At 52.2% G+C, this 124,216-nt stretch overlaps 3 long non-coding RNA genes across 3 annotated transcripts; 1 reads left to right on the forward strand and 2 right to left on the reverse strand.

The window, feature by feature from the left end:
• The first annotated feature begins 8,956 nt into the window (after window positions 1–8,956).
• On the forward strand, window positions 8,957–43,887 carry LOC133257625 (uncharacterized). Its single transcript, XR_009739627.1, has 4 exons — window positions 8,957–9,708; window positions 18,762–33,238; window positions 33,363–38,386; window positions 39,882–43,887. It is a non-coding gene; the product is annotated as an uncharacterized LOC133257625 (long non-coding RNA).
• On the reverse strand, window positions 14,448–20,763 carry LOC133257627 (uncharacterized). Its single transcript, XR_009739629.1, has 2 exons — window positions 20,681–20,763; window positions 14,448–20,470 (listed from the first exon to the last, which is right to left on the reverse strand). It is a non-coding gene; the product is annotated as an uncharacterized LOC133257627 (long non-coding RNA).
• A 2-nt stretch (window positions 43,888–43,889) lies between the features above and the next one.
• On the reverse strand, window positions 43,890–80,792 carry LOC133257626 (uncharacterized). Its single transcript, XR_009739628.1, has 3 exons — window positions 80,163–80,792; window positions 75,014–75,194; window positions 43,890–44,173 (listed from the first exon to the last, which is right to left on the reverse strand). It is a non-coding gene; the product is annotated as an uncharacterized LOC133257626 (long non-coding RNA).
• Window positions 80,793–124,216: the final 43,424 nt, after the last annotated feature.

The raw sequence follows: 124,216 nt of genomic DNA on the forward strand, positions 1-124,216 counted from the left end.
TCTCCACGGGAACCAAATGATGGCCCACAGGCTTGCTGTAGAATGAGCATCCCGTGTGCGAAGGACTGGCTGCACACATGGGTGTTCCAGGGAGTTGAGAGCCCCAGGTACAGGCAGGCTCATGGCCACAGCAGCTAGCCTGAACGCCCACTCTGCGCGGCCACGTTGTGGCTTCATACGTACCTCCTTCTGGACGGCCCAGAGTGTGGCGCTTCCCGTTACCAGCTGGGTCACCCTGGGCAAGTGACCTCACCTCTCTGAGTCTTGCTTTCCTCACCTAGGAAAGGCGGGCCTCGGAGGTACCAGTGTGCTTTGCCATCTGCTTCCCCATCACAGGGCTTCCCTGGTGGCTCAGATGGTAAAGCGTCTGCCTGCAATGTGGGAGACCCGGGTTCAATCCCTGGGTCGGGAAGATCCCCTGGAGAAGGGAATGGCAACCCAGTCCAGTACTCTTGCCTGGAAAATCCCATGGACAGAGGAGCCTGGTGGGCTACAGTCCATGGGGTCGCAAAGAGTCAGATGCGACTGATCGACTTCACTTCACTTCCCCATCACTGGCTGGTTCACCTCCAGCGAGGTGGGTGGGGTGGGACCAGGACCCTTCACCACTAGAGATGAAATGCTGGGGTCCAAAGAAGTTCTGAACAGGCCTCAGTGAAGAGCTAAGAATGCAGCCCCCTTCCAAAATCTGTGCCTTAAGGCTTTCAGCTGAAGCCTGGAGCTAAATAAAGGTTGGGCTCTGGGGCCATGATTCCTCCCGCTACTGCTACTCCGGCCAACGCCTGGCATTTCCTGGCCAGTGGTGGAGTCCTTGCTGTGAGCTGGGGGCTCATGGGACTCTCCTTGCCATGGAGCCTTGAGAGACTGCCTCCCAGGGGCCCCTCCCAACCCAGCCTACCCAAGGGGCACCTGCCGAGTCCATGGGAGTCTGGGTGGCCCAAGTGACATGGTTGTTGGGTCAGTGCCCCCTCAGGTCTGGGTGCCTCGGGCTAGGGAGAGGTGCTACCGTGAGAGGAATGGAGACCCAAGGCCCCAGGAGGTGGCAGCAACGCAAGGTCCCAGCCCCCACCAGCCCGAGGGTCCCTCCTCCCCTTCCCCCACTGCTGCAGACTCTGGTTAAAATGGCACCTCCGCCATCTGTCATCCCTCCCCCACTCCACGGGCGGCTGTGACTCTGACTGGGGCGGGGGCGGGGGGGGGGGGTTGTTGCCTGTAAACAGGAGGCAGGCGGGTCCCCAGGGCCAGGCGAGCAGGCGAGTGATGGGCCTGATGCTGGCCCAGGGCTGCTGAGCTGGGGAGGAGCCCCTGGTGGGCGGGCAGGATACCTGATACTAAGAGGTCCCCAAGCCCTTCCCAGGTTGGGGGCCCCGACTCCCCAGGGGTCCCTGGGTGGCCAACACCTGTCTGCACCATGCCCTTCCTTGAGCTCCTCCAGCTCCCTGGGTCTCTCACATCCTCCCCGCCTTGCTTCTGCTGTGTTTAGAGAATTTCAGATCAATACCTGGGTCTGAGAGGGTCGATGGACCCTCCCTAACAAGGGCTGCCTCCCTGGGCAGCATGCACCTCCTCGGGCATCTCTGCTTTACAACCAGGAAGACGGAGGCCAGAGAGCAGAGCAGTGGGGGAGCCGGGGGTGGGGGTGGACCCCGGACTCATCCCGGACCTGGCCCTGGCTTGGCTTTGCCTCACAGTCCTAGGCAGATGAGAGGAGGCGGGGAGGGGTGTCACAGAGGGTGAAAGGCTCTGAAACTGTCAAGCCTCGGAGCCTCACTTTTCCCATCTGGGGAATGGGGGAGTCGAGGCCGCTCCAAAAGGGTATCTTTGGAGCCAGAGTGCACACAGGGACTTGTCCACCTCTCCTAATGCCCCGCGACTGGAAAGGGGCAGCCTGAGGGTAAAGGAGGGCGTGAGATGGGGGTCGGGTGAAGGCGGTGCTGGGTAGGAATCAGTGGGGGTCAGACCCCTCCACGGGCCTCCCCCACGCCAGCTCTGCAGCGTCTCCCTGCCCCCACCGCAGGGCTGCCAGCTACCCCCTCCTCGCTCTGCCTTCTGACTGCCAGCTCCTCCCCGCAAAGCCCCAGACCCCAGCTGCAGTGTTTCTACAGCTCTGACCGGCCGCTCAGCCTGCCTCCTCTCTCTCCCCCTGCTCCTCCCCCCTCCGCCTCCGTCTTCCCCCCCGCACCGCTCCTCAATCCTCCCCCTCCCTCCTCCTCTTCATCTTTCTCCCTCTGTTCTCCCCTCACCATCCTCTCCCCCTCCTCCCTTCCGCCTCCCCCCTTCCTCCAAGCCTCCTCCCCCTCCCTCTCCCCCCTCTCTCTCCCCCGGCCCCCCTCCCTCCCTCCCTCCCTCTCTCCGGGGGAAGAAAGGTCACCGTGCTGCTGATTACTCAGAGCTCAGTTGCTGTAGCAACCGGCGGGGGAAGTGGGACAGGCTGGCTTTGAGGACGCGTGAGGTCGGCCGCGGGCGGCTGGAGCCGGCGCGGGCCTCGCTGCTCCCGCGAGCTGGAAGCTGCCGGCAGCCTGGCTCCTCGGCCGCCGCGGGCCCGGCTGCGGGCTTTCATTTTTAATGAAGAATTCCTGCTCCCCTCTGGCACCCCACCCCGCCTTCTTCGCACCTCCCTGGGGTCTGGCAGGGGAGGTTTGCCCCTCCTCGGTTCGGCGGCTTCTTTCTGGTCCTCGTCTCTGTCTCCCCCCCCCCCCCGCCCCCGCCCCGTTAGGTTCTGATGGTTCTTTCTTTCTCCTGTCCCAGTGCTCAAAGGCACAAGGCCCCTTCCCCGCGCACACGCGCGCACACACTCACCTCTCACCAGCTTGGTAAGGAGCCCAGTGAAACCCTCAGCGTTCCCCCCACCACCCAGGAGCCTTTGTCAGGGGCCTAGGAGGCCCCAGGCCCCCTCACACAGCCAGAGACAAGAACCCAGGGAGGTCCAGCCCATTGCTTCCTGGGCCCAGCGACATCTGCCTGGCACCCGCTGTGTGCCCAGCTCTGTCGTCCAGGGGGGCCAGGGAAGGCAGAGTATGGGGGGGCTGGGGAAGGCAGAGGGTGGGGGGCTGGGGAAGGCAGCTCTCTGCTGGAAAGGGAAGCCAGACCCCTGGAGGGGAGGGCGAGATGGCAGCCCAGCCCCCTGCTGGGGGTTGGTCCCTCTCCTGCAGCCCAGAGGCGCTGGGGGCGCAAGGCCAGCTGAGACAGACGGTCCTGGAGGTCTGGGGCCTGGAAGTGAGGGACACAAGCTCTAGTGGGCTGAGCTGGGGTTCCAGTCCCCCCCTCCTCTGGGACCCTCCTCCTCTGCTGATGGGAGTGTAAAATGGTTCAAGCACTCTGGAAAACATTTGGTAGCTTTTTCAAAAGTGGAGCATACACCTTCCATATGGTCAGGCCATTCCCCTCCTAGGCATTTATCCCAGAGAAAGGAAAACTTAGGTCCACGCGGACTTGGACACGAATGTTCACCGCAGCTGCATTTGTAACAGGCAAAACTGGAACCAACCCAAATATGCATTGGCTGGAGAGTGGCTCCACAGGTCCTGGGCATCCCTACCAGGGAACAGGACTCGGTAACAGTAAGAAGAAATGAACTGCCGATGCTGCAGCAACGGGCAGGAATCTCAAGGTCGTGATGCTGAGTGAAAGGAGCCAGGAGACACAGAGCGCATCCTGTGTGGCTCCATTTCTAGAACATTCTAGAAAGTGCCAACTGACTTATAGTGACAAAGCAGCTCTGTGTTTGCCTGGGGACTCTGGGTGCTGGGAGGTCCCACAGGGGCACAGGAAAAGTTTTGAAGGGTGGTGGATGTGTTCACTGTCTTGACAGTAGTGATGGTTTTATGGGTGCATGCATGCATGTATGCTCAGTCGCTTCAGTCATGTCCAACTCTTTGCAACCCCATGGACTGTAGCCTGCCAGGATCCTCTGTCTATGGAATTTTCCAGGCAAGAATACTGGAGTGGATTTCCATTAAACATGGGAGAAACTGGCCCTAACCCCATCCTCGTGGGTACATGGTCTAGGGCTGTTACAGCACGAGGGAGAGAAGTCCAGGCATGTGCAAAGGCCCTGTGGCTAACGGCAGCCCTGTACCTCCCAGAAGCTGAAATGGAGGCAGCAAGAGGCGCACAGACAGGCACCACTGTGTGACCTCTTGTGGGCCCTGCCAAGGGGTCCACAAGCCTCCTGAGGGTTGCCAAGCTCCTGTGTGGTTTGTAGGAGACTGTGGAGGCATTGAATTCCAGCTCCCAGCTCAGCGCCCCTTTCTCTAAGCCTCAGATTCCCCATCTGGCAAATGGGGATGGTGATCCCTCGTGCCACACTGTGTTCTAATTCTCAGGCTCTGGATAACTTCCCTGGCCCGACTGTGGGCTCCCCTCTGAGCCTCTGTGCCTGGCACAGAGCAGGCACCCAACAATATCTCAGGGTGTGAATAATCATGGCACTGAGGCAGTAAGGATAGGGAGTCGACACTCAGGCCAAAAGACAGACTACTACTGTGGGTGGGCAAGTGTGGCTCACCCCCCGTAAATTCTCAAAAGGTATTAACTTGACACCGCCTTACCCGCCACCCTCAACTTCAGTCTGAAGCCTTCTCTTGCACTGAGAGCAAGCGTGAGCATGTGCTAAGTCACTTGAGTCCTGTCTGACTCTGTGACCTCATGGACTATAGCCCACCAGGCTTCTCTATCCATGGGATTCTCCAGGCAAGAATACTGGAGTGGATTGCCATACCCTCCTCCAGGGATCTTCCTGACTCAGGGATTAAACCCGCATGTTTTACGTCTCCTGAGAGCAAGCGTGGGGACGGTTTTCTTGGTGTTCTGAGCCGCAGTTGGTTTTGGCCCTTTGTGAGTGATTTTGACCAACCAGGTCATCACCTTTACTCACTTGAGGAGGCCCTGGAGAGGACGAGGTTCTGAACTCCCATCCCTACCCTGGATGAGCTATCCAGAGCATCAAGGGGAATTAGGTTGACGTGAGAGATTTTCACCAGGAATCCCATGCCCAGAGAGGGAGCAGGCCTGGGCCAGGTACGCAGGGAGGCCATGCCAGAGCCTAGCTTGGACTCCTCATCCAGTGCTCTTCCCACGGGGCTGCGCCAAGCTGCAGACGAGCTGGCTGATTCCTTTTTTTTTTTTTTGCCACTGAGGCTCACCCCCAAAGTTTCCAAGTTGCGCCAGGAACAGGGGAGTGAAGCGTTATGTTGAGACCCCACAGAGTTGGCCAGGAAGGTGGGCTCCAGCCTCTGAGTGGCTCACGTGTCCACCACTCCTTTCATGCTCCCCATCCCCACTCCTGCCCTGGGAGCAGAGGGAGAGCCAGGGCTAGAGTGGGCCTGAAGCCACAGCCCTGACACCTTGGAGCCTCCCCAGCTCTCCCTTGACCCGGTCGAGCAGCGCACCCACCCGCCAGCCCTGATCGCTGCCGTTTCAGAGAGAAGCTGAATGAAAAAAATCTCACCAGATACCACAGCCTCTGAAGCTGGCCCCCACCACCCCTCCACGCTCTGTGACCCCGACCACGTCACCGCCCCTCTCTGACCCACCTCTTCCAAAAGCTGTGTCTGCATCATGCTCACCTTCAGGGCGCTGACTGCACAAGCCCCCTGAAAACCGGTCATTGCAGTTAAGAAACCCATTATTCTGGAGGCCTGCAGAGTCTAGGTGAAGTGCCCCAAACCAGCCAGGTGGTGGCTGATGACAAATGCAGCCATAATCCGGGGTTCCTACCCCCACCACTGGCAGGACTATGTGACCTTGAGCAAGTCCCTGCACCGCTCAGAGCCTCAGTTTCCTCCTCTGTGACCTGGGGATGAGAAAGGGACAGAGTGACCTCCAGCAAGGATGGCTCTTGTCACAGAGCAGGACGCAGTGACCAGTATGTTGTCCTTGGCAGTGCCCTCCAGCTGCTCCTAAATTTGTGGCTGTAGCCCAAGGCCTTCCATGGGACTCTCTTGGTGCCCAAGAGACAGGGGGTTACATTGGCTACAACAATGGCACTGAGGCTGCCTCCTTCTCTCCCCTGCCCACATACCCCAGAGGCCTGAGCCTGACCCTCCCACTTGCCCTTGAACCGTCTCCCAGACACCTCCTGTGTGTGGGCATGATGAGGACCTGAAGAGGAGGATCTGTCCAGGGTGGTCAGGGGTGTGATGGGCAGGGCAGGGTCTGGGCAGAGGGCAGCAAAAGAGGGTCTAATCTGAAACCCAAAGCTTGAGTCAGAGTCAGCCAGGCAGAGGCCGTGGGGAGGCTCCTGGCAAAGGACACATAGCACGTGCAAAGGCCCAGGGGTGAGGAGAAAACAGGGCTAATTCAAACAATTGCAGTATGTTCCGTTTCAGAAGCAGAGAGCTACAAGCTGTGGAAAGTACCACCAAGGAGGGAGGTGGAGAAGTCAGTTTGGGTTGGGCCTTTCCTGGGGCTTATGTTAGTTTCCATGTTATGCTGAGGGTCATGGGGAGCCATGGAAGGTTTTAGCAGAGGAGCGATGCATTCAGAGACCTTCCAGAAAGATTGCTCTGGCTTCTCCGAACAGAAGGGACTGCAGGGACAAAGGGAGAAGCGGGGGAGGGGGGCCCAGCGGGGCGGCTGCTGCAGATATCAGGCGAGAAATAATGCGGGCCTGGACTCGGGTAGCAGAAGGCAGGCAGAGGGACTGCTGGGAAGGACTTAAAGGGTAATTTTGCTGGGACTTCCTGGGTGGTCCAGTGGCTAAGACTCAGCTCTCAACACAGGGGGCCTGGGTTCGATCCCTGGTCAGGGAACTAGATCCCACATGCCCCAACTAAGACCCAGTGCAGCCAAATAAATTAATGAAAAATAATTTTTTTAAAAAAAGGGTAGCTTTGCTGGACAAGGGGATGAGGAAGGAGGGAGGAAGAGGCTGGACAGCGGGGTGGGTGCTGGGGCATCCCTGAGTCAGGCCACGAGGGAGGAAGGAGCCGGGCAGTGTCTTCACAAGCCTCAAAGAAAGAAAGAAGGAAAATGAAGTCGCTCAGTTATGTCGGACTCTTTGCGACCCCAGGGACTGTGCCTACCAGGCTCCTCTGTCCATGGGATTTTCCAGGCCACAGCTTTCTGGGTGCCTGATGGTATAGTCCTGACCCTAAAACAGCCCTCCCCAGCCATCAGGGAGCTGGAGCTCCTTGTGGAAAGCAGGGATCTCTGGCAGGTAGAAGCCCTTGTGGGTAAACAGCCGGCAGTTGTGGGGGCCGGGTCCTGGGATCCAGGGAGTGCCACCCGCAGCTGGCAGAGCATCCAACCCCCAGCCTGGAGGGCCGGCTTCCTGGGAGGAGGCATTGGAGCAAAGCAGAGCGAGGAGGGTCTGGCTCCAACTCGGGTGGACGTTCCCTCTGCCTGGGGGTCCCTCCTCTCTGAGACGGACTGATGCAGAGGGACAGACTGACTGCCAGCCCCTGAGGGGCCCAGACAGCTGATCAAACACAGTGTGGGGCCCCCATCAACTACAGAAAACGAGGATGTGGGGTGGGGCTGTGGGTCCAGGGAGTCTGTAGTCTGGGGGTTGCCCCACTCATCAGAAAGGACCCTGATGCCGGGAAAGATTGAGGGCAGGAGGAGAAGGGGGCGACAGAGGAGATGGTTGGATGGCATCACTGACTCAATGGACATGAGTTTGAGCAAACTCTGGGAGATTGGGAAGGACAGGGAAGCCTGGCGTGCTACGGTCCACAGGGTCGCAAAGAGTCGGACATGACTGAGCAACTGAACAGCCACTCATAGAGGGGTCAGTTCTTACCCCAACCTCGGGCTCCGCTCTGTCCCAAGGGATGAAAAGTGAATGTCCCCAAACTCAGGCCCCCCGACCCCCATACCCAATCATAAGCTTGTCCTGTTGGCTCTGCTGTCCGACCTGTGCCCCGTTTCTCCCCACAGCCACCCCAGGTCCAGCCCCTCCATCTCTCCCCGCACAGCAGCCTCCCCAGGGCCTCCCCGCCTCCACCACACTCTTCCCGGCCTCCTGCGCACTGCAGCCCAGCGAGACCCACAGCGCCTTTGAAGACAAGACTGGGTTCATGTCCAATGCCCGGTGGCTTCGCGTTGTACCCAGAAGGACATGGGACTCTGTGCCCGTGGTACCAGCCCATGTGGGACTCTGCCTTGGTCCCCATCTTACATCCTTCCCTCCATCTCTCACACAGGCTCCCCTCCACTCTTCACTCCAGGCTTTTGCACTTGCCATTCCTGACACTTGGAGACCCTCTCCCCAGGGCTGCTGGGGCTCCTTAAGAAAAAAAAAAGACTTTAAATTTGTATTGGGGTGTAGCTGATTAACAAATAATATTGTGATAGTTTCAAGTGAACAGCAAAGGGACTCAGCCATACAGATAACATGTATCCATTCTCCCCCAAACTCCCCTCCCATCCAGGCTGCCGCATGACATTGAGCAGAGTCCCCTGAGCTATACAGCAGGTCCTTGTTGGTTATCCACGTGTACATGTCCGTCCCAAACTCCCTAACTATCCCTTCCCCCCATCCTTCCCCCTGACAACCATAAGTTCATTCTGGAAGTCTGTGAGTATGTTTCTGTTTTATAGGTGTGTTCATTTGTATCACTTATTTTTAGATTCCACGTATAAGGGAGGCCATATAATATTTCTCCCCCTCTGACTTACTTCGCTCAGTATGACACTCTCTAGGTCCATCCGTGTGGCTTCAAATGGCATTAGCTCATTCTTTTTAATGGCTGAGTAATATTCCGTTGTATATATGTACCACATCTTCTTTATCCAGTCCTCTGTCCATGGACATTTAGCTGGCTTCCGTGTCTTGGCTATGGTAAACGGTGCTGCAGGGCTCTTGTTACTGATCCTTCCAATCTTAGCCCAAACGTCAGCTCCTGCAGGAGGCCACAGCCCAACGACATTCACTCCACAGCTTCCCAGCGCTGAACACACCCGAACGTCCTCGTGCTGAGCTCTCCACGTGTCGTCAGCTGCCCCGCAGGAAGCTCACTGTGGACAGACACTGGGCTACCTGTGTACCCTATTGCCCACACAGTATCTGAGTGTGTGAATGAATGAATGCGTGAATGAGTAAATGGATGGATGGGTGAGTGGGTGGAGGGATGGATGGATTGGCCGCCTCTGCGTTGGGGGAGGAAAAGGTGTGGGACCCAGGGTGTGAAGAAACTGCCCTGCCCACTTCTCCCCCGAGTCCTGACTCAGAGATGACCCCACCATCCTCCCCGCCAACCAGCTACCCTCTTCCTCCTCCTCCCTCTTACTGGAGGCCCCAGGAGTGGGTGGAGCAGAAAGGAGGCCTCCCTTCAAGTCCACACAGCTGCCTCCAAAGGGCCTCCCCTGGAGGTGGGCCTCCACCCTCTTTCCTGACTCTTTCCCACCCTCCCACCCACCCAACCACCCGCTGGAACTACTGAGGCCAGAATGTGGAAAGGGCAGGTCCCCCAGCTTGTGTAGCAGAGGTGAGTCCAGGGTCCTCATGCCAGGATCACCCTACCCTTCTTCTTTCACCAGGGGACAGAACAGCATGTGTGCTGAACTCTGTCAAACAAGGTTCAAAACCCAGCTCTGCCGTCTACAAGCCACAGGGCCCCAGGCAGACTTCTTCATCTCTCTGTGCCTCGATCTTCTCATCTATAAAATGGGGAGAATAACCGTCCCTCCCTCACAGGGCTAGAGGGATGAGTCAGCAGGTTCCTGCGGGGCCACAAACCGCTGAGCCACTGCACCCAGCACGCGGTAAGTCCTCAATAAATGGCAGCCCCTCAAAAGCATCAGTGGAGGGACTCCCCTGGTGGAAAGTGTTAGCTGGTCAGTCGTGGCCAACTCTTTGTGACCCCATGGACTGTAGCACACCAGGCTTCTCTGTCCATGGGATTCTCCAGGCAAGAATACTGGAGAGGGTTGCCATTTCCTTCTCCAGGGGATCTTTCCAACCCAGAGATTGAACCTGGGTCTCCTGCATTCGCGTGCAGATTCTCTACCGTCTGAGCCACCAGGGAAGCCCTGTCTCCGGTGGTCCAGTGGTTAAGAATCTGCTTTCCAATGCAGGGAACATAGGTTTGATCCCTGGTCAGGGAACTGCAATCACACATGCCTAGGAGCAACTAAGTCCTCACGCAGCAACTACTGAGCCCAGGCTCCGCAACCAGGAGCCAGCGCAGTCAAAAGAAAAGAGCATCAGCTGAGCTTCTGAGCTGGGCAAGGGCGCTCGTGCCAGGTGAAGACCCTAGGCCCATGTTTGGAGGCCTGTTTCCTTATCAGCAATGCACATCCATCACCCTTCAGAATGGTCTGGGAGCTCCATGAGGGCAGGGACCAGGGCTGTCTTTTACTCTGTGTGGGCCCCTCACAGGCTGGAGCCTGTGAATGAGTGATGAATGCTGAATGAGTGAATGAATGAATGAGGCCAGAAACCATCTGCGTCCCAGGGCAGCATCCCAAGAGAAGCCCACGTGGCTCCAACCTCTGCGGGGATCACCAGCCCAGGAGAAGAGGTTGCCAGGGTTGCCAACGGCTCGGAGGCTTCTAAGAGTCTCTTGACAAAAGGATCAAAGGAGGCAGATGACAGAAGGGCAGGAAATGGCTGCTGGTGGGTGGGGGTGCAGAGCCCCCTCCCCAGGCCAGGATGAAAGAGGCACAGGAAAAGGACACAGATGGACGGGCCATGGGCAGGGTGGGGGGTGACAGGATGTGGACAGAGGGTCTCCGCCACTTCCTTTTGCCCAGAGGATGAACTTGATGGTTTTCTTCTCCTGCACTACCCTCCTTTCTACTCCCCACACCAGCAACCAGCTCTGAACCCAGCACTTGGAGAACACCCAGAAAGTGTTTGCCAAATCACTGTGTGCATGAATGAATGAATGAATGAATGAAAGCTTTTGTCAACTATTCCTGAGCTTTCCAGTAGTGAAGGAGAGTGGGTCAGTCCAGGGAACTTTGACATAAAAATGCAGAGTAAACGCCACTGGTTGTTTCAAGGAGAATATTAATAATAATTAGGACTAGCTGATATTTTATAATAACTATAAATGGAGCATCAGTTCAGTTCAGTAGCTCAGTCGTGTCCGACTCTTTGTGACCCCATGAATCACAGCACGCCAGGCCTCCCTGTCCGTCACCAACTCCCGGAGTTCACTCAGACTCATCTCATCCTCTGTCGTCCCCGGAGCATACATACCCTTTAAAAATTGTGAATCACTACGTTGGACACCTGTAACTTATATAATATTGTACATCATCTACAGCTCAGTTGGTAAAGAATCCACCTGCAATGCAGGAGGCCCCGGTTCAATTCCTGGGTCGGGAAAATCCACTGGAGAAGGGATAAGCTACCCACTCCAGTATTCTGGCCTAGAGAATTCCATGGACTGTATAGTCCATGGGGTCGCAAAGAGTCAGACACGACCAAACGACTTTCACTTTCACACTTCGATAAAAAAAAACAAAGAAAAAAGAATAATTGTTACAACCAGTGCTTAATAAGCAGTTATTATGCACTGGGAGCTCAGTATCTCTGCAGTATTTCCCCATGATCTCCAGTGACTCCTCGCCAACTCTATGATGCGTTGTTAGTTTCTAGAGGAGGAAACTAAAACTCAAGAAGAAGTAGGGGCAAGTGGTTAAGAATCTGCCTGCCAATGCAGGGGACATGAGTTCGATCCCTGGTCCAGGAAGATTCCACATGCCGCAGAACAACTAAGCCCCTTGAGCCACGATTACTCAGCCCGTGCTCTAGGGCCTGCACTCCAAAACGAGGGAAGCCAAAGCAATGAGAAGCCTGCACGCCACAAAGATGAGTAGCTTGCTGCAACTAGAGAAAGCCCGCACAAAGCAACAAAGAACCAGTGCAGCCAAAAATAAAATATATAAATACATTTAAAAAAAAGAAGCAGGGAGGAGGTGGGCATGGAAAAAATAAAAAATAAGCAGGATCTTGTTCCAAGTCACCAGCAAGTCAATGACTGAGCTGACATTAAAATTAGTCTTTCTGAGTCCCTGAACTCTGCTCTTAAATACACACTCTCAGGCAGATGGCAAAATGCCCTCATCACTCATGTAACCATTGATTCACTTCCTCATTCATTCATTCGAAGGGCTTTCACTGGGCTCCTCACCATGCCACCACACCCTGTGTCAGGCACCAGGGCTATGCCAATGAATGAAATAGGCACAGTCTCTGCTGGCTCAGGACTCCAGGTCAGGAGGGCAGTGCTCCACCCAGAATGAATTCATCACGTTCTGGAAAGTACTGGGAAGGAGAAAGCTGCAATGCAAAGCTAGCGGATGCAGGGGACCTGCCCAGGTCTGGGGGCCTCAAAGAAGCCTTAGTATGCAGACAGTGGGATAGGAGGGCGTCGACGGCAGGGAAGTGTGGACAGGTAGCGGGTGGGCAAAGGGGGAGGAATGGATGGAAGAAAATAACAGTCATCACCCTGGTCTGAACAGACACTCTTCATTGAGCTCTTCCTCTCCACAAGCACCTTGCATGGATTATTTTACAAACCTTTACAATAACATGGAGCAACCGGTGCCTTTATCATCATCATTGTAATTGGAAAGATCAGCTCATGCTGCTGCTAAGAGGCAGAACCAGTGTATGTCTGATGGGGGGTGGCTTGGGGGGGTGTCTCAGCTCCTGAGCCTAAACCCAGCCTCTGAAGGAGAGCCTCCTGCAACGTGGCTAGGGGTGCGCTGGACCCACGGGGACACAGTGCCGCGGGAGGTGATATTCCTCCTTCCTGTGTCACCCACCAGTCCTCCTTAGGCTGAGAAGGGCTTCGTGTCCGGAGGGGAATATTCAGGGAGGGAACGTCTCTCTGAGCTCAAACCAGCTGGTGCTGCATTCAGAAGGTGTGGAACAAAGATGCCTGCCAGGGCTTCTGCCCAGGGTTTGAGAGCCTGAGCACGGCAAACGTGGACCCCAGCCTCGAGCTCTGGGTTGGCAGAGGCTGCCATGCTCCGTGGAGGCAGAGCTGCAAGGGCCCCTATGTCACCCATCTCTCCATGTCCCCAAGCCCTGAAGACAAGGCTGCTTTCCTGTTTTTCCTTTGAAGGGAGAAAGGAGACCTGAGATCCTCCCCAGGCTGGGCTGGGAGTCCTGAGGGGTTGGGTGGAGGACTGCTGTCTCTCAGTGCTCCTCCCCATCATCTAGAGGATGCAGGGCATGGGGTGGAGGCCCCCACTTAACAGCCAGAGCAGTTCCCAGGGCTTTGGTCTAAGCAGGTCCCTGTATTCCTGAGTGCACAGTTCCCGAGCACCAGCCACATACCTGGGCCTGTGTTGAGTGCTTCCCCAAAGTACCTCCCTGAATCCTACGTGGCAGAAGCTGCTGGCTGCTGCCCAGTACCCATTCTGCTATCACACCTTTAGTAATAGAAACCCCCTCTCCAGGGTTTTAATGAGGCACACGGCTGCCAGGCTAAACACTACATTTCCCAGTATCCCTTGCAACTAAGGCAGGTCATGTGGTCAGTTCTGGCCAATGGGATGTGAGAGAGATGATCCAAGTGCTGTCCAGCTCTCCCTGAAAGAGGAGGAGCAGTTTCCACCTCCTGGGTCCTCCCAACACACAGGAAAGAATTGGGAGGGGAAGGTGGTGGCCATCTTCCACCTTTTGGGTGGAGGCAATTCCCTATGGGGGACTTCCCTGGTGGTGCAGAGGGTAAAGAGTCTGCCTACAGTATGGGAGACCTGGGTTCGATCCCTGGGTCAGGAAGATCCTCTGGAGAAGGAAATGGCAACCCACTCCAGTACTCTTGCCTGGAAAATCCCACGGATGGAGGAGCGTAGTAGGCTACAGTCCATGGGGTCGCAAAGAGTCAGACCCGACTGAGCGACTTCACTTCACTTCAATTCCCTATGGAATGAGAGAGACAAAAAGTGCCTAGGCCCTGGGCCAGCTCCCAGCACAGAGCCCCCTAGACTAACCCGAGAAGGGAGTCAGCCCTTCTCTCCGTGAGCTGCTGTCCCCTGGGTTCTGCTAGAGCAGCCGGACGACATCCTACCAGGAGACACAGAGGCTCCCAGAGGGAGTTCCATGTTTGCTGGAGAGTGATGAAGCTGAGATCCGAACCCAGGACGGGGAAGAGTTGACCTGGAGCCTGGGCTCAAAGCTGCTGGGCTGGACATACTGCTGCACACAGCAGGTGCTCAATACATGATTTCCAGGCAGAAGGATGAATAAATGAATGGGATGCTTTCCAGGGAGGATCTAACACTAGGAGACCTGATGGCGCTGGGCCCTAAATGCTGGTCAGTTTTCCTGATAGGGGCTGCAGCATTTACTTCTAATCTCTATGCCCAGCATCCAAAGATGATCACCCTGGCGGTGGCCTCCAGTTTATAAAACAGCTGCTTTACATTCCCTGTCACCTTTAACTGTGACCCCCTCCTGCGAGGTCAGTGGGGAAGCATTGTTATTGTCCCCATTACAGGCAAGCAAACAGTCTCTGCACACAGTTTAACTGCTTCACACGTGGCAGGTCTTCTCATTTCTTTAACAATGTGTTCTTAGAAATATGCGAACATTAACAACTTTTAAAATATCATTGTGAAAGAGGAGTGGGATGTAGGAGTGCACAGGAGAAGCCCACCCAGGAAACCAGCAGCCTTTGGTCTTGATGCTGACACTGAGACGTCTCTTCCCCTCACTGGCACCTGTTTCCCTTGGTGTAAAATGAGGGAGTTGGAGAAGATGGTTCCCCTCTCCCTGTTCCCATGCCAGTTTCTGCTGCTCTGTAACCCTGGGGTGGGAAGTGGCCAGGGTCCCTGCCACTGAGGGCAGAAGTAGCCCCACAGATGGATGGCAGCACGGCTCTGAGTCTGGGTCACATGTCAGTTCTCTGAGACTCAGTGTCCTCATCTGTTAAATAGGAATGATAGTAAAAGTAAGGACATTGTTCATAGGATTGTCATGTCAGTTACATGGGTTTAAACATACAGCGCCTGCTTGAGTAAGTACTCAGTTCATGCTATGGATATTACGATTATTGATTGTTGGTCATCACTAATAGTATTATTAATCATTATCATGAAGGGCTAATGAGCATTTACAGATGACTGCAAGAGAAAGGAGCATGTCCAAGTGTTAAGCAATGGCAGTTTTGTTGGAAGGCCAAGGGCTGTGGGCTTGGTTCCATGTCCCTTGGGTGCCTCTTCAGGGCCTGTGGGTTCCCAGTCTGAGCACTGTAACCTTGGTCACCTTCTCTCTGTGTTAATTTTTCCCATCAGCTTCACTTGGGCTGGTCAACTACATTAAGAATGGAAATTCCCAGTCTCGGTATGGAAAAAGCTCTCAAAGTTGCCTCAGCCGATCCTTTTCCTGAGTCATGGCTCTGTACACACACAGACACACCCTATCTGTCCTTGAATACCTCCCCAGGTAGGATGCTCACTACCTACAAGGCTACCCTGACAATTAGATGGTTTACCTTGTGAGGCTGAACACCTCTCTGGGTGACCTCCCCTAGTTCTGCCTTCTGGGTCTTCTCAGAGTAAGTCCACACCCTCCGCCCCAACTAGTCCCTTGGGCACCAGGAACAGAGGCCACTAAATCATCTCCTCCCCAGCGGACGCCTCCCCAGTGCCTTGATCACACTAGTGGAGCAGAAAAGAGGCTGTGTTTGCACACAGCATTGGCTCAGGGGATCAGATGATAGAGTCCTGCAGATAGCCCAGAGAGCCACGCCGGCCTGTAGTGCCAGCCTGCCTGCTCACCACCAGCCCAGGTTCTCTCCTCCTGTTGGCCTGGCCATTTCCCTTTGTACCAGAACAGCAGGCAGAGAAAAGGCAAAGATTTGCCTGAAGCAAACACATCAAATCCTTCTGCAAACACGCATTCCCCAGAACACTGACTCCAAAGATAACCAGGAAGAAGAGGCTTACTTGATTAGATTTCTTTGGGGTCTGTCACCTAATTTTTTGCACATCTTAGCCTGAGGTCCTTGTAGTGACTGTACATTTTTCCAAGCTATTCACAGGCAGTGAATATATACTCTTATCTATGGAGACCCTTGTAAGTTACACTGCTGAGACCAGTGGTCCTGCAGACAGCTCTCCTGTTTCAACCTCCTTGTTCCCCAGTGCCTTGAAATGGCAACCCACTCCAGTATTCTTGCCTGGAAAATCCCATGGATGGAGAAGCCAGGCAGGCTACCATCCATGGGGTTGCAAAGAGTCAGACACGACTGAACAACTTTACTTTTTTTCTTTCTTTGTCTGTCTACAAGTTGCTTTGCCTCACCTGGCCTCAGTTTCTCTATCTATAAAATGGGAACAATAATTGTCTCTACTTCTTAAAGAGTTTTTGTGAGTGTCCAGTCAGGTCAGCTATCTGAAACCTCAGATCCAGTCCCAGGGACACCACTGATCTTTAATAAGTATTAGAAACAATTAGCTCTCAGCTTGAAGGTGACCTTGGTACACTGGTAAAATTGGCCAGAATTAGGTGTGATGAGGGGCTTCTCTGGTAGCTCAATAAGTAAATAATCTGCATGCAATGCAGGAGACCTGGGTTTGATCCCAGGGTCAGGAAGATTCCCTGGAGGAGGAAATGGCAATCCACTCAAGTACTCTTGCCTGGAAGATCCCATGGACAGAGGAGCCTGGCAGGTTACAGTCCATGGGGTAGCATGAGTAAGACATCAGATCAGATCAGATCAGATCAGATCAGTCGCTCAGTTGTGTCCGACTCTTTGCGACCCCATGAATCGCAGCACGCCAGGCCTCCCTGTCCATCACCAACTCTGAGTAAGACATACTTGCTGACTAAACCACCACCAGGTGTGATGAGTCCCCTTTGTGAGAGGGACTTGGTCAACACATAATGTTTTGGGTGTCTCAAACTTTGCTGAGCTTGGGATGTACCTGAGGGAGTTCTAAAATGCAGAGTCCCAGGCCCTACGTTCAGAGAGCCTGATTCAATAGGTCTGGAGGGACCCGGGTGTCTGCAGTTTAACAGTGTCTCCACTGCCCCTAACATCCCACCCCCTCCTGAAACTGGGAATAGGTGTTACTTCTAAATGTATTTTAATGGTTTGCTCCATACCTGCCCTGCGCTGAAAGCTGAAAATGCTTTGCCAAACAAGACAGAGGCAGCCCCTGCGCCTGGGAGCTCACCACCTAACAGGGGGCATTCCCTTGGGGTCATTTGAGGAGTCTGGGTTCTGGAATGAGCAGGAACAGCTGTGGGAACTGAAAGGTCAGAAGAGAGCTACCTCCTGGTACTGTGTGGTTGTTGTCACAAGACAGAAAGTCTCCTAGGCTGGAGTGCTGGGGCATGAGGGCCTTGGGAAGGAGGGCACAGGCTGGCTTGGAGGAAAGGGCTGCTATCCCTGACCTTGCCTGGGCTGGAGCCATGGTGGGCACAGGTGAGAAGGTGAGGTGGTGGGTGGTATATGCACTGAGGCAGTTCAGGGTGTTGCCTGTAGAGTAAGACCTGGGCTGGAACCCCAGCTGCATTCTGTCCAGCTCTGTGACCTTGGGCCAGCGACTTCCCTCTCTAAAGCTTTCTTTCCACCTCTACAAAGGAATAATTATGTCCCCCACCTCCAGTGGCGATTTACCAGAAGATAATGAAGCTTCAGGTTCAGGTACTCCTGTCAAGGCTCTGGGCTTAACAGTGTATTCATAACTTCACATTATTTTTCTTAAAGAGGGTCCCCAAGATGGTAAAAGCTTCAGGCCTCAGGAAACCTAGATCTGCCCAGGTTCACCTCACACAGCTGTTGTAAGATTTGTAGAAGAGGGTGGGAGAGGATGAGATGGTTAGATAGCATCACCGACTCAACGGACATGAATGTGAGCAAACTCCGGGAGATACTGAAGGACAGAGAAGCCTGGTGTGCTGCAGTCCATGGGGTTGCAGAGTCGGACAGGACTGAGCAACTGAAAAACAATAGTAAGATTTGGTGAGAAGACAGTAAACCCTTTGGCAAGCCTGAGTCTGGAAACAGAAGCCTGCTTAGTTCCTGAGCTCTGGAAAATATATTGGTGCCCTGAACAGTGTGTCCTGGGAGGCCAGGACCTTCTCGAGAGCTGCACCCACTTCTATTCTGACAAGCCCTGGCTCCCAGGGCCTCAGAGCTCCAAACCTCTTCAGCAGATGGGAAGCAGGGAGGAGAAGGCTGGAAGGAGGATGAAGGACGTGGGGAGAGGAGGAGGCTGCAGAGGAGGGAAGGATGTAGGGTGCAAGAAGATCCAACTGAGGCTCACGTAGACCCCTCTGGCTGCCTTAGGCATTAGCCTTTGAAGGGCCAGGCAGTGAGAAGCCTGCCAGAGGTGAGAGCCCTGGACAGAGACCTTGGGGTTGACTTGGTTTTGATAATGACCTTCAAATGTCTGAAGCCAAGGGAAGACGCAGGTTATCCAGCACCCAGAGTTGGGGTAGGGGGGGCATGGGCTTCCCTGGTGGCTCAGTCGGTAAAGAATCTGCCTGCGATGCTGAAGACCTGAGTTCAATCCCTGGATTGGGAAGATTCCCTGGAGGAGGGCATGGCAACCCACTCCAGTATTCCTGCCTGGAGAATCTCCATGGACAGAGGAGCCTAGAGAGCTGCAGTTCATGAGGTCACAAAGAGTCAGACACAACTGAGAGACTGACACACAGCCCAGATTTGGGGGGCAGGGGAGAGGGAAGGATATTGGGGGCCTTGGCATGTTCCCCTCAAAGTGAAGAAAGAATCTCCCCTCCTACACCCCACTAGGTGCCAGGCCTTGCCCAAGTGCCCATTTTACTGAATCCTCACACCCACGTCTTTCACGTTATCTTTCTGCTCTTCTCCACCCAGCAGATGACGGAGTGGAGGCTCAGAGAGGGCAAGTCCCTTGCCTAAGGGCACAGAGCCGGGGAGAACACAGTACAGACCCAGAACCGGACCCAGCTCTAACTCCAGGGGAGCCTGGCCGCGCCGCAGTCCACGGGGTCGCAGAGAGCCACGAAAAAGACGCGACTGAGCAACTGAACGGAGCTAACTCCGAATTCCTGCTCTTAACCCTCTTCTGCCACCGGCCATCTTCGGCTCTGGGCACAGTGGACCCTAGTGGGCTCGCAAAAGAGAAGGGAACGAATGAAGTCAGAAAGGAAAGAATTCGCAGCCAGGCTCTTCCCACGCCACCCCCCAGCCCCAGTCAGCTCTTTTCAACCCCCGGCCTCCCGGTCTAATTGGGATGTTTCTGAGTTGTCTCTGTTGTTTCCGCGGATTCCCCCGCGCTCCTCCTGGAGCCCACCCCGAGGCAGTTTTCTCACAACAGGACCCCCGGCGTGGGGACGCCTCCCAACCCCCCGAGGCCCAGCGGGAGAGCCGCGACCCCAGTCAGGCGGGGTGGTCTCCGCAGCCGCCCTCCAGCTCCTCGGCCTTACCCCGCCCCTCCCCTTCCCGGGGCAGCTGAATAATTGATTCGCCCATAAATAATTGATCAGTGTTGCGCGCGCGCCCTCTGCCCCCCAGGGTGCGGGGGTTCCCCAGCAGGGTTGGTGGGGGCAGGGGGACGGGGCCCGGGGGCGCAGTGTGGCTCTACGGGCCTTTTTCTCTCCCTCTCGCTCCCTCGCGCCGGCTTTTTCCCTTTTTCTTTTTCCTTTTTTTCTTTCCTGGAGCGGAGCCCGGCGCCAGGAGTCTGGAACCAGCTTGACAAGCTTTTGAGTTATGGAGCGGGGGAGGGGAGGGAACGGGCGGGCGGCCCGGGGAGGGGGGGAGGGGGAGGGGAGGGGAGGGGGCGCCGCAACGGGTGGGGGCGGGGCGGCGGGCTCCGGCGGCAGGGGCGCGCGCATCCCCACGGAGAAACCCTCCCCGACTTTGGGCCCACTTTGTCAGAGGGTCTGCTGGCGGCGGCCGGGAGGGGCCGGGGTGGGGGGCGGTGGCGGGAGCAGGCGGCGGAGCGCGGGGGTGAGTCATGCCGCCGACCCGGCGAGCAGCCCGGCTGGCGGAACGAGCCCGGCTTTAGAGCCGCAATAAATGAGGCCCGGGGAGGGCGGCCGGGTTTACACGGCCTCGAGGGCCCGCGGCCTCCCCCGCCGAGCAAGACATTCCTTTCCGCTGAACTGGGCGCCTGGGCCCGCGCCGCCGCCGCGCCCTGCACGCATCGCCCTCGGCGGCCCGGCCCCGGGGGCGGGGAGCGGCGCCCGGCGGGACGAGGAGGCAGCGGGGAGCTGGGCCTGGGGTGGCCCCGTTATTACCCCTTACGCTGTTCCCCGGGAGCTCACTGAATCCCCAGCTGCCGGGGAGGGAAGGGATCGGTCTGCCCGTTTAATGGGTGGGGGACCTGAGTCCGGGGAGGGTCATCACTGCGGCGGCGGGTTGCTCTGCTGCCTGGCCGGGGTGTCCGAAACCCCCGCCTCCCTCCGGCCACCCCATTCCTTTGCCCGAGTCCTGAGATTCTCCCTTCGCCTCTCTCCCCCGGTTGTGACTTGGAGGCTGGTGACAGCCCTGGGAGCCGAGGGCGAGGCGCTCTGTAGGGGCACCTTACCCTCAGGGTGAATTTGACCGCGCACTTTTCCAGGGACCTAGAAAGCAAAAAGCAAGCCTGAAGCATCTGACCTCACAGGATCAGACGCCCCCAGCCCCAGAGCCAGGCAGGGGAGGGAGGGGTCTGGAATTACTGGTTTACCAGGACTGGTTGGGGCGAGGTTTCCAGACCCCTTGAGGTCTCAAGGGGTCCGAGTGTACCCCCAGGAGGCTGCTAACAGAGACGCAGGGTCCAAGCATGCCTTCACCTGAACTGCAGTTTCTGGTCGAGCCATAGTTGTTGTTTGAGTATCAGAGTTGCCTTTAGTGGCTCCCAGTGTTTCTCCTACCCCAGGCACCCCTGGGTGCCTTCCAGCCCTGCCTGCTCCCAACCAGCTAATGACCTGCACCTCCTGGGCTCCGGAATATCACAGGCCTGGCCTCGACTTCTGCCTCTGTAGCCTCAACGGCCGCCTTCACCACTCTGCTTCTGCTCGTCTGTGAGATGGGTTAGTAACAGTGCCAGCCTCGCCTGGGCTATGGCACTGATGCGGTGCCAGTCTTGACTTAGCACAGAGTCTGGCACTCAGTGAGCGCTCAGTACAGGGTCACTGTTGTTGGAACCGGTTGACTGTTATTACAATTATTTTTGAAGGACTCACCAAGGCCTAGCGAAGTCCCCCTCCCATTCCCCCCAAGCAGAGCCGTGAGAAGCTGAGCCGGGAGCAGCCTGGCTCCTCCCAGTCCCCCACTGAGCTGAGTGTCGAAATCCTCCCAGAGAAGCTGCTGGGCAGAAATTTCCAGTCTCCCTGGCAAAGCCCGGAAGAGTTTGGGTGCGGCTCAGAGACGCAGTTGGGCAGGCTCTGCGGGGGCCAGGGCTGGGGAAGAGCCCCCAGATGTTCTGCAAAGGGGCTCTGACCCTGATCCTGAGCAGTACCCAGCTTCCAGCTCCAGCCCCAGGGCTGCCGCAGCCCAGGCAAGAGCTCATTGTCCCGTGCTGGTCAATGAGGTCTGGGCGGGAAGGATGCTGGTCGTACCCCTCCTTTGGCAAGCCCCTGTACCCCAGGTGTGTGAGTGAGCCCCTGGAAGACAGGATAACAGGGTCCATGTGAGCATCCCACAAGTGGGGAGTCTTTGCTTTAGTGACTTCCCGATTGTGGGGGCCATCAGGCCACCAAGCGGCCCTCTTTGCTGATTCCTTGGCCCCCCAGGAGGACCAGAGGCCCCTGATCTGGGTGGTGGGTCTCACTGAGGCTGTGGAGAAGGGGCCCAGAAAACCCACCAGGGACCTGGCAGACAGGCTGACCCTTACTTTGCTCACAGGGCTGTATGACTGGGGGTCACAACTCAGCCTCTCTCTACCCTGTTCTCCCCTTATCTACTAAACAGACAGTGATCTGTGAGTCTCACTCATTAGAAGGCAGTCAGGTGCCCTGGAGTGGGCGGAGACAGGGGTCGAGTCCCAGCACTGCCCTCCACCTGACCGTCGACCTTGGGCAAGTCTGAATGAGACAGAATAGGACTGCACAACTCCCGTGAGTAGAACATGTCAGCAGCTCTCTGCTTCAGCCCAGTGCTGGGTGTTTTACACACACTGTCATCTCACTGTTACTCGTGGAGGGAGGTGTTAGTATTGACTTTATTTTCCAGATGAAGTAACAGAGGCTCAGAGAGGTCGACTGAATTTCTCAAGGACACACAGCTAGGAAATGAGAGAGTCAGGATTCAAACCCGGATCTGCTGTCTTGGAGACTGAATCCCTAAAGAGAAACCAAATTGAACACTTAAAAAGAAATTTTTTTTTTCAAGCACCTACTATGTGTAAGATATCAAGGGACGTGGCAACAAAAGGAAGAATGTGCGGAGAAGCCCATAGTCGAGTGAGAACGCATGACTCTGATGACTCTCTCATGAAAACTAGATTTGAAAAGCACCACCATGAAGACCCCTGGGGCTGTGGGGCACCAGGAGAGAGGTGAGGGGCAAGAAGGGCAGGAGCTGAGAGAGGGGGCAGATGCCTGACAACAAGGAAGTCTGGTCTGGAGCAATGTAGAGTTTTGGCAGAGGCCCCTGGAGGCTGGCATAGCAAGGGCAAAGGCCTGGCAGCTTGAGGGGAGAAGGTAGTGTTGCTGAAAGCCTTGGAAGAGCTGCCTTTGCTATATACACGTGGGAGCCTCTGCAGGTCTCTGAGTGGAGGTGGGTACTATCCCATAGGAGTTGGAAAAAGGCAGTTCTCTAGGCAGGGAAATGTCCTGGAAACCTACACCCAGAAGACCAGAAGGACAGCTCAGGATGCACTGTGGCAACTTTTATAGCGTTTCCTTCCATTTTTATTTTTATTTTTTTGCCTTGTCTGGGTATAACTACTCCAAAAAAAAAAAAAGAAGCAAACTTTCAAAGGAGAGAGGAGAGCTGGGAGGCAGAGATGTGGGAGGCTGCAGCAGGACTGAGCCAGGACTGGTGGACCCAGGCCACCTCTCTTGACTCCCGGCTTTCCGGCAGTTTGAGTGATGGGTGATCTGGCAGCATCTTCTCAGAGACAGGTGGGGCCGGGGCCGTGGGACCTGGAGACCCTCCTCTCACCTGGAGCCTGAGCCTCCCCTGACACAGCTTCAGCCTGTCCCTGCTCGCCCCAGAAGACTGTCCTTCCCAAACTCCTCCCCCTTGTGGGACACAGGCTGAGCCTTAAATCCCCTTCTGGGCTAAATGGGGACAGTTATCCCAGGGGCCTCCCTCTGTCCTTGAGGACAGACTGTCCCCTGTAGGAGCACCGGGCACTGTGCTGGGTGTTTTAGGGACAAGTGTCTCTTAATCTGAATAGAATCCAGCAGAAAAAGGAGAAAAAAGTGTTACTCTTCCCAATGGACAGATGCGGAAAAGGGGCTCTGTGTCTTGCCCAAGCTTCACAGTGCAGGGGGAGTGGGATTCTCACCTAGGGTGGGCTCACCCGAGAGTCCTGACCACTAGGCTGTCCTGCCTTGGGCTCTTCAGGAGAACGTCCACCCCTCCTGTCTCCCCAGATCTCTTGCCTTTGGCCTGCTCTGGTTTCTAGAAGAGGGGCTACAGTCACCGCCCCACCCCCCGGCCCCGCCGCGCCCCGAGCCATTCTCTGCCTGGGATGCCTTTCCTCCTTCTCCTCCCAGCCATTTACCAGGCGAACTCCTACTTCACTGGTGGAGCCCAGCCAAACCCTGACTTCCTTCCAAGAGAGTCCCAAACTGTACCTCCTGTCCCCTGATCTGTGTTCCCACAGAGCTCCCCAAGAAGGGGGAAAAAAACTCAGGGGACGCGGCTGGGACATGAGTTCCAACCCAGCCCTGCCTGGGCAAAGGGGAGGGGACAGTCAGCTTGTTCTGGGTGCTCAGAAGGGCAGGACTGGGGCAGGGTGGACGTGAGAAGGAGGAAGTCCTTGGCTCACCCAGGAAAAGACGGATGGGCCACCCCTGTGACTAGTTGGCTTAGAGGCCAGGAGAAGGGCAAGTTCCAGAAGGAGAGGGAAGCAGAGATCCAGACTGCCTAGCAGTGTCTGGCCGGCTGTCCACTAGCCCAAGACGATAGCCAGGCCCTCCCAGTGTGTGTACAACTGGGCCTCTGTGGCAAGGCTGGGGTTGGGGGGTTATGTTCCGTGCACAGGGGCCCTAGAGGCCTACACCCAGTGAGCATGCGCACAGAGAGACAAAAGCCTCCCCTGAGAGCCCAGAGACCCCCACCCCGGGCTGGAGACAGCCAGCACTGCGAGCAGAGTGGTGTGGTTCTTCCTAAACTCAAGAGAATCCCCAGTGCCGAGAACGGTAACTGGCACACAATGGCTGCTTGCACGTTGGTTGGGTGGATGACTGAGTGACTGCCTGATCCCAGGCCCAGGGAGGAGGACCAGGAGCCTGAAGTCTGTCTGCCTGCTCCATTGTGAGGCAAGACTGCTTGGGTTCTGTGAGCCTGGGAGAGTGGGGTCTGCAGGCAGGCTTCAAGGGGCCAAGAGGCAAGGGATGGGGACTGGGAGCACCACTGTGGAGCCGCTCTGTCTCTGGTGAAGCACCCTCTGATCCCTGGGTATTCACAGCATACCCCCAGAATCCCCAGCGGGGACCCCCACACACAATTCCACAGTGGGCATTAAAGCTGGGTCTGTGGACTCAAACATCTCACTAGCTAGACCAGTGCCTCAGTGTTCTGGTGTGCTAAGGGGCCTGATGGAGCCCCCAAGGCACCGGTTTGCCGGGCCACCCACTTCCGGGGGTGACTTTGCACCAGCCCCAGCCTCTCCCCAGGCCTCAGTTTCCCCACTTATATAGTCAGATCCTGTGACCCCCTCTCCCTGCCCCAGGCCAGACCTGGCACACAGCAGATTCCCCCCTGTGACTGGCAAACAGCCCCTGGGACTGCCCGGGGATCCACGGACCAGCATGCACACACGCGTGCACACGCAGAGGCATGCACACAGGGTTAGGCATGTGCACGCAGGCCCATGCTCCCACAGGCATGCACGTTCACACAAGCAGACACACACTCACACCTTGCAAGCACACCCCACCCTCACACTCAGTCCCTCGCCGTGTGTCCCGGCCCTTCCCTCCCGACCCTCACCCTTGCCCAGGGCACTCACACCCACTCACACTCACGCTCCCTCACACACACCCCGCAACGGCTGGGCACCGACAGTTGGCGCGGGCGGGGCTGGGAGCGGGAGGGAAAAAACCCGCGACTCTGCCGGGGAAGAGGGGTGCGGGGGGTGCGCGGGCGAGGGAAATGACAGCCCGCGGTCCCCCTGAGTCCCGGCTCATGAATATTAATATGGCGGTAATTAAAATGCAGGGACGCGGCAGGATGGATGCGGTGCCTCCGGAGCGCTGGGGAGCGCGGCGTCTTCGCAGGCGGGGTGGAACCCGCTCTCGCGGGCGATCAGGCTCCGGGGCCGGGAGGGTGGTGGGGAGCTGGGGGCCGGGGCCGGGGTCTGGGATCTTTTTCGGCGCGGCCGAGCGTGGCGGCCCCGCGTTCCCACACGCGCCCTGCCCCAGGCCGGGCCGCCCGCCAGGCCGCCGTTTCCCGGAGCCGGCCCCCTCCCGCCCTCGCGGCCGGGTGATGTCATCGGCACAAAACTTTCCGCTTCCCGGCCGTCTCGGGGCCCTGAGTCATCGCCGCCCCCGGCCCGGCCCGCGCCGTCTGTTTGTGCAGTGCTGAGCCCCGCGGGGCCCCGGCCTGACTTCAGGCTGACACGGTCCGGAACCGCGTGGGGCCCCTGAACCCCACGCTGCGGGCAGCAGGGGTGGGGGGCGGCGCTCCTGGGGGCTGTGGAGTCGGCTGTGGCGCCGGTAGGGCACACTCTGGGGTTCCAGTCTCAAATTGCCTTGACCTTGGGCAAGTCCTTTAGGCTTTCTGAACTCACGTGTCCTCACCTGCCACTTAGCAGGTGCTCCACGAATCTTCCCAGACTCAGTAAGTGCGTTGTACTGCTGGGTGACCCCAGGCCCAGAGATGGGAAGGGACTCGTCCAAAGTCACACAGCACAGGGGCAGCAGAGCTGGGTTTCTGGGCCCGAGTCCTTTCTGCCTTGCCACACGCTCTTAACGACTTGGGTTGAGGACCCATTGAGGTATCTGCTGATCGGGCAGACCTAACAAGGTGGGTGGAGGGGCGTGTTCTGGAGCAGGCCCACGGTGGGGGGCGGGGGGGGGGGTGAGTCCAGGCCAGTTTTCTCATCTCTAAAAGCAGGGCTGAAAATCAAGTCAGAAATAAGAAAAGGCTCCAATAAGAAAAGACCATGCAGTGTGAAGGCTACGGGGCAGCTGTTAGCACCGTATCCAGTGAGTGGGCCGATTTGGAGTCTGATGACCTGGGTTCAACTCGCTGGCTCTCGGCCCCCTGTCCTCCACACCTTGCTCTGCGCCCTCAAGTCAGGTACTGACAGCTGAACCCTGTGCCAGAGCTGCCTGCCACCTTCCGCCTCCCCAGCCTCCTGGGTGCTGGGAATGCTTGTTAGCAAATGCCTACCCCATCAGAGATGTATGGAGACTGACTGTACCCAAAACATGGCCACTCTTAGGCTCTTCCTTGGGTCTTTGGCCTATAACCTCAGGGCCCAGTGGATAGATGGAAACGAAGACCCTTCTGGCTGCTGCTCTCTGGGGCTGAGCAGGGATTAGGTCTGGGATCCCGGACCACACAGCTTCTCAGATGGGTGGTTGTGGCTCAGGCTGTTCCCCACATGCACCCCCAGGGCCACCCAGCGTCTCTCCTGGGTCCAGGCCTGCCCCTCCCGTGGGCCCGTGTGTGTCCGTGTGGCTGAGCCCTCCTGACCCACACCCTGCTCCTGCCCACACCTCCCCACTCCTGCTCACACCTCCCCACTCCTGCCCACACACTCCCCCTCAAGCATCAGAGAAAGATTCACCCCGCATCCCTGCCTCTCCCTACCCGCCCCCCCACCCAGCTTCACTAAGACTCTTTCAAGTGCTCCAGAGCTAGGGGCGCCTCTTCTTGCCTAGAGGCCTTTGTACGTGCTCTTCCCTTCCTCTGTTAGGAACACCCCCTCTCTCCTCTCCCCTGTTTCTGGTTAACATCTCCACCGTCTCTCCTTAGCTCTTCCCCTGGGGAGTGTCCTAGTTACAACCGCCCCATAACACACACACACACACATTACACAGACCACACCGCACACAGGCGCAGGCACACTCCATTACACAGATCACAGACACAAAGGCTTACACATACACACACAAACTTGCACATTTACACACTCTACATGCCGTAGACTGCAGACACACACCCGCACACATCACATGGACCATTCAGTGTGCACACCTTACATGCCCTGACCACACAACAAACGCACACACATTCACACACATACCTTACACAGTGGTGCCCCTCCCGTGGGCTCCTACAGCCTCTAGTCTTGCCTCCTCCCCATGGTATTTACCCTCCCCAACTCCAGTGAGGACAGGGACCCATCCCCCTTCTCTTCCATTCCAGCACAATCCAGACCTTGCACCAATTCTTGCTCAACCTTGATCCCTTCCCATGGGCAACATTTGTTTTTTGGCTAAGCCATGCGGCTTGTGGGATCTTAGTTCCCTAACCAAGGATCGAACTTGCGCCTCTGCATTGGAAGTGTGGAGTCTTAAGCACTGGACCACGAGGGAAGCTCCCCCCATGGCAAACACTGTCCCAGTCCCACTCCGTCAAGGTCCTCTCAAATGAATACCCGCCCCTGTTTGTGCCAGGAGCTGTCCACACTCCCACTAGAGCCACTCCAGGCCTCGCCTTCTCACCCTCAGGTCACAGGCACCTGGGCTTTGAACAGCCACACTCCCAGGTGCGGCTGTCCCAACCCCTCCCACCCCCATCAACCCTCCAGGGCCTCAGAAGTATTTGGTGGCTTGAACGGCACCAGAACCTTGAGGTCACTTCTTTCAGGAGTCTCAGCTTTCTCATCTGTAAAATGACACTGGAAGTGTCTTGCAGAAACTCAGATGTGTCCCAGTGGATGTCATTTCAGGGCTGCCAGGTTCCTGCTGGCCTGCATTTGGGAATGAACTGAGCTTTGGTTGGTGCAACTCATCTTTGAGGTGAGCCCGCTCCCCAACTGAGTGTCCCGGTCATGCCCTTCCTGCAAACTGAGACCCTAGTGCACTTTGCGCTAAGCCCTGGAGTGGGGTTGGCTTGGGGTTCCTGACAAGTAGCAGGCATTGTCTGTTTGTGGGGGCTGCCTTGCAAGGAGGAAGACTTGTGACCTCCACAGAGGCGGGGAGGGAGATGGAAGGGGGGACAGGGAAACCGGGCTGGAGCCTCAGATCCCCTCCTGCCATCCAGCAGAGTGCCACTGTGGTTGCCTGGCCCTGATGAGAGAAACTTCTAGAGAAGGAATGGTTTTGGCGAGTGACCAGAATCAGGAGAATGAGGGGAGACAGGCAGGTATGGATAAAGACCTGAGGAACCTGCTTTCAAGGTAGATGCATTTATGGGAGATGGGGAAGATGAACCTCACAGTGTCCACCCTCCCCGTCACTGCCCCTTGGGTGTTAGGGCCCCTTCCCTGGCCCAGCAAGGCCCAGCAGGAGCCCAGCAGCTCACCTGAGCTCAGACTCAGGGTGGCACACAACACTCCTTATTCAGAGAGGGAGAAACAGAGGCCAGGGCCAGGAGGGGACTGGCCAGGCCACATGGAAGGGGGCGTGGATCTGCTGCCTGCTGCTCTCAGAGTTTTCCTTCACGGGGGAGTTGCTGACACCTCTGTGTGCCGGGCATGGAATTACATGCTGGGCACATGGTAAAGAAAGAATTCACTGCCACCCTGGTGGAGCTTAGAGTCTAAGGAGTGAGTAAATGAGGCAGCACAAGAAAAGCAGGAAAGGATGGAGGCTGGGATGGTGAAGACAGGGCACTCACACTTTTATAAACACTCCCTTATGTGGACCTGGGTTTGTGCCCCAGAGTTTCTTCCAGAACCTTCACTCATTCTGTCTAGTTAGTTAGTTCAGTCGCTCAGTCGTGTCCGACTCTTTGCAACCCCATGGTCTGCAGCACGCCAGGCCTCCCTGTCCATCACCAACTCCCAGGGCTTACTCAAACTCATGTCCATTGAGTCAGTGATGCCATCCAGCCATCTCATCCTCTGTCGTCCCCTTCTCCTCCCGCCTTCAATCTTTCCCAGCATCAGGGTCTTTGCCAATGAGTCAGTTCTTCGCACCAGGTGGCCAAGGTATTGGAGTTTCAGCTTCAACGTCAGTCCTTCCAATGAATATTCAGGACTAATTTCCTTTAGGATGGACTGGTTGGATCTCCTTGCAGTCCAAGGGACTCTCAAGAGTCTTCTCCAACACTACAGTTCAAATGCATCAGTTCTTCGGTGCTCAGCTTTCTTTATAGTCCAACTCTCACATTCATACGTGACTACTGGAAAAACCATAGCTTTGACTAGACATACCTTCATTCTGTCTAGGAACATGCTTTGAACACCTTCGCCTGAGGCAGAGTGATAAAGAACAAAATCCGGACTCTTCCTCCTGGCTGTGTGACTTTGGGCAAGTCCCTGTCCCTCTCAAACTCTTCATGTCGTGTCCTTCTCTGGAAAAATGGGTGCATATCCCTCAGAACTCTTGTGACAAAACCCTCAGATGTGGTGAAGTGTCTCCTCTGGCATGGGGACTCGAGCTGGACTCTATTCCAAATGGCCTCTGGACGTGACTGCTCAAGCCCCCTGGACCACTGGCCTCCCATTTCTGCCTGAACCCCAGTCCCTAGCAGCTCAGCTTTGGGAGGGTATGAGCGGTCCCTGCGAGGGGAGGCCCAGCACCAGCTGGCTGTGATGACAAGATGATTGGTACACATCTGGGCACTCTGGGCTCCTGCCTGTCTGAGGTGGAATGTTTCAAATTTAGATGAGTTCTAGAACCACGGGGTCAAGTGGGTTGGGTGAGCCATGGGCCCTACCTCCTGTGACTTACTGATTAAAAAAAGATCAGCCACAGCTTCTAAGTACTGACCACCCCCATCCACCTTGCCTAACTCACACCCAACTGTTTGCAATCCATTCAAGTCCTTGGGCACCAACTGCAGGACCTCCACAGAGAGTCTTGAGGAGGCGGGGCTGCGACCTGAGGAGGCGGGGCCAAGAGCAGGTGCTCACCTAAGGGCAGAACACCAGGGGGATGTCCCAGGAAGTATCGTGAGACCCTAGGATGTCAGGCTGGAAGAGATCCCGGGGATCACCACTTTGGCGACCCTACATTGCCTATGCAGGAAAACTTCAGCTCAAAGAAGTGGAGACACTGGTCCAGGGGCACACAGCAAGGTACTGGCCCAGCTGGGACTAGGTGGAAGGAGGGAGGTGGTTGAGCTTTGGAACTCAGCTGCCCGGGTTCAGTCTGGGTCTGTTGCCTGCTGGCCGCCTGCTGATTGTCTGTTGCTCGCTGAGTCTGTCGTGAGCCTAAGTCTCTGAACCCTCTGTGCTCCAGTCTACTCATTCTGTAGAATGGGAAGAATAATAGTTCCTATTTCAAAAGTGAGGACTTCCCTGGTGGTCCAAGTGGTTGGGACTCAATGCTGCCAATGCAGGGGGCACCGGTTCAATCCCTGATCCAGGAACTAAGATCTCACATGCCACAGTGTGGCCAACCCCCCTCCCCTCAAAAACGAACAAAACAAAAAGCAAAAATGGTTTTGAGAAATAAACATATTCTATGAGGTGAAGGCAGGAGGAGAAGGGGATGACAGAGGATGAAATGGTTGGATGGCCTCACCGACTCGATGGACATGAGTTTGAGCAAGCTCTGGGAGTTGGTGATGGACAGGGAGGCCTGGCGTGCTGCGATTCATGGGGTCGAAAGAGTCGGACACGACTGAGCGACTGAACTGAACTAATGCAGGTATATGAGACCTGGTACATGGCATGCATTGATACCATTCTCAGTCTCCTGATTTCTAGTTCAGGTCAGGCTCATCTGGGCCAACTGCTCTGCCAACACTCAGATGGAGAAGTGAGCAAAACAGACCAAGTCTGCCTTCCTGGTGCCTACAGTCCAGATGGGAAACACCTGAAACAGTAACTCCAGAGCAAATCAGCCCGTCACATTGAAGTCTTTCTGGTTCAGGGATTCAGGGAGGGTCCCCTGGAGAGGGGCCACTTAAGCTGAGACTGGCAAAATGAAGAGCAGAAAGCATGGTTCCAGGCAGAGGGAATTACATGAGTGAAGACCCAGGGGGCAGAAAGGACATAAAACTGTCCAGATTGGAGGGAAGGTCCAAAGAACTGGAGCTTAGAACCAAAGGTGATGAGAGCAAGAGAAGCTGAGGGGAGGCAGACATCCGGAGCCTGGAAACACTGCATCACGAAACCAGAGAGCCAGTGATGGGTAGAGAGGGAAAGAAGTGGTCTCTCAGGCCAGCATATTAGAAAGATCTATCTGGGGGACATCAGTTCAGTTCAGTTGCTCAGTCGTGTCCGACTCTGCCACACCATGGACTGCACCATGCCAGGCCTCCCTATCCATCGCCAACTCCCAGGGGACATAGGGGGCAGATTGATGGGGAGGCTGGCAGAGAGTGGGAGCTGGGGGCCAAGCATGGATTGGGGCAGGGGCAGTGGGTACAGGGTGAAGGGAGATGACTTCTTTAAGTGGGAAGCTCCTTGGATCTTGGGCTGGGGGTTGTGGAGGTAGAGGAGGAGGAGTCGGGATGGCACATGGGAACCAAACAGGGTCAGGGTGCATGGAGGGAAGTGATGGTCAGAAGCGAATTCCAAAAGAGTGGAAGGGCTGCCTTCAGTTTGAGCCACCCCAGCTGTAGCAGCATCCAAGAACCACAGCAGTGTCCTCAGACCCGAATCCCAGTTTAGAGAGTGGCACTCTGGCCCTTTTCTGATTGTGCCTTTTCTCACAGGGCAAGGAATTTGTGATCTGGGCAACTGGGACCATGAAATTCCCTGTTCAGTGGCCCCCAGCTCATGTCCTGGGTCCATCTTCCTGGGGGTGGTCTGAGCTGCCAGTTTGGGCACCTCTAATCCCGAGGGGTGACCAAGAGGTGGCTGTTTACAGGGAGTGTGGGCAGAGTTCAGTCATGCAGGCTGGAGCATCAGCACCCAAGCACACCCTCCCCTCACCCCCAGAAAAGAACAAAACCTGAGGCAGAAAGAAAAGAGTGGGCTGAGTGGAAACTGGAGGCCAGGGCCACCCCTCCCCATGCTGCCACTTCCAGCGTGGACCCCAGGAGCCTGTGATTTCTAAATACAAACCCAGCCTTCCAGGTGTGTTTGTCCTTAGGAAGGTGTATTTGTCAAGGAAGGAGGACAGAACATATTTTATTTAGCAGTTTGTTAGCTTGATTTATAACTTGTAAATACTCAGACACCAGGTATGTGGGCTTCTGCTTGTACTGCTGCCTCCAGTGCTGCCCAGAGAGAAGCCGCCTCCCAGGTTCCACTTCAGCAACGGGTGGCCGACCCTGGACCAGGAGGTTGACCCCAGGAGACCCTCCAGGCTTCAGAGCTTTCTGACCCCACTTCCTGCCCACCCGCTCCGTGCATCCATCCATCCATCCTCTGCCTTTAGCCCAAGGTCCTCCTGCCTACCCCTTTGAATGTTCACCTCCAGCCCCTCCTGCTCCAGGAAGCCTTCCCTCCCCCAGGCCCTGGCTCTCCAGCTTGTCACTGGTATTATCTGGTCACAGTGGCTGCTGGTGGTCTGACTAGCTGGGGATGTGGCTCCTTTGGGACCAGGAGCTCCTGGAAGCAGCACCTCCCAGAAGAAGCAGGGTTTTGCCAGTTGGGTAGGAATGCAGACTCAGGATGCACACAGGCTTGGGGTCAAATCCCAGCTCTGTGACTTTCCTGCTGTGTGACCTTGGGAGGCGCTTCGGGGCTCTGAGCCGGTTTCCTCTTCTGAAAACCCGTAATCATAACTGCACCTCTTGCAGTGAGGAGGCAATGTGGAACGCGGAGCCCACGTGTGCCCGGCACTTGGCAAGTACTGGGGAAGGGATTAGGAAGGGCAGGAGTTACATCACTCATTTCTTTTTACAGCTGAGAAAACAAGCGGAGGAGGCTCAGGGAGGTAAGGCCGGTTGCCCAAGGTCACACAGCCCAGTAGGAGGAGGATGGGGCCCCAGCGAGGCTGGCTGACTTGTGCTCTAATCACTGAGCCCTCTGGCCGCAGGCCCGCCCGCCCAAGTACCTTTCCCTGTCTCCGTGGCCCGTGGACCCCGAAGGCTGCGTGGGGCCACGGGGACAAGTGGCAAGGCCGAGGCTGAGCCCACGGGGCCGGAAGGGTTAACGCGCTCCGCCGCAATGGGCCGGCCTCCGGGGGAACCAGCCAATGGGCACGCGCCGCGATGAGGTAATGCCGGGGACCCGCGCGCGAGTGGGCGGAGCCCGTGGGGGTCCTCGCCGGGCTCGAGTTCCTCGCCTCCCCACCTACTCCTCACCTTTGACCTTGATGTTCCCCACTCCCCACCCCGCAGCCTTACAGCCGCAGAAACCTCTGTGCTGGAGCCGAGTCTCAGGCGGCCCCGCGACCCTTAAGGTCTGCGGCATATGAACCTGAAGAGAGGTCCTGCCTCATTTGAGCCTCAGTTTCCCCTTTTGCAAGAAGATCGCTGAAGACGCGACTAGCTGGTGAACGTTCTTGGATCCCAGAACGGTTTTCAGCCCCTCCCCGCCCTTGGCCCACCGTGTAGCGGCCACGACCCTGGCCCTGCCTAGGCAGTGTACGGCACACTGGGGCAAGGAATCCGCCCGGCCAAGTGGAAGGAGCCTCGCCAGCCCGTCACCCCCTCCATGCGGGCCCCAGAGCATCGTCCCCTCCCTATCCCTGGGGTGTCTGCGATGTCTCTTCGCTGCCCCCAAGTCCCAAGTTAGCTGCAAAAGCAGGTGGACGGGCTAGTCTGGTGGTCACAGGTCAAAGTTCATTGAACCACCAAAATTAATTGAGTATCTACTACGTGCAGCTCAGAGCTCGGCGGGCTTCGGGGGCTGTGTGTGACCCGGGCACCCCTTCCTCGCTGGCCTGCTGGGGGCCCAGTGAGAGGGTTCTGGGCACGAAGCGGTTAAAGCCTTTCTAGCCGAGAAGCTGGCTCTGCTGCTGAGGCCCAGGCTTATTAGTCAGCTCGCGGGGAGGAGGGGGGGGCGGGCGGTGGGAGAGAGGAGGGGCTCGAGCTGAGAACCGCAGAAAGCAATTCTCAGGGGCTCCCAAGTGTGGGGAGGGCGGCACAGCAGGAGCTGCTGCTTCCCAGAAAGTTGATTATTTTTAACCCAGGAAGAAGAAAGGAAAGAGGCGAGGGAGAAGGACTCAGAGAAAAGAGGAGAGGATGGCAGAGGAGAGGAGAGGATGGCAGAGGAGAGGAGAGGATGGGGAAGGGGGGAGGGGAAGGAAAGGGAAGCTGAGCAGGAGAGAGGGGCCAGGCAAGGCAAAGCTGGGAGGGAACAGGCAGAGGGGGGCGGTCAGGGAGGGACTGCAGCCAGAGGCGGGGCCAGTGGGAATGGGGGAAGCCAGCCGGGGTCTCTGGGAGGGGACTGGATGTGGAGGGGGCACGTCACCCCCCTCCTGAACCCCTCTGGTTCCTCTCCCAGGCCTGGGCTGGGGGCAGGGGTGCTTCTATGGGACCCACCCCAGGCCACCCAGCCTGGGCAGAAAGCAGCGCCCTCTTGGGTATCCCCAACCCAGGGCTGTGTGGGGCACAGAGGCTAGGAGAATAGGGGGCACCAGGCAGCCACAGCCCTGCCCTAGGGTGCTATCCGGCCCACAGCAGCCCCATGACTTGCCCTTGTTTCGATGGTGATCACTGGGGAGAGGACAAGGAAGACCACCCTGAAAACCCCATATGGCTCTGCAAAGGAAGGGTTCAGCTTAGGGTGGAGCCAAGCTGAACACCAAACCCAGAGGGGGCCTACGAGGAGGGTGCTGAGGACACAGTGACTAACAAGACGGACACAGCCGGCCCACATGGGCTCACGGTCCTGCAGGGGAGGCGGAGGCTGCACAGACCATTATGAATAGTGCATTAAATAATGGCAAGGGGGTGGCAGGCTGGCAGGGGACTGTGAGGGGCACTGGAAGGGCTGGTCCCAAGAGGCTGATCTCTGCAGGGGTCACGGGAGGGATCCTCAAGGAGGAAGGAGGGGTGCCTGAGGACTGGAGGGGCTTAACTAAGGGCAGAGTTACTGGTGGAGGGAGCGGGGATGGCGTGCTTGTGGATCCCAGAGGCACAAGGGCTCAAGAGAGCATCAGGGTGGCCCACCATAGCCCTTGTCCTAGAGACGGCCGGAAGCTTCAGAAGTTTTACAGAGCAGAGAGGGGAGACCAGGGCTTTCCAGGTGGTACAGTATAAAGAATCTGTTTGCCGATGCAGCGGACATAAAAGACGTAGGTTCTATTCCTGGGTTGGGAAGATCCCCTGGAGGAGGAAATGGCAAACCCACTCCAGTATTCTTGCCTGGAAAATCCCATGGTCAGAGAAGCCTGGCGGGCTACAGTCCGTGGGGTCACAAAGAGTCAGACACTACTAAGGATTGAGCATGTACACACACACTGAGAGGAGACCAGATCTGCAAAATTCACCTGGGCTGCCGGGGACAAAAGTGGGTACCGGAGAGGTCCCAGGATCCCAGGAGAGTGATGGCAGCCTGGCCCAGGGAAGTGGCCTCTGAGATGGAGGGAAGGCTGGCCTTGGACATGACTGGGAGGTCCAGAGCACAGGAGCTGGTGTGTCATGGTGTGGGGGGAAAGGAGGCCGAGGAGGGAAGTGCCAGAACACTTCCAGGCTCTGGCTCCTGCAAGGAGGGTGGCTGGGGCTGTCCCCTAAGACAGGGCAGCCAAGGGAGCAGGTTCATGGGAGGTCAGGTGTTTGTGTTGGGCCAGGGTGGGGACAGGCTGCAGGAACAGCCTGAGCAAAGGCGCAGAGAGGAGAAGGGCAAAGGAAACCACACAAGGACCGTGGAATATGCTGGAATCTTCCAGAAAGTGGGACTGTGGCTGGTCTTGGTGCCCTTGACTGCAGGCAAAGAGCTCTGAAACCAAGTTGTAGTCAGCGGGGAGCATAAGAAGGCAAGTTCCAATGCTGGACATGGGGAGGGCACCCAGCAGTGACCAACAGGGGCAGGGACTGAGCCTATGACAGCAGGTGTCTACACCCCAGCACTGGAGGTGGGGATGTGAATGCTGGGGCATGTCATGAGCACACCTCTGGGACAGCCTATAGGGTGGGTGAGTAAGAGTAACTGTGCGTGTGTCCCTTGCACTGAGTGTCCTAACCTTCACTCAAGGCAGGCCCTGGGGGACACCTCCAAATCCTCCAGGACCAGAGTGTGTCTGACCAGGCCAGACCAGCTCAAGGGGGATGATGGATGGAGGAGGACCTCAGCCACCAGTCACAGCTCTGGAAGTCTTGGACACACACACACACATACACACACACAAAACCGCTGTGGAACCTGGAAGCAGCATCTGGCCCCCTCCCCAACGGAGCTGGGGCAGGTAGTGCTGGGATATTGGGTTATTGACTGGGGCGGGGGCAATGTCTGTATGCTTTCAACTACTTCAGGCGCCCGAGGAAGCCTTGCAGCAGCAACCCAGGGTCACCCACGCCCTCTACCCACCTTGGGTCCCAGTTGATCTTCTCCCAGGGTGCGAGGGCAGATCTGCTTAGCCTGGGGCTGCCCTTAATACAAGGGTCCAGTGGCTCAGCTGAGGCCTGATTCCAGATAGTGGCTGGTGCTGTGGCTTGACCACCTGCAGCTCTGACCTCACCTTGAGACTCTTGGACCACATGGATTTGTGGCTTTCCCATCAGTCCTGCTACCTACCGTTAGCACACAACCCCCCAGGGTGGGTGCACATCATAAAGTCAAGGTGAAGCTGAAGGAACAAACTTGAATCCAGACTCGTTGCCCGGCTGGCTGTGAGCACTGGCCTCTTGTGCCTCAGTTTCTTCATCTGAAAAATGGGCCTAATAATGGCAGAGGCAGAGAAATGGTGAAGGTAAGGCCCTTAGCAAGGAAAGGGGCTTGTCCCAGGTCACCTGCGGCCCTGAAACTCCCCCATCAGTATGGGTTGCAGGCCTTCAAGGTGGAGGAGAATTGGGCTTACCGCCATGTCCCACCACGGGTTGGGTGGTGGTATTGTTCCTATCTGCAGGTGAGAAGAGAAAGGCTCAGAGAAATTGGTAACTGGCCCTACAGGACAGGAAGGGTGCAAATTCTCAGGCCTGCTCTCTCCCTGGGATTTGGGATTCCATTCCCACAGCCCTCGCCCTCCTCCAGATAGAAAAACTAAAGTGCAAAATGCATTTCCCCTGCAGGACATCCTCCTCCCTCTCCCCAAAACCACACAGTGACCCTGGCCTGGCCCTCTGCGCCCAGGAGGAGCAGGGTCCCCATCAGGCATCTCGGAGCTGGCTTTCACATCGATGGAGCACAAAGGGGGCTAGCCGGGCAGAGAAAGAGCCCGACAGGCCAGGAGCCGGCTCCACGGGCGCTTTTCTCCCCGCTTTCTTCCTCTCTGGGCTCTTTGTTAAGCTCCCTTTCAGCTGAGCCGGCAGAGCCTGGGTGTTCCGAGCTGACAATAATTGCTGCGTCTAGACAGTGTCTGGTATGAGGCCTCCCTCTCCCGCGCCTCCCCAAGGCTCCCTTTCCCAGCGCTGCCGGCCCTGCCCCATGCCCTGCGGTTCCCACACCCCTTCCCTTCTTTCTGGCTGCCCAGGGTCCCCGTTCTGCCTTCCTCCTGCTCAGACCCTACACTTCTCTCTCCTTCTCCCCCTTCCATCTTCAGACACACTCACCCTATTGGGTCCCCAGGCCTGAAATCCAGGGAACAAAAGTGGATTTGCATTTGGCTCCAGTTGGCAGGCCTTGGAGAAGGCCGAGTCCAGCCAACCCTCCTGACTGTGGACTTGCCCAGGATCCCAGGCGGTCCACCTTGCTGAATTCTGGGCTAACCTGGAAAGCTCTGGGATTCACCCTGCTCCCTCCCTCATCTTTCCACCCATGCTTGGATGGGAACCCAGAGGAATCACCAGAGGTCCAAGGAAGAACCTGGCATCTCTCACCATCAGTGAGGGATAGACTGCTTTCAGGAAATGCAGGGAGTGGGAAGTGGATTTTCACAAGTTCTAAGATTTGTCCCTGCCCCCGCTCCGATCAGTCATTCTGGAAGGTTTTCCAGAATCTGAAGTCTCCTCACTTCTCAATTCTAGGATCAGAATTGAGACCCTAGTGGTGATTCTGAGACAGTAATAATAATAGTCGGCCCTCTCCCTGCACCAGGGGCCTCCCGGGTGGCTCAGTGGTTAAGAATCCACCTGCCAAGCAGGAGATACGGGTTCAATCCCTGGGTCAGGAAGATCCCCTGGTGGAGCAACTCACTCCAGTATTCTTGCCTGGAAAATTCCACGGACAGAGGAGCCTGGTAGGCTACAGTCCATGGGGTCACAAAGAGTTGGACACGACTGGAGAATTGAGCATACCCTCCCTGAGACAAGCATCATACAGGGTCTGTATGATTTCTGCATATTCATTTATTTCATTTTCTCAACAGCCCTATGAGAGAGAGTGAAAACAAGACTGTACTTTGTCCCATTTTACAGATGAGGAAACTGAGGTCCAGAGAGGTTAAGTCACTTGCCCAAAGTAACAAAGCCAAGGAAGTGGAGGAGCCTGGATTTGAAGCCTCAGAGGATGGCTCCAGAGCCCCAACAATGAATAGCAATAGGAGTATTAAATGCTTACTGAGTACCTGAGGCTGCATTTAACATTTTACTTGTGCAGTGTCCTTTATCCTCACAATAGTGAGTATAGGCTCCAGGGTTATGCCCATTATACGCATTAAAGGAGAATAGCCCAGGGCTGCTGGGTGTGGCCAGATGGTGACCTAACTCTGTTAGAAAGGCCCAGTAATCCCTGAGCTGCACGTGAAAAGCTTGGCCTGGAGCAGGAGCTCAATAAGTGTTGCTATTTCATTTCCCACTTCTTCCTTCTGGGTTTTCATGAGCCCCAGCTAGGCTGGAGAAGACAGTGTGGGACTCTGTCCTCATGATACCACGGCCTAGAAGAGGGACCTGGCAAACCCGTTACTTTCAGTGTGGAGGGGAAATTATGATGACGTGAGTGAGGCAAGACCTCTGGGAGACAAGAGGAGGGACCCTGAATCCAAGAAGGCTTCCTGGAGGAGGTTGAATCAACACTGTCTAGGAGAATGAGTAAGAGTTGGGCAGGTTAAGTGACTTCCCTGGTGATCCAGTGGCTGAGACTGTGCTCCCAATGCAGGGGGCCCAGGTTCGGTCCTTGGTCAGGGAACTAGATCCCACATGCTGCAACCAAGATCCGGAGAAGCCAAATAAATAAATAAATAGTTGGTCAGGTTAAGGGGGAGGGAAAGTGCTCCTGGCAGAGGGACCCACACGTAAGAAGGTCTCGAAGTCCAGGGTTATCTCAGAGAACCCGAGATCTCTAAACAGCTTTGTTGGACTGAACAGATGCAAGGAAGTCAAGGAAGGAGCCAGGTGAGCCATAAGGCTGCAGCTGCGATTAGGAAGGGCCTCAACAGCCAGGCCACTGTGCCCTGGGACAGAACCCAAGGCTGGGAGGCCAGTTAGGAGACTTCAGGAGTCTGGGCAAGCAGGGCTGGGATAATCAGAAAGATGTGGAATGGGCAGCCTGAGTAAATGAGACAGAGGCCTACAGAGTTTTAGAAAGATGGCCTCCTGTGATATCGGGGACTGGCCTGTGAGTTCGCCTTCAATGCCGTTCCAGACAAAGACGCAGCAAAGATGAAGGCGTGGAGGTGGCGGGGGGGCCGGGTGTGTGTCTGGGAGGGAGACAGTGGGGCCAGGTACTGAGCAGCCTTCATGATCAAGGTTTGGAGGATTAACTGGGAAGATTCATCTAGAACCTTGGCAGGACGGATTAAAGGGGCAAGCCTGGAGGCAGGGAGGCTGGGGAAGAGGTCAGGAGGAGGCCGCTGCTGAGTGGATTTTCCTTCCCAGCAGGTCGGTCCTCATCTTCAGCTGCTCTTCCCTTCTGCAGAGTCATTTTGATTTTGCACCGACTCCCTCCTCACAGGTGTTCACACTTTCCACCCCAGCTAGAGATGAAAGGAGGACACTCACCATTCAGTACTCACCCAGGCCATCCATCGACAGAAACGTCAGACAGCGCATCCACGCCTGATCACCTCTCTCGGCTGCTGGGGTAGCCCACACAAGCAGGCGCATTGATGAGCTCCCGGCCTGCCAACTCTGGGCCTGCCTCAGACTGATGCAGCTGGGTGGTGGCTTCTCTGGACTTCGCTTGAAAGGCGTAGCCTGGACCTTGCCGGGAGCCATGGGTGCAGAGCACGCACCTCTGGCCTCTATCCTGAAACGCTGGACTGTGGATCTGATGCTGGGAGTTCAGACTGGAAAAGGAGAAACATAGGAACCAGCAGGCGATGTAAGGCCAGCGGGGATGGTCTGGGAGCAGTAACGGCGAAGATCACGGAGGCCCACCGTCCTGCACTCCAAATCCCTGGCTACGTAGGTTCAGAACTCAGAATTTTCCCAGTTGTAGGAGGAAAGGATTACATGTAGACCACATATCTCCTAACACCCCCAGTGAAGTGCGGGGCAGCCCCTGTAATCAGACGTGTTACCAGGTCTGCGGCAAAGCCTACGAACAAAGACACAAATCCTCTCTGAAGCTCAGTTTTCTCGTCTCTAACGTGGAGCAATGGCTGTACCAGGCTCATAGGGTTGCCCTGAGAATTTGATGCTTCCCGTGATACCGGCCAGCCCGCAGGAGACACAGGTTCTTGGCCTGCCCCGAGCCCTCTGGGGCACGTGCTGCTCCTTTCCGGAATATTCACCCCTAGACATCTCAGGAGATAGCTCTCTCACTTCCTTCAGGACCCGCCCCAGCAGGACATGCCCTGTCTATCCCCGTCTCCTCCCGCCCCTGTTCTCCTTTGTCTTCCTTCCCAACCTCTATCATTTGAAGCATCACTTAAATCAATTACTCCCTTGTTAATTGCCTGCCCTCCTGCAGTAGACTCCAAGCTCCGTGTAGTCAGGACTCTGTCCTGTCGCCCACTTTGCCCCAGAACTTAGGAAAGAGCTGGCACAGACGGGCGCTCTGACTTCTGTTGAATGGGCGACAGTCTGTTAAATGTGCCTTGTGCATCGAAAAGGCTCAGTGAGGCCCAGCCCTGCACCATCAGCCTTGTTATTATTGATGCTGCTGTTATTATTTACTTTTTAGTTGCCCCAGGGCATGTGGCATCTTCCTGGACCAGGGATCAAACCCATCTCCTCTGCATTGGCAGGTGGATTCTTAACCACTCCACCACCAGGGAAGTCCCACTATTATGAATATTATTATTAGCATCATTACTCTATTCCTGAGCTGATCCCAGTCCTTGGTTCTCCAGCCTCTGAAATGAGCATCCTGGGGACTGAGGCATCAGCCACCAGAAACAGAACAGGTTCTTGCTGGAGAGACAAAGGAGGCTGCCCGCCGCCCTGGGGGAGCCTGCGCCCCTCACTGGAGAGAGAGGCCTGGGAGAAGCTTGGAGAAGGCACACAGCCCCATTGAACAGGGCTGCCAGAAGGCCATACATAATTCATTGCCAAATGGGGCGGCGGGCGGCTGTGCGCTGGGGGCTCACTCCGCGCCTGGCACTTTGCTGACTGCTCCTCACACGTTGCCTCGTTGCATCTTCTTGGATTTGTGGGGTGCGAACCTTCCCCCGCCTCTCCCTTTTCCCCGGGGGGGAGCCTGAGGTTTAGAGGATGGGGCCACCGTGCAAGTCACCAGCTTCTCAGTGGCCAAGCGGGATCCACAGTCCCTGCCTCTCTCTGGAGGAAAGAGACAGCACTGGGGACCGAGTGGGGACTGAGACCTACCCGAGACGGGGCAGCAGAGGACGGGCCGGGTCACAGCAGGGCCAAAGGAAAAGGGCAGGGGACCCGCAGCCCACCTCCTCCTCCTCTCCTGGAGGACAAGCTCCCTGCCGTGGCCGCCAAGAGTGCTGGCTCTGGAGTTTCAAGGGCTCAGTTTGCTCAGCTGGAAAGTGGGAGGAACAGAACCCATCCCCTGGGGCTCCGAGGTCCTGCAGACAGGATGCTGGCTCAGAAAGGGGCATCCGCCCAGGAGGAAAGCCAGTCCCCAAAAAGGTTACATCCTCTGTGATTCCCTTCAGATAGCATATTTGAAGTCATACAATGATATGATGGAGGACAGACTAGGGACACGCTGGATGGAGGTGGAGTTGGGGTGTACTTTTGAAAGAGCCCCAGGAGGGATCCTTGTGCCGATGGAAATGTCCTGCATCCTCCCTGTGACGGAGGATCCACAATTTCATCCTGTGATGAAATTGTATAGAACTAGACACACAAAAGCGTGTAAGGGAAACTGGGGAATCGGAGTAAGACTGGGGGCCATGTTGACGTCTACATCCCAGCCCTGATACTGTCCCTGTTGTTCCGCTCGATGCTTCCACTGGGGGAAGCTGGGTGAAGGGCACAGGGGGGTCTCTCTGTACTACTTCCTACAACTGCACGTCCATCTACAACCATCTCAGTGGAGACGTCAATTTTTAAAAATGTCATCTGGAGAATTCCCTGGGGGTCCAGCGGTTAGGCCCTCACAGCTGAGGGCCCGGGTGTGATCCCTGGTCAGGGAACTAGGATCCCTCGTGTGGCACAGCCCCCCCAAAACAAAACAATGTCATTTGCCTCTGCCCCAGAAAGGATTGCATGAACCACCGCAATTCGTCCTTTCCTCAGCTCTGAATTGTCCTTTCTGCCTCACTCTGAGGGTCCCCAGTCTTTATTCCAGAATGTTCCTGTTGTCTCTCACTTTTGCCTAGACAGGACTTCAGTACTACCCCGTGGGAGTCTAGACAGACCCTAGAGGAGGACAAGGAAGGCCTTTGTCATCTGTCTCCTGTCTGCATCCAGCTGGGAATCACAGCCACGCCAAGGCTCCCAGTCAGGATTATGAAAACCGTGAGCCCACCAGCCTTGGTCTTCCTCTCCAAGAGAGTGTGGGCCAGTGGAGAGCATGCTGAGTGTCCGGCCCTATGGCTTCCAGACCCAGCCAATCTTCTGCCGCACAGTGTGACTCCAGACAATCCCTGTCCTCTTTTTGGTTCCTAGTTTCCTCATCTGAAGCACAAACAAACTGGACTGGATTATCCTTAGGGTTCTTCCAGGTCTGTGGAGAGGTGAGCCTGGCCCCTATGCTGCTACTCAGGGGACTCTCCTTGACATTTGTGTGATTGGTTGAGAAGAGCAGGGCCCAGGCCTGCCTCGGGCCCTCCCTGCCTTTTAGCATCAGTGCAGTGAGAGGTCATTAAGTCACTCAAAAAACGTGCATTGAGCACTCACCAACTGCCAAACACTGGGGAATAAAAGGTAGGGGGTGGAAGGGCAATGCTGTCCCTGCCTTTGCGGAACCTGCATTCTAGGAGGGAAGAAAGCCACAAAGAAAGACAAAATAGCAACTGAGATCATGCAAAGAAGGAAAGCAGCAGCTGCATTGGCATGTTTCAGGGCCATGGTGAGGGCTTCCCTGGGAAGTGACCATTGAGCCACTGAGCTGAGATCTGAGCAAGGAATCAACTCTAAGCAAAGAAGGGGGAAGATGGCCAAGAGTAGAGGCTCCTCCACAACAGCAGCGGCAAGAGCTGGGGGCCCGTGCAGAGCAGTGGTCTGGAGTGACAGATAATGTTCCAGGAAAGATCAACAGCTTCAGTGGGTGACATAGGAGAGCCGAGATGAGGGGAGCCAGGCTGAGGAGCCTCGTCCCCATCCCAGACAGAAGGGATCCTGTGAGCTGCATTACGCAAGGGATTTGTGTTTTGGATTTGGATTTTTTGTGTTGGATTTGTGTTTTGAAAATCTCCTCCTGGTTACCAAGAGGAGAGGAGACCTCATGGGTCCTCCTTGTTGCCTTATATTTTTACCATAGTGTTATTGAGGCATGTCCAAGCATTAAATGAAGCATAAGGTCCTTATAGCTCTTTTTGAAGATTGTTTTATTTTATTGTTTATTTCCGTCTGTGCTGGGTCTTTGTTGCTGCATGCAGGCTTTCTCTAGTTGCCGCGAGTAGGGGCTACTCTCTGACTGTGATGCGCAGGCTTGTCACTGTGGTGGCTTCTCTTGTTGCACACACAGGCTCTGGGTGCATGCGCTTCAGTAGTTGCGTTGCTTAGGCATGTGGAATCTTCCTGGACCAGAGATTGTACCTGCGCTGGCAGGTGGATTCTTCACTGCTAGACCACCAGGGAAGTCTTCCTTATAGCTGTGAGAGCCACAAAACCAAGACAAATTGGTCAAGCAAATACAAAATCAAATCGGATTCATTTCATGGGACATATCTTTTTTTGAAACTCTGTCACCACCTACAGTGCAACTATGGCCCAACTACTATGGCTCTGAGTCTGTGGGACAGAGCAGATTGGTTTTATAATCCAAGAAGAAAGGGGTAGACAACTCAAGAAAAAAACCGGAAGCAATGAATTAAAATACTTCACAAATGAATAGCCAGATAACCAGCAAATGCATGATAAAAAGTGCCCAGCTTCACGACTCATCAAGAGGAAACACAAATTAAGAAGACAGTGAAGTACCACGTCAGACACAAGAAAAGTTAAAGCAAAGAAGACTGACAATGGCAAGTGTTAGTAAGCACAAGGAGCAGCTGGAACTCACACCCAGCTGGCGGGAATGTCAATCACTACAACCACTGTGGGAAGCCTGGGTGAGGTCTGCTCCAATTGGGTGCATCCTACTCTCTGACCCACACTTTCATTCCAAGGCATGCGGCTGTGTGTGCTCCAGAAGATGTGATGGGAAATGTTCATAGCAGCACTGTTTGCATAATAGCCCTGCATAGAATGAATCCAAATATCCTACAGTTGTAGATCAGACAGTCTAGTGGATAATTGGTCAGCTTTAAGGATGGATAAGGGCTTCCCCAGTGACTCAATGGTAAAGAGTCCACCTACAATGCAGGAGATGCGGGTTTGATCCTGAGTCAACTTGCAAGTGGTAACCCAGGTGCTTGGGCTTGATTGCCGGGAACTTGACACCAGGCATAAGAAGGGGGCTGGCTTTTCAAGCCAGAGAACAAGAGCTTCTTTGGGGAAAGAGGTCTTATCTGCAGCCCTGCGGCACTGGAAATTGGTGGAGACCTTGGCACAGGCTTCCAGGGAAGGAGAGGGTGCTGGGCAGCATGAGGCAGCCTCACAGACCATAGGCTATTGACCCCAGGCAGCCTTGGGAAAGCTAAGCTCCAGTCCTGAGTTAAGGATCCATTTGTTTGTACCTTAACCCCTCCCTACTTTCCTCCTTTGAGGTAGGTAAAGAAGGAGGGTTATTTCTTGCTCCTGAAAAGCAGACAAGTAACCTACATGCCAATGAGAAGGGTCCTGACTGTCTGGTATACAGCTGTTGCTCAGTGAAGTCTGGCTGGATGAATGTTCAGCTGGGCATGATGCTATGTGAATGGCTAACTGGCGCCTCCCCATGGGAAGTTCACTGACAGGCTTCCAGGAAAGGGACTGTAAAATAAGTTGAGAGTTTTCACTTAAGAAGCACCCACCATGGGCCAGGCCCTCTGCTCAGAGCTTTGATGCACAACCTCATTTGATTTTACTTATACACCAATAACTCAGACGTGACCATTTTAAAAATCAAGTCTGACAGTATCTGCCTTTCAGCTGGAGAGTCTAGTCCTTTTACATTTAATGTACTTATTATTGCAGGTGGGTGTATATTCGTCATCCTGCTATTTGATATCTGTCTGTCCCCTTTCTTCTTTGTTCCTTTTTCTTCTTCGACTGCCTTCTGTTGGGTTAACCAAGTGTTTATAACATTTCATTTAGTCTTTTGCTTTTTTAGTTCTACCTGTTTATAGTGTGGGCTGCTCTCACAGGGATTACAATGTGCATTCTTAAGTTATCACAGTCTACCTGCCCATAATAGTGCACTTCTTCATGTATTCTGTAAGAACTTTATAGAAATTGAATTCTACTTGATATTCTCCTGTCCTTTGTGCTATTACGGTCACTTGACTTTTTAAAAAATTTTATTTTTGGTTGCACTGGGTCTTTGTTGCTGCATGCAGGGTTTCTGTAGTCATTGTGAGGGGTGATTACTCTTGGTTGCAGCGAATGAAAGTGTTAGTCACTCAGTCGTGTCTGACTCTTTCTGATCCCATGGACTGTAGCCTGCCAGGCTTCTCTGTCCATGGAATTCTCCTGGCAAGAATTCTGATGTGGTTTGCCATTCCCTTCTCCAGGGGATCTTCCTGACCCAGGATCCCCTGCATTGATCAAACCCAGGTCTCCTGCATTGCAGGTGGATTCTTTACCATCTGAGCCACCAGAGAAGCCCATCTGGTGCATACGCTTCTCAAAGAGGTGGTTTCTCTTGTTGAAGAGTGTGGGCTCTAGGTGTTCAGGCTTCTGTAGTTGCAGCACTCGGACTTGGCAGTTGTGCCTCATGGGCTCTAGAGTGTGGGTTCAGTGGTCATGGGACACGGGCTTAGTGGCTCCGCAGCATGTGGAATCTTCCTGGACCAGGGATTAAACCTATATCCCCTGAATTGGCAAGCGGATTCTTACCCCCTGCACTGCCGGGGAAGTTCCCATATATTTTACTTCTATAGGCGATATAAATTCCAGAACACACTGTCATTTTTGCTTTAAGGACTCAATTAATTTTTAAAGATGTTAAGAAAAGGAAAATAGTCTTTTGTTTCTATTCACATATTCACCATTCCCAGTGCTACTGTTTCCTACAAAAATTTCCTTGTACATTTTCTGCAATTCTGGCATCATTTTCCTTAAGCCTAAATACTTTTCTTTAGCATTTCTTATAATGCAGATCTACTGGAAACAAATTCTTTGTTTTATATATTCAGGAATGTTTTTATTTTTCCATTTTGAAATATATTTTCACTGATCGCTTTCTAAATTGACAGATTTTAATCTCATTTGTTGTCAATTGTTCTATTGTCTCCTGAGTTGCATTATTTTAATGAGAAGTCTGTCGTCTTCTGCATTGTTCTCCTATACATAATTATTGTATGTATTTTTATAGCTGTATTTCAGATTTTCTCCTGATCTTTAGTTTTTGGCAGTCTGACCATGATGTGCCTGGATATGATTTTCCTTGTATTTATCCTGGTTAGGGTTCACTGAACTTCCTGGATCTGCAGGTTGATTGCTTTTCCAAACCCACGGAACATTCTCAGCCAATATTTCATTAAAAAAAATTTTTTTTTTGCTCCATTATCTCTCTTCCACCTCTTGAACTCCAGTTACATGTATATGTTAAGACTGCTTGATGTTGTCCTATAGATTATTGAGGCTCTGTTCACTTTTTCATCATTTTGTATCTGTGTTTCAGTGGGGATAATTTCTATTGACCTGTTTTTAAACTCACTGATTCTTTTTTTATTGATCTTGTCTATGTGTCACATGTTCCTGTTTCTTTCCATATCTTGTAATTTTTAATTTTATTCTGGACATTGTGATGATACACTGTAGGGCTTCTGGATTGTGTTATCTTCCTCTGAAGAATTTTGTATACTGTTTCTGTTTAATTGTTGGCCATTCACCTTGGTCTTGTGAAGTCCTGGTTTTAAACTTTGTTAGAGCAGGTTTATTCTGGTCCTTACTCCTAAGTGATGGTCCCCCAGGATCTCAGTGAAAAGCCTGGTGTATTTACCAAGCCACTCTAACTTGGCGAGATTTGAACTAAAAAATCTGTATCCCTAATGCCAAGCAGCTGCAAATATCTCTGCTCAGCTTTTTCAGCCCTCCAGCTGTGTTTTCACCTGGACTCCTTGGAGTCATGCCCCACGGCAGAGCCAGCCCAGAATGTGAGTGGAGTTTTCTCCCTCTGTAGCTCTGTTTTCTGGGATCTTCTTTCTCAATTTCCAGCTGCTCGGCAGGCCCCGAACTCCTAACTTCTTACTTCTCAATCAATAAGGCTTCTCTGCTTTCTCTTTGAGTCCTACCCCCTCATGTACTACATAAACTAGGAAACACTCTCAGGGGAAAATCCAGATGAATGCATTTCTTACCAGTCGAGTTTCTTAGTTTCAAGGGTCATATCTCCTCTAATTTGTCTGTTTTTGGTCACTCTCCAGTAATTCCAAACAAATCTGTTCTATATATTTCTGTATAGATTTTATAATTGTTACCAGCAGGAAGTTAATCTGATATAAACTACTCCTCCACTACCAGCAAGTCTATGCTTTACAAACTACATCATGTTGCCCAAGACTTAATTTAGTGCTCATGTTAGGTCTAATTTTAGACTTGACATTGGAAGCAATATGGTTTAGTGGAAAATGTAGGTCATTGTGTTGAGGTCTGGAGCCAGCCATCTCATAGTTGAGTCTTGACCCTGTATTGCTGTGTGACCTTGAACAAATTTCTTCGTCTCAGTGAGCCTCGGTGGCCTCACTTGTATAACAGGAAAAACAGTCCCTGTCTTTAGGATGAGCAATGAAAGTAACCTGAGCTAAAAACCCAGCCCCATATCTGTACATGGCAAAGTGCTCGATAAATAGGAGCTGTTATTAGCAGTGAATTACCTAGTTCTATTCTTAGACATTCTGAGTAATGTCTCAGAGACATTACTTTGCCAACAGAGGTTCGTCTAGTCAAGGCTATGGTTTTTCCTGTGGTCACGTATGGATGTGAGAGTTGGACTGTGAAGAAGGCTGAGCGATGAAGAATTGATGCTTTTGAACTGTGGTGTTGGAGAAGACTCTTGAGAGTCCCTTGGACTGCAAGGAGATCCAAGCAGTCCATTCTGAAGGAGATGAGCCCTGGGATTTCTTTGGAGGGAATGAGGCATAAGCTGAAACTCCAGTACTTTGGCCACCTCGTGAGAAGAGTTGACTCATTAGAAAAGACTCTGATGCTGGGAGGGATTGGGGGTGGGAGGAGAAGGGGACGACAGAGGATGAGATGGCTGAATGGCATCATTGACTCGATGGACGTGAGTCTGAGTGAACTCCGGGAGTTGGTGATGGACAGGGAGGCCTGGTGTGCTGTGATTCATGGGGTCGCGAAGAGCTGGACACGACTGAGCGACTGAAGTGAACTGAACTGAACTGAACTGATTCTTACGAGTAAATACCCCCAATGATATGATAATTAGTCAGGTCCAGTGTTGACTTTGAGTAAGTCCCTATCTGTTGACATACTTTAAGATACAAACTGATGTCTTCAAGTTTGATTTCATAGTAATGTCAGAGGTGCATCTTCTAAGTGCAGGGAGAGACCTTCATCCTCTGAGATAGCCCTAACTGTGCCTCCTTGGTGGCAGAAAGTCCCCAGTTAGAAGACCAACAAAGACTCCTGTTAACTCATATCTGGGCTAAGTCAAGTCCTGGTCAAATGAGAAGGGCTGAGTTGGGTGATACTCACCAGGCTTAAACAGCAACTCAGATAAGGAGATATCAATACACTCGATATTTATGGGGCAGGTCCCCCTCTAAGGGGCAAATGTCACTGACACAGCAGCCAAAACAAGCACCTTGACAGAGGGACTCATTGTCTTCAGGCAGAGCTGTGGAAGCCAAGGCTGCATCCTGGACCAACCAGTGGCCTTTGGCAAGTCCCTGCCCCTCTCTGGATCTCCTCCCACCATCTGTACAAAGAATTAACCTCTAAAAGCCCTCTCAACGGGCAATCAGAAATCAAGTGACTTCACCCCTACCCATGGTCTTGCCTCCAACATAAGAAGCGATGAGGTTGGGCATCTCACTTTAATCACTCTCTGCTTCAGTTTCCCCATCTGGACATGGGGTACACATGCTCAACACTCTCTTTTGCACCAAGCTGTCATGGATCCCTTGAAAATAACAAAGTATTCTGAAAGCCAGAATAACATATATCGAAACCCAAGATCTACAGCCTTGCACCATGCTTGGCAAACTCAACAAAGTCTTGCATTATACGGGCAAGGAGGGGAAATGGAGCCAGCCCACCCTTGGGGAAAAAAAAATGAGAGCTTTCAAAGAGAGACAAATAACTTGCAATTTAAATGCATAAGAGACCAGGCTGTGCCACCGCATATGCAGATCGATGCAAATGATATGCAAATGGCCCAGAGCAAGCCTGGGTTTGCCAATGTCCTCTGCCAAGCAGCCAGTTATGGGGTTCAGCCAGGTCTGGTCTGTGCCAGAAGCTCACATCTGGGGCCCAGAGGCCTTGGGGTGAATATCCGATTACACCTCCTCCAGAAAGCTTTCCAAGACCCAGCAGGACACAGCCCTCTCCCTCCCTTCCCAGGGCTTGGTGCCTGCCTCCAGATTCTGCCAGGGTGCTACCATCTCCCCCTCCAGACTGTGAGCTCTTAAGGGCAGGGCTTTGTCTCATTCACCACTGCACTCCTGGAAACTGCACAAAGCCTGGCACCAAGCGGGTGTTCAGGGGCTGCAGACTGAGTGACCTCAGGAAAGCAGCATGGGTGGGTAAATTCATTTATAAGTTCTCCTTGACCCAGGGAAGAGGCCAAATCCTCTTCAGGGGCTTTGGGTTGAACTGTCAGCCAACAATAGGTGACCTTCAGCATTAATCCCCTGTTACCAGTAAGACTAAAAAACTGAAGTTTGCAAATAACAATTTATAAATTAGGAAAGATTCCCCTTTGTTGGTACAATGACATCCTTACCCCTCTCTTTCATTCTGCTGTCCTTTCTGGGGTGGGCAAGGGCCTGACCCAGAATCAGTGTCCAATAAATATCGACTGATGTTTGAATGAATGCATGCATGCATGAACAAAAGAATAAGGTTTCGGCTTACTTTCCAAAAATTGCCCATAAGCCATAGCCCATTCTGTCAAAACACAAACCTTAAGTTGAGCTACTAACTTTGTTTATTTGTTGCAACAAATACGGACTCTTTTCGGTGTCTTTCTAGACTTCAGGGACTATAGCAGACACTTCTCTGCCCCCTTACACCCCCTGGTCTCCCCTCTGATTTCAGCTGCAATGAGGTGGACTGTCCTGACTCAGTGTAACTTGTGCCACCTTAAGCAGGAGATTTTCTGCCTCCAAGCTTCTCCCAAGGCCCCCCAAAGCCACTAGACAGCTCAGAAGTGGCAGGTAAAGATCCCCGAGCAATATTCTGCAATGGAAAAAGAAGCCAGCGGATGGATGCCCCCCTCCTCCCATCTTCCAGAAAACAATTCTGGGAGGCATTCTGTATACTTCTAGAGTTCCTAGTGGAAACCAGCCTTCTCTCACCCAAAGCAGAGAAGGACACCCCCCCACCACTCCTCCTCCTTCTATTCCCTGCTCTTCTGCCTCCTGGGGTCACCCCCAAGTCCTTAACTCAAGCTCTGCTCTCAGAGGATCCCAAAATAAGGCAGCGGCAGTTCTCAAAATCTGGTTGCACCCACAACTGGGCATTTCATGAATATGATATACATGTGAAGGTGGAAGCCAGATTGAGAAGGTCTTCACAGCCACAGGAAGTTGTTTCATGGATAAGCCAAAGGTTCAGTGGGGTTGAACAGGCACTCATTCATTCATTCAGCCTACAGCAGGCAAGGCCCTGCTCTTGGGCTGCTATAGCCCAGTGGCCATTATGATGAGGACATGAATGGGCCACTGGGAAGAGCTGTGTCTGATTCCTGAATCCTCAAAACCATTTCGTTCCCCTGTGGGCAAAACTGTGCCATTTTCAGATGAGAAAATCAGGACCTGTCCGAGGGAAAGTCAGACCACTCATAGATGTTGCAGCAGAGACCAAACCAGGATCCTGCAGATACACCTGTCTGTCCTGGGGCCCATGTTTGGTGCCCAGGGCTGTGAGTGGAGGAAAGCCTGCTTGGGAATCACGTGGCCCATGCTCTAGACCAGTGCCTCCAACAGAAATGAGATGCCAGCCACAAACACAACTCATGTGGGTAATTTGAACTGTTCTGATAGCTTCATTAAAACAAAGTCAAAAGAAGCTGGTGGAATTCATTCTAATAATATTTGTGTTTAACCTAATACATCCAAAATATTATCATTTTGACATGTCATGAATATTTTAAATTCTTAATGAGATATTTACTTTTATTTTTTCATTCCAAGTCTGTGAACCCTGGTGTGTATCTTACACTTTAGGCACCTCTAGGTTCAGAACAGCCACATCTCAAGTGCTCACTCGGTGGTGGCACCTGGCTCGTGGCCACTGGATACTGCAGCCCTGATACCCTCATCCTGACTCCAAGTCTCCCCGCCCCCCACACACACTTGCAGAATCCCTTCCCAGCGTGTCTTCATCAGAGGGAAAGTGCTTTGTAAACTATGTGAGGGGGGGTCACTGCGACCTTCCTTTCATCCATGTATCTTGGCAGCCAAGGCACCCACAGAGACAAAGCTGCTGGGGGCCACAGATCTGGGGAGACAGGCACCCAGTTCCCCTTGTCTTCCCAAACTTGGACGGGGAGCCCCACCCACCCACGAGAAGGAGAGGGGAGGGGCTGGGGGGAGGAGTCCCTCTTCCCTCTTCCCCCAGGATGTTACAGCCACCAGGCTGTAACAGCTGCTTTAATTTTGTAAAATCCAAACTCTGGTTCTCTGGGAATGCCGGCTCGCTCGTTCACGCATTAGACACACATTTATGGAGCGGCTTCGGTTGTTTACACTGTTACCGTGAAGATGCTGAAGACACAGAGAGGAAAGCAGCCGGCCTCCTCCGGGGAGTGTGAGCCTGGTGGATGAGGCTGGTCAAGCGAGCAAACAGCCCCTATGAAGCTCTGCAGGCAACGCTGCAGAGGCTCCCTGTGGGCACCCGGCCTGAGCAAGGGGCCGGGAACCCAAAGTTCAAAGAAGGATGAGACCCAGCTTGTGATCAGGTGTGTGGCCGGCAGTCAGGATGTCTAGGAGGGCTGGCTGGACATCAGATGGTACCCATGGGTAGGCTGAGTCCAGCCCAGGATGGGTCTTGAATGTTCTCTGAGACTCCTGCTCCAAACAGCAGGACTGCCAGAGATACTGACTCAGCTTTGCTGTGCCTTTTTCAAAATCGCCAATTAGGTGACTAGGACACCAATCGTGGCAATTCAGCTCCCTTTATTCACTGTTCACCGAGCCTCTATTGATGCTCTGCTGTGGGGAATACAGAGATGCAAAAGACAGTAGAAACCAGTGGCGGCGGGGGAGGGGGGGGCACCAAAAACACAGGACTTTTATTTCCAAGCAGAATCGTGAGTTACACAGCAGAAAACCATCCTGCTACAAAGCGGGACTCCGAAACGGTGGCTAAAATATAACAAACATCCTTTTAAATGCATGGCTGAGCTTGCAAGAAAGGAAGGGAACACCCCAGGGATAAAAACAAAGACAGAGCTGAAAACCAGAGCAGGAATCATGAGGGCTAGTGTTGGTGCTGTGTTGGGCGGGCACAGGCAGGGAGGGGGCTGTGGGACTCGGCAACCTGGGATTGGGTTTTACAGCCCCTATGGGGACAAGAAATAAGGCTTTGGGCTTCACAAAGCCGGGAGTTGTAAATGAGACCTACCTCCAAGCCAGACTCTTCAGAGTCATATTCTTGGTGAAAAGGTGGGCAAGGATTTAAAAAAAAAATGTCTACTCTCTGCTCAGACACATCACTAGTCAGCTCATCTGCTACAGCCAGGGCTCTGGGAATTTGTAATCATAGACGGAGCCCCAAGGGGGTTGGGATTTAAATTTACACTACCCTGCTTCCCTTGTGTTCAGGAGACTCTGAAAGCAAGAAGCTAATACAAAAAGGGGTCCCTGGCTGGAGATGTCTGTGGGCACTGGGCAGAAACAAATGCAAACACTCCCTAGAGGGCCATGACCTCAACTCAGGCTGCTCAGGGTTCCCACAGACAAAGGTTTCTGCAGATGAGCTCACAAAGACAAAATTACAGAACAAAAGCAGTCGTGAGACAGAGTCAGTGGGAAAACCAATGATATGCTTGCCCCACTCCCCTCACTGACCCCCACGCATCTCACTGAACCTCAGATGATAGATCCAGGAGATAGAGACCAGAGAATAGCTGTGATTGCAATGACTAAAATGTTTTGGGAAATATGAAAAAGAATTAATATAATGAAAAAAGAATAGCCAGGGTTCCTGCTATAGACAGCAGATTAATATAAGTGCTGCCAAAGCAAGCGCTATAGACAGTAGATTAAACACAGGCATTTATCCCTGATCCCTCCTGAAAATTTTCAAAAAGGAGCAGAAAAGGAATTTTTAAAGTACCACAAAAAAAAAAAAAAGGATAATTTTGAAATTGGAAAGCAGACTGATGAGTGAGAATGGACTTCGTGGATGCAAAAAATTGAGTCCTAAACTGGCAGCGAGGAAAGTCTAGGACACACTAAACCCCCAAAGCTTCAGGAACTGAGTACCAGGTACTTTGGGCAGCACAGGTAAGAAAGCAGAGGGAACTACAGCAGACTTGAAAGAGAGCTTTAAAGAGCAGCTAGTAACCAAGATTCCATTCCCCAAGGTGACTGCCTCTACTATATCCCAACAGAATATTATTCCCTGGAGTGGGTAAAGCCATGGGATTCTGTCCTGGGGAACAGTAGACCCAGCTAGGGGTAGGGGCATTGCATTGAAAGTGGAGAAATTAAGTGAAGGTCCTCACAGTGAATACTAATACTGCCAAATGGCAAGCAGGTTTAGTATGAACCTCCAGGCAGGAGACTGAAAGATAACTCTTGCAAACCTGAGAAACCGAGGAAGAAATACCTAAAGGCAGTGACAATAGAAGTTGCTCAGTGAAAGAGCCTAGCCAGATCACCCTTCAGTGGAGTTTCTGGACGGCAGCCAACTCTGAGCTCTGAGCTTCTGAGCAGACTGTGTGTGTAGAAGCCAAGGATGACCAAGCACATAAGAGAAGCTCCTAACTCATAGTCAGACAATAACAAACAGATAAAAAGCAACTTGGAGGGAATACAGATGATGATAAAAAGAAAACGCCAAAAAAATTATCATTAGTATCATCAAAGACGTAAGCGCACACGTTAAACAAATACAGGATGTTATTAAAAAGGAATGTTTTGAGAACAACAACAAAAAAATCTCTCTTGCATAGCACAAATTAAAAGTTGAATGGAAAGTTTAGAAGATAAAGTTGCAGATTAGGCAATTTCCCAGCAAGTAGAGCAAAAAGACAAAATACAAGAGAGTAAAGATGTGAAAATTAGAGAACCAACCTGGGAGATCTCACATCCAAATAAAAGAAATCCCATAAAGAATAGAGAAAATAAAAGAGGAAGGGGTACTCATTCAATAAATTATTCAAGTAAATGTCTCTGAATTAAATTACATGAGTTTCCAGTTTGAAGATGCCCACTAAGTACTGAATGAAATGGATGCTATTCTCACATGAAGACACATTATTGTGAAATTTTAGATCACTGAGAACAAAACAAAAATCATACAAACTCCCAGAGAGAAAAAATTAGATTTTTCACGAAACATCAGTAATCAGAAGGGCATCAGATTTCTTAACAACAACACCAATTTAGACCACAATGCCTTCAAAATCCAGAGAAAAGTATGCATAAAACTTAGAATTCTATACCCAACCAAACTATCAGTTGTGAGTGTAGAATAAAGATTTTCAGAAATAAACAGTCTCAAAAAGCTTAACTCCCATGCATCTGTAACAGAAGGGCTTCCCTAGCAGTTCAGACAATAAAGAATCTACTTGCAATGCCAGAGACCCAGCTTCAATCCCTGGGTCAGGAAGATACACTGGAAAAGGAAATGGCAACCCTCTCCAGTATTCTTGCCTAGAAAATTCCATGGACAGAGGAGCTTGGGTGGTTAAAGTCAGTGGGGTTGCAAAGACTTGGACACGACTGAACAACTAACACAGCAACAAAGAGGAAGGGGTACTCATTCAACAGAGGTCCTGTAACAGAGCAGGACCCACAGGGCCTTCCTAGAACAGAATTCCCACTCTGCCCTGCTGCATCCTCCTCCTCCCTTTTGTCCATAGAAAAACTTCAGTCAAAGAATAAACTTACAGAACATTGCAAAGCAGCTATATTCCAATAAAAATCATTGAGAAGAAAAGAATAAAAAAGAATAAATTTAATCAGAGAAGTGGGAAAAGGCAGAAAGAAGGAGAAAGTCAAGCAAGACAAAAAATAATAGTTTAGCCATGAAACAAAGTCAATGACCTTTAGTTCCTCCTCAGGGGCTATAGCAGAGAAGCCAGTGGCAGCCCACTCCAGTACTCTTGCCTGGAAAATCCCATGGACGGAGGAGCCTGGTGGGCTACAGTCCATGGGGTCACCGAGAGTCGGACACGACTGAAGTGACTTAGCAGCAGCAGCAGCAGCAGCAAGGGCTATAGATAATATTCTGAGCTATATATCCTTTGAGCTGTTTTGCAGAAACTGAAACCCCCACAGGTGGAAGGAGTTGACTGTATGCTATCCACAAGCACTTAGACCCCAGATCAGTTGGAACCAGAAGGTTGATGATGTTGACTCTTGATTACCTCATCTCCAACCAATCAGATGAATGTCTAGGAGCTGATCACATTCCCCACACACAGACGCCCCACCTCACCCTATCTTTAAAGCTCTTTATCTGAATGTACTTGGAAAGTTTAGGACTTCTAAGCACTAGTTACCTGGACTCCTTGGTTGGTGCCCTGCACTTTGCTTCCCCGCATCCTAGTGTTAATAGATTGGCTTCACTGCACATAGGCAAATGAACCCAAATTTGGTTTGGGAACATCCTTTCTTGGGAATTTACTAGAGAATGTGCACCTCTAAAACAGGGAATAGATCAAGAAAGAAGTTAAGATGGGAAACCCATGCCTAAGAGAAATAATGTGAGTCCTCAAGCTATTGATGAAGGGAGAACACAACAGCCTAGAGGGCAGCCAAAAGAAATAGGAACAGACCAGAGAGGTCTGTGAAAGAAATCTCCGAGACGATGCAACTGGGAAATGTGCTTGGATGTATCAAGAGGTGGTTGGTGCTGCTGAGGAATGACTTGGGATGATTTCATGATAATTAGACAGAAAACAAAGCAAACAAATAGAAACTAGACAGTATCAACGACACGGAAAACAAAAGATTGTGAAAGAAAATAAAAATAGCTAATGTGTTCTATGTGGCACAAAGGTGAATAGAATTTATGTAATCATAATTATCTCTTGGACTGCAAGGAGATCCAACCAGCCCATTCTAAAGTAGATCAGCCCTGGGTGTTCTTTGGAAGGAATGATGCTGAAGCTGAAACTCCAGTACTTTGGCCACCTCATGCGAAGAGTTGACTCATTGGAAAAGACTCTGATGCTGGGAGGGATTGGGGGCAGGAGGAGAAGGGGATGACAGAGGATGAGATGGCTGGATGGCATCACCGACTCAATGGACGTTAGTTTGAGTGAACTCTGGGAGCTGGTGATGGACAGGGAGGCCTGGTGTGCTGTGATTCATGGGGTCGCAAAGAGTTGGACACGACTGAGCGACTGAACTGAACTGAACTGAATAATGTTAACTTTAAATTACGATTTAAACTCTACTGGAAGAACAGTGGGACAGGAAGCATGTGTGTGCAAAGTAGGGGGAGGGGTGTTGCTGGCAAAATCCAGGTAGTTCCTCACCTTCTGGTGTGAAAAGTTGACAGATAATGCCTGAAAACTAGAGGTGGGGAATAATAGAGCATGTTATTTAGTGATACAGACATAAATTCCAAAAGCAATAGTAAAAGAGTAGAAGTTGCTTGCCCCTCGGGATCAGAAAGATGGACGAATTTGAGGATGGGGGACAGGAGGCTGAAGTTTTCATGATAAGTCTGTGGACCTACTTGATGCATTAAACTATACGCCTGTATACACATGAAAATTTAAGAAACACATAAGACACGTGGACAATACACTTCTCATATACTCTTATGTGCCAGCTTGAATCCTCCTAGCTCCACCAGTCTGCAAGAGTCTTGGCCAGTTGTTTTGTCCCAGCCAATTCTGCAAGGATTCGGATCAACTCTACATGGACACACCCTGAGAGCATTTCTGCCTCCTGCCCCCATGGGCTTCTCTATGGCTGCTGGTGCTTGAAATGCCATGGATTCACTCAGTGCCCAGACAAGCGCAAGATAGTTCCAGAAGGTCAAGGAATCAGTTGTGTTTAACATCAAGCAGTGGCCAGCTCAATAATGTACCTTCATATTGGTTCTCACTCCTTTCCTTTTTTGAGATTGAACTCCCTGAAACATTAGTGGCACTTCAATTCAATTCAGTTCAGTTGCTTAGTGGTGTATGATTCTTTGCGTCCCCATGGACTGCAGCACACCAGGCTTCCCTGTTCATCACCAACTCCCGGATCTTGCTCAAACTCATGTCCATCGAGTCGGTGATGCCATCCAATCATCTCATCCTCTGTTGCCCCCTTCTCCTCCTGCCTTCAATCTTCCCCAGCATCCGGGTCTTTTCCAGTCAGTCAGTTCTTTGCATCAGGTGGCCAAAGTATTGGAGTTTTTCAGCTTCAGAATCAGTCCTTCCAATGAATACTCAAGACTAATTTCCTTTAGGATTGACTGGTTTGATCTCCTTGCTGTCCAAGGGACTCTCAAGAGTCTTCTCCAACACCACAGTTCAAAAGGATCAATTCTTTGGTGCTCAGCTTTCTTTACAGTCCAACTCTCACATACATACATGACTACTGGAAAAATCATAGCTTTGACTAGATGGACCTTTGTGGGCAAAGTAATGTCTCTGCTTTTTAATATGCTATCTAGGTTGGTCATAGTTTTTCTTCCAAGGAACAAACATCTTTTAATTTCATGGCTGCAGTTAATATCTGCAGTGATTTTTGGAGCCCAAGAAAAGAAAGTCTGCCACCGTTTCCATTGTTTCCCCATCTATTTGCCATGAAGTGATGAGAATGGATACCAAGATCTTAGTTTTTTGAATGTTGAGTTTCAAGCCAGCTTTTTCACTCTCTTCTTTCACTTTCATCAAGAGGCTCTTTAGTTCCTCTTTGCTTCCTGCCATAAGGGTGGTGTCATCTGCATATCTGAGATTACTGATATTTTTCCCAGCAATCTTGATTCTAGCTTGTGCTTCATTCAGCCCAGCATTTCACATGATGTACTCTGCATAGAAGTTAAATAAGCAGCCTGACAATATACAGCCTTGACCTACTCCTTTCCCAATTTGGAACCAGTCCGGTGTTCCATGGCCAGTTCTAACTGTTGCTTCTTGACCTGCATACAGATTTCTCAGGAGGCAGGAAAGGTGGTCTGGTATTCCCATCTCTTGAAGAATTTTCCACAGTTTGTCATGATCCACACAGTGAAAAGCTTTGGCATAGTAAAGAAAGCAGAAGTAGATGGTTTTCTGGAATTCTCTTGCTTTTTCTATGATCCAACTAGATTCAGTCCAATCCCAGAAAAAATCCTAGCAGGCTTTTCTGTAATAAACAAGCTGATTCTGTAATTTACATGGAAAGGCAAAGAAACCAAAATAGCTGAAATGATTTTGCAAAAGAAGAACAAGTTTCAGGATTCACACTACCTATTTGAAGACTTTCTACAAAGCTACAGTTTTAGTGTGGAACTGGTCATGGGATAGATACATAGGTCAATGGAGCAAGGAATATAATCCAAAAATAGAATCACACAAGTGTGGCCAGTTTATTTTTTACAAAGATGCAAAGGAAATTTTATTGAGAAAGGATAACAGGTTCTTTTGTTGTTGTTTTTTCCAACAAATAGAATAATCTGGATAGCTACATTGAAAAAAAAAAAAGGGCTTCCTTCATAGCTCAATCAGTAAAGAATCTGCCTACAGTGCAGGAGACCTGGGTTCGATTCCTGGGTTGGGAAGATCCCCTGGAGCAGGAAATGGCAACCCACGCTGGTATTCTTGCCTGGAGAATCCCATGGATAGAGGAGCCTGGCAGGCTACAGTCCATGGGGTCTCAAGAGTCAGACACGACTTAGAGACTAAACCACCAACACATTGAAAAAAAAGATTGTCAATCTTATGTCACATGTTATACAGAAATTAACTCAAAATTGATCATAGACCTAAATGATAAAAGTAAAATAATAAAACTTTTAGAAGAAAATACAGGGGGAAAATCTTTTTGGCTTGGAATAAGCAAAGCATTCTTAGATATGGTATAGAAAAGTGTGAAGTCAAGTGGGCCTTAGGAAGCATTACTATGAACAAAGCTAGTGGAGGTGATGGAATTCCAGCTGAGCTATTTCAAATCCTAAAAGATGATGCTGTTAAAGTGCTGCACTCATTATGTCAGCAAATTTGGAAAATTCAGCAGTGGCCACCACGCTGAAAAAGTCAGTTTTCATTCCAATCACAAAGAAGGGCTATGCCAAATAATGTTCAAACTACTGGACAATTGAGCTCACTTCACATGCTAGCAAGGTCATGTTCAAAATCCTTCAAGCTAGGTTTCAGCAGTATGTGAACCAAGAACTTTCAGATTTACAAGCTGGGTTTAGAAAAGGCAGAGGAACCAGAGATCAAATTGCCAACATCTGTTGGATCACAGAGAAAGGAAGGGAATTCCAGAAAAACATCTACTTCTGCTTCATTGACTACACTAAAGCCTTTGACTGTGTGGATCACAACAAACTATGGAAAATTCTTAAAGAGATGGGAATACCAGATCACCTTACCTGTCTCCTGAGAATCCTGTATACGGGTCAAGAAGCAGCTTACAGTTAGAACTGAACATGGGACAACGGGCTGGTTCAAAATTGGGAAAGGAGTATGACAAGGGTGTATATTGTCACCCTGCTTATTTAACTTCTATGCAGAGTACATCATGCGAAATGCCAGGTTAGATAAATCACAAGCTGGACTCAAGACTGCTGGGGAAAAATATCAACAACCTCAGATACACATGATACCACTCTAATGGCAGAAAGTGAAAAGGAACTAAAAAGCCCCCTGTTGAGGGTGAAAGAAGAGAGTGAAAAAGCTGGCTAGAAACTAAACATTGAACAAACTAAGATCATGACCGGAAAAGTAGAAGCAGTGACAGATTTTATTTTCTTTGGCTCCAAAATCACTGCAGATCACAGCCATGAAATTAAAAGATGCTTGCTCTTTGTAAGGAAAACTATGACAAACCTAGACAGCATATTAAAAAGCAGAGACATTACTTTGCCAACAAAAGTCCATGTAGTCAAAGCTATGGTTTTTCCAGTAGTCATGTATGGGTGTGAGAGTTGGACCATAAAGAAGGCTGAGTGTCAAAGAATTGATGGTCTTGAATTGTGGTGCTGGAGAGGACTCTTTGAAAGTTCCTTGGACTGCAAGTAAATCAAACCAGTCAGTCCTAAAGGAAATCAATCCTGAATATTCATTGGAAGAACTGATGCTAAAGCTGAAGTTTCAACACTTTGGCCACCTGATGATTGGAAAAGACCCTGATGCTGAAAAAGATTGAAGGCAAAAGGAGAAGGGGACAGCAGAGGATGAGATGGATAGATGGCATCACTGACCCAATGGATGTGAATTTGAGCAAACTCTGGGAGATAGTGAGGGACAGGGAATCCTGGCGTGCTGCCATCCATGGGGTTGCAAAGACTCAGACACGACTTAGCAACTGAAAAACAACAAATAAAAGAAAAAAATGATAAAGTATGTTATATCAAAAGTGTTCAGCTTTGCTTCTGTAAAATACACTCTTGGAGACTTCCCTGCTGGTCTAGTGGTTAAGAATTCCCCTTGCAATCCAGGGGACGTGGATTTGATCCTTGGTCAGGGAGCTAAGATCACACACGTTGCTGAGCAACTAAGCCTGTGGGCCACAACCTCTGGGTCTATGCACCAAAACTAAAGAGTCCATGCTCCACAGTGAAGGATGATGCATGACAGCGAAGATCCCGCATGCCGCAATTAAGAGCTGACGCAGCCAAATCAATTAAGCTTTTAAAAGACACTGTTAGGAGAAAAGAAAAACTACAGATTGAGAGAAAGTATTTTCAAATCACATATCCAGAGGAATGGATAAAGAAGATGTAGTACATATATAATGGAATATTACTTGGCCATTAAAACGAATGAAATACCGCCATTTGCCACAATGTCAATGGACCTAGAGACTGTCATACTGAGTGAAGTAAGTCAGACAGAGAAAGAGAAATGTTGTATGACATCCCTTATATGCACATTCTAACCAGAAATCATTCAAATGAATTTATTTACAAAGCAGAAACAGACTCACAGACTTAGACAATAAACTTATGGTTAGCAGCGGAGGAAGGATGCAGGGAAGGGACAGTTAGGGAATTTTGGATCAACATGTATACACTGCTATATTTTAAATGGATAACAACCAATGACAGATTGTAGAGCACAGGGAACTCTGCTCAGTGACATATGTAACAGTGAAGAACTGACTCATTGGAAAAAAACCCTGATGCTGGGGAAGGTTGAAGGCAGGAGGAGAAGGGGAAGACAGAGGATGAGATGGTTGGATGGCATCACCAACTCGATGGACATGAGTTTCAGCAGGCTGTGGGAGTTGGTGATGGGCAGGGAAGCCTGGCGTGCCGCAGTCCATGGGGTCACAAAGAGTCAGACACGACTGAGCGACTAAATTAAACGGAGATACATGTATGGTACGGCTGAGTCCCTTTGCTGTCCACCTGAAACTATCACAACAATTAACTGGCTATACTCCAAGATAAAATAAAAAGTTTAGGGACTTCCCTGGTGGTCCAGTGGTTAAGAATCCCCCTTGCAATGCCAGGGACTTAGGTTTGATCCCTTGTCGGGAACTAAGATCCCACATGTAATAGAGCAACTAAGCCCGCACCCCGCAAGAGAAGCCCACAAGCCACAACTAGAGAATCGGTGTGCCACGACAAAAGATCCCACATGCAGCCAAATAAAAAGCTTAAACAATTAAAATAGAATAAAATAGAACAGACAAGAGTAAAAAACAAACGAAACAAAAAACCAAAATGAAATATGCCGGTGAGTATAAACTACACAGATTTCAAGGTTTAGCTGTAAACTTAATAGAGGCTGTGTGTTGTGCTTAGTTGCTCGGTCATGTCTAACTCTTTGCAACCCCATGGACTGCAGCCTGTCAGGCTCTTCTGTCCAGGGATGCTAACACAAGAGAAATAATAATTTAAAGACGTAGTGTAATGAGAACACAAAATAAAATGGTAGAAGTAACTCTAAATATATCAACAGTCATTACGAATGTAAATTGATTTCGTTTGTCTCCTTAAAGACAGAGAAGGTCATATTGGATCAAAACAAAATACAATAGAGTGTTGGGTAGAAGGAACACTCTAAAGCAAAAGAAAAAGGAAAGACTGAAAATAAAATAATGGGAAAAGATACACCAGGCAAATAGGAGCCAAAAGAAAGCTGACATAGAATATTAATATCAGGCAAAATATACCTAAGGCCAAGAAATACTAAAAAGAGATAAAGAGGGACATGAGAAGATGATTAAAGTCACAAATCACCAAAAAGCCTCACCAGTAATAAGCTCTTCATATGTAACTACTAATCTTGAAATAAGTAAAGCAAAAACTGAAAGAATTAGTCTGAATAGAGGAATCACAAAAGGAACGGCTTCATAGTTGTCATGAATATATGAACATTTATTTAAAAAGTTGTCCCTGCGTTGGGTCATAAATGAAAGCCTGAGCAAACTTTGAAATGGATGTAAAGGAGACCACATCCTCTACCCACAATGCAGCAAAATTAGAAGCAAAATAGCAAAAGCAGACTAACTATAGCTGTAACTTTGAAAACTAAAAAGCACACTTGTTGTAGGAACATTTCTTTCCTAGTCCTTATATTTCCTTCTTTGTGGAGGGAGCTAAATTACTGTAGCACTCCCAGTCTCTCTCTGTCCCATGGAGGAAGAGTAACTCAGCTGGTCAATGTGGGGAAAATAAAATTGGCTGACTTGCTTTACCAGTGCGTTCTCTTGGCAAAACTCTGTTAGCCTTTGCCCTACTTCATTTTGTACTCCAAGGCCAAATTTGCCTGCTACTCCAGGTATCTCTTGACTTCCTACTTTTGCATTCCAGTCCCCTATGATGAAAAGGACATCTTTTTTGGGTGTTAGTTCTAGAAGGTCTTGTAGGTCTTCATAGAAAGGTTCAACTTCAGCTTCTTCAGCATTACTGGTCGGGGCATAGACTTGGATTACTGTGATAATGAATGGTTTCCCTTGGAAATGAACAGAGATCATTCTGTCATTTTTGAGATTGCATCCAGTACTGCATTTTGGACTCTTTTGTTGACTATGATGGCTACTCCATTTCTTCTAAGGGATTCTTGCCCACAGTAGTAGATAAAATGGTTATCTGAATTAAATTCACCCATTCCTGTCCATTTTAGTTCACTGATTCCTAGAATGTCGATGTTCACTCTTGCCATTTCCTGTTTGACCACTTCTAATCTACCTTGATTCATGGCCCTAACATTCCAGGTTCCTATGCAATATTGTTCGTTATAGCATTGGACTTTACTTCCATCACCAGTCATACCAACAACTGGGAGTTGTTTTTGCTTTGGCTCCATATCTTCATTCTTTCTGGAGTTATTTCTCCACTGATCTCCAGTAGCATATTGGGCACCTACCGACCTAGGGAGTTCATCTTTCAGTGTCCGATATTTTTGCCTTTTCATACTGTTCATGGGGTTCTCAAGGCAAGAATACTGAAGTGGTTTGCCATTCCCTTCTCGAGTGGACCACATTTTGTCAGAACTCTCCACCGTGACCCATCTGTCTTGGGTAGTCCTACACGATGAGGCTCACAATTTCATTGAGTTAGACAAGGCTGTGGTCCATGTGATCAGTTTGATTACTTTCTATAATTGTGATTTTCATTCTGTCTGCCCTCTGAGGGATAAGGATGAGAGGCTTATGGAAGCTTCCTGATGGGAGAGACTGACTGTGGGGGAAACTGGGTCTTGTTCTGATGGGTGGGGCCATGCAGTAAATCTTTAATCCAGTTTTCTGTTGATGGTCAAGGCTGTGTTCCCTCCCTGTTGTTTGACCTGAGGCCAAACTATGGTGGAGCTAATGAAGATAATGGCGACCTCCTTCCAAAGGTCCCGTGCACGCACTGCCACACTCAGTGCCCCTGACCCTGCAGCAGGCTGCCGCAGACCCACGCCTCCCCCAGAGACTCCTGGACACTCACGGGCAAGTCTGGGTCAGTCTCTCGTGGGGTCACTGCTCCTTTCTGCTAGGTCCTGGTGCACACAAGGTTCTGTTTGTGCCCTCCAAGAGTCTGTTTCCCCAATCCTATGTAAATTCTGTAATCAAATCCCACAGGCCTCCGAAGTCAAATTCTCTGGGGGTTCTCAGTCCCTTTGCCAGATTCCAAGGCTGGAAAATCAGTTGAGCTATTTCAAATCTTAAAAGATGATGCTGTTAAAGTGCTGCACTCAATATGCCAACAAATTTGGAAAATACTCAGCAGTGGCCACAGGACTGGAAAATGTCAGTTTTCACTCCAATCCCAAAGAAAGGCAATGCTAAAGAATGCTCAAATTACCACACAATTGCACTCATTTCACATGCTAGCAAAGTAATGCTCAAAATTCTCCAAGCCAGGTTTCAACAGTACATTAATGGTGAACTTCCACACGTTCAAGCTGGATTTAGAAAAGGCAGAGGAACCAGAGATCAAATTGCAAACATCCTTGGATCATAGAAAAAGCAAGAGAATTCCTGAAAAACATCTACTTCTGCTTTGTTGACTACGCCAAAGCCTTTTACTGTGTGGATTGCAACAAACTGTGGAAAACTCTTCAAGAGATGGAATACCAGACCACCTTACCTGCCTCCTGAGAAATCTGTATGCAGATCAAGAATCAACAGTTAGAACCGGACATGGAACAACAGACTGGTTCCAAATAGGGAAAGGAGTATGACAAGGCTGTATAATGTCACCCTGCTTATTTAACTTCTATGCAGAGTACATCATGTGAAATGCAGGGCTGGATGAAGCACAAGCTGGAATCAAGATTGCCAGGAGAAATACCAATAATCTCAGATACGCAGATGACACCACCCTTATGGCAGAAAGTGAAGAGGAACTAAAGAGTCTCTTGATGAAAGTTAAAGAAGAGAGTGAAAAAGGTGGCTTAAAACTGAATGTTCAAAAAACTAAGATCATGGTATCTGGTCCCATCACTTCATGACAAATAGATGGGGAAACAGTGAAAACAGTGAGAGACTTTCTTTTCTTGGGCTCCAAAATCACTGCAGATATTGACTGCAGTCGTGAAATCAAAAGGTGCTTGCTCCTTGGAAGAAACACTATGATCAACCTCAGTTCAGCTCAGTCCCTCAGTTGTGTCCGACTCTTTGCGACCCCATGAATCGCAGCACGCCAGGCCTCCCTGTCTATCACCAACTCCCGGAATTCACTCAGACTCACATCCTTCGAGTCAGTGATGCCATCCAGCCATCTCATCCTCTGTCATTCCCTTCTCTTCCTGCCCCCAATCCCTCCTAGCATCAGAGTCTTTTCCAATGAGTCAACTCTTTGCATGAGGTGGCCAAAGTACTGGAGTTTCAGCTTTAGCATCATTCCTTCCAAAGAAATCCCAGGGCTGATCTCCTTCAGAATGGACTGCTTGGATCTCCTTGCAGTCCAAGGGACTCTCAAGAGTCTTCTCCAACACCACAGTTCAAAAGCATCAATTCTTCATCGCTCAGCCTTCTTCACAGTCCAACTCTCACATCCGTACATGACCACAGGAAAAACCATAGCCTTGACTAGACAGACCTTTGTTGGCAAAGTAACGTCTTTGCTTTTGAATATGCTATCTAGGTTGGACATCATAACTTTCCTTCCAAGGAGTAAGCATCTTTTAATTTCATGGCTGCAGTCACCATCTGCAGTGATTTTCGAGCCCCAAAAAATAAAGTCTGACACTGTTTCCACTGTTTCCTCATCTATTTCCCATGAAGTGATGGGACCGGTTGCCATAATCTTCGTTTTCTGAATGTTGAGCTTTAAGCCAACTTTTTCACTCTCCACTTCTTTTGTCAAGAGGCTTTTTAGTTCCTCTTCACTTTCAGCCATAAGGGTGGTGTCATCTGCATAGCTGAGGTTATTGATGTTTCTCCCGGCAATCTTGATTCCAGCTTGTGTTTCTTCCAGTCCAGCATTTCTCATGATGTACTCTGTATATAAGTTAAATAAGCAGGGTGACATTATACAGCCTTGATGTACTCCTTTTCCTATTTGGACCCAGTCTGTTGTTCCATGTGCAGTTCTAACTGTTGCTTCCTGACCTGCATACAAATTTCTCAAGAGGCAGATCAGGTGGTCTGGTATTCCCATCTCTTGAATAATTTTCCACAGTTTATTGTGATCCACATAGTCAAAGGCTTTGGCATAGTCAATAAAGCAGAAATAGATGTTTTCTGGAACTCTCTTGCTTTTTTGATGATCCAGCGGATGTTGGCAATTTGATCTCTAGTTCCTCTGCCTTTTCTAAAACCAGCTTGAACATCAGGAAGTTCATGGTTCACATATTGCTGAAGCCTGGCTTGGAGAATTTTTAGTATTACTTTACTAGCATGTGAGATGAGTGCAATTGTGCGGTAGTTTGAGTATTCTTTGGCATTGCCTTTCTTTGGGATTGGAATGAAAACTGACCTTTTCCAGTCCTGTGGCCACTGCTGAGTTTTCCAAACGTGCTGGCATATTGAGTGCAGCACTTTCACAGCATCATCTTTCAGGATTTGGAATAGCTCAACTGGAATTCCATCACCTTCACTAGCTTTGTTTGTAGTGATGCTTTCTAAGGCCCACTTGACTTCACATTCCAGGATGTTTGGCTCTAGGTCAGTGACCACACCATCGTGATTATCTGGGTCGTGAAGATCTTTTTTGTACAGTTCTTCTGTATATTCTTGCCACCTCTTCTTGATATCTTCTGCTTCTGGTAGGTCCATACCATTTCTGTCCTTTATTGAGCCCAACTTTGCATGAAATGTTCCCTTGGTATCTCTGATTTTCTTGAAGAGATCTCTAGTCTTTCCCATTCTATTGTTTTCTTCTATTTCTTTGCACTGATCGCTGAAGAAGTCTTTCTTATCTCTTCTTGCTATTCTTTGGAACTCTGCATTCAGATGCTTATATCTTTCCTTTTCTCCTTTGCTTTTTGCTTCTCTTCTTTTCACAGCTATTTGTAAGGCCTCCCCAGACAGCCATTTTGCTTTTTTGCATTTCTTTTCCATGGGGATGGTCTTGATCCCTGTCTCCTGTACAATGTCACGAACCTCATTCCATAGTTCATCAGGCACTCTATCTATCAGATCTAGGCCCTTAAATCTATTTCTCACTTCCACTGTATAATCATAAGGGATTTGATTTAGGTCATACCTGAATGGTCTAGTGGTTTTCCCTACTTTCTTCAATTTAAGTCTGAATTTGGCAATAAGGAGTTCATGATCTGAGCCACAGTCAGCTCCTGATCTTGTTTTTGTTGACTGTATAGAGCTTCTCCATCTTTGGCTGCAAAGAATATAATCAATCTGATTTCGGTGTTGACCATCTGGTGATGTCCATGTGTAGTCTTCTCTTGTGTTGTTGGAAGAGGGTGTTTGCTATGACCAGTGCATTTTCTTGGCAAAACTCTATTAGTCTTTGCCCTGCTTCATTCTGTATTCCAAGGCCAAATTTGCCTGTTACTCCAGGTGTTTCTTGACTTCCTACTTTTGCATTCCAGTCCCCTATGATGAAAAGGACATCTTTTTTGGATGTTAGTTCTAGAAGTCTTGTAGGTCTTCATAGAACCGTTCAACTTCAGCTTCTTCAGCATTACTGGTTGGGGCATAGACTTGGATTACTGTGATAATGAATGGTTTGCCTTGGAAATGAATAGAGATCATTCTGTCGTTTTTGAGATTGCATCCAAGTACTGCATTTCGGACTCTTTTGTTGACCATGATGGCCACTCCATTTCTTCTGAGGGATTCCTGCCTGCAGTAGTAGATATAATGGTCATCTGAGTTAAATTCACCCATTCCAGTCCACTTTAGTTCGCTGATTCCTAGAATGTCGACATTCACTCTTGCCACCTCCTGTTTGACCACTTCCAATTTGCCTTGATTCATGGACCTGACATTCCAGTTTCCTATGCAACATTGCTCTTTACAGCATTGAACCTTGCTTCTATCACCAGTCACATCCACAGCTGGGTATTGTTTTTGCTTTGGCTCCATCCCTTCATTCTTTCTGGAGTTATTTCTCCACTGATCTCCAGTAGCATGTTGGGCACCTACTGACCTGGGGAGTTCCTCTTTCAGTATTCTATCATTTTGCCTTTTCATACCGTTCATGGTGTTCTCAAGGCAAGAATACTGAAGTGGTTTGCCATTCCCTTCTCCAGTGGACCACATTCTGTCAGATCTCTCCACCATGACCCGCCCGTCTTGGGTTGCCCCACGGGCATGGCTTAGTTTCACTGAGTTAGACAAGGCTGTGGTCCTAGTGTGATTAGATTGACTAGTTTTCTGTGAGTATGGTTTCAGTGTGTCTGCCCTCTGATGCCCTCTTGCAACACCTACCATCTTACTTGGGTTTCTCTTACCTTGGGTGTGGGGTATCTCTTCACGGCTGCTCCAGCAAAGTGCAACCATTGCTCCTTACCTTGGACAAGGGGTATCTCCTCACTGCCGCCCTTCCTGACCTTCAATGTGGGATAGCTCCTCTAGGCCTTCCTGCGCCCTCACAGCCACCGCTCCTTGGACATGGGGTTGGTCTTCCTGGCCGCCGCCCCTGGTCTCCGGTGTGGGGTTGCTCCTCTTGGCTGCTGCCCTTGGGGCATGGGGTCCTCCTGGCTTCTGCCCCTGACCTCGGATGTGGGGTATTAAAAAACAGAAACATTACTTTGCCCACAAAGGTCTGGCTAATCAAAGCTATGGTTTTTCCAGTAGTCATGCATAGATGTGAGAGTTGGACTAAAAAGGAAGCTGAACACTGAAGATGTTATGGTTTTGAGCTGTGGTGTTTGAGAAGACTCTTGTCCCTTGGACAGCAAGGAGATCAAACCAGTCAATCCTAAAAGAAATCAGTCCTGAATATTCATTGGAAGGACTGATGCTGAAGCTGAAACTCCAATACTTTGGCCACCTGAGGCCAAGAACTGACTGTTTGGAAAAGATCCTGATGCTGGGAGAGATTGAAGGCGGGAGGAGAAGGGGATGACAGAGAATGAGATGGTTGGATGGCATCATTGACTTGTTGGACTTGAGTTTGAGCAAGCTCCAAGAGCTGGTGATGGACAGGGAAGCCTGGTGTGCTGCAGTCCATCGGGTCACAGATTCGGACATGACTGAGTGACTTAACTAGAAGTAGACTAGAGGATGATTAAAGTCACAAATCACCAAAAGGACTCGCCTGTAATAAGCTTTTTGTATGTAACTACTAACCTTGAAATAAGTAAAGCAAAGACTGGAAGACTTAGTTTGATTTGAGGAATCGCAAAAGGATTAGGTTCATAGTTGTCATGAATACAGGAACATTTATTTCAAAAAATTGTCCTTGCATTGGATCATAAACGAAAGCCCGAGCAAATTTTGAAGTGGATGTGAAGCAGATCACAATGCAGGTACCTATACTGCTACCTACAGTGCAGCAAAATGAAAAGTCAGCAACATTAGCAAAGGCAGACCAACTATAGCTGTAACTTTGAAAACTAAATAGCACACTTGAGGAATATTTCTTTCCAATCCTTACGTTTCCTTCTTGTGGAGGGTGCCACATTGGTGTAGCGCTCCCAGTCTCTCTCTGCCCCATGGAGGAAGAGTAACTCAGCTGGTCAATGTGGGGAAAATAAAATGGACTTTCTTGATTTACCAACTTCCTTCCTCTTCTTGGGAGTGAGCTTCTTATAGGCAGCTCTGTCCCCCATCCACCGCCCACAGCGTCACAGAGACTAGGCTTTAGGCTGCCAAATCCCCATTTTCAAGATTCGTTGTTGTACAGGCACTAAGTCACGTCCGACTGTTTGCAGCCCCATGGACTGCAGCGTACCAAGCTTCCCTGTCCTTCACTACCTCCTGGAGTTTGCTCAGACTCGTCCACTGAGTTAGTGATGCTGTGTGACCATCTCATCCTCTGCCTCCCTCTTCTCCTTTTGCCTTCAATCTTTCCCAGCATCAGAGTCTTCCAGCGAGTTGGCTTTTCGCATCAGGTGGCCAAAGTATTGGAGCTTCAGCTGCAGCATCAATCCTTCCAATGAACATTTGGGGTTGATTTCCTTTAGGATTGACTGGTTTGATCTACTTCCTGTCCAAGGGACTCTCAGGAGTCTTCTCCAGCACCACAGTTCGAAAGTGTCAATTCTTCGGCGCTCAGACTTCTTTATGGTCCAACTCTCACATCCATACATGACTGCTAGAAAAATCATAGCTTTGACTACATGGACCTTTGTCAGCAAAGTTATGTCTCTGTTTTTAATATGGTGTTGAAGTTTGTCATAGCTTTCCTTCCAAAGAGCAAGCATCTTTTAATTTCATGGCTGCAGTCACCAGTATTAGAAAACCCATTTGACTGTCACATCTACCGTCATCCTCATCTTCCAACCTTCTCTTAATCAGTTAAAAAAACAAACACAAAACCCTCCCCTCACTCTTCACCTTGTCTCTGAGTTCAGAAACTAGGCATTTGAGAGAGGAAAGGGAAGTTGTTTACTGAGTACCCACGCCCAAAGACATCAACAGAAATTGCAATGGGAATTATGAAATATCTGGTACTGAGGATAAAGAAAAAAATACAAAAAAAGACTTGTAGAATGGAGCCACAATGACACTTGTAGAGAAATATATACTCTTAAGTGCATTTACTCTAAAACAAGAATGATTTAAACACAAAGGAGTAAAGCTTTCAACTAAAGAAGCTTAAAAAAAAAAACAGTTGAAGGCCGTAAACAATAAAAAGCACAAATGAAAAGGAAGCAATCACAAAAATGATCAACAGAGCTAAAAGTTGTTTCTTTGAAAAGGCAATAATACAAACATCGAGCAAAATTAATCAAGGAAAGAAGAAAAAAGGCACAAATATCTAATACTAAGAATGAAAGGAAGACGAAAGTACATATACAGAGGATTTAAGAATCATATGCTAGGAGCAACTTTATGCCACTCTGTATGAAAACATGAAATAGAGAATTTGTAGAAAAATAGAGATGATTAAAGTGTACTCAAGAAGATGAAAAAATAAATACATTAGTGACCATTAAAGGAAAAAAATTAGTATTTTAAAAATCACCCCTATAAACTGGTGGCTGCGGTTGACATGGGAACTCTACTCAGTACTCTGAAATGGCCTACGTGGAAAAAGAATCTAAAAACCAGTGGATATATGTGTATGTATAACAGACTCGTATTGCTGTACACCTGAAGCTAAGAAAACATTTTAAATCAACTATACACCAATAAAAGTATTTTACAAAGTCACCCCTTTCCACCTCCCCAAGGAAACCACATAGACAGTGGAGAGGAATGAGACAGGGCTATTCCTTAGAAGCAGGCAGGAACGGCTGGAGACCTGGACGACCTCGCTGAGGTGTGCTCCATTCCTGCCCTTGTCACTATTTGCTTTCACACTTGAGCTCACAGGGCTTCCCAGGGGGCTCTAGCAGTAAAGAACCCGCCTGCCAACACAGGAGATAAAAGAGATGAGGGTTCCATCCCCTGGCGGGGAAGATCCCCTGGAGGAGGGCATGGCTACCCACTGCAGTATTCCTGCCTGAAGAATCCCATGGACAGAGGAGCCTGGAAGGCTGTAGTCCATGGGGTTGCAAAGAGCTGGACACGACTGAAGTGACTTAGCATGCATGCATGCACTGAGTTCATAAGTTTCCAGTATTCCTGAGCACAGAAATCCTGAGCTGGATTTCTGCCATAGGTGCAGCCCGAATACAAGCGGAGATACCACATGTCCCATTCTACTTTGAGAAATAAACGCTGCAAGAAATACCATAGGAGTGGAGAGTTCCCTGGTGGTCCAGTGGTTAGGATTTGGTGCTTTCGCTGCTGTGGCCTGGGTTCAATGCCTGGTCAGGGAACTGAGATCCTGCAAGCCACGTGGCACGGCCAAAAAAAGAAAGAAGTAATGTAGCGGTGGCGTGATGTCTTACCCGGTCTTAGGACTCCCCGGCACGTATATGCTCTTCAAAATCCCACATTTGGGGCCTGACTCTCCTTCTCTGTTTTTCTTTTTAAAGAGCTTATTTGTTTATTTCATTTTGGCTGTGCCAGGGCTTTCTCTAGTTGCGGCTGCCGTGTTTGGACTTCTTGTTTCAGTGGCTTCTCTCGTGGCGGAGCACAGGCTCTAGGCGCAGGGGCTTCAGTAGTTGTGGCCCACGGGCTTAGCTGGCCCGAGGCTCGTGGAATCCTCCCTGACCAGGGATGGAGCCCAGGTCCCGTGCATTGGCAGGTGGAGTCTCAACCGCTGTACCACCAGGGAAGCCCCCTCTCTCTTTCTCTGCCTTTCAAACAGCTCCATAGGGTCCCTCATTACGGGCCGGTCCTGTTCTTTCTTTTTTATTGCCACACCAACCTAATCCTGAACTGAAGGTCAGACTGTGGTCCCAGCAGTTCCGTCCCTGGACGAATCCAATTTTCTAATACCCTCCCGTCATGTAGTTTGAACATGATGGAAGCAGGGGTAAGTCACAATCAGGAAAGCAGTAACCAGTTGAATGTATGCAATAAATATATTTTCAGTCAATAACTATGTGATTGGGGCTTCTTAATGAACGAAGTGGAGAAGCTCTAAACTTCAGACTAATCCTTTATCACTGCTCCTGCCTGTGGTTCTAAGATGTGAAGAGGATCTCAGGTCTCCATGCCAACCACCCAATCCCATTACCCCCAACCCCCCACCACGTCCTGAGAAATGCTGACCAATGGCCCAGCCTCTGCCTGGCCCACAGTTGGCCCTTGCTCAATATACGGTGGATCACCTTCCCCCCACCCCCATGCCAACACAGAGTTTAGCCCAGCAGCACCTCCTCCAGGAGGAAATTTCCCCTATTAGAAGGCAGAAGTGGAGAAGTTCTAAACTTCAGACTAATTCTTCAGAGGATTACTGAACTCGGAGTTTGAAGGGACACAGAGAAGGCAATGGCACCCCACTCCAGTACTCTTGCCTGGAAAATCCCATGGACAGAGGAGCCCGGTAGGCTGCAGTCCATGGGGTCGCTAAGAGTCCAGCATGACAGAGCGACTTCACTTTCACTTTTCACCTTCATGCACTGGAGAAGGAAATGGCAACCCACTCAAGTGTTCTTGCCTGGAGAATCCCAGGGACGGGGGAGCCTGGTGGGCTGCCGTCTATGGGGTCACACAGAGTCGGACACGACTGAAGCGACTTAGCATAGCATAGCATACTCAGGGATCCACTCACTTCTCAGATGAGAAGTATAAAGTCAAGATGGGCCTGCCTGATAGCTCAGTTGATAAAGACTCCGCCTGCAATGCAGGAGACCCCAGTTCAATTCCTGGGTCTGGCAGCTCTGCTGGAGAAGGGATAGGCTACCACTCCAGTATTCTTGGGATTCCCTTGTGGGTCAGCTGGTAAAGAATCCACCTGCAATGCGGGAGACCTAGGTTGAATCTCTGGGTTGGGAAGATCCCTTGGAGAAGGGAAAGGCTACCCACTCCAGTATTTTGGCCTGGAGAATTCCATGGACTACAGTCCATGGAGTAGCAAAGAGTTGGACATGGCTGAGCGACTTTCACTTAGTGAATGAATGTTCACAGAGCATTCGGGATACTTGGGTGAATAGCCCACTGAAAGAGACTAGTGTTTCTTCCCTATTAGCACTGATATTTTAAGGCATTCATATTGATCAGTGTATAGTTCTTCGGTGTATTCTTTCTACCTCTTCTTAATTTCTTCTGCTTCTGTTAGGGCCTTGCTATTTCTGCCCTTTATTGTGCCCATATTTACATGAAATGTTCCCTTGGTATCTCCAATTTTCTTGAAGAGATCTCTAGTCTTTCCCATTCTATTGTTTTCCTCTATTTCTTTGCGTTGTTCACTTAAGAAAGCTTTCTTATATCTCCTTGCTATTCTCTGAAACTCTGCATTCAGTTGGGTATACCTTTCCCTTTCTCCCTTACCTTCTGTTTCTCTTCTTTCCTCTGCTATTTATAAGGCCTCCTCAGACAACCACAAATGCCTTCTTGCATTTCTTTTTCTTTGGGATGGTTTTGGTCACCGCCTCCTGTACAATGTTATGAACCTCCGTCCGTAGTTCTTCAGTGATTGACCCGTGCGATAGATCCCAGGAGGTTACATTTGCTGGAAGTGTACATAAAAATTAGTGTGTGACTTTGTGTGACCCCCCACCTCTCTGCACACCCCTCTTTCTTCCTCCCTTCTTCCAGAAACATCAAGGGTCTGGGAGAACCGCTCTTGTGTGAATAAGGCTCTCATAGATTCCTCGCATTTGCCTCTTAGACTGAGAACTAGACCTTGGGATGGGAAAGCCATGAGGGCGGGCACGTTTCTCTCTTACTCGAGACTGTACCCCACTCCCTGGCACGGGGCTGCCTGCATCAACTAGAAGCCTAATAAGTCTGGTCAAATTCGTGAGCGCAGAACGTTAGACTTGCTTCAACGTCAGGGTCACAGCCGATTAGTCTCCCAGCTTCTTGGACTAGGAGACCTGGAGAGGGGAGTGGCACCCATACCGTTCAGGTGCAAAACTGAGACACTGGGGCTTCATCCTGTGAGGACCCAGAAGACTGCGACCTGGGCTGACTTAGGCTTCATTCTACCCTTCCCCCACCCTTCCACCCTCCTCCCCTCTCGCCCCTCCCCCACCTTAGGAAATTCCAGCTGGAAATTTTGGCAGAGGCCACAGTCCATGGGGTCGCAAAGAGTCGGACACTAAGCACAGCACAGCAAGGCAGTTCTCTGATAAGCCTCTGGGTGAAAACCTGGGTCCTTTTATGTAATTTTAGCTCAGTTGGTAAAGAATCTGCCTGCAGTGCAGGAGACCTGGGTTCAATCCCTGGGTCGGGAAGACCCCCTGGAGAAGAAAATGGCAACCCACTCCAGTATCCTTGCCTGGAAAATCCCATAGACAGAGAAGTCTGGTGGGCTGCAGTCTTCGGGGTGGCAAAGAGTCGGGCACGACTGAGTGACTAACACTAACACTTTATGTAATTGCTGTTCTCCCCAGTCGCCTTCCATCTCCTCTCAAAAGTTCCATGGAACTCACATGTTGGGGGGTCATCACTTCACTGGGGCGGGTATGCAGCCCGTGATGACTGAGAAAGAGCTTCAGCAGGTGGCTGGGCCCCAGCCCTCTTTGGACCACTGTTCCCCTGCCACCGTTTCTTCCCTGTGGACTGGAAGAATCCAAGATGCCCTCCGGTTCTGGTTCCGGTACGCTAGGATTGCCTTCTTTTATGGATCACACTCCTTAGCAACGGGGTTTTGAGCAAGTCGCCAAAGCATCTGCTAGTTCATCTATAAAATGGGTACCTTACCGGAGGCAGCCTGTCAGCTAGAGTGGATTCTCACCCCTTGCTGGGGGCTCGTTGGGTCCACCTGGGAGGTGGCCCCTGGCACTTAGTTAGGAGTTCAGACCTTAGTGTCTGGCAAGGCTGGCTTTGGGTTCCAGCCTCATCAAGGACTGACTGTATGACAACTTAAACCCTCTGACCCTTAGTTTCCTCATCTGTGAAAAAACAACCTTAACAGATCCTTACTTCCCTGTTAGGACACCAGATCCACAAGCTCATAGCACATGTTAAGTGTCTACTCAGTGCTATCACTTTGCTGGTGGCTGAGAGCTGCAGGGGTCAAGGCGACCACACTGGCCTGGAGCAAGTCACCAGCTCAGAGACAGAGCTGGGATTCCATTTGATTGCAGACCAGTTCTTTTTCTTTTTTTGGAATTTCTGACACCAAACGACCCTTTTGAATCATTCTTTCTTTTCTTTTTATAAAGTGAAGTATAGTTAATCAAACCAATCAGTTATAAAGGAAATCAACCCTGAATATTCATTAGAAGGACTTGCTGGAACAGAATCCAATACTTTGGCCACCTGATGCTAAGAGCCGAATCACTGGAAAAGACCCTGATGCTGGGAAAGATTGAAAGCAAAAGAAGAAGGAGGCGGCAGAGAATGGTTAGATAGCATCACTGACTCAATGGACATGAATTTGAGCAAACTCTGGGACATAGAGGAGGACAGAGGAGCCTGGTGTGCTGCAGTCCAAGGTGTCGCAAAAGTAGGACACAACTTAGTGACTGAATAACAACTAGTTAATTTACCATGTTGTGTTAGTTTCTGATTCAGTTTTATACATATACATAACTTCCCAGGTAGCATTAGTGTAAAGAACCCACCTGCCAATGCAGGAAATATAAGAGACATGGGTTTGATCTCTGGATCAGGAAGATCTCCTGGAGGTGGGCATAGCAATCCACTCCAGTATTTTTGCCTGGAGAATCCCATGGGCAGAAGAGCTTGGTGGGCTACAGTCCATAGGGTTGCAGAGTTAGACACCACTGAAGTGACTTAGCATGCATATATTTATTCTTTTTCATATTCTTTTCCATTATGGCTTGCTGCTGCTACTAAGTCGCTTCAGTCGTGTCCGACTCTGTGCAACCCCATAGACAGCAGCCCACCAGGCTCTCCTGTCCCTGGGATTCTCCAGGCAAGAGCACTGGAATGGATTGCCATTTCCTTCTCCAATGCATGAAAGTGAAAGGTGACAGTGAAGTCGCTCAGTCATGTCCGACTCTTAGCGACCCCATGGACTGCAGCCCACCAGGCTCCTCCATCCATGGGATTTTCCAGGCAAGGGTACTGGAGTGGGTTGCCATTGCCTTCTCCGATTATAGCTTATTACAAGATATTGAATATGGTTCCCAGACCAATTCGTGAGGCCCTGGGGAGGGCCACCAAGGCAGCAGTGAGCCCTGGATGTTCTTGACCCCCACCCTGTCCCTGCCCCACTTGCCCTTGGGCCATTTTCTGAGAAGCCCAGGACCCCATGGGCCCCCAAGCTTCTGTAAGGGTCTGACTGATTTCTGGCAGGGACCAGCCTGACAAGCCTCCATCCCACCTGATCTGTCTTCCCTCCCTGGTCTGTGCTGCTGGGTTCACAGAGATCGGCCTCCCCGCCCTGGGAGGCAGCAGCAGATCCTGCCCACTGCTTTGCTGCCTCAGAGAAAACCCTGTTCCAGCTCAGTGGCAGGAGAGGCACTCCAGGGTAACAGCTCCCCGAGCCAAGTGACCCAGCTTCCCCAGATCCCCGGGTTAAAGGAGAACTGCAGCCTTGACCTTGGCTGGTCCCTGTTGCGCGTGTGCCTTGGAGAAATCACGCTTTGAGCTGTAGATGTGTGCGCACCGTGACACACCAGCCAGCCCCACCCCACATCACCCTGCCTTCTGAAGCCTTGCTAAGACTTCTGCAGTGGAGAATCTTGCCATGCACTTGAGTTATTATTGGTGGACTCCTCCAGAGCCCTCACAGTAATAAAATGTCCCACTGAGTGAGTGCCATTCTGAACGGTGCCAAGAACTACTGGTATCTCTCCTTCAATCCACCCAGGCAAGCCTGAGGAAGTGGCTCTTACTGCTATTCTATCCCTGTTTGACAGCTGGGCAGACGGGGGTTGTGAGGGTAGCTTGCCCAAGGACACATCCGGCCAGGAAGTGGAAAGCAAAATTTAAACCCTTATCCACTGGACTCCAGGTTTTGACTTCCTTACTGGGCAGCCTCCACCCTGCCTGCTGGGACCCGAGTTCCCTGAGGGCTGAGGCTGCTTCTGGTGCTGCCTCCAGGGCCCAAGGCAAGGCCCAGAAACTGGTTGACATCTAGTTGGCATCGAATTAATACAGTGTCTACCGAGAGAACCAGTTCAATGAAAGAAAGAGCGTATCTCACCAGATAGATGGGTGTGTGGTCAGAAGCTCTTCAACTCCCAGACCGGCGGGACCCCAGGTCCTGCGGAGTTTTGACATCACTCCCTAACCCCCATGCTGGATAGGACTCAAGGGTGTAAACTAGAAAGTCGAGGTGGTAATAGGGAGCCACAGATGGTGTGGGAGCAGGGTAGTGGTGAACGCAGTGCAGACCGACACTGCTTATCCTATGCAAGTGGGTACTGGAGGAAACAGCCCAGTTCTCAGAGAACTGGACAGACTCGGCGAGCCACGAGGGAAGACGAGGACAGACTCAAGAGTCGACCCCACTTCCCAAGTCACTGTGAACACGCTGGATCCATCCGGTCAGTCCTCTCCGCAGGGCCTGGCCCCAGTCATCCAATGGCCTTCTTAGGGAGAAGGGGACGGTCAGCGGGGAGGCCTGATTAAGATTTGGGAAAGTGGGGTTCTTTCATCTGCCTTCTGAGGCTGTGATGGAGGCTGTGGAGGAGAGTTGACGCCCCAGAGCTCAGGGGCTGGGCACGCGGAACACGGATGCTCGGGCTCGGCGCACCGGGTAGGTAGGGCGCACGCCCAGGCGCACAGGCTAGGGGTCTCCAGTTGGGATGCATAGGGCTGGGGTGCAGGGACCCGGGTGCACAGGCTGAGGAGCACTAGACTGGGGCGCTCGGGCCGGAGTTCAAGGGCCTGGGCACCCGCTGGGGCGCAGCACCTGGGGCGCACCGGGGAGCCGATCCCCGCGCCCTCGCGGCCGGGACGCCCGGCTGCTACAGGAGGTACCGCTCGCGCCGCCGGTGTGTAACCTGATATTTTTCAGCACGGCCCCCCAGAGGAATTTTTCCATTACCCAGGCAGCGCCGCACGCCGCAGCCTTTCCTCTCGGCCCGCCTGGCTTGCCTGCCGCCCCCCGCCATCCCCCGCCCCGCGCAGCCCCTCCGGGCCGCGGAGCCGAGGCACTTTGTGCAAATGTAACCTTTCCGCAGGCCCCGCCTCCGCCAGGAAGCTGCGCGCCGGGTTGCCAGGAACGCGGCTCGGCGCACTTGGAGCTGGAAGGAGGCCCGTTAATCAGCGGCGGCTGACAGAAAATCAGACAGCCCGGGCGGCCGGCCGGCCTCGGGCCTCTCCCTCCCGGCGCCTCCGCGCCTCGCTCGCTGCGCGCCGGCTCTTTGTTCCCCCGGCTCGCCCTGCTCTTCCCGGCGAAGGGCTGCGTCTCTCCATCACGCCCCCTTTCCCTCCCCGATGCTCCGTCCTCTCCTCCCTTGCTTCCCGCTCTCTCCCCATCCTGCCAGATTGCCTCGACCTCGCTTCCTTTCCTTCTCCTGGACTGCAGCACGTCAAAGAAGAGGCGCTCACTCACCCGGTTCTTCGCCAGCCTCTTGGGGGGAGGTTGGGCTCCCCAGAGTGTGCCTCTTGGTAACATCTTCCCCACCATCCCGCCTCCCCCCCGCCGGGATCTCAGAGCTGGCCCGCGCCCCAGATAGAAAGATCTTAGGCAGAGCTTTATGAATGACCTTAGGGTGGAGGAATGCATGAAATCCTTGAAATGATATGTCCCACTCTGGGTGCTTGGCGAGGTGGCGGGTAGCGGGTGGGATGTCCAAAGGTTTCGTGGGTTTTTCAAAGTAGTCAGTGACTCAGAAAAGTTAGAAATCACAGCCCTAGAGATGCTTCCCTTGCATCTTCATCATTCAGCTCGTATTTATGGAGACCCGCTACAGGCCAGGTGCGCGCCAAGTCCCGCAGCTACAGCCGTGAACTCCAGAGGAGGACTCTCATATTAGAAATACTACATGCAAATGACATTACAGGTGCCCCGGAGCTACGCAGTCACTGGGGAGAGGCTGAGCGCAGTGATAGGTGAGCCCAGTCTGGGCTGGGGCAGGGGTGGTGTCCGAGGACTTCATAGGTCCCTAGGTCCTACTCAGCTTGCACTCCAGCCTCCCCACTCGCAGAGCAGGGGCCAGGCCAAGGCAGCTCTTCTCCGCTGTGTTCCCACAGTCACCATAAAAAGTAGTCAAAGCATGCTGGGCGGGAGGAGGCGGGGGGAGCCGGGGACCCTAGGACCCCCACCCTGTGCTCTCTCCAAGGCAGTAGAGCTGGCAGAGTGACTGACCCAAAAGTCAAGTGTTCTATGTGGACAGTCTCAAAACGTGAGTGTGGGTTTGTTTTCTTTTTAGTGTTTATTTGGCTGCGCTAGGTCTTTGTTGCTGCATGCTACATGTTGCAGCATGTGGGCTCTAGTTCCCAGACCAAGGATCGAACCCAGGCCCCCTGCATTGGGAATGTGGAGTCTTAGCCACTGGACCACCAGGGAAGTCCTTGGGTTTGTTTAGTAGTAAGAACACTTGCTAGCATCCATGGAGCGACTGCTCTGCAGCAGGCGCTGAGCTAAGCATTTTACATGCATCATCTTTCATTTGATTATTCCTTCGCTTGCCAGGCACCCTGCCAGACGTTGGCAAGGGGCACTCCTTGCCCTCATGGAGCTCACAGTCTGCTAGAGCAGAGACAATAGACAATGATGTCACAGCCAGTGACAGGGGCTGGGAATGAAATATGCAAGGTAATGAGAGAGACAGCAAGCAGTGTGTATGACAGGAGGCAGGTGGTAGCTACGCTGGCTAGGGATAGTCAAGGAGGCCATCCCCGAGGAAGGGGTATTCAAACAATAGAAAGGGGCGAGCAGAAGCTGGTCCCCTGAAGGGCTGGTTCCCTGAAGAGCCAAAAAGGAACTTCCCAAGCAGAGGGAGCAGTCCACAAAACGTTCTACCATTCTTACAACTACGTTGGGAGATGGATGCCGCTACTGTGCCCATTTTACAGATGAGGAAACTGAGGCTCAAAAAATAAAATTCCTTCTGGCCTGAGGTTACCCCGCTAGGAACAAGCAAAGCAGGTCCTGGAATCCAGGCCTTCCCCCCAACACTTTCCACTTTCTCCTCCTGCTCCCCCACTCTCCACCTCCTTCCTGGTCAGCAGGCCCTCTGTGGAGGGAGCAGTGGGTGGCAGTATTCAGTGCAAAGTGCTCTACTCTGGACCAGGAGGCCTGAGTTCTAGTCCCTTCTCTGCCTCTCCCCGCAGGGTGACCTTGGGCAGTTCATCTACTCTCTCTGGAGCTCGGTTTTCCCTCTGTTACAAGGATGATAAAGGCATGCCTGTCACAAGGTCGCAGTCCAGTGAGGTCAAGGGCATGGAGTGTTTAGCAGAAACATTGCACACAGAATGGAGAAGGCAATGGCACCCCACTCCAGTATTCTTGCCTGGGAAATCCCGTGGGCCGAGGAGCCTGGCGGGCTGCAGTCCAGGGGGTCGAAAGAGTCGGACACGACTTAGTGACTAGACCAGCACCACCTGCACCCAGGAAGTGACGCCAGATTAAATGAAGGGCCGGAACTGAAGTAGGTGGTTTCTGGGACTTCCCTGGTGGCCCAGTGGCTAAGATTCTGTGCTCCCAAAGCAGGGGGCCCAGGTTTGATTCCTGGTCCAGGAACTAGATCCCACATGCTGCAACTAAAGATCCCATGAGCCGCAATTAAGATCTGGCTCAGCAAAATAAATAAATACTAAAAAGGAAAAAACCTGGTGAAAATGAGACAGGATTTTTTGTTGCTGTGAACGCCAATGCTAAAGGGCCTGTGGTGAAGCTGCCCGATGCTCCCTCCTCACTCACCTTCCCAAGCACCCAGCCTTTGTCTAACTGTCCACAAGCTGCCCCAGTGATGCTGTTTGCACGTCTGCCCATAAGAGGTGGCAGGGAGATTTTGCTCACGGTACCCCTGGCCTCTTTTTTTTTTTTTTTAAAGAATTTATTTTTTACAATCCCCCTCCCACTCCTGTGCTCCTGGGCTGGATACAGGAGAGATGAAGGGCAAGGAATCCCTGAGGAGGATGGGGAACTAAATTCTCAGGCTGCAGAAAGAGGAATCACAGTTGGTGGTTAATTTCCAGTGTGCACTTGGAGCCAGGCAGACCTCAGGTCTGTGAATGACCTCCACCCTTTTGTCTATAAAATGAGGGTGATGAGAAGAGCACTTCCTTTGTAGCTGATCATGTTGGAAAGGTCTTAGCCAGTTCCTGGCCCCAGAGAAGGCCCTGCTGTTGTCGGTGAACCTTTTTTATGGTGGTGTTTCTGCCCTGGGAGGTTGGGAAGACAGGACGGAGGGGGCACCATGTGAGCTGAGCACTGTAGGACAAAGAACTGGAGGGCTTAACAGAAGGGAATGACATCAGGAGCTTGGGATGAAGACATGCACACTACTGTATATAAGATAACCAGTGAAACCGACGGTATAGCACAGGGAGCTCTACCCAATACTGTGTGATAACTTATATGAGAAAAGATTCTTAAAAAAACCCAGCAAATATAGGGGACTTCCCTGGTGGTACAGTGGTTAAGAATAAGTAATTAATTAATTAAAAAAAAGAACGCATGTATAATTGCACCACTTGCTGTACACCTGAAACTAACACAATCTGTAAATCAACTCTACTCCAATAAAATGAAAATATTTTAAAACAACAAAAAAAGAGGGACTTCCCTGCTGGTCGTGGTTAAGAACCCACCTGTCAGTGCAGGCGACATGGGTTCGACCCCTGACCTGGGAAGACCCCCACATGCTGAGGAGCAACTGGGCCTGTGAGCCACAACCACTGAGTCCACACCCTAGAGCCCGTGCTCTGCAACGAGAGACGCCACCACCATGAGAAGCCCGTGCACCCCAACAGAAGAGGAGCCCCGTCTTGCTGCAACTAGAGAGCCTGCCTCGCGATGAAGACCCAGCATACCCCAAAACAAATAAATAATACAACTTTTAAAAAAAGAAGAAGAAAGGGATCTGCAGCAGAGAAGCCCCTAGGGAATGGCAGACAGGCAAGGGGGAGCTGAGGAGCGGGGAGAGGGGTGGGACTGGATCTGAGCAGTCTCAGGGCACCCTGGGCAAGCCCCCTGGACAACTGGCTGTCTCTTTCACACGCTGCTTCAGTGAGGATGCTTCTGGCTGCAGGTAACAGGCATCCTGACTCAGGTGGTTTGCTAAGTCGCTTCAGTCGTGTCCGACTCTTTGCGACACCTGGACAAAACATGCAGCCCAGCGTGGGGCCAGCTCCCAGGCTAGGGCTGTCCCTTCTTCACCCAGAGCTGAATCCTCAGGGAACTGTGGAGGCCACCTGGTTTCTTCCTGGAGTCCAAGGAGGGAAAGAGGGCCTCCCACAGCCAGAGGAGAGTGAAAACGCTGGCTTAAAACTCAACGTTCAAAAAATGAAGATCGTGGCATTCGGTCCCATCACTTCATGGCAAATAGATGGGGGAAAAATGGAAACAGTGACAGACCTTATTTCCTGGGCTCCAAAATCACTGTGGATGGTGACTGCAGCCATGAAATTAAAAGACGCTTGCTCCTTGGAAGGAAAGCTATGACAAACCTAGACAGCATATTAAAAAGCAGAGACATCACTTTGCTGACAAAGGTTCGTCTAGTCAAAGCTATGGTTTTTCCAGTAGTCATGTATGGATGTGAGAGTTGGACCCTAAAGAAGGCTGACACTGAAGAATTGATGCTTTTGAACTGTGGTGCTGGAGAAGGCTGCTGAGACTCCCTTGGAAACAAGGAGATCAAACCAGTCAATCCTAAAGGAAATCCGTCCTGAGTATTCTTTGGAAGAACTGATGTTGAAGCTGAAGCTCCAATACTTTGGCCACCTGATGCGAAGAGCTGACTCACTGGAAAAGACCCTGATGCTTAGAAAGACTGAGGGCAGGAAAAGGGGGCGACAGAGGACGAGATGGTTGGATGGCATCATCGACTCAATGGACATGAGTTTGAACAAACTCCAGGAGACAGTGAAGGACAGGGAAGCCTGGGGTCTGCATGCTGCAGCTCATGGGGTCACAAAGAGTCAGACACGACTGAGCGACTGAACAACAACACAGCCTAGGTCTCCAGGAGATGGCCTGGAGCTGGGGTAATCCCAAACCAGTGCTGCTACACACTGGGGAAGGTTGGAGGCACCACACACATCAAGAAGAAGGGTCTTTTGTTTTATAAAGACCATTAACCTTAGGGTCAAGGGCTGGGAGCCTGATCTCTACCCCTTCCCAGGCTCGCAGCATGACGGGCTGGGTCCACCTCACCTCAATGTCCACAATGTCCAGCACAGGGCCTGGCATGGAGTGAGTGCTCCATGAGGACTTGGTAAATGAATGCTGAATGGTGCCCTATTTCTGTAAGTTCAGAGAATCAGGAGAGAGCAGCCATCAGTTAAATAAACAAGCCTTCAGACCAGGATTTCTCAGGACAGTGTCTGGAATCACTAGGAGGATGAGTGACAGGCTGAATAACTCCTAAAGACACCAGGTCATAGTCCCTGAAACCTGTGAATGCTTCCTGATGAAGCAAAGGGGGTGCTGCAGGTATGATTAAATGAAGGATCCTGAGATGGGGGAAGTTATCCTGGATCATCTGGACAGCCCCTAAATGGAATCATAACTGTCCTTATAAGAGGAAGACACAGGAGATTTGATGGGAGGAAAGGTGATTTGAAGACAGAAGCAGAGACTGGAGTGATGGGGCCACAAGCCAAGGAACGCCAGCAGCCTCCGGAAGCTGGAAGAGACAAGGAACAGATTCTCCCCTGGGGCCTCCAGAAGGAACTAGCCCTGCTGAACTTGTCTGAGCCCAGTAGGACTCAGTTTGGACTTCGGTCTCTGGAACCACGAGAGGATAAATTTCTGTTGTGTTAATATTAAGCCACCCAGTCTGAGGTCAGGTATTACTGCAGCCCTAGGAAACAAAGATGGGATGGCTATTAAAATGCAGATTGCTGTTGTTTAGTCGCCAAGTTGTATCGGACTCTTTGCACCCCCCATGGATTGTTGCCTGCCAGGCTCCTCTGTCTATGGGATTCTCCAGGCAAGAATACTGGAATGGATTGCCATTTCCTTCTCCAGGGGTCTCGAGCCAGGGCTCGAACCCAAGTCTCCTCCACTGGCAGGCGGATTCTTTACTGCTGAGCCACCAGGAAAACCCTACAATCCATGTTCAGTTCAGTTCAGTTCAGTTGCTCAGTCCTGTCTGACTCTTTGTGACCCCATGGACTGCAGCATGCCAGGCTTCCCTGTCCATCACCAACTCCCAGAGCTTGCTCAAACTCATGTCCATCGAGTTGGTGATGCCATCCAACCATCTCATCCTCTGTTGCCCCCTTCTCCTCCTGCCTTCAATCTTTCCCAGCATCGGGGTCTTTTCAAATGAGTTGGTTCTTCACATCAGGTGGCCAAAGTATTGGAGCTTCAGCTTCAGCATCAGTCCTTCCAATGAATATTCAGGACTGATTTCCTTTAGGATGGACTGGTTGGCTCTCCTTCCAGTCCAAGGGACTCTCAAGAGTTCTCCAACATCACAGTTTAAAAGTATCAATTCTTTGGCACTCAGCTTTCTTTTCTTTCTTTATGGTCCAACTCTCACATCCATACATGACTACTGGAAAAACCACAGCTTTGACTATACAAGAACTTTGTCAGTAAAGTAATGTCTCTGCTTTTTAATATACATCTAGGTTTGTCATAGCTTTTCTTCCAAGGAGCAAGGAGAATGGAAATCACAACTACAAAAAACTGACCAAACTGATCACTTGGATCACAGCCTTGTCTAACTCAATGAAACTGTGAGCCATGCCGTGTAGGGTTACCCAAGACGGACAGGTCATGGTGGAGAGTTCTGACAAAATGTGGTCCACTGGAGAAGGGAATGGCAAACACCAGTATTCTTGCCTTGAGAACCCCATGAATAGTAGGAAAAGGCAAAAACACATGACACTGAAAGATGAACTCCCCAGGCTGGGAGGTGCCCAATATCCTATTGGAGAAGAGTGAAGAAAGCACTCCAGAAAGAATGAAGAGATGGAACCAAAGCAAAAACAATGCCAAGCTGTGGGTGTGACTGGTGATGGAAGTAGAGACCAATGCTGTAAAGAACAATACTGCTTAGGAACCTGGAATGTTAGGGCCACGAATCAAGGCAAATTGGAAGTGGTCAAACAGGAGATGGCAAGAGTGAACGTCGACATTTTAGGAATCAGTGAACTAAAATGGACAGGAATGGGCAGATTTAATTCAGATCGACCATTATATCTACTACTGTGGGCAAGAATCCCTTAGAAGAAATGGAGTAGCCCTCACAGTCAACAAAAGAGTCCGAAATGCAGTATTTGGGTGCAATCTCAGAAAACAACAGAATGATTTCCGTTCGTTTCCAAGTTTCCAAGTTCGTTTCCATTCATTCTCACAGTAATCCAAGTCTATGCCCCAACCAGTAATGCTGAAGAAGCTGAAGTTGAACGGTTCTATGAAGACCTACAAGACCTTCTAGAACTAACACCCTAAATCCACATTACTGGGTTCCAAACTAGAAACACGGGATGCTGGGCCAGAGACTCTGCATCTTAAGCGAGTTCTTCCTCCTCCTCCCCTGCCCTGCACACTGAAGCATGAGAAAGCAGCTCTGCCTCAGAACAGAAAGGTGACTGGGACTTGACTCACACAGGAGAACACGGCTCATGGCAGCCTGTTTGCGACCCAGAGGACCCAGTCCTGCGAAACTCACCAGCTCTCCCAGGAGCCCTGCCCCAAGGCCACAGATATGCCGGTCCTGACCTGGGCCTGCCTGGGCCCCCTTCTCCTCTCATTTATCGTTCCCCTCATCTACAAGTCTTCAGCATCCCTCATCACAGATCATAGCACCAGATTGCACTTCCCCTGCTAAGGGCTGCAAGAGCCCACAACCAAGGCAAGATCGGTCCTATCCTAACCATCAGGGTTCCCAAATTATTCCTGGCACACACGAGGGCTCAGCAAACACGTGACTGTGTCCTTGATGTCACTGACCCCTCTGTACCCCCCAAATGTTCTGGTAGTTAGTGAGACAGAAGCTGGGCAAGAGCTGGGAGGCTGGTCCTCTGGTCCCAGCCCCTCCTGTAGCAGCAGGCCAGACCCCCAGATGCTACACAGGAATGAAGGCAGAGTTCCTCCATCCCCCCACCCCCACCCCACGGGACCCTGTGTGGCCTGCCAGCAGGTAAACAGAGGAGGAGTCTGGGGAGGAAGAACCCACAGCAGCCTGGCTCTTCAGGGCTGGAAGGGAGGGGAGTGGAGGGGACCCAGCACTGCCTTTCCTTTGGGACACTGCTTCTCATCTGTGCCCGCCTCTAAGCAGCTGGGGGACTGGCCATGAGCCCATCCCCTTCCATCCCAGGTCCTCCATCCTTCAGCCAACGGGGCTCAACACCAGGGCCCCCCAGAGTTCAGAAGCAGGATTCCTGCGTTCTATCAGAAGGCACGATGTCCACAGTGTTTTGTTTCGGTTTTTCGGCCGTGCCACGCGGCATGTAAGTTCCCCGACCAGGGATCAAACCTGTGCCCTCTTCAGTGGAAACACAGTCTTAACCACTGGACCACCAGGGAATTCCCCAAATGTCTTGTGTGGGGACATGACTACTCCCCAGCTCAAAGTAGTTCTGCTGCTCCCCGGCCGTGCTCTCTCAACCTGAGGCTTTCACTTGCTGAACTCACCAGCTCTGAAGACTTGTGGGTCTTCCCTCGCTCTATTCTCACCTAAAGCAACCTTGCAAATAAGTGGGGCCATTTTTCAGCCCATGGAGGGCTGATGGCAAAATGACCAAGTCCAGCCCTTCTTTCTGGTAGAAAGCCCCAGGATAGATGGTCGCTGCTGACTTCCTCCATATCACTCTATCTCTTAAATCCTCTGTAGCTCCCTGTTGCCTACACAGTCATTTCCAAACCTCCCTTTTCTACACCTGTGTTTATAAAACAGATGAAGGCTGAACTGCTCAGGTTCAGGCAGGAGTGGAGACATGGCTGAACTCTGCCCCCACCCTCCTGTTTCCTGGAATGGTTTACTTATGTTGGCAAACCATTAGCCAAGAGATAAGGCAGATACGACCGTAGCCCACAGATCTCCCACCCCTCCTTGCCTGGCCTCTTGGGACAGGGGTCATGGTTGCAGGAAGCCTCCCCAGGAGAGGCTTCTGAGGCCAGCAGAGTCCCCACCTCCCAGTGCCTACAGTTGTTGTTGCTCTTTAGTTGTTAAGTCGTGTCCCACTCTTTGCAACCCCATGGACTGTGGCCCACCAGGCTCCTCTGTCCATGGGATTTCCGTGGCAAGAATACTGGAGTGGGTTGCCATTTCCTTCTCCAGGGGATCTTCCCCATCCAGGGATTGAACTCACGTCTCCTGCATTGGCAGGCAGATTCTTTACCACCGAGCCACTGGGGAAGCAGTGCCTACAGAAGCACCCACAAATATCTGAGGGACCACCACCCTACACCAGGCCCCGTGCTGAGCGCCAGGGTACACGAGGCAGAAGTGGTGGGCTTCAGACAGCAGGAACCTTTGGGTAGAGGCCTGGCATCCAAGAGGCAAGTCCAGGGATAGATGGATGCAAATGGCAACAAGTGCCATAAAGACAACAGAGCCAAGAAGAGGAATCTGGCATGCGGGCTGGGGGACGTCGTTAAACCAGGGGATCAGGGGTGGCCAGATTTCTGAGAAGGACAGGAACAGAGCGTCCAGACGGAGATAACAGCATATACAAAGGCCCTGAGGCTCTGTATGCTTCTAGTCAGGAATCAGGGGATGAATAAAAGCGTCACATCAAGTCCCTCCCACTCCACAAAAGGACAGGTAACACAGTAACCTCACTCATCAATCAGAGACCAGAAACCGGAACAGCCACTGACAGGAGATGGGATAAATAAACGGCGAAATTCAATTGAACAATGAAAAAGGACAGGTGCTCACGTGCTCAGTGACATGGATGAATCACCAAAATATGTGGAACGAAAAAGCCAGGCACAGGGACTTCCCTGGTGGTCCAGTGGCTGGGACTCCAGGCTCCCAATGCAGGGGGCCCTGGTTTGATTCCTGGTCAGGGAACCAAGTCCCACCAGCCTCAATGAATTGAAGATCCTGTGTGCAGCAACTAAGACCCATCACAACCAAAGAAATGAATACTGTTTTTTTTAAGCCAGGCATAAAAGAGACCCTCCTCAGATTATCAGATCAGATCAGTCGCTCAGTCGTGTCCGACTCTTTGCGACCCCATGAATCGCAGCACACCAGGCCTCCCTGTCCATCACCAACTCTTGGAGTTTACTAAAACTCATGTCCATCGAGTCAGTGATGCCATCCAGCCATCATTCAGTTCAGTTCAGTTCAGTTCAGTCGCTCAGTCGTGTCCGACTCTTTGCGACCCCGTGAATCGCAGCACGCCAGGCCTCCCTGTCCATCACCAACTCCCGGAGTTCACTCAGACTCACGTCCATTGAGTCAGTGATGCCATCCAGCCATCTCATCCTCTGTCGTCCCCTTCTCCTCTTGCCCCCAATCCCTCCCAGCATCAGACTCTTTTCCAATGAGTCAACTCTTCGCATGAGGTGGCCAAAGTACTGGAGTTTCAGCTTTAGCATCATTCCTTCCAAAGAAATCCCAGGGCTGATCTCCTTCAGAATGCACTGGTTAGATCTCCTTGCAGTCCAAGGGACTCTCAAGAGTCTTCTCCAACACCACAGTTCAAAAGCATCAATTCTTTGGCGCTCAGCCTTCTTCACAGTCCAACTCTCACATCCATACATGACCACAGGAAAAACCATAGCCTTGACTAGACAAACCTTTGTTGGCAAAGGAATGTCTCTGCTTTTGAATATGCTATCTAGGTTGGTCATAACTTACCTTCCAAGGAGTAAGCGTCTTTTAATTTCATGGCTGCAGTCACCATCTGCAGCGATTTTGGAGCCCCCAAAATAAAGTCTGACACTGTTTCCACTGTTTCCCCATCTATTTCCCATGAAGTGATGGGACCGGATGCCATGATCTTCGTTTTCTGAATGTTGAGCTTTAAGCCAACTTTTTCACTCTCCACTTTCACCTCTGATTATACTTGTGTGTAAATGGAAAGCTGTCCGTGGTGAGGGGTGGAGCATGACGGGAACACCCCCAGGTGATGGAGCCTGGATTTTTGCCCAGGGTGATCACACAGGAACAGACATGTGCGAAATTGTGGAGCTGTACGTGTAACCCGAGAGCTTTCTAGCTTATGTAAAGGACACGGCAGGAAAGCACGGCAAGGCAGAGACACAGAGTTGGCCCTATTTGGAAAGAAAGCCTCCCGCCTCCTCCAGCTCACCTTGTGCAAATCAGGAGTCACCCCGCAGATTCTGAGGTCACACCCCGGGGCAGAAAAGTCCTGGGTCCCCTCCCAGAAAAAGAAAAAACAAAAAGCAAACCCACCCAAACCCCATCTTGTCCCATTCGAACACGAGGACCCCGACCCCGCCACCCCCAGATTTTCCACCCTCTTCCCCGCTCCTTCCCCTCGAGGCCCAAGGGCCCCAGGGGGTCCCAGGGTAGGGACCAGGTGGACCCGGAGACCAACCTTCCGGAATGTTCGGTGTCAGGCTGGGAAGGGCCCGACTCCTCCCCAGCAGCTCAGCTGTAACCCGAGCCTCCTCCCGGTTAAGCGGATTTCTCCCGGGGCAGGACCCCCACCCTCCCCAGGTTCTGGAATGCAGCCTGGGGTGGGGGTGTAGAGGGTGGGACTGGGCAGGGATAACAAAGGGTGAAACCGCTTTGAAACTCTGCTTCCTGCCCCTCCTCGACCAGTACGGGGGCTGAACAAACAGGCCCTCTCCTCCCAGCTAGGCCTTTGTTTGGGAGCGGAGGGCGGGGGACCGTCTGGTGCCCGCCCCTCCCCGGGCTGGAATTGCAGTTCCCCCCACCCCCACCCTCCAGGCCCAGCTGCCCCTGCCGGCTGCCTGGAGCCCGCGCCCTCCGGTTCCGCGGGCGGGGGGCCAGAGCACAGATCCTGCGTTTCCTCACCAACTCGTCTGCCTCCAGCTTTGGGCCCACCCGTCGAGAGCGATTTAGCCCCACCGCTTGGAGTCCGGTGGAGGGAGGCATCAGGGCCTCCCGCAGTGGTTGAGACTTAGCAGTGAGGCCCAGACTGAGGTTGTGGGGTTAAAGGCCAGCTTGGTGGGGCGGGGGCATACCCAGCCCCTATCTCCCTACTCCACCCCCTACCCGAGTGGGCATCTCCCCTTGTCTACCGCATGAGGCCTCCTTGCCTGGGTCCTGCTCCAGGATTCTGGTTCTCAAACCTGGACAGACTGAGACAGGGGCTATGAAGTGTCCTCGGAACGGTTTTGTTTAGTTTCAGTAAGAGGAGCCACCTTGGGACTTCACTGCAGATCCAGGGGTTAGGACTCGGTGCTGCCAATGGCGGGGGGCTCGGGTTTGATCCCAGGTCAGGGAACTAGGTAGGATCCCATCAAAAAATTTAAAAAACAAATTTAAGGGGAGACACCTTTATTCAAAAGGGCTTCTCTGGTGATTCAGACAGGAAAGAATCTGCCTGCAACGCAGGAGACCTGGGTTCGATCCCTGAGATGAGAAGATCCCCTGGAGAAGGGAATGGCAACCCACTCCAGTAGTCTTGCCTGGAGAACTCCATGGACAGAGGAGCCTGGCGGACTATGGTCCATGTGGTTCCAAAGAGCATCACACCTTTATTTGGAGCCACCCTCATCCGGGCACTTCCCTGAATCAAGTGAGGGTGGGTTGGGAACACAGCCCACTGGGGCCCAGTTCTTCTCAATCTCACCAGATGAATAGGGAGGGGAAGGGGCAACAGTGATGCTCCAGCCCCTCTCATCCTGCCAACTTCGCCAGAGGTGATGGGGAACGGCTAGGCAGGGCCCCTAGTAAGGAGACCTTACCGCGAGTGCATGGGGCCTTCGGAAGGGAGCCATTTATCCAGCAGGCACAAGCATGGGGAACCACCAGTATACACAGGCAGTGACACACACACATAAGGACACACCTAGGCACCTGGTCCCCAGCTCCCAGGCCAGTCCCAGCAACTCGATCCCCCACAGGGTCCTCTAAAAAGCCCCCGTGGCTCCCAGCACTCTCCCAGAAGACCCCCGCCCCACTCGCTGCCCCTCTGCGGTCTTCCCGCCTCCCTCCTTCTCTGCCCTCCCACAGTTGAGCCCCAACTTCAGCTCCCAGTCCAGTTTCCATCTGCACTGGACACACAAGGCTCCTCCAAGCCCAGGCCCAGATGGCCTCTGGAGCTTCTCCATCCTGGAAACCTCCCCTCGGACAGGATCTTCACCTCAGCTGTGCACCCATGGAACCCCAAGGAGGATGCCCTGCGCCCTCCTCAGCCTGCACCTTGGCCTCCCTGGACCCTTCCTCATTCATCTTGTCCAGGTGCATTGCCGGGGGCCAGGCGCCGGGGATGGCCAGACCACTGGAGGAGGTCCCCTGTTGTATCTCTTGGTGAAGGGAAAGCCAAGACAGAAGTGGGCTTGATGGCTTCATCCCTGTCCTCAGAGATGTTACAGAAGCTGAGCTGTGTAGGTGGGGCTGAGAACCCTACAAGGCCCCCACATCCCACAGACCAGCAGGTGTGGTCTGGCTGCATGGGGCCTGCCCGTCTCCTCTGGGGCCTCACCCTCTCCAAGCAGCCTCACCAACTGCACCCAGCTGGCCTGGGGGTGGGGGTCTCCTCTGCACTCCCCAGACCCCTGCACTGTCCCTGCCGCAGCACTGACCACTCTGGACTGCCCTTGTCTCTGCAGCTCTGCCTCTCCCACACCAGCTGGGTTTCTAAGATTCTGCTCACTGGCAGGCACAGAGAGAGAAGTGGATTCGTGAGTGAGTGAGTGAACCAATGAAGGGGTGAAAATGAATGAAAAGGGAAGAGCTTTTCCACCAATTGCTCATTTACAGGCTTCCCTGCCCTTGCAGGTCATGCCCACACTCAGGGGAAGAATTTACCCCCTCCCCAGGTAATGTTGGTCATTAACTCAGTGCCTAGACTTGCCTGGTTAATGAATAATTAAACTGGACAAGGGCTGACCTCAGGCTGACCTTGAGCCTCCTCCCGCTAAGTTCCCACCGCAGTCGGATGTGTGACCGCTTTGGAGTGACCCTCTTCCTCCGGTGCTCTACTGGTGGGTTCTGAATCCTGGGGAAACACCAGACACGGAGAAGCCCTGGTCCCAGTCCCAGAGTGCCCCAGCCTGCCCACGAGGCTGCCATCTAGGACATGGGGAGTGGGGACTCCTTTTTCTCCACATTCCTTACCAAAGCCCAGAATTGCAGAACTGAGTTGGCATGTGGGCCTCAAGCTGGACTCTGCCACTCATGTGCCAGTGATGAGAGGGTGACAGGCAGGAGAGCCAGGGGTCTCCAAACGGAGGAAATAGGCTGCAAGGGTCAGACATGCTTTCTCTCTTCCTTAAGTGGCAGAAGTAAACCAACTTCAAGTGTCAGATTTTTCTCCTTCTCTATACAAAATTAAAAGGAGGTTTCTCTTAAAATTCTGTGTTGCCATGACGACACTTGGGTCCACCTGAACTTACCTTCTCTCAAACCTTGAGCTAACCGATGCGTTTTTCTTATGGAAATATTTGTCTTAAGCTATGTTAATGAAACTATGTATTTGCTTTGGAATTTGCCTTTCCTCAAAATGGTTCCACCCGAGACTAACTTGTTTTCTTTTCTCAAACCTTGGGCTGATAATAGCTCAACAAACCATTATTCATATCAATTATTTTATGGCTGGGGGATGATACACCTCGTTCCATCCTATCTCAAAAATAAATATTGTGGGAGAGGGGCCTGGTGAAACTCCCTCAGCCTTGAGGTGTCTCTCTTATCTGATTAACAGCTTTCTAACAGACATAAAACGGCTTGCTAAAAACTAGCAAGGGGGCACTCTTTCTGCCCCCTTCTGATGTCTAGGTCAGGAGGTTTGTCTATCTCTTTGATACTTTAATAAAACTTTATTACACAAAAGCTCTGAGCGACCAAGCCTCATCAGTGGCCCCGGATTGAATTTCTTGCCTCCGGAGGCCAAGAATCCTGGCATCTTTCCCGGCTCAGCAACAACTTTTCAGTAACCTGAGGGTCCAGCTCTCCCCTAGCACTGGGCCTCGGTTTCCGCATCAGTCAAACAAGGGGGATGGGTTCAGAATGCCCGAAAATCATGCTGTGATGCTGTGGAAACAGGCAAGTGCTGCAACCGAGCCAGAGGAGACCTCAGAGATCATGTCATCATGTGCAGCAAGGGCCTGCAATCACACAGCAAGTGGGCCAGTCGGGGAGGGCTAGGAGCAGGACACAGACTCTCGAGCCACAGTCCTGGTCTCCCTCCCCTTCTTGGCAGCCCTCCCTGTGGTCCTTTATGTTCTTCTCTTCTTGTTATTCATTCTTTCAGTGGATAAGTTAGGCGGGGCTGGGCATGAGGGGCCAGGGTCTTGCCCTCAGGGAGGCCCAACCTTGGGGACACAGACATCCCAGGCAGCTATGATCCAGAGCTATTTGTGAAGGTTTGCAAAAGGGAGGGGTGAGAGAGCCTCCCAGAGAAGGTGGAGGAGGTGGAGAAGGGAAGAGGGGAGACAGGAGCAACAGCAAAGGCCCCACAGAACAAGAACGATCCCTTGAGAGAGTTACACGCAGTTCAGTTTGGCTGTATCAAGACCCAGGGAGCCACAAGCAGGAGTTTGAAATTAACTCCAAGACGATGAGGAGTCAAAGGGTTTGAACTAGTGAGAGGGATGGTCAGAATGCGGTCTGGAAAAATGGCTCTGGCTGCTGCCACATGAAATGATAAGACAGAGAGAGAAAGCCCAGGAGGCTGTGGGTGTTATGCCAGGCAAGAGCCAGTGAGGTCTGAATCCATGGCAGGGGTTGGGAGAGAAGGAAAGAGATTTGAGAGTTACTAGGAAGTAGAATCATTAAGATTTGGTAACTGACTTCTGATGAGAGTTTGGATGGCTTCACCAACTCAATGGTCATGAGTTTGACCAAACTCTGGGAGATAGTGAAGGACAGGGAAGCCTGGCGTGCTGCAGTCCACGGGGTCTCAAAGAGTCGGACATGACATGAGCAGCTGAAAAACAAGGACAACTGACTTCTGCTTCTGGCCAAGATGGAGTAATGGAGACCAGATTTCCTATCCCACCTGAAACAACCAAAAAATTCAGACAGAAGGAAAAAAAACAGTGGTTTTCAAGAAAGAACCATATGAAAGGATTAGAGGGAGCTGTGTTTGATGCTCACACAGGGCTGGGAATACTGCCTGTTCCCACCAGCCAGACTGGAAAAGTCGTAATTCACAGGGAAGTGGGGAGAGCACTTAGGAAGGTCTTGTCTCAGAGGTGGGGAAGAGTTAGTCCTAGACAGTATTGCTAAAAACCCACCTAATAAATCTTCAAGCAAGACCCAAAAACATCAGTTGGTTCCCAAGTAATTTAACTGCTTCCCAGAAGAAAGTTCAAGAAGATTTATAAGAATACAAAAATATCCCCAAATCACAATGTCTGGCATCCACTAAAAATTACCAGGCATACAAGAAAGCCGGAAAACATAAGCCATAAAGAAAAGAATAATCAATCAATGGCAACTGACCCAGAACTGACACAGATGTTAGAATTAGCAGAGAAGGATTCTAAAACAGCTTTTATAACTCTATTCCACATTTTCAAAATGCTAGAGACATGAAGATCGGAGAAGGCAATGGCACCCCTCTCCAGTCCTCTTGCCTGGAAAATCCCATGGGCGGAGGAGCCTGGTAGGCTGCAGTCCACGGCGTCACTAGGAGTCGGACATGACTGAGTGACTTCAATTTCACTTTTCACTTTCATGCATTGGAGAAGGAAATGGCAACCCACTCCAGTGTTCTTGCCTGGAGAATCCCAGGGACGGGGGAGCTTGGTGGGCTGCCATCTATGGGGTCGCACAAAGTCGGACAGGACTGAAGCGACTTAGCAGCAGCAGCAGAGACGTGAAGATAGACAAAAGACCCAAATTAACTTTTAAGAGTTGAAAATTGCAATGTCTGAGGTTAAAAAATACACTGAGTGGGATTTGTGGCAGATTAGACAAGGCAGAAGAAACGTTCGTGAACATGAAGGCATAGCAATAAAAACTATCCAAAATGAAACATGGAGAAAAAGTGTTTTTAAAAATGGGAAGAACACCAGTCAGCTGTAGAATAATTCCAAGCAGCCTAATATATGGATAATTGGAGTCCCAGAGGAAAGGGGGAAAAGGAACAGAAAAATATTGGAAGAACTCATGGATGAAAAACTTCCAAATTTAATGAAACTAGTATCCAAGTAGTTCAATGAACCCTAAGCACAGATGCTTGGTGACTTACAGGATGTGGAAGGTGGAGGAGAAGAAGCAGACAAGGGTAATGTCCCGACTTCTGGCCCAGAAGACATGGCTGGGGTACCATTCTCTGAGGGGGAAGCCTGGAAGAGGGGAGGGCAGGATTGGGGTGGGAAGGGCCTGGGTGGGCTTTAAGGACACAGAGGAGATGTCAAGGGCAGCAAACACAGTGGGTCTAGTGTTCAGAAGACAATGGACCGGAGATAGATGTCCAGAAGGCCATGGTCTTGGAGATCTAAAGTGGCAATGTGGTCACTTAGAGGTGAAGTCTGGTGAGGCTGGCTTGGCCCTGCAATGGGAGCATCTCAGGACATTGCACAGAAAGAGGTAGCTGTCCTGAGGAGGGTTGGGACCAGAGGGGTCTGAAGAAGGTGGCAAGCATAAATACTCTCAGAAGAGTGAGGGCTAGATAGGTGGGAGGTGGGGATGAGGCAGGGGTGTCTGAATTTTAGACCCCAGAAGTACAGCCGTGCGAGTGATGACCAGGTCAGGGTGGACCACGGTGCAGGAGCCAAGCCAAATTCCCAAGAAGCAACAGGATGGAGAAAGAGGGAGCCCAATGTGTTAGCCAGGGGGTCCTGGTGGTGCTGGAGGGAGACTGACCAAGGAAGGGAGGGTTGTGGGGGGCCCCCAAGTCTTCTGAGACTGAAGCATTGTGCCAGGTGAGGAGGGACCCCAGGGACCAGGGTACAGGAACCCCAAAGGGATGAGGGAGCCGGATGGGGATGGGGAAGAAGCAAGCTGTGGTGGACGGAAGACCATCACAGACCTACGTTAGGGGCCACAGAGGTTCCCATGGACAGAAAAAGCATGAGCAAGCTCATTGTCTGCACACCGGGCTCCATCACTACCGCCCAGGCCGGCAGCTGAAGGAAGGATGCACTGGGGCTTCCCTGGAGATCCAGTGGCAAAGACTCCACACTCCCAGTGCAGGAGGCCCAGGTTCGATCCTGGTCAGGGAACTAGATCCCACGTGCCACAACTGAAGATCCCACATGCCTCAGTGAAGATGGAAGATCTTGCGTGCTGCAACTAAGACCTGGCACAGCCAAATAAATATTTTTTTAATATTACTCAGCCATAAAAAGGAACGCCTTTGATTCAGTTCTAATGAAGTGGATGAACCTAGGACCTATTATACAGAGTGAAGTATGTCAGAAAGAAAGACAAATATCGTACTCTAACGCATATATACAGAATCTAGAAAAATGGTACTGAAGAATTTATCTATAGGGCAGCAATGGAGAAACAGACATAGAGAATAGACTTAATGGACATGGGGAGAGGGGAGGAGAGGGTGAGATATATGGAAAGAGTAACACGGAAACTTGTATTATCATATGCAAAATAGATAGCCAGCAGGAATTTGCTGTCTGGCTCAGGAAACTCAAACAGGGGCTCTGTATCAACCTAGAGGGCTGGGATGGGGCGGGAGATGAGAGAGAGGTTCAAAAGGGAGGGGATATATGTATACCTATGGCTGATTCATGTTGAGGTTTGACGGAAAACAACAACATTCTGTAAAGCAATTATCCTTCAATTAAAAATTTTTTTTTTAACTTTTTTAAAAAAAGAAGGATGTTCTTGTGCATCTTGCCTTCACCAGAGGCTCCAGCTGCTTAAGAGGAGAGCCTTGGCCCAGTCCCGACCTGGGCCTCAAAGCCAGGGAGATGGGAATGCAGAAAAAGTCGAGAGGAGCCAGGCTCCACGGCCTGCCACTGGAGCCTACGATGCGATGCTCGTAGCAGACAGGTGGGGGCACAGGTGTGAGAGGCCCCAACAGGGAGGTGGCAGGCGGTGGCCGACCTCTCTAAGCTCAAAGGCTCAGGAAAGCCTCCCTTGGCAAGGGGCCCGGGGGAGGCCTCAGCCTGCTCGGCAAGACCACCTGCTGTCTCCTGCCCCTGCCATCCCTAGCGGCCTGGAGGAGGTGTGGGGAGGGGGCCGTTTCCCTGGACCCCGGCTGGGTGCAGCAGGCAGCTGGCAGTCCTGGCCAGTTTCTACCTCCCTCTTCAGCATCTTGTACCAGGTAGGAAGCAGCCAAGCCCTGCCTGGGTCTGTCTTTTCTCGAGCTCTGCTGAAAGATGGGAAACGCCCTCCTCCCCACAGCAGTGTGCTGTGCTCCCTAATGGACGTGGGGTGACACACACCCAGCGTGCCATGTGCGTGCTCAGAACAGGCATGGAGGCAAACACAGACACAGGCATGAACACACACAGCCTCGAAAATGCGCATGCACTAGGGAGGTGCTCCCTACACCGACGCACACACACGTGGAGGACTCGCACGGGCACACACAAACACAAGCAAGGCCTGAAACCACAAAGGTGTGTACCTGCTCTGCATACACCTGCATACCCACGCATGCCAGCATGCACACATTATACACTCAGAATGCAAATACATAGCCAGTGTCCAGACACACAGCCCCTTTCTGCACATCTCTGCAGCTCCGTGCGTCCACAGAGATTCCCATCCTATGTGCTTCTAAGCATTCACAGAGATGTTCAACCTGCCACACAAATGTGCACCGAAAACCAGGTACAAACAGATGTACACAGACACGTGCAACACGCATAAAGACGCACATTTACATAAATGAGCACACGCACATATGTACACAGTTATTCATGCCTATGCGGTGCTACCCACGCTTATACGTATGTGAACGTGCAGACTGAGCAGTACGTGTACACGTGCCCAGCCATGCCCATGTACACAATGCACAAATACACACAGAGTGGGCTGGCCAAAAAGTTCAGCTGGATTTTTCAGTGCCAACTTATCAGTTCAGTTCAGTTCAGTTCAGTCACTCAGTCGTGTCTGACTCTTTGCGACCCCATGAACCGCAGCACGCCAGGCGTCCCTGTCCATCACCAACTCCTGGAGTCCACCCAAACCCATGTCCATTGAGTTGGTGATGCCATCCAATCATCTCATCCTCTGTTGTTCCCTACTCCTCCTGCCTTCAGTCTTTCCCAGCATCAGGGTCTTTTCCAATGAGTCAGCTCTTCGCATCAGGTGGCCAAAGTATTGGAGTTTCAGCTTCAACATCAATCCTTGCAATGAACACTCAGGACTGATCTCCTTCAGAATGGACTGGTTGGATCTCCTTGCTGTCCAAGGGACTCTCAAGAGTCTTCTCCAACACCACAGTTCAAAAGCATCAATTCTTCGGTGCCCAGCTTTCTTTATAGTCCAGCTCTCATATCCATGCATCTTACGTATGTGCCATCTTATGGAGAAATCCAAATTCAAAGATGAACACATGTCCTCGTATGTTGTTGTTGTTTAGTCGCTAAGTTGTGTCCGACTCTTTGAGACCCCATGGACTGTAGCCCTCCAGGCACCTCTGTCCTGGAGGCACCTCTGTCCATTGAATTCTCCCGGCAGGAATACCAGAGTGGGTTGCCATTTCCTTCTCCAAGGCATCTTCCCACCCCAGGGATCGAACCCCCGTCTCCTGCATTGGCAGGCAGATTCTCTACCACTGAGCCATGGGAAGCTCGTCCCCATCTGTACCTGCATGCTTATAAAAGCCTAAGTAAAGGTGCTCCACACATTCACGCTACACTGAAAGCGCCCACGGGCAGGGACTGTGGCCCTGGTTCACAGTTGCATCCCTGAAGCCCAGCTCAGGGCCCGGTGCCCAGAGGGTTTGCAGGCCTGCAACATCGGGAAAAGCTCAGAGGCAAGAGGGTGACAGTCTGGGAAGTGGCCAGGGGTCCCCTGTGAGTGAATGAGGCTGGGATAGGCCTGGTGGCTGGGGAGGGGGTGTTCAGGACAGTTACCCCTTGACTTCTTCCTCCCCTCCCTCCCCATTCGCATGCCTCTGTTCACCCTCCTGCATACTGATGGCAGGTGGAATGTCAGATGGGGCGGGAGGGAGAGGAGTGTCACAGAAAACGTAGGCCTTGCAGCCAGGGAGGCAGGTCTTGTTTCCAAATCTGGTTCTGTCTTAGTGCCTGGGGACCTAGCCAGGGCACTGACTTTCGCTGGGCCTCAGTTACACTCTAGGTGTTCAGAACAGTATGAACAGGTAAAAAGATAGGACACTGTAAGATGAACTCCCCAGGTCGGTAGGTGTCCAATATGCTACTGGACAAGAGTGGAGAAATAGCTCCAGATGGAAAGAAGAGGCTGAGCCAAAGCAAAAACAATGCCCAGTTGTGGATGTAACTGGTGATAGAAGTAAATTAAAGTCTGATGCTGTAAAGAACAATACTGCACAGGAACCTGGAATGTTAGCTAAGATCCCACATGCCTGCAGGCCGAAAAACCAAAATATAAAACAGAAGCAACATTGTAACAAATTCAATGAAGACTTAAAAAAAAAAAAAGTCCCCAAGAAGAAGAAATGCAAAAAGGCAAAATGGTTGTCTGAGGTGGCCTTAACAAGTAGCTGAGAAAAGAAGAGAAGCAAAAGACAAAGGAGAAAAGGAAAGATATGCCCATCTGAATGCAGAGATCCAAAGACAGCAAGGAGAGATAAGAAAGCCTTCCTCAGTGATCAGTGCAAAGAAATAGAGGAAAACAATAGAATGGGAATGACTAGAGATCTCTTAGAGAAAATTGGAGATATCAAGGGAACATTTCATGCAAAATGGGCACAATAAAACACAGAAACAGTATGGACCTAACAGAAGCAAAAGATATTAAGAAGAGGTGGTAGGAATACACAGAAGAACTATACAAAAAAGATCTTAATGACCCAGATAATCACGATGGTGTGATCACTCACCTAAAGCCAGATATCCAGGAGTGGGAAGTCAAGTGGAGCTTAAGAAGCATCACTATGAACAAAGCTAGTGGAGGTGATGGCATTCCAGTTGAGCTATTTCAAATCCTAAAAGATGATGCTGTTAAATTGCTGCACTCAATATGCCAGCAAATTTGGAAAACTCAGCAGTGGCCACAGGACTGGAAACATTCAGTTTTCATTCCAATCTCAAAGAAAAGCAAAGCAAAAAAAAAAAAAAAGAATGTTCAATAAATTTTATTTATTTGAAAGTCGATCAGTTGTGTGTGACTCTTTGTCACCCCATGGACTGTACAATCCATGGAATTTTCCAGACCAGAATACTGGAGTGGGTAGCAATTCCCTTCTCCAAGGGATCTTCCCAACCCAGGGATCAAACCCAGGTCTCCTGCATTGCAGGCGGATTCTTCACCAGCTGAGCAACCAGGGAAGCCCACGAATGTTCAGACTGCACACAACTGCACTCATCTAACATGCTAGAGCTCAAATTTCTCCAAGCTAGGCTTCAACAGTACGTGAACCAAGACCTTCCAGCTGTTCAAGCTAGATTTGGAAAAGGCAGAGGAACCAGAAATCAAATTGCCAACATCAACTGGATCATAGAAAATAAGCACGAGAATTCCAGAAAAACATCTACTTTTGCTTCACTGACTATCCTAAAGCCTTTGACTGTGTGGATCACAACAAACTGTGGAAAATTCTTCAAGACATGGGAATACCAGACCACCTTACCTGCCTCCTAAGAAACCTGTACGCAGGTCAAGAAGCAACAGTTAGAACCGGACACGGAACAACGGATTGGTTCCAAATTGAGAAAGGAGTATGTCAAGGCTGTATATCGTCACTGTATTTAACTTACAGGCAGAGTATATACTAGGGCCTTCCCTAGTAGCTCAGATGGCAAAGCATCCGCCTGCAGTGCGGGAGACCTGGGTTCATCTTTGGGTGGGGAAGATCCGCTGGAGAAGGAAATGGCAACCCACTCTAGTATTCTTGCCTGGAGAATCCCGTGGACAGAGGAGCCTGGTGGGTCACAGTCCATGGGGTCACAAAGAGTCGCACACGACTGAGCGACAAAACATGCACACACACAGAGTACATTATGTGAAATGCTGGGCTGGAGGAAGCACAAGCTGGAGTCAAGATTGCCGGGAGAAATATCAATCACCTCAGATATGCAGATGACACCACCCTTATGGCAGAAAGTGAAGAGGAACTGAAGAGCCTCTTGATGAGGGTGAAATGGGAGAGTGAAAAAGCTGGCTTAAAACTCAGCACTCAGAAAACCAAGATCATGACATCCAGTCCCATCACTTCATGGCAAACAGATGGAGAAACAATGCAAACAGTGAGAGACTTTATTTTCTTGGGCTCCAAAATCACTGCAGATGGTGACTGCAGCCATGAAATTAAAAGACGCTTGCTCCTTGGAAGAAAAGCTATGAGCAATCCTAGATAGCATATTAAAAAGCAGAGACATTACTTTGCCGACAAACGTTCGTCTAGTCAAAGCTATGGTTTTTCCAGTGGTCATGGATGAATGCACATGAAAGCTGAGCGCCGAAGATGCTTTTGAGCTGTGGTGTTGGAGGAGACTCTTGGGAGTCTCTCCTCTGCAAGGAGATCCAACCAGTCCATCCTAAAGGAAATCAGTCCTGAATATTCATTGGAAGGACTGATGCTGAAGATGAAACTCCAATACTTTGGCCACCTGATGTGAAGAACTGACTCATTTGGAAAAGACCCTGATGCTGGGAAAGATCGAAGGCGGGAGGAGAAGGGGACGACAGAGGATGAGATGGTTGGATGGTATCACCGACTCAATGGACTTGAGTTTGCATAGACTCCGGGAGTTGGTGATGGACAGGGAGGCCTGGCATGCTGCAGTCTATGGGGTGGCAAATAGTCAGACACGACCAAGTGACTGAACTGAACTGAACAGTTACACGCTAGGTGTTCAGCTGTAAGTATTTTCACTAAGTGAACCCACCTGTATAACTAACCAGCATCCAAATCAAGAAATAGAATATATCTTGCTCCACAGAGTGGATAAGGGTCAGTCTTCATTGTTGTCGATGTTTCTCTGCGATCCCATGGCCTGTAGCTCACCAGGCTCCTCTGTCCATGGGGATTCTCCAGGCGAGGATACTGGAGTGCGTTGCCATTTCCTTCTCCAGGGGATCTTCCCCACCCAGGGATTGAACCAGGGTATCCTGCACTGCAGGCGGCTACTTTACCAGCTGAGCTAGCTGGGAAGCCCCCCCACCCTTTTTTTAATGAGGGTCAGTTTTTATAAAACATAAGGCAGCCGCAGGCCCCCTAGGCCGGCCTGCAGTCCCTGGTCCCCGCTCCCCAAAAGTTTCTGTTTGCCCTCAATGACAGCAAGGGGGCACTGGTTTCCTCATCTCAGGACTCCTTTGCTGAGGTCCCTGCAACCCACAGGCAGAAGAGGCAGAATCAGCCTGTTAGCCTCCAGCGCTCTGGCTTTGCCTCTCCTCCAGCATCAGGCCAGGGCTACTGTGGCCTGCAGAGGGGCCACATCCCCTTCAGCACCACCTCTGGGGACCTCCCAACGGTGGTTAAGACTCCTCACTTCCACTGCAGGGGGCGCAGGTTCATTCCTTGGTCAGGGAACTATTAAAAGGATTCCATACACCCTGTGGCAGGGCCAAAACAAACAAAACAGAAAACAAGCAGCATCTCTAGAGCCCCGTTTGGGAAGCCAGGAAATCTTAGGAGGGGGAGCACAAAGCCCCCAGGCTGCTAGGCTATTCTGCCCCTTTGATTGAACCGCTTGTTGATAGCACCCAATGCGCATGGACGCACGTGTGCTAAGTCGCTTCAGCCACGTCTGACTCTTTGTGACCCTGTGGACTACAGTCCGCCAAGCTCCTCTTGCCTGGATTCTCCAGGCAAGAATCTTGGAGCGGGTTGCCATGCCCTCCTCCAGGGGATCTTCCCAACCCAGGGATTGAACCCAAGTCTCTTACGTCTCCTGCATTGGCAGGCAGGTTCTTTACCACTAGTGCCACCTGGGAAGCCCCAGCACCTAAGGTACTGTAGCTTTAAAGGAAGACTCGAACCCAGGGCTGCACCAGTCCAAAGCCACTGCCCTTACATTGGTGGAGATCATTTTACCGGGAGAAAACTGAGGCGCAGAGAGACCAAGAACAGAGTCAGGACTCCAATGCAGGATTTCTGCACACCAGGCTTCCAGGGGCAAACTTGACCCTGCCATCCCCCTCCTCAATGCCCTTCGCTGGGACACTCCCAAGTTCTCCATGACCAGACCCTGCCAATCTCTCCCTGGTGGGACATGAGGTCCAAACCCCTTTTTGTAGAAGGCCTGGGACAGGGTCAAGGGGATGCCCAAAGTCATAGTACAAAGCCTAGTCTTCGGAAAGAGAGAGGCCCTCTCCCCCTCCCCTTTGCCCCTTTCCCTCCCCCACTCCCCGGAGGCTGCAGAGCCCTGAGCTGCCCTGAGCCACCTGGTCCTAGGGGAACTGACTTGACCCCCACATCCTCTCTTACCACCCCTCCTTCCCCTTTTATATGTCAGCACCCACTGAGAAGCCCCCCTCTCCAATCTCCCCTCTGTTAGCTGGGTTCTAGTGTCATGGGGCCACTTGTTGGTTGTATGGGGTGGACAAGGCACTTCCCCCCTCAGAGCACAGTTTACTCATCTATAAAATGGGGACATGAGGACGTGACACATCTAGAGTCGCTGAAAAGAATTGGCGGTATAAACGTGAAATCAACACCCCAACATGCTTCCTTCCAGGCGACCAGCGCAGGCATTCCTCCTTGAAGCCTCCAATTTTACCCTCTCAACAAGCAAGATGTAGGAACTACCCAGTTTATAGGGGAGGAAACTGAGGCTCGGATCAAACACTTTCCCAGGCAACAGGGCTCCAAACCCTGGCTTACCGGGAACATGCTTTCCTCCCCGCCAGCTCGCGGGGGCTCTCCGGGGCGGGGGGCAGGGCCCACCCTGGGGGTGTTCTCAGCACTCAGACGGGGCGCGGGGTGCCAAGCCCACGAGGCGGGGCGGCCAGTGCTGGGGGCAGGGGACGCCCGTCAGCTCGGGGTCGACTTTGGGTCGATACCACGGCGGCGGGATGAATGGGAGAGGAGAGAGGCAGAGAGGCCGGGAGGAGGGTGCGGGGAGGAGGAGGTGGAGGAGCGCCGCGGGGAGACGGAGAGGGAGGGGAGGGGCGGGGGAGGCCCCCCCCCATCCCCACCATCCCTGCCCCCTCCTTGCTGCACGCGCCCGGCGGGCCCGGCCCGGGTCTGCAGCAGTCAGCGCCGAGCGCGGCCCCGCGGCCCCGCCGAGGGATCGATAACTAATTTCACCGCAGCGGCCGCCCCAGTTTTTTCCCGATAATTGTGCGCCGGCAGCTGCGAGCGAGGCCCCCAGCCCGGCGCGCGGCCCCCGCCCGCGCCCGATCAATTGACACCGCCACCGGGCGGCAGGAAAACTCATTTCTCTCTCCCTCCCCGGATCCCGGTGGGCGCGGGCGAAGCTCCGCCTCGGGCGGGGCGGGGGTTGAGGGGGTGGCGCGGGCCGGTTCCCAGACTGACTCGGGTTTGGGAGGGAGGCTTCCAGGGAACCCGAGGCAGGTAGAGTACTTGGGTCTTCCCGGTCCATAAGTAAGGGGCGTGGCCGGAGGCCTGGGGGCCGGACTGACACCCCCCCCCCCGCCCCCGCCCCGGCACTGACCTCGGCTTCCCCTTTGGTCCGGGGTGGCAACTGCAACCGCTCCCGCCACCCCCATTCCTGCTGGGAGGGAGGACCAAGAGCGCAGGCCCGTGGGCTGGACCTGTGGGTTCAAATCCAGCCTCCACCGGTTCCGCTGTGTGACCTTAGCTCTTCCCTCTGGGCTCTTCCTCCCTGAGCCTCAGTTTCCCCATCTTCCCAAAGGGGCTGGCACAGTCCTGGGCATGCAGGGCTTGCTAATCAGAGGCAGTGTGCAAGTATTACACCCTCCATAAATAGCCGCTGTCATTAGAGAGCAGAATCTTCATTCATCAAGTATCTGCTGAGCACCATATCTGTGTATCTATGTGCCGCGCACCAGTTCTGGGCTGGGGGACCCCCCAGCAGTGACAAGAGGCAAAAATGATCTTCTTACGAGGGGATGAACAACAAACAACACCTGTATCCTTGCCTGAGGCATCCCATGGACAGAGGCCGCTGGGGGGTTACAGTCCATAGGGTCGCACATACGGACACAACTGAAGCGACTTAGCACGCACAGGCAAGTGAAGTAACTAGTGAGAAGATGAGAAAAGCCAAGGAGAAGAGTAAACTTGGGGTGCGGCATAGGGTGTGGGGAGGGGGCCAGCAAGGACAGTGCAGCCTCCCAGGACCAGAAAAGCTGGAAGGCTTCTCATCACCGGAGGCCCTTTTGCAAAGCTCTGAGCTGCGGGCTCCCAGCCTGCTGTCTGCTCAAGGTCAGGGAAAGCTGCAGACCTGGCATTCTGAGGAGGGTGGGCAGGAGACGGGAGAGCAGAGCTCCAGTTGCCAGGAGGCCTGGAGGGTCAAGGTCAGAAGGGATTTAGATAGCCAGCCGCCCCAGCTGGGGCCATGGAGGCTTAGAGAGGGCCAGAGGCCTGCTTAAGGCCATAGTACTTGTGCCGGGTCGGAGGCGAGTCCCTGGGTCTTGGCTCCAGACCCTGCAGAAGGGTAAGAAGGGCCCGAGAAGAAGAGAGGAGAGACTCACCCAGAGGAGGTCGCTGGGGGCAGCCCATAGGCCCCAGAGGGGGGCTGGGCGCGTCTTTGGAGCAACGTGGGTTGAGTTAGGACATCTTTGGGAGGACTGGGAATGACTCAGGGAACCCAATCTGCTGACCAAACTCCCCCCACTCCCCTACCCCCCCTTCCAACCAGTTACCCAAATCTGCCAGAGAAGGCCTAAAGCCATCCCATGGTGGTGGGTGAGCCAGGCAAGGGTGGGGGCCTTTGGCTGCTGGGGAGGTGGGCCGTGCTGGGGCTGAGCCAAACCTCAGGACCCTCAGGACCCTCCCCCTGCCTCGGTTTCCTCATCTCAAAAATGGAGCTAGTGGTGAAGTTCTGAGGTTCTGTTTCCTTCTCTCTGGATTCCTGGCACGCCCAGCCCCATCACGGGGTTGAGAGCAATGACTCGGCAGAAATGAAAGCAGGAGACTGCTAGCAACCAAATGAGGTTAGCAAGAGGAGGGAAGGGCTGGACTGGGTGGTTGGGATTTGGAAAAAACAGAGCTAGGCCGCATCTACCTACCTGTCTATCCGTTTGTCCATCCATCCTTGCATCCAGTCATTCAGTCATTCAACATGTACTTAGTAAGCACCTACTATGTGCGGGGCATTTCCCATCCTCTCGCTCTTCCCACGACCCCCATGCTTTCTCTTGAGGGGTGGTGGAAGGAACACTGGACTGGCAATCAAGGTGGGACTCAGGCCCACCGGGTGGCCACTCTGTGCCCTGGCTGGACTAACAATCCCGTTGAGGGCCAGGCCCCCAGCATCTCGTTCAGCCCCTCAGTCCTCCTGAGGCCCGATGAGGGGATGAAGACAGGACTCACCCGGGGTTGCGCATCCAGAAGGCTGTGTTTGACCCAGAGCCCGGTCCCCCTGTCCTGAGCCTGGGAGGTTGTTGTTTAGTCACTCAGTCATGTCCGACTCTTACGACTCCGTGGACTGCAGCCCTCCAGGCTCCTCTGTCCAGGGGACTTCCTGAGCCAGAATACTGGAGTGGTTGGATTCCTTCTCCAGGGGATCTTCCTGGCCAGGGATTGAACCCCCGTCTCCAGCATTTGGAGGCGTGTTCTTTACCACTGAGCCAGCTGGGAAGCTGAGCCTAGGAGGAATGATGGTCTATCAGGAAGGATTTAGGGATCCTGGGGAGAAATCAGGCTTTAGGAGATCACAGTCACTTTGTCCTGCCCCTCAGTGGGTGGTTATGGCTGCCAGTTATTCCAGAAAGGTCTCCGTGGGTCAGCCTAGCACTGCCCCTTTGCCCACACCCAGTGGTGGCTGTTGCCCTGGAAGGCCATGCAGGGTCACTTCGGCCTCCACACTATTCCCTGAGCCGGCCCAGGCAGAGACCAAGCCTCCCTATTTAGGGAGATGTGTGCTCCGTCATCTGTCACACCTCTCAGAACACCATAGCTGGTCACATCCTAGGCCTTACGCAATTCTTCATCTGGAGACATGGGGTCCCATCCTCCCTGGGGCTTGGACCAAGGGCCTGACTTTATGGCAAGAGAAGGGCACAAGCGTGGTAGCCACTGTCTGACCTTGGAGCGAGGGCCTGATGGAACACGGGGGCAAGCAGACCATGTGCCCAGAGCCCACAGCCAGTCGGTGGTGCTGTGTTCCCAAGAACTAGGACACCCGGGCCAGAAACAAGCTGTGGGAATAGGATTGCCTGTCTGGGATGTCCCTCTGCCCACCCGAACCCCCTCAGCAGTCGGAGGAGATCAGCTGTAACACCTTCGAGGCAACCCTTGATCCCAGGGAGCAGGAGCTCTGGGATGCCTCCTCCAAGGTGAGTCTCATAAGGAACCTCAGACCACCCTGGGGCCTGGGCACCCAGGCGGCCTTAACAGGGAGCTCGGGGAACTCGAGAATGCGGGTTTGTGTTAGTTCTCTTTTCTCTTTTATTTCACCCTCCAGTCTCCCACCCTCACTCTTGCCCCTGACAAACTACTCATACCTCAGCCTTTATTTTAGCCTGTGTGCAGGGAGCCCAGACCAAATACCGAGCCCAGCCCGGTATTATGGGCTGGATTAAGCCCCTCCCCAAAATTTGTAGGTTGAAGTCCTAAGCCCCAGTACCTTAGATGTGACTATGTTTGAACACGGGGTCTTTAAAGAGGTACTTAAGTTAAAATGAGGTCACTGGGGTGGGCCCTGATCCAATGTCTGGTGTCCTTCTAAGAAGAGGAGATTAAGACACAGGCACGCACTGAGCAAGGGCCACATGAGGACAGCAAGAAGGCGGCTGTCTACAAGCCAAGGAGAGAGGCCTCAGAGGAAACCAACTCCGTTGATACCTTGCTTTGGTTTCCAGTCTCCAGAAACAGGAGAAAACTAATTTCTGTGGTTTAAGCGGCCCAGCCTGGGGCGCTTTGTTATGGTAGCCCCAGGAAATACTCAGGGATAGTCTATCATCATTCCCATTTTGCAGCCATAGAAACAGAGGCTTCGAGAGGCAAAGGGCTCGCCCTGGATCACAGAGCTAGTGAGAAGCAGAGCTCGAATGCAGACAGGGGCCTCTGAGCGGCAGAGTGCAAGCTCTGCACACCAGGGATGCTAAGAACCCTGTGAGTCCTCAGACCCCCAGCCCAGGGTCCCCAGCCTCCCCTCCCAGGTCTGGGAAGCCCCTCCTTCCAGCCAGGCCCACCCCTCCTTCTCCAGCTTTGACTGCAGTGGCCTTGGGAGGCTTCTTTCAGCTCCCGCCTCTGGGCCTCTGGTTCCACTGCTGCTGTAGCGCTCAGCTCTGCCAGCTCACTCCCTCCCTCCTCTCCTCTGAAGTCTCTCCTCCAGCAGCTGTACACACACACACACACACACACACACACACACACACACACACACACGTGTGCACTCAGCGCTCACCGTCTTTCAGCAGCCACTCTGAGGCTCTTTCTATTACCCTCCCCAATGCCTGCTGCAGACCAGCCACACAGCAGTTTCGGGGGCACCCCCTGAAGACCACGCCCCTGTTGCTCCCTGTGTCCCAGTTCCCTAGTGAGTGCCTCCTGTCCCAGCAGGGGCGCTGGGCACAGAGCACCTCCCTAACTCCTGCCCTCTGCAGCAGGGACTAGTATTGCCTCCATCTCCCATATGAGGAACTAGAGGCCCAGAGAGGGGGAGGGCGCTGCCTAAGGATGCACAGCAATGAGTGGTGGCACTGGGGTTCATCCCGGGCCTCAGGACCCGGGTCTCTCCGGCAGAGGCCAAACTCAGAGAATGGGATGAAGTCCAAAATGTGGCAAACGCAGGCCCTTCCCTGAGAGCAGGCTATGATGCGAGGCAGAAGGCAGGGACTGGGTGTGGGCATCCAGAGGCCATCCCTGTCCCAGCCACTGTCCTGATCACCCCCCAGTGGGTGCTCCCCTCCCCCAAGGTCAAGCATGGACCTCCACCCAGCCCACACTATTCCCATGTGGTTGCCCGATCTTTGGGTACGGGCGCTCTGCAGAGCCCCTCAAAGGCTCCCGCTGTGGAGGGGAGGATGCCAACCCTTTATCAGGCAACTCCTATGTGCCAGGCTCGTCACTGTTTTGTAGCAACGTAAGAAGGAGCCAGGCCAGGCCTGACCTCCAGGAACACATGGTCCCAGTGGGGGACACACACACACAGTGATCCCACAAACAGGGGACCTTTCTGATCACAACAGACGCTGGGAGAGAGACGCAGTCAGTAATGGAGTGGGGCCTGCGCTGGCGGCTCAGTGGTAAAGAATCTGCCTGCCGATGCAGGGCGCGTGTGTTCGATCCCTGGGCTGGGAAGATCCCACATGTCTCGGAGCAACTAAGCCCTGCACCACAACTACTGAGCCCGAGCTCTAGAGCCACGAGCTGCAACTAGCCCGTGCTCCGCAACAAGAGAAACCACTGCAATAAGAAGGCGGTGCACCGCAGCAGAGTAGCCCCTGCTCATCGCAACTACAGAAAGCCCACGCAAAGCAAGGAAGACCCAGCAAAGCCAAAAATGAAATAAATCAGTTCAGTTCAGTCACTCAGTCATGTCCGACTCTTTGTGACCCCATGTACCTCAGGACGCCAGGCTTCCCTGTCCATCACCAACTCCCAGAGCTTACTCAAACTCATGTCCATTGTGTCGGTGATGCCATCCAACCATCTCATCCTCTGTTGACCCCTTCTCTTCCCGCCTTCAATCTTTCCCAGCATCAGGGTCTTTTCCAATGAGTCAGTTCTTCCCATCAGGTGGCCAAAGTATTGGAGCTTTCAGCATAAGCATCAGTCCTTCCAATGAATATTCAGGACTGATTTCCTTTAGGGTGGACTGGTTGGATCTCCTTGCCGTCCAAGAGGCTCTCATGAGTCTTCCCCAACACCATAGTTCAAAAGCATCAATTCTTTGACGCTCAGCTTTCTTTACAGTCCAACTCTCATATCCATACATGACAATTGGAAAAACCATATCTTTGACTGGACGGACCTTTGTTGGCAAAGTAATGTCTCTGCTTTTTAATATGCTGTCTGGGTTGGTCAACAAATAAATATTTTAAAAGAAATAATGGGGTAATTTGACCCAGTCTCAGGAGAGGTTGAGGAGGGCTTCCCAGAGGGTGGGGCCCTGGAGAGGAGACCTGAAGATTGAGTGCCAGTCACCAGTTAAAGAGAGAGGGAGCAACATGGCCGCTGAGGGAACAGCGTGTTGTGCTCAAAGGGTCTGCACAGGGAGGGCCAGTAGAGGAGGGCAGAGAGAAGGCCTGTGTAGAGGGGCTGGAGGAGCTTTCGACGAGGCTGGAAGGGTTCTCAGGGCTGGGCCATGTGGGGCCCTGTGAGCCACGTCACACTCTAGTCTATCACGGTTCAATTCTGACTCTTTGCAACTCCATGGACTTCAGCACGCCAGGCTTCCCTGTCCATCACCAACTCCCGGAGCTTGCTCAAACTCACGTCCATCGAGTCGGCGACACCATCCAACCGTCTCATCCTCTGTTGTCCCCTTTTCTTCCTGCCATCAGTCTTTGTGTTTCGAGACCTCTGCACAGCTGCACAGGATGGAGAATGGGGTCAAGGCACAGAAACAGGCAGAAAAGCAAGAGGCTGGCAGTGTGTCCAGGTGAGAGGGCCTGGGGATGTGTGAGCTAGTATGAATATTTTAAAAAAAGACTCAAAACTCAGCACAGCAGCGACAAGGTTCCAGGAGGAACCTGGAACAGTCTTAGTTCGTGGACATGCAGTTTTACACTTAAGGAAACTGAGGCCCGGAGACAGTAAGTGCTTTACCCCAACTGAGTCTGCTGGTTTATTCATTTAACATATTTTTGGAGTGCCTACTTGATGCCAGAGGTAGGGGACATAAATATGAGCCAGACAGACCTGTCCCACTGGGCCAGGGGTGTGCTGGGGCCAGACCTGCATGGTTCTCAGCGCAGGATGACCACGGCCGGGGGCGAGGAATTGGGGGGGACGGGGGTGATGTCAATGATGACAAAATTATACACGCTCAGCATCCTCCAGCACCAGACACCGTGTCAAGCCTTCTGTAAACAAGATCTCGTTAATTGCTACAGCACTGCCAGGGAGGACTGAGGTGCCATTGTGCAGATGACAGGGTCAAGGGTCAGAGAGGTGGCATGATCTGCCTCACCCAGGCATGAGGGAGGGACCCGGCAAGCAGGCAGTCTGGGCTAAGAGGCCCGGCCAGCCCTCGCCCCCACACACCCCACCCCAGGTTGCCCTTCTCCTGGCTTGACCAGGTCCTCCCCAGGACCTGGGCCAGAGCTGGCGGGGGTGGTATGGGGGTGGGGTGGGGGCCCGCCTGGAGAAGTACGGCCTGGCTTGGTGTCCCCTGGGGACACTGGGAGGTCTCTGCCCTCCCCCCATTCAGTGGAGGGCCCAGGCTGGGGGAGGGAGGTCACGGGGAGGTCAGGGAGGAAGGAAGGAGCGGAATGCCTTCTGTGCTGAAGGCTGCAGGGGTCTGCCTTCCTCTTACCTCTCTGCTCTCTCCTCCCGCTCCCACGGCTAAGCCACCTCCCTGAGTCCAGGTCTGCGCAGGGGAGAGGGGACCAGGGAGGGAAGGGGAGCACGCTCTGGCCTCCCCCCACGCCAGGGCACGGTCGTGACCCCACCACCATCACTCCCTGCAGGAACACACATGCTGCACACCCCTCCAGCATCGAGCAAGCACGCGTGTGCACAGGGAAGTGATAGCAGCCTCCTCGCTCAGGCACCCAGACCTGTGCATTCACCCACTCATTCATTCATTCAACAAAATTCTGAGCACCTGCTCTGGGCTAGACCCCATGCAGAGTGCTGGTGACAGGGGAGAGCAAGGCGTTCTAGCTTTCTGCCCTCAGAACAGGCCCTCAGAAGGAGAAAGGATGCTCACAAGCAATTATCCAACCCAGTGGTTAGTGCTGAGGCCAGGGGAGCACATAGGAAGGAGGTGCCCGTGAGGTCAAAGTGGGGTAATCATCCCAGTGGGGTTAGCAGTCAGGGAAGGCTACCTGGAGGAGGTCATCTCAAAACCCAGACTGAGTAGGAGCTAGTCAGTGAGGAGGAAAAAGAGAGAAGTATTCCAAACGGAGGAATACTTCACACAGAACAGCATGTGCGAAGGCCTGGACGCCCACGGGAACATGACCCACTTAAGGAGCAGAGCGGAGGCAGGCAGGGCTGGATCTCCGCGTGCAAGCTGGGGACTTGGGGAGGCAGAGAGGCCGCAGGTGCCAGACGGTGCTGGGTCCTGGAGGCCACGGTGAAGATGTGACCTTCTCCCTGGGGCAGTAGGGGGACTATGAAAAGGGGAGAGACAAGGCCAAGTTGAATTTCAGAATGCTCATCCAGGCTGCATATATAACTGCACACAGGTCCCAGCACAGGCATACCTGTACATGCGCACCTGGACATGCACGCCTGCCCACCTGGACACATGCAGGGTTATACCTGTGTGCCTGGCCCGGTGCTGAGCTCTTCACACACACACATGACATCCAGGTGGGCACTACAGCTAAGTCCCACTGATTCTCTGCATTTTACAGAAGAGGAAACTGAGGCTTGGAGAGGTGGGGGGGACCTGCCCAGAGACCATGTGATGACTCAGCGGGGCGGAGAAGCAGCATCTGGGCACCCCTTTCCAGCTCGTGACTCGTGGGCTCGGAGGACTCATGATAAAACGGGCAGCTGCAGGGAGCAGCCCAGTGGGCCCCACTGTTCTGCTCTGAAAAGGCGCTCTCCTGTTTCTCCTGCTCACCTTGCAGCCCCCTACCCCACCCCACCCCACCCCCAGTCAAAGGGCTGGCTTCCTTTCCTGGAGAAACTATAGATGACCCCGTGACCTCATGAAGCTCCCACCCCTGCCTCTTTGTAAAGCACGGTCACGCGTATTACTTCTTGTCTTTCTGGAACAGCAGGGCTTGCTAAGACCTGGGAGAAGAGCTGGTGCAACCCCACAGTTTGGGCTTCCTGTAGCTACCACCACAAATAACCACAGATTTAGTGTGTGTGCTAAGTCGCTTCAGTCGTGTCCGACGCTTTGTGAACCCCGTGGACTGTAGCCCGCCAGGCTCTTCTGTCCATGGGATTCTGCAGGCAAGAATACTGGAGTGAGTTGCCCTCCTCCAGGGAATCTTCCCAAGTCAGGGATCGAACCTGCATTTCTTACATTTCCTGCTTGGCAGGCAGGTTCTTTTATAGTGCCACCCGGAAAGGGGCAAGTGGCTTAACACACATTCATTCTCTTTCAGTCTGGGGTCAGAAACCTGTTCCTTTTGTGGGTCTAGGAAGAATCTGTTTCCTTGCTTTTTTCAGCTTCTAGAGGCAGCCCACATTTGTTGGCTTGTGGTCTCATCCTTCTCCTTCAAAGCCAGCAGCACAGGGACTCCCTGATGGTCCAGTGACTAAGATGCCCAGCTCCCAGTGCAGGGGGCTTGGGTTTGATCTCTGGTCAGGGAACTAGATCCTGAGTGCCACAACTAAAGACCTCACATGCCGCATAGAAGACTGCTGCGGCAGTCTTCTGCACCCACGTGCTGCAACCAAGACCCAGTACGGCCAAATTAATAAAATAAAAATTTTAAAAGCCAGCAGCACAGCACCTTCCAATATCTTCCTGATTCTGCCTTCTTGCCTCGCTTATGATGACAACGGGCCCACCTCTCCCAGCCTAACTATAAACCTTTGGGGGGGCTCAGCAGGGCTTCTCCCACACCCTTCCTCCCCCAGCCCCCACACAGGGCCCAGGATAGGTATGAGGCTTCTCACCGCTGCCTAGAAGACAGGGAGCCCCATCCAGGCTTCTTGGGAAGGAGTCAAGATGCTCCTGAGGTCTCAGGCTCTCTGGCTTCAAACCAGAGCCCCACCTCTCCCTTGCCAGAGACAGCTGGCTAAGGAGGAGTTGCAGTCTGAGTTGGTGAGGACCCACAAGTCCTGTATGAATTCCCCTGGGCCTGACTGGTATCTCCTGCTTTGGGGAACAGTGCCAGCAGCCAATTAGCTAGGCCTCACCAGGTTCCAGGAGGCAAAGAGCAGGGAGGGGCTTCAAGACCTGGAACCAAGAACATTCCAGGGAACTTGGAGCAAGGAGTCCTTACTCTGCTATATCCCTGCTGGGCCACCCATGGGGAGTCTTGCTCCCTCTCTGAGCCCCAGGGGTGGCTCATCTTGGAGCCCTCCTCCTGGGTTGTGTAAGGATTCAGGGCAACTGCTTGAGTGAATACTGAGTATTAAGAATAGTTCAGGTACTTCCCTGATGGTCCAGTGGTTAAGACTGCATGCTCCCACTGCAGGGGGAGCAAGTTCCATCCCTGGTGGGAGAACTAAGATCCTGCATATCTTGCAGTGCGGCAAAAAAAAAAAAAAAAAAAGAACAGCTCAAACTTGCAAACCAGCCAGACATGGGCTTTCGAGGGGCCCTGGTTTACTGTGAAAACAGCAATGTCTCCACTTGGATCCTGGAGAAGGTGATACACAGCGGAGCTGCAGGTGAGCAAGAAAAGCGTTGTGGTTATGAGACCCTGGAGAAATGGAGGCTGTTTGTTACCACAGCATAACCAAGCAAGAGCTGACAACACACACTCTCTCTTTCCGGCTGGATCCACTTCCAGCTGAGCTGCTCACTCTCTCCTCTTTCTGACCACCCTCTTCTATCAGGAACCCTAGTACCCAGGATCCGAGGCTGGAGAAACCAGGAAGTAAGCTGGCTCCTCCCTCTCCCCCTGTTTCCACATTTCATTGGTTACTGGGGTCGAGTGATTCTCCCTGGCGTCTAGGACTCCTCCCCTTAGCTACTTGGCCCCTCCCTACTTGGTGGGAGGGTGGTATTGGTGGTATACTGTCCATACCCCAATTATTGGAGCAGAGTTCAGTTCAGATCAGTCAATCAGTCCTATCTGACTCTTTGCGACCCTATGGACTGCAGTATGCCAGGCTTCCCTGTCCATCACCAACTCCCGGAGCTTGCTCAAACTCATGTCCATCCAGTTGGTGATGCCATCCAACCATCTCATCCTCTGTCATCCCCTTCTCCTCCTGCCTCCTTCAACTGGAGCACAATAAGAAACCTTAAGCTGGGGTGCAGCATGTTTAGAATTCAGGGTGACTATCATGAACTTGGGTGGGAAAAAAATTACATCTTCATTTCCACTGCCCTTTAACTATACAATTTAGCATTTCCTTCAGTGAGGAACTTACCCAACATGCCCTGTATTCAGCAGTACCTGCGGCTTTGTTTCCAGTAGGAATCCTTAATATCTTCAGACCACATCAAAGTTGATGCAGATTTCTCAAAATCTCATTCGTCCCTTCTCCATTTTAGATCTGCTGCTAGATCTTGTTAATGGTTAATAAAGTAGCATATTTATTGTTTCATCACAAATGTGGTTTTAAAAAATATCTTGATATCTGCATTTCAAATTAATTGGCTTCCAGTGTAATCTTATGTATTTTGTTCTACACTTACAAACAAGACAGGGTGTGGCGGTGTCACCCAATGCCGTGGTGGCCCATGGCACAGAAAAAGTCACCACCTGCCCCTGCCCCTTCTCCCTTGCCCCAAGGGAAAAGGATGGAGACCTTGAATTCTTGAAGAAGCAGGGCCAGGAGTGCAGCCAGGAATTCTGCAGGAGGGGTGGGGCGGGGGTGGGCAGGAGAATTGGCAGGGACCCAGTGGGTGGGTGGCTGGTGTCCAGGTGGGGTTGGGTGGGGGAAGAACGAGTCTGTCTGGTTCTCTGGGCCTCTCTCCTTGAGGGATGGAACCTCAAGGCTGAGGCTGGACCTTTCCAGGGCCTCCTCTCTCTGCACCAAACCCAGATGGACTGAGTAGGAAAATGTCCCCAGGAAGAGCTCCTTGGCAGAGATACTCTGTGGGGAAGCAGCCACCACCCAAGGGAGATGCTGGAAAATGCTGGTGAGACTACATCCCTGGGTTCCTGCAGGGCCAGGCAAAAGCCTACCACCGCCCCCACCCCCTCAGGCTCTCCTGCCTACTTCCCCAGGATCAGGATTTCCCCCCGCCCCACCAATCCCAGGACCCAGAAGTTTGGGTCGGGGCATCCCAGCTAATGCACTGCTCTAGGAAGATCTTCTTTTCACACGGATTCAGTCTCAGTTTTTGAAGGAGGCCGGAGGTTGCCGTCTTGTCGCCTTCCTCCCTCCCCCTTGGTTTTCTGGAACCCTCCATCACAACTGTCTCTGCCCCTTCTTCTTTTCCCAGGGGCAACACCCCCGTCCTGCCCAAGAGCTGGCCTTGCCGAGTCCCCCTGCCTCAGGCCAGGTTCCGTCCCGGAGGCCATAGCTCAGGTCCTGAGCCTGCCCAAGTGGGGAACCCACACTGAGGGATCTCCAGTCCTTTTTTGGGCTGGATCCTCTGGGTTCCCAGGTGTGGCAAGGCCCCACTCAACCAGGGCCCTGCCCAGACTCCTTGGTGCCCCCACCCTCTGCCCTTCCCTCCTCTAGTTAGTCCTTCCTCTCTCTGCCACTCACACAATCCAGGCCACCTACTTCACCCTCTGCCCTTCCCACCACTCACTCTCCACTGCCCCAGCCTTTGCTTTCAATTCATCCATGCCACTTCCTCCAGGAAGCCTTCCCTGATATCTGTCTTAGAACCCTTTCTCGAAACTGTCTGTAGTTCCACCATCATAGCCTGTCTTTATGGGTCTATCTGTTCCTGTCTGCTCCCCACCACCAACTAAATGATGACTCTTTCCTGTCCACAGAGGCATCCACAGCACTCAGCACAGGGTTGGCACAGAGTAAGCGCTCAGCAGACATTAATTAAGGTAAGGAAGTAGGAGAATTAGTCCAAACCTCCAGTAAAGGTGAGAAAACTGGCTGAGAGCCTTGGCCCAGGCAGGAGTCAGGTCTCCTGCCCCTGGGGTGAGCTATTCCATTCTCTCTCCCTTCTTCCCTCTGTCGGCCTAACCCAGCAGCAAGAGGACCCCGGGGTTGGGGTGGGAGCAGCTGGAGGGGTGGGAGGGAGCTGCAGGCAGAAGACCCCATCCCCTGGGGAGGCAGAAAGCTGGAGCTGGAGGAGAGCGGAGGCTGAAGCTCACATCTGCTGTGGCCCACCCAGGCCGCACATCCACGCCTACAGCCCCCCTAACCAACCCTCCTTCTCCCCCTCCTGGGGAAGCCCTGGAGGGCCCTTTCGAGCCGCCCTGGGATCTGTGTGCACGTTACAGCCAGTTCCATGGTGCCGTGCGTGCATCTAAGCGTCAGCTCCTGAGACTAACACTGAAGCCTGTCTTGAGGCTTGCGGCCAATTTGTTCCTGTGTTAGTATGTGAGAATCCACCCCCCTACAAAAAAAAAAAAAAAAAGGATGGTGCCTGACGGCCTCGGAGTCCTACGTTTGAATCTAGCCTCAGCAAGGGGCTCCCTCTCTTCCCTGAGGCCTAGCACTGTCAGCTCCATCCCCCCAGCTCCGGGACCCAGACCCCTCGGTGGGCCTCCATGTCCCCATCTGCAACTTGGAACTAAAACTCTATCCCCAGCCTGCCTCTCTGGGAGGCTGGGAGAGGCTGAGGGAGTCCTCTGCGTGGGCAGAGGCCTCGGGTCTGGGAGGCAGCTGCAGAACATCATGGGACTCTGGGCAGGGAGTCAGCAGGCTGGAGCTTTTGGTCGCTGTCAGTGGTTGAGAGTGCCTTGGACAGCAAGGAGATCGAACCAGTCCATCCTAAAGGAAATCAACCCTAAATAGTCACTGGAAGGACCCGTGCTGAAGCTGAAGCTCCAATACTTTGGCCACCCGATGGGAAGTGCCGGCTCATTTGAAAAGACCCTGAAGCTGGGAAATACTGAGGGCAGGAGGAGAAGTGGGTGACAGAGGATGAGATGGTTGGATGGCATTTACCGACTCAATAACATGGGTTTGAGTAAACTGGGGGAGACGGTGAAGGACAGGGAGGCCTGGCATGCTGCTTCCATGGGGTCTCAAAGAGTCGGATATGGCTGAGCTCCTGTGTAGTGAATGAGGGCAAGGCCCGGCCTGGAACTGGGGAGAAAGGCCAACCAGCTTCGAAATGGGAAGACAAGGTGTATCAGGAACCTGGGGTGTGCTCGAGGAGACTGGAATCCTCTGGGCGCCCCAACCCTCCACCCTTGCACCAGACTGGCTGCCCCTAAGCTTATTATTATGGCTGCTGTTATTGAAAGAGTCCTTCTCCCTGTTTCCCAAGCACGTTCCTACGGCTGATCAAGCAGGTGGGGGGACCCGGGCAGGGGGCAATGTGGTGGTGGGGAGTGGGGGGCGTGGGGAATGAAAGGATGCTGGTCCTGAAGCTCACAGCCAGAGGCCTAGGGTGGGGGGTTATCAGAGCGCGTGCTGCCCTGGGTGGGGGATGCCCCTTGCCCGACCTGCGGTGGCAGCGGACCAGGAGGAAGGTACCAGGCAGGAGGGCGGAGCGGTTCTGGGAAGGTCCAGAAGAAGAGATAGAGCGCCAACCCTAGGCCTGACACTGAGGCCTGGGAGGAAAAGCTGGGAAGGGCGTTTGAGGCAGGAGGAACAGCATCTGCTAGGGCCTGAGATCCGGCGACACCTGGGAGCCAGAGTCACGGTCCGGCCCGGGGGCGCTGAGTGGGGCCGTCGCAACCGGTGGCGCAGGCTGGACACCCGCCTGCAGGGCCTTGAATGCCGACGACAAGCCGCTTCCTCGCTCCCCTGGAAGGGGCTTGGCCCCTCCGCCCCACCTCCCCCGCCTCCTCCACTCCGCCGGGCGATCCCAGGAAGGCTGCACCCGCGGCTGCCCTTTCAAGTCGGCCTCCCTGAGGCTCCAAGCCGCCCGGCAGAGGGGCCGCAGCTCCTCCGCCGACATCAAAGCCTGCCGCCCGGGCCTGATCCGGTTGCGGGAGGGGCGGGCGAGCCGGGAGGGAGGCAGGTTTGGGCGGATTCCCCTTTCATCCCCCGGCTCGGGCAGGCGCAGACCACCGGGAGGCCCTGCAGCCCCTGCGGGGCGTGTCCCTATAGGGCCTGACGCCCGGGGAAGGCAGGGGCTGCGGGGGGGCGGGGTGCCCGAGAGGCTGCGCCTTGGGGCCGGAGGACATAGAGCCTCCATCCTGGCCGGACTGTGTGACCTCGGGCCTGTCGCTGCCCTCCTCTGTGCCTCGGCTTCCGCAGCAGCCCTCCTCCCTGCCCAGGAAGCCCTGGCACTCGTAAGATTCTGGGAAGATTCCCTAGTGTTTGGTTTACTGAGATCCAGAGCAGGAAGCTGGGGCTCACCTTGGCGGGCAGCCATCCTAAGAGACGGCTGTATCTAGCACCCCCAATTTACAGATGGGAAAACCTTGGCACTAGGAGCTCACACAGCCAGCTAAGTAGCGGAGACTTTATGTTGTTGTCTGGCTGCACTGGGTCGTCGCTGTTCCGGCTTGCTCGGGTTGCGGCAGGCTGGGGCCCCTTCTCCAGCTTGGTTCATGGGCTTCTCAAGGCCGTGGCTTCTCTTACTGCAGAGCTCGGGTTCCAGAGTTGGGGCTCAGTAGCTAGGGACGGAGGAGCCTGGTAGGCTGCAGTCCATGGGGTCGCTAAGAGTTGGACAGGACTGAGCGACTTCACTTTCACTTTTCACTTTTTCACTTTCATGCACTGGAGAAGGAAATGGCAACCCGCTCCAGTGTTCTTGCCTGGAAAATCCCAGGGACGGTGGAGCCTGATGGGCTGCCGTCTATGGGATCGCACAGAGTCAGACACGACTGAAGCGACTTAGCAGCAGCAGCCATGGCAGGAGGGCCTAGCTGCCAACGGCATGTGGGATCTTCCCCAACCAGGGACCGAACCTGTGTCTCCAGCTCTGGCCGGTGGATTCTCAACTGCTGGCTCACCAGGGAAGTCCTGTTTGTTTTTCTCCAGAGACTTGAAGCTTAGCTGCTGCCTCTGGGATGAGAAGAGAAGAGCCCTTTAATCCCAGAGCCCAGGCAGGGAACCATCTTGGTCAACCCAAGAACCCCAGCTGGGAAGTTCTGTTTTTATGCCCGTTATATAGTGAGGGACTGAGGCATAGAGAAGTGAAAGGTGGGCCTTAGTCTCACGAAAACTGACCGAGTCACAATTTGAACCCAGCCTGTCTGGCTCCTGAGCCACGGTGCCTGACTTGATAGCGTTGGCCCCAGGGCGTGGGGCTGTCACCACCGCCTTCCCTGACCCCACGGGCCAAACGACACGGTCACAGAGCCTGGCAGGGTTTCTCAGTGCGGGACCTCGTCTGCCAAGAGGGCAGTTTGCGTGGGCCTCCCCAGGATGTCAGGTGTACTCAGGCTGGTGGGATGGGATGGGTGCCCGGGGATCAGGCAGATGCCACCCCAGCCCGGAGATTTAAAATTCCTCCCTGGAAAATCAGATAATCAAGGAAGTCAAATACCGTGAAATGAGTGTGATCCTTGCCAGAAACCCACAGGGAGCCGCAGAGAATCATCACACGGCAAGTGCAAGAGTGTGACCCACCCCCTCATCTTATAGGCAGGGAGACTGAGGTGCAGGACACAGCGGGGAGCCCCTTGGGGGGCTCCTGAGGGGCAGGGTCTGGGCAGGAACATGTTCAGTCCCTGGGCTCCTAGAGCTCGGGGTCTGCTGAGAGTGGTCCTCTGTGTCCCAGCAATGTTACCGTGGTTTCGGGCTGATCCAGGAGGGCTTCCCTGAGGAGGAGACTTCCACGCTGAGACCTGATGTTACATAGGAGTCAGTGAAGCTAGTGGGAATAGCGTTTCAGGCAGAGGAGAAAGCAAGTGCAAAGGCCCTGAGGGCATGAAGAAAGCCTGCTTGCTGCAGAGGAGGGGAGAAGCCAGCGGGGAGGCTGAAGGGCAGGACCTTGGTTGGGGCTTGGAGAAGCCTGCCTGGGCCAGGTCAGTGCCATGTGGGGTCGGGGATAGGAGGCTGATAGCCACCTCCGTGGCACCCCAGGACTTCAGACCTCCTCAGGAGAATGCTGGCTGGGAGCAGGATTGAGAAGGGAGCTGTCTGCAGCTCTGTTCTAAACCCAGTTCTGTTGAGCTACTAAGAGAAAAAAGAAGGGAGATCAAAAGGGAAAATTTGCAAGTTAGATTTACCCTCAATTCTATTAAACTACCACAAGCTGTTGGGAAATAGTATTAGGGTCTTAACTCCACAGTCGCTGGAAATCCCAGCCTGGAAGGCCCACGGAGACCCCAGGCCTGTCCTGCCTGCCCTGGGGGCGAGGAGGGCGGGGCAGCTAGAGGCCCGGGATGGGGAGTGGGCGGCCTGACCCGGTCTGTGGGCTCAGCCAGCTTGCAAACTGTGTGGCTCCTGCAGACGGGGTCCGGCTTCTCAGAAATGGGCTGTGTCCAGAGCAGAGCGGTACGCGGTCTTGCCTTGTTTGTGGAGGTGGGGGGGTGGGTGGGAGGAGAAGCGGGAGGGAAGGAGAAGAAGAGCAGAGAGAAGGGATGCAGGGAGGATGGAAGGGAAGGAGAGAAGAGGATAGGGAAGGGAGGCGCCTGTCTGTGCTGGGATGGCAGCCCTCAGGGGTGTCTGCACTGGGGGACTCCCACTTTGGCCCCTTCCCTCACAATACTGTCAGCTCCCTGGATGGTGGAGCCCCCCCCCCCCATGCTGGCCTCGAGCCAAAGAAATCTCCAGGTGGATCTCCTCTGATCTTCACAAGGACTGGCCCCCAGCTACCAACCCTGGTCAGATCCCCAGGCCCGGGTGCGACCTGGGGCTCTCCACTCGGGCTCGCGTAATCCACAGGTGTCCTGAGGGGCCAGGCACCGTGCATTCGTGTGTGCACGCTTGTGCACGTGTATATGTTAGGCTGAGAGGACAGACTGGTTGGACTGGTGAGGCTTAGATCCAGGCTGAGCCCTTTACTAGCTGTCAGATCTTTGGTGAATGACCTTCAATCCTGGGGCATATGTGAGTTCATCAGCGGAACCCCGCGGTACAACCCCCGAAACGGTAACTGCTGAATTTTAGCTACTCCTGATTGTTGTTCCCTATTATTCCAAAAAGGCTGATGGTGAGATTCCTCTAGGAACAGGCTCTAAACTGGAGGAAGGGGTCTGCAGATGGTCCAAAGAAGATCCTGGAAGCTCCCAGAAGTGAGTGCAGAGCTTTGTGTGTGCGTACATTTTTTTGGACAGATAACGTCCTTAGCTTTCATCAGAAGGTCTCATGAGCACCCCCACAAAGTGGCGCCTCCTTTCGCCAGCGTCAACGACACCCTAGTGCTTGGAGGGCCCCCAACTTGTGGGGCTGCCTGTTGCCTGGGGC

The sequence above is a fragment of the Bos javanicus genome, chromosome 11 (assembly GCF_032452875.1).
Source record: "Bos javanicus breed banteng chromosome 11, ARS-OSU_banteng_1.0, whole genome shotgun sequence".
Lineage (NCBI taxonomy): Eukaryota > Metazoa > Chordata > Mammalia > Artiodactyla > Bovidae > Bos > Bos javanicus.